The 144,179-nt window shown below is 41.8% G+C and overlaps 1 pseudogene; it reads right to left on the bottom strand.

Annotated features, from left to right (window-relative positions):
* Positions 1 to 55,961: 55,961 nt before the first annotated feature.
* Positions 55,962 to 56,076, bottom strand: LOC145398828 (5S ribosomal RNA; annotated as a pseudogene).
* Positions 56,077 to 144,179: the final 88,103 nt, after the last annotated feature.

Below are 144,179 nucleotides of genomic sequence, written 5' to 3' on the forward strand. Positions count from 1 at the left end.
AAAGGCGACAGTAATGATGGTGTTGATAATGATGATACACATTGGCTAATTATTCGGCTTCTTCACTCTTAATTATTCTCTCAGAGTACTTCCTTCTCCCTTTATTCACCACACACTTCTCAGTTTCATCATGCACAGAAAAATCACATGAACAGGCAATTTGCCACTCTAATGTCAACAGTATTTCCAAACATCTTTTTCTCTATGTATGCAGTCAGGCATCTTTGATCGATCGCTCATACCAGTCTCACAGTATCACGTATACTTGTGTAGTTCTTTGTGCTTAAAATATTATAACAATTAATCCTAATAAACAACCTTCAGTCAATGTCTGTTGTCTCCATCATCCATTCAACTCCAGAACAGTTTATTTTATTATTTTCACAGGGCCTTTGTGCACTCCCTCATTTAAGTCCGCTATCACAAAACCCTGTAACTTTTGGGTGATCATTCCACCTAGTTGATACACAAACCTGTCCTTCTCTTCAACTACAGCAGACCCAGGTTTAGCCGCAGTGATTAGTACCACTTTCACCGAATTAAGATTGAACTTGAGATAATATTCAGTGTGATTATTTTTATGTTTTAGCAGTCTTTCATTACTCATTATTATTCATCATTCTTTAACAAAGCAACTCCTTCATTCCACAAACGCATGCAAGCAACTAACACACTTCACACCCTACCGCTATCTATGATGAAATCATGATAGATGATTGACCAAGCTTTTTTAGTGATCCTATGATTATTACGCAATTATTGAGCGTTTATAGTAATTACTTCCTGACAGCCAGGAAGACTTCCATCCCCGCCAATGAGGAGTCTTCCTGGGGTCGTTTTAAGGAAATCCCCTTGATGTAGACATTAGCCACCAATCCAAGAAACTTTTGTGTGATAGCAAGCTGTTCTTTGTTGCATTTTTGGAGCACCTTGGTACTCAAAACACAGGCTTTCCGTAGCAAGCTGTTCTGAGTGTGTGTAATGCACCATGAACTGATAAGTTGTTGGCATGCACTGCTTTGGTGCTCAATACACATCACACACAGAGAGCCAGCTCTGTTGGCTCAGTTACGAATGGTGGCTAATTGGCCACAGGCTTCCGTCTCTCTGTCTCATGCACGCTTTCAGATGCCGCGACAATTCTACCTCCTAAAGCGTTTTCTCTGTGCGTTTTCTTAGAATTTCGCCCACTGCGTTCGCCACCGATTCTTCATACACTCCATTTCGCTCGCATTTATTCCTGGAACACCTATCTGTTCCATTTACAGTACTTCATACTGGCAATGTCAGACTTCCATCGTTTCACCCTTTAGTCAGTACAAGTAAGTCGTCATAAACTGTAAAAAAAAAAAAGAAAAAAAGAAAAAAAAAAGGCCAAATTAGAATAGGTATGAAGCTCGGAAGTTGGATGTCCTGAGCCGGCGGGAGACCAGTAGATTTACATTGTGGCGGCCATCATTACAGAGAGGAATATCTAGACAGCAGCGCAGCTGTTGGCTGCCACGGTAACGACACGCCTGTTGACGCTGGGCGGGAGACATTTGTTGAAGAAGGGATGACACTTTTTAACCTTAAAAAAAAAATAAATAAAGTGACTAGTGTTGAATGTATTTTTGCATGAGACGTTTTTTGGCGCATCCACAGGCGTGTGCAAAATTTGGTGGAAGACGACTGTGTAGGAGCAGCTGTGGTCTCTCTCTCTCTCTCTCTCTCTCTCTCTCTCTCTCTCTCTCTCTCTCTGTCTTTCTCTCTGTCTGTATGTCTGTCTGTCTGTCTCTCTCTCTCTCTCTCTCTCTCTCTCTCTCTCTCTCTCTCTCTCTCTCTCTCTCTCTCTTTCATGTGCGCATGCTCTCTGATGCCACGTTGCTCTCACCGGAAATGGTCAACCTTGGGGAATCGTTGTCACCACGTAAACATGGACGCACTTGCTCAAGCTATTGCGTCAGAAAAAAATGGAAAACAGAAAGATCTAAAGATACATTTGAAACTTGCCTCAGTGTTTAACCACAAAGTCGGCCTCCTAAAGGCAGTTCTGGCCTTCCCTGCCTCGAGGCCATAAAGGTAGCGGCCTCAAAATGCGCTCGGAGGCCATTGTCACCATGTCTGTTTTCTTCCCCATGCTAATTTACCCCTGTATCCTACTTTTATGCCTCCTGGGGGCTCCGGTACGGCCGGCTGTAAAACTTACACAACATACATAATACAGTGACTGAGAATTTAGGAATGGAGATTTAACAAAATTAATACAACTTGCTTGAAATAGCAGTTTCAGCTAATCTAGCAGGAAAAGCTAAAAATGCCGAAACACTAAGAAAATTCCTGTACAAAGAATGACGGTACAGTTTCATAATCAGTGTGACTTACTCAAAATTTCTGAAGACCAAAGGTGGTTTCTGAAAGACAAAAAAAAAAAAAATAAAAAAAAATAAAATAGGGCACCCAGGTGACAAAATTCCTGTAGTGGAGGGGTTAATATTGGGTTAAAAGGATTACCTGAATGTTGTCGGATCATCATTGATAACGGCGATGAGTGAGTCAGTGCGAGAGACTGTCTTGTGAAGGTGATGAAGGGTGTGGAGGCGGTGGAGAGGGAGGCGAGTGAAGGCAAGCAGCCTCGTTGTCCGAATCATCAGCAGGTGAGTTTTGAAGGAAGACTCGGCAAAATTGGACAGGAAGTCAGGATCGTCACTCACCACCACCACAATCATGCACCAAACCACCTCTCTCAGCTGTAAATAACACCAGTTAAATAAGGAAGTTGTTCAGAGCTTCTCATATCACGTTGTCTTTATTGGTTGTTAATTTAATGTTTTATATCTACCAGGTTTCACACTGTATGTCAGTGAGTTTTCAAGTGTATTTCAAAACTTTAAAATTTTCACTTCGACTTGTTAACCAACTGAACTTGGAAACCATTTTGTTTGAAATGTCTTCATGCCATTTGCAGAACAACTAAGCATTATACAGTCACATTCGGTTAAGCTGACCCAACTACCACTGTTCTACTGTGCCCTTTCTACCAGCACGTCATAGAGGGGTGATATCGGTTTGAAATTTTGGGTTTTAGAAGGAAAGACGGGCTTAAGTTAATGGTGAAAGACGAGGAGGGAGTTAAAAAGTGTTGGCAAAAAGACCTATCAATCTATCTATTTATAGCCAGACTCCTTAATCCGTAAGGGGTGGCCACACACAGATCTCAGGTCCCCCTGTCCCCTTCCATTTTGCTGCCCTCCCTCCAACTTATACCCCCTCTCTCATATACCTCTCTACTCAATCCCTCCATCCCATCCTCGGTCTCCTCCTCCCTCGCTCCCCCACGCCACTTCCATACAGTCTCCTAGTTAGTATCTCACCATCCTTTCCATATGGCCAAGCCACCCTAATATGTTTCTCCTAACGCTTTCCATCACATCCACTTTGACAACAGAACGCCCCTTCACTTTATTTGCCAGTCTGTCTCTCCATGTAACTCTTATTGCTCCTCTCAGATAACTCATTTCCATTGCTCTCACTCTTGACTTGTGTCCTTCTAACAAGGACCCAATCGTTAGAGTGGAGATCACAATATCGTCAAGCAGCGACGTTTTTGTTTCCATGCTCACTTGCTGCTGTCAGGGAATAAGCAACGGTTATTCCCTGCTGTACCATTTCAAGCACTTAATCCTCCAAACTTCCATCCTCACTCATCATACTTCCAAGGTACTTAAATTCACTCACAGTTTCCATTTCCTCAATATCCAGCCATACTGCCTAGGTAAACTCTTTCACCTTTGTCATACAACTTGTGCCTTTCCTTCTGCCTGAAAGTTTGCTCTCATTCACCCTGTCCCAATGAAGAGTGATCATTCCCAGCCCACTTACCATCGCTCAATTGCTTTAACATCCTGTATCTCTAAAGTTTTTTAATCTATTCCTAACACCAAAAAATTAAAGCATTTTTCCTCCCACAACCTTCTTTCTGATCGTCGGTATGGGTTCCGACAGGGACGCACCTCTAACGATCTTATAACCTACCTGTCAGACTCCTAGTCATCTTTCTTTTTGGATTTTGGCAAAAGCTTTGCCATTGCATTTGACATCTCAAAGGCTGTCGATCGAGTCTGGCAGAAATCTTTACTATCCAAACTACCCTCTTACAGTTTCTATCCTTCTATCTACACCTTCATCTTTAACTGCTGTAGATGGCCACTGTTTGTTTCATAGAGCCATCAGTAATGGTGTTCCACAGGGCTCTGTCCTATCACCAACTCTCTTCCACCTATTCATCAGTGACTTTCTAAGCTGTGCATATAACCCTATCCATTCATATGCGGATGACTCCACCCATCACCATTCCATTGACTTCTCTGAGTGCCCACCTCAGCAGTTACTTCAACAAACAAGAGGTGAAACCATGGCACACCTAATGTCTGACTTGGCTTATATCTCTGATTGGGATGAAAATAATTTTGTTCTTTTTAATGCATCAAGAACTCAGTTCTTACACCTTTCAACCCAACAAAATCTTCCGCAGGAGTATCCTCAAATTTTTAACAATATCCACCTCAATCCTGCATCATCTTCAAACCTGCTTCAGGTTTCATTCTCTCGGGATTTATCTTGGAAAGATCATATTACTTCTCTTGTAAAATCTCCTTCCAAGAGATTAGGTGTGCTAGGCCGACTCCGTGTCTTCTTTACTCCTGCACAGTTGTTGACTTTCTACGCAAGTTTTATTCACTCCTGTGCAGAGTACAACTCTAATGTGTGGGAAGGCTCCCCACACATAGCTCTTCTCAACAAGGTGGAGTCAAAGGCTTTTCATCTCATTAACTCTCCTCCTCTTACTGGCTCCTTTCAACCTTTGCCTTTTCGTTGCACTGCTGCATCTTTGTCTCTTTTCTATTGTTACTTCAATGGTCATCGCTCCTCTGAACTTTCTTGTTGCATCACTCCATCATCATGGAGGGCGCGTAGCACCCATCTAGCAGCAAGCACTCATCCATTTTCTATCCAACTCTCTGATGCAAAACCTAACCATTACTCCCAGTCCTTCATGTATGCAACAGGTCAACTCAAGAATTGTCTCCCTCTTTCTGTATTTCCCATTTCTCATCATTCAAATGCAGTGTGTCCAAGCATCTCGATATGAAATGATCTTGGAATTGACTCCCTGTTACCTTGTTTTTGTTTTTGCTTGGAGGGAACAGTCTTGCGGGCTTCTGGCCTTTGGTTCTTTCTTCCTTGCATAAAAAGCTGTGCGTTCAATGACTTCATTTCTTTCGAAGACCACAACTTAACTCTCTCTTACATTCACCTTTAAATTTAGCTTTATATACCCTTTCAAACTCATTCGCCAAGCCTTTCTGTAACGGGGGTGGGGGGTGACGTCTCATTCATGGCCTTCCTTCTCCCTTTCTGTTATTAGGATATATGAATGGTCACCAGCCACTATGGGGTAACAGTGAAATCAACCGTCGGGGTGTTATGCTGGCCTCTTTAGTGGAAGATGAGGCATTGTAAACTCCAATAAAATGACTTATTTCCATAGCTGGACCGAGACTTTTACTGCCATTGATTTGTCCTTGACTGATTGATTGAAAATAATTAAAATATGGCGGCACAACTGCCAGGGTCATGTGCTGCCGGACAACAAAGAAAAAGACACAGCAAAAAAATAAAAGTGCATATTCAAAATAAAGGTAATATCTGTTAGTAGGAATAAAACACTGAAATTATTAAAAGAATAATATATAAAGTATCAGTTACTTATAAAAGTGGAAGGAGGCCCATCTCCTGAAGAAAACTAAAAATATCAGTAAAATCACTAGAGGCTTAACCGAGCATCGAGGACAAACAGAAGGCACCATCTGCCCTCTTATGCCTACGGAGTAATCTCTGAAGCAGGTCCCCCAGACTCAGACACTCGACCAGCAAGTGGCAGACAGTAAGGGGAACGAGGGAGTCATCACAGTACAGTTGAGTCTCACCACTCATGAGGAACCCATGTGTATGCCGAGAGTGCCCAATGCAAAGCCTAGCAAGAGCCACCTCCAATGCCGAGACATGGAGGGAAGAACCCTCTCCGAAAGATTTCTTTTAGTTTATTTTAAGAAACAACATCCCAGTGTCTCTGTCAACATGTACGAACTGCCTACCACAAGTAAGGTGTTACATTGGAAACAGGAAGTGGGTAGTCAGTTGGGGGCTGTTGAGAAGATGCACCTTTAGCTAAAGTATCTGCCCTCTCAATGCCCACCACTCCAACATGTGCGGGAACCCAACAGAAATTCACATGAAGGCCACGACGGCCAAGAAGAAAAACCACTCTAAAATTGATAAAATCAATGGATGGGATGCATTAAGCCCTTAACCGCAGGGAGTCACTTTCGTGACGCTTGGGAGCAATAGACCATACCGTGGGGCGTCACTTTTGTGATTCTGTGTTAATTTGAATTCACCCGGGCTCTCAAGTGGTGGCTTGTATCATCTATCAGTACTGCCAATGTAAAACACTAGTCAGCACTCCTAATCTCAACTGTACTCCCATCCATTGTTGACAATTTAGCCATTTCTCCCAGTTCTTGACTCCCTACCTCCCCTCCATTACCCTCTCCTCTCACCTGCCCGGCTGTGCTGCGCTAAGTAAATCTTCCCCGATTTCATCCATTGAAATAAGCCCTATGCCCTATTCTTATACCAAATAATATATACAAAAAAGAAATAAGGTAAGTGATAGTGCCATACACCTGGAATTGGCTAATTATCACCTGACAACACCTCATGTGCACTCGTTCGCTAATTTTCGCTGTTTATTTCCCCTTGAAATATGCCGTATAATCTATTCTTGTAATAAAAATATATATAAGAAAGGAAGGGAGAAGCCTAAGTGATATTTACATTCACCTGGAACTACTGAATTTATTATGTGTTGTCTAGATTTCCCGCCAATCATTTCATAGAGTATATATTAGCAGCTGTCACCACGCTGACATTGGCAGCATTGCACTCCCCCTAGGCCACCACAGTATTCAGTTTACTGTCGTCTTTCAAGGTGAAACCACATTAGATTCGCGCCTGTCCAGTTCCGCAGCTTTTTAGCCCCATGCAAAAGGCCCTGTGACCTCTACCCCTACTAAAACCTTGTGTGGAAAGGGGTAAATGGCTAAGTGACTGCTGTTGAACGTGAACTGGCTAATTTATCAATGAAAATGATGGAGAGTGACTACGATCTTTCTGGTGACTAAAACAGTGCAAGTGGAAATGTAAAAAATGTGTAAATAATGTGTAAACAGCAAGTGAAAGCAATGAATGTAAATATAAGTGAACAATGGAAAATAGTTTTATAAGTTACTGCAAGTGACAGTGCATAACACAGTGTAAATAAAATAGAAATGTAAATAACATAAATAAAATAGAGAATGTAAACAGAAATGTAAATGAGTAGTATTATAAGAATACGAGTATATATACTAGGAGTAATGAAAGTGAAAGTTTCACTCTAGCATGTATGAATACTATGAGTTATGAAAGTGGAAGTGAAAGTGACAGATTTGCTCTCAACGCTAGTATACAGGACGAGAAAGTGAATACTACCCATTTTACTGAAAGAAAAATTGAATACCTACAGTGACAATAAACTATTACTGAAGGAAACTTATGGATAAAGACTGCAGATATATATAAGAGTTATATAGTAATAGAAATATAAAGTGTGAGTGTTTTTATGAATAATAAATGACAGAACACCAGCAGCGAACGAGCACAAGTGGGAAGGTCATATGCGCTCATAATTTTCATTGCTTTCACAGTGTTTTTTTCTTTGGAGTATGGATTCCAAACTATTTGAAAATCATAGAATAGTGTTTCTAATGATAATATCAGGCTGTGGTAATCATATTACTGGTTGTTGGGAAGTGTAAGGTGGAAACTTCATTACCCAACTTCAGAGGTCTCCACAAGGCTCAAAAAACATCCCAGGAGAAAGCTGAAGGTATGTGCCATATGCATATGTAATTTTAATATTCGAGGACTAATAACTGATTTTTGGCAAATATTTTTAGAAAGTCTATTGGAGCTCGATTAACCCCGCGGGACACGCAAGTTGAGCCAAAACAAGCCCGTGCTTTAGGGGTTAAAAGACTCCAGTGCAGACAAAGCACTATGCAAGTTACTAAAAATCACAAAAACTGATTGGGAGAGAGTAAAAATGATTTTAAGAGCATATAAAATTGGAATCAGTTCTGCTGTATACACTGAAGTAATGCCAGGAAGGCTACCACCCCTTCTAAAGGAAGGGAAGACAACACCAAATCCTACTCCAGTATCGGTCTTGGACCCATCAATATAGACAGGGACAGAACCCTCATGAATGGAGGCATGTTCTAAAAAGAGAGAGAGGGACCCTGAGAGGGAAGCGAGTCCTTGTTTTCAACAACAGCGCTACAAAATGTCACACGAGGGAATAGCCAAAAACCCACCCTTGGGATCCGATGTGGACAAATTGCCAGTCTCGGGACAGAGAGGGCTAACATAACAGACCGGACCCTGTAACCAAATGGTTTTGGGAAATTAGAACGGATGTCATAAACAGAAGTCTGGGAATCCTGGGAGACGATGGCATAAGAAATTGAGTCTGGAATGTGGTGAAGATGATACCAACACATCATTAGCAACTGACGTCACAAATCCAAGGAGAGTACACCAGCATCCACTAACAAATTTGAAATAGGGATGATCTGAATGCCTCGGTTGCCAGACGTACACCAGCATGATGCAAAGAATTTAACAACCGGAGACTGGCATCTGTTGCAGTGGAGTAGACCTCACATCCATATTCAAGTTTAGGAAGAATTAAGAGACCTATGCAAGAGGAGCAGGGTCTGACGGTCAGCACCCAAAGAGGTATAAGCTAAAACCCTCAAAAGACTCAAAGCTTTAAGACAATCCACCTTTACAGAACGAATATGAGGAACCCAGGTTAGTCATCTATCAAACAGAAGACCCAGAAACCGCATCTGTTCCACACAGGATATTCTCCTACCATATAGATACAAGTCCGGGTCTGGGTGAGCCCCTCGAAGATGACAAAAATGCATAGCCACTATTTTTGTTGAAGAAAAATGGAAACCGCGAGATTCTGCCCAGTCAGAAATTCTATTGAGAGCCAACTGCAACTTCTTCTCTATTATATGAGCTGTATCATGTGAGCTTGTGCCCTCTGATATGCCACCAAATTCTGAGGATCCCCATGGTGACAATGAGGTCAAGAGAAGGCGACTCATTTGGCTATTACTGCGGAACTGCACTGTGAGTTCCACCAGGGAACCGGATGTTTAGGAAACTGACCCTTCATTTTTGGAATAGATAATAGGGCTGGTGAGAGCAACACGGTATTGAAATATGACACTGCCTCAGTAAGACTGCCAAACTCGTTGACAGAAAGGGAAATGAAACTTAATTCCCTGAAACGTGGTCAATCTGCCTTATCCAGAAGCAAGAGAGGAAGATGTGGCTGAGGTCCACCTGCATGAGCAGTTAAAAATAACGGAAAATGGTCGCTGCCATACATGTTTGGCAACATTCTCAGTTAAAATCTAAAAGAGCATCAGCTGAACTTAAGGACAAATCAATGGCAGTAAAAGTTCCTGTCTGGCTATGGAAATATGTCATTATATTGGAGTTTAAAATGTCTAACTCCTCATCTTCCACTAAAGAGGCCAGCATAACACCCTGAGGGTTGGCCTCACTGTTTCCTCATAGTGGATGGTGACCATTCATATCTCCCAGTAACAGAAAGAGAGAAGGAAGGCCATGAATAAGGCGTTCCAGATCCGCCCTTTCAACAGTAGCACTGGGAGGTAGATAAAGACTGCAAACTATATAATGCCGACGTAAAAACATTTGGACAGTGACAGCCTGCAGGGAAGTGGAGATGTCCAGATGACTGTACGGAATATCCTGGCGAAGGAAGATAACAGCACCTCCATGATGACTTTGGTCCGGCACAGCATCAGAATAAAAGACGTGGTAGCCAGAAGGACCGGAAGGAACAGCATCACCTACCATGGTCTCCTGGATGCACATGCACAGAAGAGTAAATTGAGAAACAAGATGACATAGTTCCTCATAGTTTGCATGTAAACTCCAACAATTCCACTGGATGATAGAACCCATAATGGAGGAATCATGATTCAGTGCGGGACTGTACACCTGACAAACGAGCGGGGTTTGATTGATGCTTATGAAGGTCCTTTGTAGAAGCCTGCGAAGCACCAGAAACCTGCACACTCTGTCGAACATCTGTGGGCAAACAAGAAGACAAGGAAGTAAGTTTTACAACACTCCTTCTTGGAGTGGGCATACCAGTGTGTTTGTAATATGGTTTGGGGGCTGCCTTTGGAGGTGTAGGATGCCCAGTGCCTCCAGCAGAGGCCCCAGAAATAGAAGTAGAGTCCACAGGACTCGAATCATTTGGGGAGGACATCCTCTGCTTCGGATCTGAAGCACCAACGAACTGTCCAACAACCTCCCCAGGTGGAGACTGGACTGGAGCTGCACCGTCAACTTCAGCTGTCACCTGGCTAGATCCCTCAGCCTGCTGGACAGAGGGAACAGGAGAGGTGTCAACAGAAGGGTCAATAACAGAGACCTTAGGTGGCTGGTCTTCATGATGAGAGGACTCTGATGAAGAATGGTGACATTTGTCAGGTACAGTTGGAGCCTTGGGCTTACTGGCTGAGGCAGGAGAAGGAGCCCGGTCAACGTGGACATCTGCCACAACCACATAAGAGTGCAAGCCGTCATCCACTGAATTGGGGGTGGAAACAGTCGGAGTAGCAGTCGAGCAACCATCATTCTCACAAACAGTACTAACCATGGGGACAGCATTCTGCATATCATGAGTTGAAGGAGTGGGGACTGGAATGGGTCGATGCTCCCGCTGAGATACAGGGTGATGCACTGGCATTTCAGAAAGGATAGAAGCATAAGTAACCCTGGGCTGGAAGATGAATGTCTGGGCTCTGCTTTTTTGTTTCAGGAAATGAAACCCTCTCACGTGTACGAATGGATAAAATCTCCTTTTCAAGGCGGTATCCTGGACGGTGACTAGAAGAGACAGCATGAGGACCTCCACAGTGATAACATTTAAGGGGTTCTGTACAGTCACTGGAGTGGCTTGGTCCACCACAGGAAACACAGACACCAGGAATATCAGCCTGTGCACGGCGACAAGCGTGGCTAACATGGCCATATCCCTGACAGTGGAAACATCTCTTCAGGTTCGGAATATAGGGCTTCACAGGAAGGGAAAGCCAAGCAAGTTTCACAGAAGCAGGCAACGTTAATCTATCCAAGGTCAAGAACAGCGTCAGAGTTAGGGTCAGAACACCATCAATTTTCTTCTGTACCCGGTGAACACTTACTATGCCAGAGGAGTGAAGTTCCTCCAATAATCGGGCCTCTGGGTATAGGAGGAGGTCCCGAGAGTAAATAACCCCATTATTCTGGTTGAAGGTGGCATGGGGTATGCAGGACATACTGTTACCAGACACAGAAGGCAGATTCTGGAGACGGGAGCTTTCTGCTGGGGAGGACACCTCAGTAAGTAGGCTACCATCCCTCAGGGTCGAGATCACCAGTTCACGGCCACAAGCAGAAACAATGGCTTGGTAAAGTTAAATATGTCTATATGCAGCACTGAATCACCAGCAGAGGGTTTCATTACTAGATACTTTGAGAAGGTCTCAGGCACATTATCTTCTGGGCCGAACCCCGGGACCAAACCAACTCGATATGACCTTCTCCCATTCCCAGTTGAACGCTGGGTCAGAGGAGGATAGTCTTTTGGTGGCTGGAAAGGCTCTAGAGTGGCAATGAGAGAGGATGACTCCGAAGAATTGCCAGGGACAGATGAGGTGTCATCAACAGTATTTTTTTTTTTTAATAAATCCATTAATATCCTACAAAAACTTCATTCCCCCACCCCTCCACCCACAATGGAGCTCAACAAGGGGAGGTCTTATGGCAAGGACAATACCACTGGCGACCCCAGAGGTAGCAGGAGAGTATACATGGGTAACCACCAGGGGACCTGGGCAAGGGTGACTCCAGGATGATAGGAGCCACCAGGCCCCCAAGTGCTCACTTGACCCTAGCCAATGCATGACCAGCCAATTGATCTAGTTGGGCCCAACCAGGCCACCTGCCTAGCCAGAATAAGGGACCAAAGAGGTGTATTGCTAGCTGCAGGGCACATCGTGCAGCATCACTCAACCCCCAGCACTCCCTTCTCCCAGCATTACGGGATGCCATGCACTGCAAACACGTGGGGAGGCAACAGTCCTGCCGTGAATGACGAATGGGCCGGGACTAACATCACCAGCAGGCCTCCTCCACCAGTGATGTAGGGGGTGCTTGGTTCAAGAGACCGACAAATGCCGAACCCTACAAAGGTAGGCATGCCTCGATAGTAGGTGGCACTGCCAGCCACGCTTCAAGCTCCGCCATCATGTCAAGGTGACCCCCCCTCAGCGGGGGGATTTGTCCTTATGTTCAGCTGATGCTGTTTTAGATTGTACCTGGGATGTGTTCCAAGATCTATATGACAGCGACAATTTTCCTTCACTCTAAACTGCTAGTGCAGGTGGACCTCAGTCTTGTCTTCCTTGCTAGCTTCTAGATAAGGCTGACTGGCTGCTTTTCAGGGAATTAAGTTCCATTGCTCTTTCTATCAGTGAACTTGGCTGTCTTACTGAGATGGTGTCTTATTTCACTGATGTGTTGCACTTCACAGCTCCGTGTTATATTCTAAGAATGTGGGGTCAATTTCTTAAACGTCCTGTTCCTTGGTGGAACTCGAGTGCAGTTCAGCAGTGAGAGCCAAACGAGTCACTTTCTCTCGACTTTGTCATCACTGTGGGGATCCTCCATACTTGATGGTGTATTGGAGGACACGAACTCATATGAGGTGGGTTTTAAAGGAGGCCAGGTGTTCATCCTGGAAGGGTTATGATTCCTCCATCAATTCGAGGACCTTCCTAACTCAAGTGTGGAACCGTGTAAAGAAAATCAGGAAAATATACTATTCCCTCTCTTCCTGTTTTCTCTGCAGCAGGTGGAACTCTGGCTGTCTTTTTGCTGTTGCAGAGTTGCTTGATGATCATTTTGCAAGTGTGTCACGGAAGGATGCAGATTCGCCTTCGGCTTGTCATTGTTGGCACCAAGGGTCTCGTGGTCTCAGTTTTGCCTCTTCCGGGAGAGAACCTCATAATGTCCCCTTTTCCATTTCTGAACTCCAGCCAGCTCTGTCGTACTGCCATGATTCTTCTTCTGGCTGTGATGATATTCCTTAAGCATTTCTATGTCACATATGATGAGTCCCTTTCGTTTTTGCCATCATTATTTAATGAGATCTGGTTTTCTGATGAGTTTCTGGCTTGTTGGGGCGTTGCAGTAGTTATTTCCATCCCCAAACCAGGTAAGGACCACCTACGTGAGACAAATTATCGACCCATTTCTCAGATTTTTTGTATATATAAAGTTCTGGAAAAGATGGTCAGTGTTAGGCTTGTGTGGTTTTTGGAGAGATGTGACTTCTTATCCCCTGCCCAATATGGTTTTCGAAAAATGCGATCCACCTCTGATGTACCACTGTCCTTGGAATCTTCTGTGAGGCTTTCTCCATTAACTAACACCAGGTCACGGTCTTCTTCGATCTGGAGAAGGCATATGACACTGCCTGGTGTCATGGTATGTTACTTTCTCTTAATAAATTTAGTCTTCGTGGGCGCTTGCCTGTTTTTATTCAGCAGTTTTCATCTCTCTGTTATTTAAGGGTCCGAATGGAGGGAGTGTTTTCTAATGCCCTTGCACTAGAAAATGCAGTATCCATAGGGGAGTATCCTTAGTGTTACTCTCTTTGCTGTGGCCATCAACAGCGTAATGACTGTACTTCCTGATGGTGTATGAGTCTCCATATACTGTATGTCAATGATCTCTCAATTTCCTTCACTGCATCTAGAATGTGTCTGATAGAGAGGAAGTTGCAGTTGTTGCTTAATAGAATTTCTGACTGGGTGGAGTCTCGTGGCTTCCGTTTTTCTTTTACAAAAACAATTACTATGCATTTTTGTCGTCTTCAGGGGGTTCACCCAGACCCTGAGTTGTATCTCTATGATCAGAAAATATCCTGTGTGGAAGAGACGAAGTTTCTGGGTCTTTTTGAGAGATGACTAACCTGAGTTCCTCACATTCGTTCTCTTAAGGCAGCTCTGTCTAAAAAAGTTTTGGCTCATAAGTCTTGGGATGTTGACCATCAAACCCTTCTCCCCTTGTATAGGTCTCATATTCTTTTTTAATTTGAATATGGGTGTGAGGTCTACTCCTCTGCAACAGATACCCATCTCCAGTTGTTAAATTCTGTGCATCATGCTGGTGTACGTCTGGCAACCGGGGCATTCAGGTCATCCCCGATGTCAAGTTTGTTGGTGGATGCTGGTGTACTTCCCTTGGATTTGCGTCTCCAGTCGTTGATGATAAGGTGTTGGTATTGTCTTCACTGCATCCCGGATTTAATATCTTGTGCCAGCGTCATCCAGGATTCTCAGTCTTCTGTTTATGAAACCTGTCCTAGTTTCTTGATGCCCTTTGGTTACAGGGTCCGGTCTGTACGTTAGCCCTCTCTGTCCCAAGACTGGCAGTTTGTCCACATCGGATCCCAAGGGTGGATTTTTAGTAACTCCCTTATGTGACATTTTGTAGGCCCGCTGTTGGTAAAATGGGCGCACTTCCCTCTCAAGTGTCCCTTTCCCTATTTTTAGGACATGCCTCCATTCATGAAGTTTCTGTCCCTGATCTATAATGACGAGTCAAAGACTGATACTGGAGTAGGCTTTGGTGTTGTCTTCCCTTTCTTTAATAGCAGTGGTAGCCTTCCTGGTATTACTTCAGTGTATATGGCGAAATTTCCTTTGATTTTGTATCCACTCAAAATCATTTTTACTCTCCCCCGATCTGTTTTTGTGATTTTCAGTGTTGTGTCAGCACTTGAGTCTTTTAATGCATCCCATCCATTGGTTTTATCAATTTTCGAATGGCCTTCTCTCCTTGGCCATCATGTGGATTCTGTTGGGTTCCCGCACATGTTGGTGTGGTGGGCAATGAGAGGGCAGATACATTAGTTAAAGCTGCGTCTTCTCAACAGCCCCCAACCGACTACCTACTCCCTGCATCTGATGTACCATCGTACTTGCGTTATGCAATCATACGTACCGACAGAGACACTGGGATGGTGTTGCTCATAATAAGCTAAAAGAAATCTTTCAGGGAGTGGTTGTGCAAAGGGTTCTCCCCTCTATGTCTTGGTGATTGGAGGTGGCTCTTGCCAGGCTTCACATTCGGCGCTCTCGGCTTACACATGGGTTCCTGATGGTTGGTGGGACTCAACTGTATTATGATGATTGCTTTGTTCCCCTTACTGTCCATGACTTGTTGGTCGAGTGTCCAGGTCTGGGGGACCTACATCAGAGATTACTCCATAGGCATAAGGGGGCAGATGGTGTCTACTCTCTATCCTCAATGCTTGGTGGAGCCTCCAGCGATTTTACTGATGCTTTTAGTGTTCCTCAGGAGGCGGGCCTTCTTCCACTTTTATAGGTAATTGGTATTTTATAAACTATTCTTTTGTTGTTTTCAGCGTTTTATTTCTACTGACGGGTATTAACTTAGTGTAGTGGTACTCCGTTTTTAGGGTAGCTCTACACTGAGTGGCAAGCCAAATGATTTCCTGTAAACCAGGAAAGCATTCACAACGCTGGTTGGTAACCTTATAACCAACCAACACGTGTTCCCTACATGACAACAGGTGGGTAGGCGGAGGGTTAGTGCCCCTCCCCTGAAAAAAACTAACTATAAATACAAACAAGAAGCCTCAGACCAGGACTGACCAAAAGTTGATGACTAAGGACCGAACAAAGGATATGGTACAGATAGCTACATGGAATGTAAAGCGTGCAAATGATGAGATGAAGGAAAGAGAGATTGTCCAGGTGCTTGGGAGTGCGAAAGTGGATATATGTGGATTAACTGAAACTAAATGAAAAGGTGAGAATGTGAGAGAATGGGAGTACAGATGGGGTATATGCACACGAGTTGGTGAGAATGAGAGGGCAAAAGGAGGAGCGTGTAGTGTTGTGAGTAACAGATGGAAGGAGAATATAAGAGAGTATGGATCAGTTGGCTCATGGATTGTGTGGGTAAGATAAAAGTTGACTACAAATGTGAACAAATGTGTGTGTGCATGCGCCAGCACAAGATCGTGCAAAGAGAGTGAGAGAATACTTTTGGACATATGTGGAAGTGTGCATGGAAAAGTTTGAAAGGAGTGAGAGAGTGTTTTTGATTGGAGATATGAATGGAAAAGTAGGGAATGTGAAGGTGGATGGAGTAGTTGGTGAGTGGGGTGTGCTTGCAGAGATGGATGAGAATGCAGGTGCTTTAGTGGACATTTGTGCCAGGAGGGAGTTGGTGATAGCCAACACCCTCTTGAGGCATAAAATGATCCATAGGTATATGTGGCAGGTGATGAGAAGGGTGGGTGATGAACTGAATGAACGGAAGGCAGTGATTGATTATATGTGTGTGGATGAAAGGATGAGAAGGTGTGTAAAGGATGCAACAGTACATAGAGGTTAGGGAAGTGGACTTTCTGACCGCCACTTGGTGGTGGTCCAAGTGAAATGTAGAAAAAGAAGAAAGCACAGACAGGAGGAAGTAGTTCATACAAGGAGGGTGGAAAGGTTACAAGAGGATGGAAAAAAAGACAGAATATAAGAGGGAAGCAGAGGAGTGATTGGGTAAATATGGATTGTAGCAAATGGGGGATGTGGAATGTGTGTGTAAGATATTCACAGAAGAAATCTGTGCTGCATGTGAGGTGGTGTGTGGGGTGAAGAGAAGACGGAAGGGGGTGCAGCGAACTGCATGGTGGAATGAAGAGGTGAGACAGGCTGTTGCACAAAAGAAGAAAGTATATAGATAGTGGATGAGAAACGGGGGCGTGGAAGAAGTTGAGAGATGGAAGAGAGAATTATAAGCAGAGAGGAAGAGATAGGTGAAAAGATAAGTAAGAGAGAGTATGAGGAGTGTGGATGAGGAATTTGGAAGGAATTTGAGTGTAAAGTGGAGGGAATGTAAGAAAATGTTCTGGAATGAGGTAAAGAGAGGTAGACAGGGCGCCTAAGAAGTTAGTTGGGGAGTGAAAGATAAAAATGGTAAATTACTAGTGGAGAAGGGGAAAAAAGTGAGCAGATGGAGAGAACACATTTAAAGAATTATTGAACATAGAGAATGAAAGTAAAGCGAGTATAAGCGAGTGGCTCGAGAATGGCTGGGAGAAGGGATGTGAGAGGAGAGAAAGAAATCAGTAGGACTGAAGTTGTGGAAGCAATGAAGACAGTTAAAATGAGGAAAGCTCCAGGAATTGATGGAGTGTTTGGTAAAATGATGAATCATGGGGGAGAGATAGTAGTCGAATGGATATGGAAGATGTGAAGATTGGTCTGGGAGGAAGGTAGAGTCCCGGAGGATTGGAAGTTAGGTACAATTATTTCCCTGTACAAAGGAAAAGGGGAAAAAGAAGCGTGTGGTAATCATAGGGGCATTTGTCTTCTTAGTGTAATAGGAAAAGTATATGGCAAGAAACTTATTGACAAAGTTAGGGAAATAACAGAGGAATTAGTTGGAGAAGAACAGGGAGGTTTTAGGAAGGGAAGAGGTTGTATAGATCAGATATTCATTCTTAGATCTTTAGTGAAAAATTTTCTAGAGAAAAGAAAGAAGTTGTATGCAGCCTTCATGGATTTGGAGAAAGCATATGACAGGGTGGATAGACAAGGACTGTGGAAAGTATTAAGAATATATGGAGTAGATCGGAAGTTGTTGAAACTCGTGAAGAGTATGTATGAGGGTGTTAAGGTTGCAGTGCGTGTGGATGGTGACTGAGTGATTTTTTCTATTTCAAGGTTGGATTGAAACGGGGATGTGTCATATCTCCATGGTTGTTCAATCTGCTTATGGATGGGGTTATAAAAGAGATACACGGTAGGGCAGTGGATGTTTGAGAGACCTAATGAGAGAGGGGAGTGTTTGGAAACTTCCTGTACTGTTGTTTGCAGATGATACTGTTTTGTTAAGTGAAGACAAAGGGGAGATGCAAGGCTTGGTGGATGAGTCTGGGAGAGTGTGTAAGAAACGGAATCTAAAGGTGAATTTAGGGAGGAGTAAAGTTATGGTCTTCAAGAGAAGCGAAGTCTGTGAATGTACATTGAAGTTGGATGAGGAGGAAATGGAAAATGTGAGTGCGTTTAAGTACTTGGGTAGTGCGATGAGTAAGGATGGAAGTTTAGAGGGTGAAGTGCTTGAAAGGATACAACAAGGAAGAAAGTTTGCTGGTTCCTTGAAAGCAGTGATAAGAAACAGGGACGTGAGCATGGAAGCGAAAAAGTTACTACATGACAGTATTGTGATACCAGCTCCAGCATGTGGAAGTGAAGCTTTGACCTTGTTGGAGGGAGAGAAATAGAGAATGAGAGCAGTGGAAATGAGTTATTTGAGAGGAGCATGTGGAGTCACATGGAGAGACAGACTGACAACTGAGGTAGTGAAGAAGCGTTGTTGTGGCGATGTGTATGTGATTGGAAGCGTTATGAGAAACACATTGAGGTGGTTTGGCCATGTGGAGAGGATGGAGAGTGAGAGACTGACGAGGAGAGTGTATGTGGGTGAGGTGCAGGGGGGGAGAGAGAGGGGGAGGCCAAAGATGAGATGGGGAGATGGGGTGGAGAGGTATATGAGAGAGGGGTGTGTGAGCTGGAAGCAGGGAAATGGGCGACATGGAGGCGATTTGTTTGTGGCCACCTCTTGAGGGATCATGGAGTCTGGCAATAGACAGACTTTTTTTCCGGTGTCTTTCACATTGTTGTCCAGTGGTATATGACCCTGGCAGTTGCTCCGCCAGATTTTACTTATACTCAGTTAATCAACATTCTAGTTCCCCTTCGTCTTCACTTAATAAGTATCATCTACAAACAATAGAACAGGAAGTTTCCAAACGCTGCTCTCTCTCATTTGGGCTGCTCCAACATCAACTGTACTACATGGTATCTCATTTATAAGTCCATCCATATACAGGTCGGACAACCATGGAGACATGACACATCCCAGTTTCAATCCAACATTCATATAGAAAAATTCACTCAGTTCTCCATCCACATGCACAGCAGCCCTAGCGCCTTCATACATACTCTTCACGTCATTCAGCAGCTTCCTATTTAGTCTATATATTTTTAATATTTTCCACATTAATTGTCTATCCACTCTGTCTTATGCTTTCTTCAAATCTATGAAGGTCGCATATAACATCTTTCCTCTCTCTAGAAACTTTTACAGTAAACACCTTAGGATGAATATCTGATGTATAAATCTTTTTACTCCCTGATGCATTCCCGTTCTTCTCCAACTAAATCTTCAGTTGTTTCAGTAATTCTGTCAGTAAGTATCCTACCATAAACTTTGTGCAATACTCGGATAATAAATTATATTTCCTGCTCCTCGATAGAAAATGTCAATTCAAATCGCTTCTTCATTCTGTGGCGGTAAATCTTCTGTAACTCTGACTGCACGTAATGTGAAGAGTAATGTACAATAACTATTGAATTATTTTCCGTAATGAAATATACCTATCCCATCACATTAACCGGTACCATCCCAGGCATTATTGCAATTTTATACCCACTCAATCCCGGACCAAAACGGGAAAGAATTTAATTGTATAAAACAATCCAAAAGGACATATAAATCAAGGAAAAGCAAGAAAAAGTACTCCTTATAGGAGAAATAAGTGCAGGATGGCCGTCTATCGTGTTTCTAGCCCAGTTTCCCAAGCCGTGAGCTACGTTTTCCCACCCAGCTGGGCGGGATGAGAATGGAGGAATCCCCATTCTCAGTATCCTTCTCCACTGGCTCATATTCCTCCCCAGAAGAGTCGTCCAGGTCTTCCTCTTCTATAGAATCATTATATGAAGGGACAGAGGGTCCATGTGACAGTTTCAACGGCCTCGTCCAGCTCAATGAGGCGGAAAAATGGCGTGACTTCCGCAGCATTCTAATGCTGTGACAGACAGTGGCACACTGATGTTACCCAGCCATGCAGAACCAAACTCAGCGCTATAAGTGCTTCTGCACAATGTTACCAATACATTAAGCTACTCCTTAGCAAAAAATTAGCTAGATTGAAGCAGTTAGAGACGTGCTACAGCACTCGAATTTTCCTGTCGGCATCATCACGTCACTGGGAATACTCGAGACATTTTGTACCGTCGGCACCATGCCGATGGCGGGATTGTGCGGGTTAAACATGATGATAAATTATCCCTTAGTGATGAGGTCTAAAGACTATATGAAGGAAATCATAAGTCATCGTGAAAGAATTTTTATCTTTATTCTTCTGTATTAAGTGGATAAGAATAAGCAATCATGTATATAAACTGATACCCAGGGATTTAAAAATGTGCAAGATATACTGACAGGTAATAGTAAGAGTTTTAAGCTAATGAATACAGGGGATTTTAGGTATCCAGATCTAGAGGTATACGCCAATGGTACTGTACTGTATAGTAATATATCACCCATTGATTAAGTGATTCTGCAACTGTACATTATATGGAGAAAGAGCATTACACAATCCCCTGCCATAAAAAAAATATATATATAAAACCAGTGACCTACTCACAGGTAGCTACTTCTAATTGCAATATATATATATATATATATATATATATATATATATATATATATATATATATATATATATATATATATATATATATATATATATATATATTATATATATATATATATATATATATATATATATATATATATATATATATATATATATATATATATATATATATATATATATATATATATATATATATATATATATATATATATATATATATATATATATATATATACAGGTAGCTACTTCTAATTGCAATATATATATATATATATATATATATATATATATATATATATATATATATAAAATGTATATATTATATAAATAATATATATATATATATATATATATATATATATGAAAGACTGACTAAGAGGGTGTATGTAGGTTAGGTGGAGGGAGGGAGAGGAAGAGGTAGACCGAGGATGAGGTGGAGGGATGGAGTTGAGTGGTTTTTGAGGGTGGGGGGGTGAGTTGGGGGAGGGTAGTCAAATGGTGGGTGACAGAGCGACTTGGAGGCGTTTTGTCTGCGGCCACCCTTTGCGGGATTAGGGCGTCGGGCTATAGATAGATAATATATATATATATATATATATATATATATATATATATATATATTATATAACGTATATATATATATATATATATATTATATATATAATATATATATATATATATATATATATATATATATATATATATATATATATATATATATATATATATATATATATATATATATATATATATATATATATATAAACCTACAAAAAGTCTGTCCCAAAAGAGAAAGAGTGAGGAAAAGAAAGCTAAAAACTGCGATCCGTCTATTTCAGATAGCAAATTACATTATGTTAAGTAATAAAGTAAATATGAAGATTTGCTGCCATTTTAACAACACTATATGTAAGATTATGTGCGTAGATCCGCTTTTACTACAATATCATAGAACCTACCCTCTGAGCTTCACTAACTGTGTGGATAAGATATTTCCGAGTCGTGTTCTCGTCTTGGCCGTGAAACTTCCTCTCAAAAACTGCCAGTCCCCAGGGTGCTCGCAGCTTAGACAGATCCTGTACCAATGGAATAGAATATTAGCTATGTCCTTCTCTTCTGTCTGGCCAGATACTCGGAACGCCTCATCCTGGATACATCCTAGTTGGGATTTTTGCTATACTCTTTTCACTCTAATTTGACCTCGATTTTCGTCCTTTTGGATCTTATTCCATGCAGGTCAGTGGCAGAATAGGCCAATACTAGAGCTCTATATTCTTTCCAAAGCATCTCCTTGTAACTAACATCATATTCGAATGTTAAACTCTTGTTCCAGCTCAGTATTTATGATGAAGAGATGGCAATTTTAAGTTGTTAAAATAAAACTAATAGAGTGACTCTAGAGAAGGGGTGGAGACATTATAGCTAGTCTGGTCTCATACAACGGAACGCTGACACTCTTACAACTCGAATACTTAATGATGTTTGTGTGAAATTCGGTGAGCCTTAGTCATGATGTAGGAACGAGCCTCTTTGATTTTTTAGTCGAAATTGTTCTCCCATTTGACTGCATCTGGCTATCAGTTTAGCTTACTGAGTGTTACATATCTTTGCCAGTATAAATGAAATCAACTGTAACATGTACTGTATAGTGCATTTTCATTCTAACATCTGTTCAACATGTGCTATGCAAGGTGTAAAATGTATCCTCTGTGATATATGTACTTTATATTAAATATATGAAAAAACAAGTCATTGAAATCATTCCACAATTATTTGATCTCTATGACCATTATTTCACCTTTAAAGAAAATTATAAGTGATTAGGAAATACATACATATATATATATATATATATATATATATATATATATATATATATATATATATATATATATATATATATATATCAGCCATTACAAGTCCACTGCTGAACAAAGGCCTCCCCCAACTTTCTCCACGAATTCCTTGACTGAGCCAATCTTTGCCACGTTTTCCCTGCAAATTTCTCTATCTCATCTCTCCTCCTCCTGTCTGACCTTTTTCTGCTACGTCTATAACCTCTTGGTGTCCAGTCAGTCAACCTCTTGCTCCGTCGATTATCCCTTGTTCTTGCTACATGGCATCCCCACCTCCATTTCTGTTTTTTATAACTTCTATAATATATTTGACTTTAGTCTGCTCTCTCACCCAAGTTGATCTTTTTCTGTCTCTTAAAGATATTCCCAACACTGACCTTTCCATTGCTCTCTGAGAACGAATTAATTTATTTTCCATTGATTTTGTCAGTTTCCAGGTCTCACAACCATACGCCGTAGCTGGAATTATACATTCGTTATATACTTTTCGTTTCATACAAACTGGCAAGCTACTTTTCATAATGTCTCTATGTTTACCGAGAGCTTTCCATCCAATTGTAATGCGTCTTTTTATTTCGCTACCATTATCTTTCGTTAATTTTAGTATTTGTCCCAGGTAATTATACTCATCGACTTAAAGAATTTCTCCACTTATTCTTATGACTCTCTTTGGTGTTTGAGGATTAAACATTACTTTAGTTTTACTCAGGTTCATCTTTAGCCCTACTTTGAGACTTTCTCTGTTCAAATCATTTAACATTTCTTGCAATGCCTCTGTTCTTTCTGAGATAAGACAATGTCATCTGCAAATCTTAAATGGTTTAGTTTTTCTCCGTTTATGTTTACTCCTTTGTTTTCCCAGCCTAGCTTTCTGAAAATACTTTCTAGGCATGCTGTAAATAACTTTGGTGAAATTGTATCTCCCTGACGTACGCCCTTCTTAATCTTAATTTTCTCTGAGTCCTTATGTAATTTAACTGTAGCAGTTCCCTCTTTTTATATGTTTTCGAGTAGTTTTACAATGTTCTCATTCGCTCCTTGTTCTCGCAATGAATTTATAATTGCTATGTGCTCCACTGAGTCGAAAGCCTTTTCGTAATCAACAAAACCTAAGCACAGTGGTTTATTATATTCTGTAGTTTTCTCAATTAGCTGATTCATTGTGTGTAGATGATCAGTAGTCGAGTACCCGCTTTGGAATCCTGCCTGTTCACGAGGTTGGTTTTCCTCCAAATTTGTTGCTATTCTGTTTGTAAGGACTTTAGTGAAGAGTTTGTAAATGATTGATAGCAAGCTAATGGGTCGATAGTTACTAAGGTCTTTTGAGTCGCCTTTTTTATAAAGTAGAATAACTATTGCATTACACCATGTTTTGGAAATTTTCTTCTGTTTTATACATTGGGTAAATAAGTGAGCAAGCTTATTCTGTACTTCTGCTCCTGCATCCAACAGTAAATCTGCTACAATTCCATCTTCTCCCGGAGCCTTCCCTCTTTTCATATTTTTAAGACAAATATTTACTTCGTCTGGTGTTATTTCAAGTATGTACACACACACACACACACACACACACACACATATTTATATATATATATATATATATATATATATATATATTTATATATATATATATATATATATATATATATATATTGTTATGGGGGTGTATATTACGGTGCACTTTAACCCTTAATAAGCACCAAAAGGGACAAAATAAAGTATGTAAGAAAACTTCCTTAACTTTACTGTACACTATAACATACACAACCAAAGAAGAAACCAGGGTTCGTTTTACAAAAGGGAGGATTCATATAGGCCTCAGGATACAAATATAAAACAAGTTATTTCTTACCTAACCACAATACACTCAGTGGAGGCTAAGTACTCACGAAGCTCGAGGAAACGTGGAGATTTCGAAGGTTAAATCCAGATATAAATCACACACAAGTGTAAATGGAGGAGTGAACCAAAAATGGGAAATTGTACACAAACAGTGTGCTTTGTAATGAAAGTCACGTATTGAGTAGTGTTGGGAAAAAGTGAAACACAATGTGACAAAAGTGTAACGAGACAGTAAATGTGTACAAAAATGTGTGTACAAAAACTGAGACAAAATGTGTTTCTGTACAAAAAGGGACAAAATTGTGTACAGGAATGTGTGTACAAAATAAGACAAATGTGTACAGGGATGTGTGTACAAAATAAGACAATGTGTCTCTTCACACTTTCCTGGAGCTTATAAAGGAAACTTACTCCGCCTTTCTCAGCTAATTAACCACTAGGCTGTCTTAAAAATAATCTCTAATCATACAGAAACAATAGAGGCACCTGCTACCAATGAGGGACTCACACACTTCACACAGAACCAATTGCGTGCCATCAAGAACGTGACAAAAGCGCCATTTAGGCTTCTAATTGGCAAACACCCCTACTTTGCTCCTCCCACATTATGTCACACCCATAGTTCAAGGACAAGAGGAAATTTGTGCTTAATTTGTGAGAAAACATCTGGTGAGTTATCAGTTGCGAAGGCAAAAATTGACCGCTAAGCAAACACAGCTGGGGACGAGGGTTACCTTTACAGGCAGCAAAACTGATAAGAAAAAAGATTTTACGTTATTAGTGGCTCGCTTCTCTCTCCTTTCATTATCACCTTATCTTCTATTTCACCCATTCGATACTGTAGTAACTACGCCAGTGACAGTGTAGTTGGTATGCATGGTGTGCCTCGAAGAAATGAAAATGGGGAACGAATGATAGCGATGTGTGTTGAGCGAGAGATGGTGATTGGAAATACGCTGTTTGAGAAGAAAGATATTTATAAGTATACATGGGTGAGACAGGAGGGTGGAAGGGTTGTTGATAGAGCTTTGATGGACTATGTAGTTGTGTCTAGGAATGTAATAGGAAGATTGTTGGATGTGAGAGTTCTGAGAGGGGAGGGTGGAGGTATGTCTGACCACTACCTGGTGGAGGGAAAGTTAAGAGTAGGTAAGAGATGGGTGAGAGCTAGGAGGGTTAGGTGTGGCAGGGAGGTTCTGAAAGCGAGTGAGTTGGATAAAAGAGAGAAAAAGATAGAGTATCAGGAGAAATTGAAAGATGAGTGGAACGCACTGAAAGATCAGGAAAATGGCAGTGTGGAGAAGGAATGGCAGTTGTTTAAGAGTGCTGTGGTGGGGCATGCAGAAGAGGTGTGTGGTGTGAGACGTGTGGGTGGTGGTGTAAGAAAAGGAAGTGAATGGTGGTGCGAGGAAGTAAGTATGGCTGTGGCTGAGAAGAGACGTGCATATGAAGTGTGGCTGCAGAGGAAGGATGAGATGTCATATGAAAGGTATAAGGAAAAGAGGAATAGGGCGAGAAGGGCTGTGCGTGATGCTAAAGTGGCAGCAGATGAGAGGTGGGGCAATCGGCTTACAGAGAATTTTCAACAGAATAAGAAAGTGTTTTGGAAGGAGGTGAAAAGGGTGCGAAAGGGAGAGTTTGGGAAGGAAGAACGAGTAAAAGCAGAGGATGGAAGGATGTTAAATGAGATGGATGCAGTAAGGAAAAGATGGGCAGAGTATTTTGAAAGATTGTTAAATGTAGAGGAGGAAAGGGTGGCTGAGATTATGGGAGATAGAAGGGTGCAAGGAATAAATGTGTTGGGAGAGTTGAATGATTCTTTGATCACGAAGGAGGAAGTGGAGAAGGCAGAAAAGGAGATGAAAACAGGGAAAGCTGCAGGTATGGATGGGTGTGCTGTGGAATGCCTGAAAGGTGGTGGAGTGACCATTGTTGACTGGTTAGTAAGATTGTTGAATGAGTGCTTTGTGAAAGGTATGGTGCCAGTTGACTGGGCAAGTGCTTGTGTGGTCGCGTTGTATAAAGGCAGGGGTGATAAGTATGAATGTACTGGCTTTAGGGGTGTAAGTCTGTTGAGTGTTGTAGGTAAGGTTTATGGTAGAGTGTTAATTATGAGAGTTAGAGAGGGTACAGAGGGAGTGATTGGTGAAGAGAAGTGTGGCTTTAGGAGAGGGAGGGGATGCGTTGATCAGGTGTTTGTTGTGAGACAAGTGTGTGAAAAGTATTTAGCGAAAGGCAAAGATGTGTTTTGGGCATTCATGGATTTAGAGAAAGTGTATGATAGAATTGATAGGGAGGCTTTGTGGACTGTTTTAAGATTGTATGGACTTGATGGTAGATTACTAAAAGGGGTGAAAAGTTTTTATGTAAATAGTAGAGCGTGTGTAAGAGTGGGAAATGCTGTGAGTGACTGGTTGCCTGTGAGAGTGGGGTTGCGACAGGGATGTGTGATGTCGCCTTGGTTGTTTAATATTTACATGGATGGTGTTGTAAGGGAGGTGAATGAAAGCATTTTAGCTGGAGGTCTGAGTCTGGTGAATGTTGATGGTGGAGAGTGGAATCTGAAGCAGCTGCTGTTTACAGATGATACTGCACTGGTGACTGATTCAGAGGAGAGATTGAGACAGTTGGTAGAGGAGTTTGGAAGGGTGTGTGAAAGGAGGAAATTAAAAGTAAACGAGAATAAGAGTAAAGTGATGAAGTGTACAAGGTTGGTAGATGGTAGGGGGATGAATATAGCTTTGAATGGCAAGTTGCTTGAGGAGGTAGAGTGTTTTAAATATCTAGGGTCACATGTTGCTGTGGATGGAAGAATAGATGCAGAAGTGAAGTTTAGAATAAATGAAGTAGGAAAGGTGCTGGGAGGAATGAAAAAAGTGTTTAGATGTCGTTTGCTTAGAATGGATGTAAAGAGAAGGTTGTATGAGGGTGTTGTGGTACCGACTGCGTTATATGGGGCTGAAACATGGAATATGGGTGTAGCAGAGAGGAAAAGTTTGAATGTAATGGAGATGAGGTGTCTGAGGAGTATGTGTGGAGTGATGCGTATGGATCGAGTGCGAAATGATGAAGTGCGAAGGAGAACTGGAGTTGTTTGGGAGATGGCTGGTAGAGCTGAGCTGAGGGTGTTGCGATGGTTTGGGCATATGGAGAGAATGGATAATGAGCGATTGGTGAAAAAGATAACTGGATCTGATGTGAGAGGTGTAAGGCTGAGAGGAAGGCCACGAATAGGATGGATGGACAGTGTGAAGAGAGCACTGGATGCGAGAGGGATGTCTGTTGAGCAAGGAAGAGTGGCTGTGCGTGACAGAAATAAATGGAGAGAAATTGTGAATGAATAAGTGATGACGCAGCCCTGAGGGGATATTCTCCCGCATTTGGTCTGATCAGCTAGTCAGGTCAGGTGCGGGTAAGGGGATGGGTCTGTTATGATGTGGCAGAGGTAAACCAGCTCTGCTGTCGGGCCCTGCTGCAGATGTCACTGATTGCATTGCGCAGTTGACCCTTGTGCGGTGTGGTGCGGTGAGGATCTGTCCGTTCGCCCCTTGGGGCTAAGATGCGAATGAATGTGTTTGAATGGATGAGTAAATGGGGAGTGTGTCGTCCTGTCTCGGCTACCTCTCTTTCCTTGGGGGAAGTAGCCTAAGTATATAGATAGATAGATTTAAATATATGTATATAAATATATATATATATATATATATATATATATATATATATATATATATATATATATATATATATATATATATATATATATATATATATATATACATATATATATATATATATATATATATATATATATATATACATACATATATATATATATATATATATATATATATATATATATATATATATATATATATATATATATATATATATATATATATATATATATATATATATATATATATATATATATATATGCAAGAGGATGATCAGGGTATTGAACACCCTGTATCTTATTATAGTAGAAAGTTCACTCCACCTCAAAATATATATATATATATATATATATATATATATATATTGAGGTGGAGTGAACTTCTTACTATAATAAGATACAGGGTGTTCAATACCCTGATCATCCTCTTGCAGCAAAACAGCCCCAGCTCCTGTATCACTTGCATCAACAGACATCTTAAAAGGCTTAGCAAAATTTGAAGTAGCGAGCACTGGCTGACTTAATAGGATAGCTTTAAGTTTGCTGAAAGAGGATTCACAGTTATCGGTCCAGACAAATTTAACTCCCTTTTTCAGTAGGTCTGTAAGTGGTGATACAAGAATAGAAAAGTTAAGAACCAATCTCCTGTAATAACTTACCATTCCCAAAAATCTTTGTAGCTCTTTCCTACTTTTAGGTCTGGGAAGATCACTTATAACCTGAACCTTAGCTCCTGGTGGTGCAACATGTCCATCACCAATTACATACCCAAGGTACTGAACTTTAGCTTGACCAAACTCACACTTTGATAAATTAGCTACAAGATTAGCCTGAACCAAACGCTCAAGAAATTTACTGACATGGCATAGGTGATCTTTCCAGTTGTCACTGAAGATTAATACATCATCAATATAAACAACACACCCTGCCAAACCCTCTGTTACAACATTCATGAGCTTCTGAAATGTGGCTGGTGCATTCTTCATACCATATGGCATTACAGAACATGCAAAAGTCTTTCCTAGTGTTACAAAACATGAGATCTCCCTAGCACGTTCAGTCATAGGTACTTGCCAGTATCCCTTTAACAAATCAAGCTTACTTATGTACCTAGCCTTTCCGATCTTGTCTATGCAATCTTCCACGCGAGGGGGAGGGTAAGTGTCTGTTTTGGTTATCTGATTAACACGTCTGTAGTCGATCCAAAGCCGCTGTGACCCACTGGCTTAGGGACTAGAGTGACGGGAGAATTCCACTACTCTGACAGGGCTCAATCATCTTGTGGTCCAACAGGCAGCCAAGCTCCTTCTCGATGAGAGGAACTTTCACTGGGTTCACGAGGTAAGGAGGCAGTTTAATTGGCTTTGCGTCTCCAACATCGACATCATGCATCAACACAGTGGTTCTTCCTGGAGTGGCACGGAACACTTGCGGGTACTCCTGCAGTAATGCAGAACACTCCTGCCTTTCCTTGGGAGGTAGATGAGAAAGCTTAGTCTGGAGATCATTCATGATATCAGGATTCTTCCCCAAACTATCACTCAGGCTCATACTGCATGGGAGAGCTTCACTTGCAGACTCGGGTGGAACAGCTACAGTGCGGACTGGATTATTTTCGTCCCGCCTGTGATATAACTTTAGCATGTTGATGTGACATAGTTGCTTGTTCTTTCTACGATCTGGTGTGGCGATGACATAGTTGACATCACTGAGTTTCTTCTCCACGAAATAAGGACCACTAAACTTGGCTTGAAGAGGTTGCCAATGAACTGGTAGCAGAATCAAAACCTGATCTCCTGGCTGAAAGTGGCGTAACCTGGACTTCTTATCATACCAAGTCTTCATCTTCTCCTGAGCAGCTCCTAAATTCTCTCTCGCCAGCTGTAAAGCAGTGGACAGCCGTTCTTTGAACTTCATCACATACTCCAGCAGGTTGACGTCATCTTCCTCCGACAGCCAGCATTCCTTGAGTAACTTAAAGGGTCCTCTTACTTCATGGCCAAACAGTAGTTCAAAAGGTGAGAAGCCCAGTGATTCATTTGGAGATTCTCTTGCGGCAAACACAACGAATGGAAGACCTTTATCCCAGTCTTTCTGATGTTCCAAACAGTATTTCTTGAGTGTTTGATGATATCTCTCCAACGCTCCTTGGGTCTGGGGATGGTAAGCTGAAGACGTGATCTGGGTGATGCCCAACTCTTTCAGAGACTGCTTGAAAACGTTTGACATGAAATTACTTCCCCGGTCTGACTGTTCCTCCTTGGGCAGACCAAACTTTGTGAAGAACCCTAGCATTTCCTTAACCACGTTCTTTGCTGAGATATTTCTAAGTGGAATGGCTTCAGGATAACGAGTAGCCATATCAATCAGGGTCAACACATAAGAAAATCCTGAAGAAGTCTTAGGAAGAGGGCCCACAATATCCATCAACACACGGGTGAATGGCGCCTCAAAAGGAGGAATGGGAACTAGAGGTGCAACCTTTTCGGTCTGATTACACTTCCCCACAACTTGACAGGTGTGACAAGACTTACAATACCAGGAAACATCCCTGAAAATACCTGGCCAGTAGAAGTGTTTCAAAATGCGTGCCAGAGTCTTCCTCACTCCAAGGTGTCCTGACAAACTGGAATCATGAGCCACTCTAATGATATCCTGCCTACAAACACGAGGGATGACAACTTGATGTACAACCTCCCATTCACAGTCGGCTGATGCTGTTGGGGGTCTCCACTTCCTCATAAGTACTCCTGACTTTATATAATAACAAGTAGAAGCACCAGCTGACTTTTCCTCACTGCAAGCAGAGCTAGCTAGACCTATCAACTCAGGGTCAGCAAACTGCAACTCAATCAACTCTTGACAAGACAAATTATCAACACTACGGGGTACTGCCTCATCTGGTGAGTGGTCCAAATTAGCAAGAAAAGTGTCAGCTAGGATAACATCATCATCATCATTATCCTCTAAATCACCAGTAACTTTAGACTTAGCCCTAGTGACAGCACATGCAGGGAACACATCAGGGACATCACAATCCTGGGTCGCAGCCACTGGCTCACTAGACAACTGAGGAGCTGGACACACTTGACTTCCACCAATATCATTTCCAAGTAAGAAAGTTACACCTGACATTGGGAGTGTCTCAACCAACCCAACCATAACGGAACCATTAACAAAACCAGACTCTAAATTCACTCTGCACAGAGGGACAGAGAAGTAATTATTCCCTACACCTTGTAAGATTACAGTTTCATCAGAGGAATTAGAGCCTAGAACACTGGTCAGCATAAGGGATTGGCAAGCACCTGTATCACGATATATTTTAACTGATTTCCTGTCATTACTGTCCAGAGGACTGACAAAACCATCAGACAGGAAATTAGCACATGAACTCTTGAGAGTGTCACCCACGTTACTGCTCAAAAGAGGAGCTCCATCATGAGAATTTAAGTTACCCCTCAAAGCAGGTTCAGTTAACTCAGTTAAAGAATTCTGGGAACTCTCAAGGGTGGACACTAGACCAATTGACTGAATATGTAAAGACTCCTTTTTGTTCACATCACACTGTCTCCTGAAACATTTCTCCGTAGTATGACCAAGCTTACTACAATAAGTACATTTACTTTTCTGAAATCTAGAGGTGAAGCTGGTATTTACTTCCTGAGAAACATCATCTTTATTCTCTTTCCTGTTACCTGTACTCTGAGTAGAGGCAACGTACTTACTCTCAGCTTTCCCTTTTTCTCTAGAATATCTCTTGTGAGTGAGAACATATTCATCAGCTAAAACTGCAGCATCAGACAAATTATCTATTCTTTTCTCATCAAGATATAGGCTTACATCTTTACTAATACACCTTTTGAAGCCCTCCAGCAAAATCATCTGCTTAAATTTGTCAAAATCAGAATCCACATTCTTAGAATTTAACCACTGCTCTAACAGATCTTCTTTGATTTTTGCATACTCAACATGGGATTGCTTATCTTGCTTGTAAGTTGTCCTAAATTTTACTCTATAGGCTTCAGGAACAAGCTCATAGGCCTTAAGAATCAAGCTCTTAACTACATCATAATTATCAGATTGATCCTGAGGCAAAGATGCATAAGTTACTTGAGCTTTACCGGTGAGAACAGTTTGAAGGAGTACTGGCCAATACTTTTTGGGCCAATTAAAACCTGTAGCTACCCTCTCAAACAACTGAAAATACTTTGTTAAATCAGATTCATTAAAAGGAGGGACAAGTTTAACATTTTTAGCCACATCAAAATCATCAGAGCTAGATGATCCAGTTCCACCTTGTTTCATGCGATACTCATGGTCTGCCTGAATCCTGGCAAGTTCAACTTGTGCCTGTATCTGTGCCTCCTGAATACGAGCCTGAGACTCCGCCTCCTTAGCCTGAGACTCCACCTCCTTAGCACGTGCTTGAAATTCAGCCTCCTTAACACGAGCCTCCTGCAGGGCTAGCTGTAACTTAGCTAATTCAATCTGCTTTTGCTCATTTGGAGGAGTTACATTAAACAAGCTTTTATTAATCATGCCAACAATTTGATCTTTAGAATGATGAGGGTGAACTGCAATTCCCAATTGTTGAGCAACAAGCTTAAGTTCATTCTTTGTTCTGTTTTCTACATCCAACACTGTTTGCACATTTGACAAAAAATCTTTAGCTTCATCAAGCGTAGTAATAGTAGACATCATGAATAAATCACAGTCACAAAATATCAAGCAATATCCTTATGATAATATCCTGAATATCCTGATATGAGGTCGCCAAATTTATGTTACGGAACAGAGAAAGATAATGTACACTTTAAGTGAGAATACTAATAATCACTACGGTACTGTCCCGTAAAGGTCCAGGTTCAAAATAAAAGAGTTAGGTAAAATTACAAGTTAAAGTTTAATGCTCAAACTAACAACAAAACATTCAGGACTCATAAGGATAATGTAATGGCAAAAAACAGGTTAAATATATGGTTAACTGCAATAGCCTCTATTAACACGAAATTAGCATGAGTAAATTTATCTAAGTCAGCCCTGATAAAATGAAAATATACTGGGTAATGCTCAGTTAATGCAAGATATATTATTACAGATACAAAGTATTATTAATGATGGCTGACAATAAGAACCTTTACATAAATTACAAAAACCTTACTAGGCCTAAGAATTAACTTTACGCTACACAGCACAAGAAAAAATGCAACAACAGTTATACTCAAATTACACACAGCTGCTAGATGGTTGGAGACTTCCTGAGCACTCACAATAATGACAACTGTACAGGGGAGGACAGAGATGTGAGCAAAATGAGGAGTAGATCTAAGTGGTAATAATGCAGAGACTGAGCTCATTATATAGGGGCCAGCAGAGCTTGATACAACTTGTAAGAAGGACGCGCAAATGAAGCCATAGGGGACAAAGAGCTGACAATCCTGCTCTGAACAACAGAAAGGACGACTTACTCTACTATAACGGTAGAAGGGGGGACTGAGGCAGAACACGCTCGTGATCAAACATGCAGCATACTGTGCGTTAAAATTACACAAAGGATGAAATCATAGGCTATGTAACAATATATATATATATATATATATATATATATATATATATATATATATATATATATATATGTATAAATATATATATCTATATATATATATATCTATATATATATATCTATCTATATATCTATATATATATATATTTATATATACATATTTATAAATCTCTCTCTCTCTCTCTCTCTATTTGTAATATATATATATATATATATATATATATATATATATATATACACATATACAGTAATCACTGTAATATTCGGATGCCCAATATCTGAACATCCCCACTACCCGGACATAATCGTCCCGGGATCCAATATTCCCAAAATGATCCGAAACCCCCCCCCCAAAAAAAAAGAATTTTTCCCACTCGTAATTTGAACTTGCCACGCGCGGCGCGGGAGAGCAATGTTGTGGCGCATCATTCCTCTGACGTCCGATAGAGCGCCGCTGCATCCTCCCCACTTTCCCCTTGTCTCTCACCGCGAGTGCACACTAGTCGTTATGGCTGCCCACGTGATCGTTTTGGTGGTGTTGCCTTACCTGCTGCAGGCACTCCTGCTGCTCTCGGGCCTCCTCTTAGTGTGTGTGATGATGGCCCCGCCACCTGAGAAAAGGAAGAGAGTGGTGTTGACTCTGGAGATGAAACGGGAGATATTGGAGAAAGTAGATGCGGGGTGGTCTTCTTCCCGCATTCTCCGCGAGTTTAACCTGGCCCGGTCTACTTCGTTCGATATTAAGAGATCCCGAGACAAACTCAAGCAGTACATGGCTGACTTCTCGTCGAGAAGCAAATGCAACGTGGAGAGGAAGGTTATGTTTACCCCTAAGTTGGGAGAAATCGACCGATCCTCGTTGATTTGGTATCGACAACAACGTGCTGCTGGTGTGAAGGTATGTGGAACGGAGCTGAAGGCTGCTCCTGAGAAGTTCGCCAGGCTTCACGACGCCCTAGACTTCAAGGCATCCGAGGGTTGGCTCTTTGCGTTCAAGTTACGGCATGGCCTTACCAACCGTAAAGCACATGGCAAAGCATTGGACGCTAACAAGGATGGAGTTGATGAGTTTCGGCACAAGGTGAAGGGCTTGATCGACAGGAAGGGCCTCACTCCCGGTCAAGTCTACAACGCAAACGAAACTGGCCTATTCTATCGCTCACTGCCAACGAACACTAGCCGAGAAGACGGAGAAGCGTGTACATGGCCGCAAGCTCTCCGAGGAACAGATATCTGCTTTGTGTTGTGCCAATGCTAACGGCATGCACCGGCTTAAGCCCGTTCTTGTTGGCCGGCAAAGCAGCCTCGGTGCCTTCGTGGGGTGATGGATGTCCTTCCTGTCGTCTGGTACCATTCTTTGAAGGCATGGTTTACAGCTGTGATCTTCAAAGACTGGTTCCACCGCCACTTCGTCAAGGAGGTCATCCATTACCAGACAAAGACACTGGGAATCCCGCGTGACCAGGTAAAGGCCCTCCTTCTCCTCAACAATGCACCTGCCCACCCGTGCGACAAGGACTTGGTTGCTGAAAATGGCCGTATTAGGTGCATGTTTCTGCCACCTAATACGACTGCTCTCATCCAACCAATGGACCAAGGAATGATCGTGGCAACAAAGCACCTATACCGTCGGAAGTTCCTGGACGAGGTGATGGTTGTTCTCGAGGACAAGGACGAGCGCAGGGAGGGACGGGACACACGAGGCAAGCGGACTTTGGAAAACCTTCGCCGCTACAACATCAAGTCTGCGCTGTACAACTGGGCTAGTGCATGGAAGGAAGTCCATGTGAAGACTCTGGAAAATGGTTGGTCTCATCTGCTTCTCGGAACGGATGTGGAGTACGATTTTCTAGGATTTGACGTGGATGACTTCCATGCACGGCTACGTACGCACGGCGACCATGTTGATGTGGACGATGTTCGTGAGTGGTTGGATGATGACGAGGGCGATCCTGGGTATCAGACGTTGTCTGATATCGAGATCGAGTCTTCAGTTGCAGGTGTCAGTACTGAACTTGAAGATTCTGACGAGGAAAGCGACGATGATGCGGACTCCTCTCAGCAGGACACTACTCCAGCCATCCCCAAGCTGAGCGCACTCCGGGAACATCAAGAGTTCATCCTAGACTACCTGAAACACCCGGACTGCGACAGGGAGATGGGGCCCTTGGGACTCGTGAAGGAAGTGCGTGCTTTCAGGCAGCGCATCATCAATCGTCAGAATCGTCGGTCATTGCGTCAATCAACCATTGACAGTTTTTTCAGGCCCGTGACCCCCGCTGTGCCCAGCCCTGGCTCCACTCCGTTGCCTCCCCAAGACAGGCCCTCATGCTCCGAGCCACAGCCCAGCACATCAGCCATGGTGGAGTCACCGCTCAACGTGAGTTTGCGGCTGTCTTCAGGGTCGTCTGCAGTGGGTACGCCATCACCACAACCCAGCGATGCACCCTTAGGTCACCTGCCAGTGATACTTTCGGACTCTGACAGTGAATAAACAGCAAGAACTTCTCCACTAGACCACACGGGAATTTAAAGTGTTGTGCAGTGAAAAAAACAGTGTGTTGTGTTAAGGATTTACAGTTGTAAGAGAAAAGATTCAATTGAAAAAAAAATTAACGTAAATAGACTTGTTTGTTTTGGCTTTGGAAAATTATAAGAATGGGAAAAGTTAAAGTGCAACACTTAGTAAGTTACAATGAAGCATTAGTTAGACAAGAGTGCACACTGTAAAGAGAATGGACTTCTGTGTGCGATTGACTAAGTTCAGTGCAAGACTTCAGGAACAGTGTACTGCAAGTGCTTCAGGAAATCCTTCTCGAATTCTTCCTGCTCCTTCTGGCACCTTGCCAAAAATCTTTCTAACAACTTTACCTCATCATCCTTCCCTCCTCTTTTCTACTCTGATGGTTCTGTAGCTATTTCTTCTACTGATAAAGCAGATCTCTTCGCACAGACTTTCTCCTCCAATTCCACCTTAGACGATTCCGGTGCTGTTCCTCCATCACTTCCCCCCTCTGACTTCCTCATGGCTGACATTAAAATTTCTTCAGTTGATGTATTTTCTGCCATCACTGGCCTCAGTGCTAACAAGGCATATGGGCCTGATGGGGTCCCTCCTGTTGTTCTCAAGAACTGTGCTTCTGTGCTTACACCCTGCCTAGGCAAACTCTTTCGCCTTTCTCTGTCAACTTGTACCTTTCCTTCTTGCTGGAAGTTTGCTCTCATTCAGCCAGTCCCAAAGAAGGGTGACCACTCCCAACCCTCCAACTATCGTCCAATTGCTTTAACGTCCTGTATTTCAAAAGTTTTCGAGTCAATTCTTAATAGAAAAATTTTAAGACATCTTTCCTATCACAACCTTCTTTCCGATCGTCAGTATGGGTTCCGTCAGGGACGCTCCACTGGTGATCTTCTCACCTACCTTTCAGACTCCTGGTCATCCTCCTTTCGGGACTTTGGCGAAAGCTTTGCCATTGCACTTGACATCTCAAAGGCTTTCGATCGAGTCTGGCATAAATCTTTAATTTCCAAACTGCCCTCCTACGGTTTCAATCCTTCTATCTGTACCTTCATCGCTAGCTTCCTTTCTGGTCGTTCTATAGCCGCTGTTGTAGACGGCCATCGTTCTTCTCCTAGATCTATCAACAGTGGTGTTTCTCAGGGCTCTGTGCTATCACCAACTCTCTTCCTTTTATTCATCAATGATCTTCTAAGCTGTACATCTAACCCTATCCACTCATACGCTGATGACTCCACCCTTCACCTTTCCATTCAGATCCCGCAACGCCCATCTCAACAGTTACTCAAGAAACAAGGGATGAGGCTATGGCACACCTAATGTCTGACTTGGCTCATATCTCTGACTGGGGTAAAAATAATATGGTTGTCTTTAATGCATCTAAGACTCAGTTCCTACACCTATCAACCCGAAAAAATCTTCCACAGGTATAACCACTAATGTTTAATAATATTCAGCTTAATCCTGCATCATCCTTGAACATGCTTGGGGTTTCATTTACTTGGGACTTATCTTGGAAAGATCATATTACATCTCTTGTAAAATCTACTTCCAAGAGATTGGGTGTGCTAAGCCGACTCCGCTCTTTCTTTACCCCTGCACAATTGTTCACTCTATACAGGGGTTTTATCAGCCCCTGTGTAGAGTACAACTCTCATGTGTGGGGAGGCTCCCCACATACAGCTCTTCTCAATAGGGTGGAGTCAAAGGCTTTTCGTCTCATTAACTCTCCTCCTCTTACTGACTCCCTTCAACCTCTGTCTATTCGCCGCACTGTTGCATCTTTATCTCTTTTCTATCGCTACTTTAATGGTCACTGCTCCTCTGAACTGTCTGCTTGCATTCCTCCACCTCTACGACGGGCGCGTAGCACCCATCTGGCAGCAAACTCTCATCCCTTTTCTGTCCAGCTCTCTAATGCAAGAGTTAACCGTTACTCACAGTCTTTCATTTATGCAACAGGTCAGCTCTGGAACTGTCTCCCTCTGTCTGTATTTCCTGCTGCCTATGATCTCCAGTCTTTCAAACGTAGTGTGTCCAGGCATCTCAAAATGATCGGATCTTGAATTTGGCTCTCTATTGTATTTTGTTTTTCTCTTGGAGGGAACTGTTACTGCGGGCTCATGGCCTTTGGTTCCTTCTTGCTCGCATTAAAAAAAAAAAAAAAAATACTGTCAGAGTCTGAGAGGAGGCAGTTATTCATCGAGGTGGCCATGGACTTGCTGTAAGTAGGCAGAATGTTTCATACTGTACTTTTGTCCATACTGTACTTACCTCATTTCACTCTTTAAGGTCCTTTATTGGTGTGAATAGGGTGTTAGGAACTATGAATGTGCAGTAGGAAGGTGTTTTTCTGAGTTAGGCTAGGTTAGGGTCCATTAGTACCAGTCCAGGAGCCAGTCACCAGAATGGTTATTATTGTATGGACCTACTTCTAAACCCTCATTTTATGTTTCTTTTGCATTTATTTCAGTTATTTATGTGCCTTATTGGTGTGATTTGGGTCTTAAATAGGTGCTATGCATGTCCAGAGGGAGTTGTATAGGTGTTTCTCTGAGTTAGGGTCCATAAGTACAAGTTCACAAGCTGGGGCCCAATATCTGGACAGAACCAATATCCGGACCTACCTATGGCTCTATTACGTCGGATATTGGAGTGATTACTGTATGTATGTATGTATATATATATATATATATATATATATATATATATATATATATATATATTCATTCATTCATTGCCAGACACCATGTATCCCAAACGGGGTGGCCAAGGGCTTAAAGTTAATTGTTTTACAGGGAGGGGCACTAATCCTCCACCAACCCCACTTGACGTAGGGATGCCAACAGCATCTGGTGTTCCCAGGCGGTCACCCATCCAAGTACTAACCAGACCCAATATATATATATATATATATATATATATATATATATATATATATATATATATATATATACACATATATACTGTATATATATATATATATATATATATATATACACATATATACTGTATATATATACATACATATATATATATATATATATATATATCTATATATCTATCTATATATATATATATATATATATATCTCTCTCTCTCTCTCTCTCTCTCTCTCTCTCTCTCTATATATATATATATATATATATATATATATATATATATATATGTATATATACATATATATATATATCCAACCAGATCATGACCGTTCATCACGTCATTGGTTTAATTCAGATTTCTTTCAATACAAATGGTCTATTTAAAAAACTTAAGCTTTCAGAAACTGAAAGAGAATTTAAAATCATTAATATTATTTACATATAAATTACACTTTATACAATTACACCCATACCCATACAAGATAATAGATTATACTTATCACTGGACAGAGAGTTAGACAAGGCACCACAAACACAAAGCAGGCAGACCCATGATGACAGGCAGGTCAGGTCAAGGCAAAGCTCGGAGGTGAACTGCACTCTAAAGTGTGTAACTTGATGTCATCGCCTTGGTCACTGAACACACCATACAGTGCCAAATTTACAACTACTCATGAATAACAAAAAAATTAACTAAGAAATAATTTTGTGTACAAGATTACCAATTTTTAATGAAGACCAACAAAAAGAAAATAATAAGCCCAATGTAACCATTCCTACGCCTGACAGCAATACTGGATGAACAGAGCACAGGAAGGGGGGGTGGGGAATTATAAACTACTGGTGCCAAGACAGCCGCCTTTTACTGCCTGGAGAAAAGGTGTCTGAAATTCCACACTCCTGGGCAGAAACACTTGTTCATGTAGTAATTAATTTAAGTAAATGTAATACATAACACCTCTCCCATCAAAAGATTTATAAAGAGAAACGTCATCAATCAAGTTACCCTAAATCCTAGATAACATGTCTGCAATTCCACTGTTCTTCCCCTTGATGTGAATAATGTTCAGCTTATATGGTTGCAATGCCAGAGTCCATCTCATGAGACGTTGGTTGGAATTTTTCATTTTATACAACAATTTTAGGGGGTTATGATCAGTGAACACAGCAATAGGAAGACAAGAACCATTTAAATACACATTGAACCTTTCAATACCAAACAACATGGCATAGCATTCTTTTTCTATCGTACTGTAATGCTTTTGGTATGGTTTTAATTTAGTGGATGCATAACCAGGATGTAGCATATTAGCATCACTATACTGTAACAACACTGCCTCTGCTTCCACATCACTAGGATCTATTTGCAAAATGAATGGTTTGTTGAATTGCGGAGATCTCAATATGGGTGTGTTGATAAGAAGAGCGTTGATTTTAACAAGTGTCTTGGCACTCCTGGGTCCACACAAATTTCTTCCTGGGACTGACAAGGTCGGTTAAAGGAGCCAAGAGATATGCAAAATTGTGCACAAACCGCCTATAGTACCCATCCATGCCAAGGAAGCGCATTAATGCCCTTCAGTCATGAGGAACAGGTGGTGATATAATTGCCTCCACTTTTGCGGTTACTAGGTTCACCTCACTTTGCCCAACAATATGACCCAGGAATATCACCTTGGTGTGCCCAAACTCACTCCTGGCTAATTTTATTGTTAGCCGTGCATCAGCCAGGTTGTAGAAAAGGGCATGCAGTTGAAGATGATGATTATCCCAGGATTTGCTGTATATAATCAGATCGTCCTAGCCTGCGCTCCAACCAGTCCCTTGGTCACCCCATGAATCAGCTGTTGGAAGTTCGCTGGGGCATTGACCATACCACACGGCATAATGGTGTATTTGTATAAACCATCAGGGGTGACAAATGCAGAGATTCATTTGGCTCGCTCAGTCAGCCGCACCTGGTAGTATCCAGGCAATAAATCAATCTTTGTGAAGAATCTGGCTTCTCCTAGTTGGTCACTCAGGTCATCTATTCGAGGGAGAGGATAACAGTCCTGACAGGTCAGTTTGTTGACCTGGCAATAGTCAGTACAAATGTGGAATGATCCATCTGGCTTGTCCACTAACAGGCATGGCGAAGCCATCTCACTGTCACTCATCTCCACCAGGCAATGGTCCATCAGGAATTGTATCTCCTTCCCCAGGGCCTCCCGCTTCCATGGACTGGCACGGTAGGGATGCTGCTTAACCCTAGAATACAAACCCCGGGTGAATTCCACCTGACCCACATGATGTCATTGCCGTTGTGTATGGTTCCCATGCTCCCAGGGTTACCAGTCCTCCAGTAGCCTCATTTGGCAGCCAGTTCTGGTAGAGGAAGGATACACCATCACCGTCTGCACGTGCGTCTCTGCTGTAGGCCTCGGTTCGTATATCCAAAGGCTGAAAACCAAAGAGAACATCGAGTTTCTACCACAGCAGCAGGGGCATGGCAACCCCTTCAGTGGTGTCCCAAAGGACCTGGAAGGACGTGGGAGGTTTTCCAAAGGCATATGCTGAATTATTATTATTTTTTTTGAGGGGGGGGATTTTTCGTGAAACAAGCCAAAATTTCCCTACTTTTAGTCACTATTTTTATTACTCAGTTTCCATAACAAAGTGATGTGATTTTCAATCCTTTGTAATGTTAACTTAAAGTACAAAGCCGAAAGTTCCTTCTTGCACATTTATTTTATCAAAGCTCTGTATTTAGTATTTTTTTCTAATTTTCCAATTTCGGGTGAAAAACCCGGGGTTTGTGACAGTGTTACTAGGAAGAAGGGTTTGTGTTCTAGGGTTAATTGGCGTAGTACCCTCGACCAACACTACATCATGCTCAACCAGGGGACACTGCTGAGGAACATCACCAAACTGCTGCGGTAACTCATTTAACAGGCGTTCCAAGTCACCTCTCTGGTCAGACGGCAAATGCTGGAATTTCGGACAAGGGTTAGCCATGAAGTATGAGTTTTGTAATTTAGGGTCCCAAACCGACGAAATATCGTCCTGTTCATCTGCATTTACAGTGTTTGCTACATCCAAGTTCAAGACAGAGGTATCATTGTCAGGACCTCTTATAAAATATGGCTTGATCAGGTTCACATGTTTCAGTCTCTCTACTTTTCTTCTACCAGGAGTTTTAAGGACATAATTGACATCACCGATCTCGTAAGGACTGTGACATTTACTTTGTAAAAGTTTCTTAGGGATTGACAGAAATGCTAACACAAGATCACCTGGCGTAAACTCTCTTACAACAGCATTTTTATCAAAGTTGCCTTTCATTTTTACTTGAGAATCCCTTAAGCTTTTTATGGCATAATCTACAGCAGATTTTAATCGCTGTATAAACTGTTGTATGTAGGTAAGAAGAGGTTTACTGGAGGGTTCATCTAACAAAGATTCCTTCAGGACTTTCAGAGGACCTCTACCTCATGACCATACACTAACTCAAAAGCTGTAAAATCAAGGGAATCTTGTACACTACTCCTTATATCATACAACACAAAATAAATGCTTTCGTTCCAGTCTGCATTAATCTCCTTACAATACTTAGTCAACATTGATTTTAGAGTTTGATGTAGGTGCTCTAATGCACCTTGGGATTCTGGTCTACAGGCTGTGGAATGGTACTGGCGCACTCCCAACTCATCCACAGTTTGTTTGAAGTGCTTAGAAGTGAAGTTACTACTCAAGTCAGATTGGACAACACGAGGAATTCCATACTGAGTGAAGATTTTACCAAGGGCATTTGCTATATTCTGAGAAGTTATTCTACTCAATGGAAAAACTTCTGGATATCTGTTGGTTGAACACATAACTCTTAGCAAGTACTCATTTCCACTGCGTGTTTTAGGCAAAGGACCAACACAGTCAATGATCACTTTACTGAGAGGTTTCTCAGTCAGTGGAACAGGATTCAATGGTGCAGGATTTATTGGCTGATTTGGTTTTCCAGCAATTTGGCACTCATGACATGTCTCATGACATGTCTTACAGTAGTAGGCAACACACTGCCTCATTTTAGGTCAGATGTCTTTGCAGATTTTACTGTAAGTTTTATTCATGCCTAAGTGTCCACCACGGAGGTCATAAGCTACTGAGATGACAAGAAATCTGAATTTTCTAGGTATAACCACCTGATGGCATTTTTGCCAGGTTTCATTAGCTGTTACATAAGGAGGTCTATTTTCTCATTAGGATACCGTTCCTTTTATATAAGCAAATGGAAAAGTTCACTATCTCCGAATCCTCTAGTCTCAGAGTCTTGTACTTGAGCCTCTATAAGAGTGTTTAAATCATTTGGTATATTACTAAGATACTCTGGAGAAGTTAACACCTGAGAAGGGTCATTATCAGGAAACAGGTAGGAGAGATCAACATCCATAGAATCAGTGCTATCTTTACAGTCACTCTGTTGAGCTGCCGTGTTCCTTGTCACTACACAAGAAGGGAATAAGTGAGGATAGTCTTTTTCCAGTTGCTCTGTGTTATTACACAGTGAGGGAGCCTAAGCTACAGTGACGTAACCACTAGCTAACTCAGTATTCATATAAACCCTAGCCAGAGGAACAGCAACCCACCTACTAACTCCCTGAATCAGAACACTCTCGGCCCAAATAACAGTCCCCCAAATCAGGCATCAGACCCTTTAACACTAGGCTATGAGAAGCTCCTGTGTCCCTAACTACTTGAATGGGATATTTAGTGGAAGTGTCAGAAGAAGAAACTGTTCCTGTGGAACGAAAGGGTTGAAACTGATCAACAGAACACCTTGGATGGTCACTACCAGCTAAAACAGTCTTGAGTCTGTTGTTTTTTCTTTCCGACTCTGGGCATAGGCTTCACAGCCTGCAGTCAAGGCCCAGTAGTCCTCCTACATGGCATTCACCTCTTCATGTCACCACCTCGGCGCTAACACCCACCGTCCATATTGAATACATGCTAGGGCTGCCTCATACAGGACTGGTGTAGTGGTGTTAGCAGGGGTGTTTTTACGACATGTCGGCGGGTCCTCTGGTAGATCAGTAAAGTCTGTTTTTAGTGAAATTCAAATCCTTAAACTGTTCCCTGCCCCAGCAGGGATTTGAACTTGGGACTGGTAGAACTGCAGGCTACCTCTCTACCGATTGAGCCACCGCCTCCCCCAATTAGGACAGAGAGTCAGAACAGTCTGTGCAGAAGTTTGCTTAGAAGTATAATTAGATCGTTCACTAGCAGGCAAATTAGAGGGAATGCTAGAGGTAGCCAAAACTTGTTCAGAGCACTTTTCTTTGTCTTTAGGCTTAAGACAGTCCCTAATGTTATGACCGCAGTGTTTACAGGAAGCACAAATCAAAGTGGTTGTGGATGAGTTTGAGATTTTACCTGGTCCAGTCCTACCAGTTACAGTACTCCCAGAAGTTAACCTAGTAGATGGCTGGAAGCCACCAGAACCATTCCCACTAGCTGTTATGCGAGTTCCACCACCGCCTCGGGAACTGCCTGCAAGGTCTGTCCCTTTCTGCTTCTACCTGACATATGAGTCACCATGAGTCAACCTGTAATTTTCAGCTAAGGTGGCTGCCTTGTTTACAATAGTAACCTCTCTCTCTCTTGTAGATATAATTTCAAGGAATGTGGAACTTTGCAGAGAATCTCTTCAGGCAAAATCAGCTGACAAAGTTGTTCAAAAATTGTTACTTTAGTAGCCCTCAACCAAGCATTGAAGAGCCTTTCCTTTTCTTTGAGAAATTCTAAATATGTTTGTTTCTCTCCCTTCTTCAGATTACGGAAACTCTGTCTATGGGTCTCGGGAACCTGATCATATGCTTCGCAGATATTCTTTTTTAGATGATCATAAGTCAAGTCATCAATAGGCAGATTAGAGTAAATCAACTTAGCTTTACCTATAAAAGCTGTTTGAGGAAAGAAACTCCATTTGTCTTTTGGCCATTTAAGTTGGTTTGCCATACGCTCAAAGAGATTGAAGAAATTCTCCACATCAGTCTCATCGAATTGGGGCATACATTTTAAAGTGTTTCTGAGCTCAGAGATAGGTTAATTTGCATTAACTTCTCTGTCATTCATACCTTCTTCATTCTTTAGTTTCAACACTTGAAGTTCATGTATTACGCTCTTGAGCTTTCTTTTCCTTTTCATACTCTCCTCTCTTTAGTGCTGTCTTTCATGCTCTCGTTGTCATTCTCTATCCTCAAGTTCCAACTTTTTAATCATAAGCAATGATGCACTACCTCCATCACTAGAACACGGACAATATGCTTCAAGGGGGTAGCAGCTCATCTTTTACCATTCTATCGATCACACTTTTCTTTCTCTCAGTTTTAGTCACTCTGGATTTATGGGGAACTTCATATTTGGCTGCTAACGCCATCCAATTAGTTTTAACATGAGAAACAGCCAAAGTGCGTAAACAAGGTTTCTCAACATTTTTATGAATGTTAAGCTCCATATTGAATTTTATTCAGGTAGTAGCAAAAGAGGGACGGTTCCAGAGAGCACAAAAAATCAAAGAAATCTCACGCCACGCAAATACCAATGTCCTGGTTTCCCACAATTACGTTCGCACAATTATTGACCACTGACGTTAGTATTTAGCTGCTGTACAAAGGCAATATCCCAGACGGGCCCCCACGTAATGCTACGGACTGGGGTTCAAACCCGTAACATCACAAAATAATGAACAACTCCCATCAAAAGGCAACAAACTAGAATTACTACATTATTATCAAAATGGAAGTTACCACCAAAAACGATATACTGGAGGGTTAATATTATCCTTCAGGGAAACCCTATAACTATACAACAGCCAGCCAGATCATGACCGTTCATCACGTCATTGGTTTAGTTCAATTCTCTTTCTATACCAGTGGTATCAGAAATATTATTTACATATAAATTACACTTTATACATTTACACCCATTCCCATACAAGATAACAGATTATACTTATCACTGGAGAAAGAGTTAGACAAGGCACCACAAATACAATGCAGGCAGACCCATGATGACAGGCAGGTCAGGTCAAGGCAAAGCTCGGAGGTGATTTTTTTTTTTTTATGGTCATCACCCTGAAGGGGCATTAGGCCAGCAAGAATCGATAATCATGAACGCCAAAATAATGATATGAAATATTTGCATCTATTTTATACTAATATTAAGTTATTATTCATGATTGTGAAACACAATAAGTAATAAAGAATACATCAGTATACATGGATAGTACCTGGACAAATACTTCCATCTATACATCACATGTAGACTCATTACTATACTACTACAAAATGATCAATACTTATCAAATATATGTAAAAAATACATAAAAGGAACAATTACAAGTTTACTGGTCCTGAACAAAAGAAAAAAAAAATACACATTTACATAAATATAACCTCCTCCTGCGGTTCACAAATATATAAAAGTGTATTGACGTATATACATATGTACAAAAAACATATCCCTATATACAAAAAAGAAAGTGAAAAAAATAAAAATATATGTATAATAAATAAGGAAACCACAACCAAGTTCATAAAATAAATCACAACTCTCTGAGCAGTCTGGTCTCTTTCAGGAAAGTCCTCAATTTATTAGTCACACCAAAGTCCCCATCACCCAAGACAGATTCAAGTGTGAAAGGGAGTGCATCTGTCCTACAGTAGGTAGCCAGAGAAGTACGTTCCCCAGAATACCTACTGTAGTACAAAAGGATGTGACTAATAGATAACACCGCGTCACAGGTGGTACATCGCGGTGGAAATTGTCTGTTAATATATGGCAACATATGTGTTATTAGGGTGGAATTCATGCGGAGGCGGGCTAAAGCGACCTCCTCCCGCCTGTTTCCTCGGGAGGAACTGGACCAGTCACATATGGTCCTCTTGACTGATGGAATTGCCAGGTCGGTCCACTGACTTTGCTACAGAAAATTAATTGATTTCTTTCCGAAAGAGAGACTAGACTGTATATCACAAGGAACGTCCCAAGTCTCCGAGTTCTACAGCTGATTAAGCTAGTATGTCAGCCTGCTCATTGCCGTAAATACCGCAATAACCAGGCACCCAGATCAGAGAGAAGGATTTAGCACATCTGTGCAGCTTATTGATAATGCGGCCCAGGACCTCATGTGAATCAGTCCTACATGAACGAATTGCCTGAAGGGCGGACTTAAGAGTCCGAAAAAATGACAAAGCTGTCGTGATCTGAACGCAAAGCAAAGTCTATAGCTTGATCTATGGCAAATAATTCGGCAGTGAATACAGACGTATGAGGGGGCAAGTGAAAACGGATGCGGCACTCTGTAGACCACACACTCGCACCCACACAATCATCCAGCTTAGAGCCATCAGTGTACAAGTGGAATGACGCTAGGTGTCTAATGAGGATCATCCGGAACAACTGTCGTACCTCCACCTCCGGCGCCTTGTACTTTGAGACGGGGAGCCAGTCAGTGTTGAATGTAGTGGCAAGTGACTCCCAGGGTGCTATTTTTGATGTTAAAACCTGATCCCCATTAGAAAGGGCGTACCCTGAAGCCTCACAAAGGAAATGAAGCCTCACAGCCACCAGCTTGAGGGCCGCATACAGTAGGTATTCCCACTGTAGGAGGATCCGACAAGTTGGAAGGCCAGGTGAGCATTTACGGTGGGTGGTGATACTGTAAGAAAATAGCAGGTGGTCAAGTCGTAGACGTAGGGGAGGCACATTAGCCTCCACTTCCAACCGCTCCACACGAGTACATCGAAGGGCTCCAAGATATAGGCGCAAGCACATGTTCTGAAGCACATCAAGTCTACAGAGGACAGCATCTTATGCCGAGCCATACACTTGTGAGACATAGTCAAGATTAGAATAGATAAGGGACTTATACACCATCAATAAAGATGTTCTGTCTGCTCCCCACGATTTACCAGAAACTTAAGGACGTTTACTTTTTTACTACAAGAAGCAAGCAAATGATTAATATGTGTTCTTCAACTGAGCCTACTTTCAAAATGTAGACCCAGGAATCTTACTGAATTTTGAAAAGGTATCGGCTGATTATCTAAAGTTAAATACAAAGGAGGTACGTTAAGTTCACGAGTAAAAACAACACTGACACACTTAGGGCCGGAAAATTTAAATCCCCACTCCAGGGCCCAACGCTGAACAGATTCAAGTGCCAGTTGAATCTGCTGTGCTGAGGATTGTGCACTGCGGGAAGAGTGCCACATTGCACAATCATCAGCATAGAGTGAGTATCTAAGCATCCTGGGGATGGAAGCGGACGACAGAATGTCATTAATGGCAACACTGAACAAAGTTGGCCTAAGCACACTTCCTTGTGGTACCCCGTTCTCCTGGACAAATATGTCCGAAGTTATGTTACAGGGTAACCTGACAGAAAACGTTCTGTCAGTAAGGAAGTTCTGAAGGAAAATGGGCAAATTACCTCTTAAACCATAAACGTAGAGTTTACGTAGTATTCCATTTCACCAGGTAAGATCATAAGCCTTATGAATATGCAGAAAAATTCCTATCATGAAATCGTCATTGGTAAAAGCCTCAGCTATGCAATGCTCCAGGTGCATTAAATGATCCAGAGTAGACCTGTATTTACGGAATCCATTCTGTTGATCATTTAACACATCCTTCGACTCTAAAACAAAAAGTAACCTTTTATTAACCATACGTTCAAAGATCTTACATAGACAGTCAGTTAGCGCAATAGGTCAAAACGAACTGGGACTCATAAGGCGACCGTCCCTGCGAGGTATCGATATGACGTGCACGTAATGCCATGAGTTTGGGAACATGTGAGACGCCCAAATCTCATTGTACATTGCTAACAGCTTACTCAGATTGGCCAGAATAAGATGCTGAATAATACCGTACGTAATGGTGGATAGACCGGGACTGGAGCCTTTACAGGATTTAAGGGCAAGGAGAAGTTCATCTAATGTAAATTCGGAGTTGTAGCTGGTATCTCCGTCTTCCGTGGCAAAGTCTAAGTTTTGTAGCTCAGCCGTATGCATATGGTGAAGAAAGCGAGGATCGTTGTTGGCTGAGCTGCTTACCTGGGCAAAATGGTCAGCAATAGTACTGGCAATGTCCACAGGATAGTCAATGACATTCCCGGCCACCTCAAGTGTGGTGATTGGTGACTGGGTGTACTTGTTGTTAAGTACATTTATGGTGGACCAGACCTGACTTAGTGGGGTGGTGCGATTCACCGTGGACACAAAACTACGCCAGTTATTCCGTTTTGCCACTTTAATTGCCCTCCTTGCCTCAGCCTTAGCTGCTTTGTAGGCAATGAAGTTTGTTTCTGTTGGCTGTTTCTCAAAAATCCTGGATCTCCTATTGCGCTTAGTGAGTGCTTGTCAGCAATCTGGTTTCCACCACGAAACTCTATGCTTGTTTGGAATTGTAGATGTCTTGGGTATAGCAGCCTCAGCTGCGTGTACAATGGAAGTCTGTAGGTGTGCAACTTTCTCATCAGTGTTATCTCCCAATATATCAAGATTGGCGACCCGTGAGTAGTACCCCCAATCTGCTTTCTTAAAGTTAAATTTAGGTGGTGGAGGAGGCCGAGAGTTGTCGCGTGTATAGGAAAGACAGATTGGAAAATGATCGTTACCCATCGAGTCATCATATGCGTCCAAAGAGATCTTAGGGTGTATATCGGGAGATGACAAGAACAGATCGATTATCAGTGCGGACATCTACACGAGTTGCTCTACCATTGTTTAGAAGACAGAGGTTTGACTGAAATATGAGGTCGGCTACTTTCTTCCCCCTACCATCACTCCTCAAGCTTCCCCATTGAGAGTGATGGGCATTAAAATCGCCTAAAATTAATTTATGACCCAGAAGTTGATGGGCTAGTAAAGTGAAAGCATCACCATCAATGGGACCACGGGAAGGACAGTAGATAGAGCAAATAGACAGATACTCGTTATTAAATTTTACTCTGCACGCGACAGCTTTCAGAGTAGAATTTAGAATCACTTCCGTTTGTGCGTGTGATTTGTGGGTGATTCCGTGACCATCATATCTTCTATACAGTACAAATGGTAGTGTTTGAACTGTGGAGGATCAGGGTGATCCACCAGGCATGTCTCCTGTAAACAAACAACGTCTGGCCAGTGTATAGATAGCAAAATTGCTATATTGTGGAATTTATTCCCAAGAGTCCTACAGTTTCATTGTAACACAGTAAATGTGGCAGTTTATGAATTACGAATGGGGGCAGTGTGCTTAGCTTTTTTATGCCACCCACTGCCAGGTAAGTGGCTACTGGGGGACCTATCCCGGTGCTTACTAATGGAAACCTCCATACATTGATCATCAATAACTAGGCTCCCAGAGCCCCCTGAGGAAGTACTAAACCTTTTCTCCCTCACTGGACCAGGAGCAGGAAGGACATGAGGACGTGGCTGTTTCGTAACGGTTGTCATATTACTCTTACTAGAGTTGTCGAACTTCTGTAAAGCTTTTACTGGCTGAGAGGCAGCAGCAGCCTGAGAGTAGGAAGTTGCAGTGGGGATGTCAGTTTGAGAGTTGGATTGGACAAGAGGCTGAGATGGAGAGGTAGAGTGAGCGGCAAGAGGAACAGGTTCAGGGGCAGTCTGTGTTTCAACAGAGCACATCACGGGACGGGGCATCACTGCCGAAGCATAGGACTGAGCACCCTTGCAATGAAAGCAATGGATAGTCTCTGATGTGCAGTGTTCAGCATCGTGACCCTGTGTTGCACATTTGCCACACACTGACTGTGAAGCGTGACAAGTCTTATCATTATGTCCATATAACTGACATCACAAACACCGAAGAGGATTAGGGATATAAGGTCTGACGTTGAAAATTTCATATCCAACTTTTACATGGGCTGGGAGATTCACTCTGCCAAATGTCAAGACTATCGCTGCAGTGTTCATCCTTACGCCTTCCTCAAAACAAGTGATAAATCGGGCATCAATCACATCTTGCTAAGGAAGTTCACGTACGATCTCGTCCTCTTCCATGACCATGAGGTCCCTGCATGTGATGACACCCTTGCAGGAATTCATGGCATGTGGGATCTTTGGCTCGACGTAGTAACAGTGAAACTTGCGCAGTTTCATCAAGTCATGAACCTGGGAGGATTTGACAGTTTTAATCAAGACGTCACCACTGGCAAGTTCTTTTACTTCTTCCACTTCCCCGACCTAGTGATCAATCACCCTCTTCATAAGAAAAGGATTGAGACTGCTCAAGGAAGTGGATCCGAGAGAATGTACGGTGACAAATTTGGCATTATTTACAGGGGTGTCCATGGGGGTGCACGTCTGGGACAGTTCAGTCTGGGGATGGTCAGTCCATGTGGCAGTCTGTGGCCCGTCAGGACCACCTCCCCCCCCTGAGAGGGGGGGGGAGGCAGTAGGAGCGTCCTGCATAGTGACCACTTCCCCCTAATGGGGGAAGTGGGAAGGAGGAGGAAAATGAGCAAGGGACAAAACACACCGGGACCAAACACCTAAGGCTGAAATTGCCCTCTCAGATCACTCCAGGGAGGCCCGACCGTGTTAATTCACGCCCCAGAGCGATCAGTGGGGGGGACCCTCCTTGGGCAGCAAGCAAAGGTAGTCTCAGTACACAGGAACAGACACCTACTATTCCTAACTATCAGGGAGGGGAGGAAAGTGAGAAACTAGCTAGCCTAATGCACACCAGAAGGGTGAAAAAAAAAAAAAGCTAAATGCCTGTGAGGCAGCCCTAGGAAGCTAGAGGAGAGCTCAACAGCACACAACCTCACTCTGCACGACCATGCATAAAAGCAGAGGTGAACTGCGCTCTAAAGTGTACAACTTGCCGTCATAGCCTTGGTCATTGAGTATATCATACAGTGACAAATCTACAACTACTCATGAACGACAAATACGTTAACTAAGAAATAATTTTGAGTACTCATTACCATGTTTAAATGAAGACCGACAATAAGAAAATAATAATCCCAATGTAACCATTCCGACGTTTGACAGCACTGCTGGATGAACAGGCAGACGAGAGCACAGGAAGGGGGGGGGGGAGGGGATTTATAAACTACTGGCGACAAGACAGCCGGCTTTTACTGCCTGGAGAAAAGGTATCTGAAATTCCACACTCCTGGGCAGAAACACTTGTTCATCTAGTAGTTAAATAAATGTAATACGTACCAATATATATATATATATATATATATATATATATATATATATATATATATATATATATATATATTTATGTGTAACCCGTACAATCCCGCTGTCGGCATAGTGCCGACAGTACAAAACGTCTCGATTAATCCAAGTGACGTGATGGTGCCGACAGCAAAATTCGAGCACTGTAGCGCGTCTCAAACTGTTTCAATCTAGCTAATTTTTTGCCAAGGAGTAACTTAATGTACTGGTAACACTGTCTCCAAGCAGTTGTTGTACTGAGTTTGGTTCTGCATGGCTGGATAACATCAGTTTGCCACTGTCCGTCATAGTGTCAGAACGTCGCGAAAATCACGCCATTTTCCGCCTCATTGGGCTGGAGAAGGCTGTTGAAATTGTCACATGGACCCTTCTGTCCTTTCATATATATATATATATATATATATATATATATATATATATATATATATATATATATATATATATATATATATATATATATATATATATATATATATATATATATCCCAGTATTACAATTTTCAATTCGCGTACCAGTTATATTTAGTAATAACACTAAATTTTAATAAGTAAAAAAATAACTAAGGACTATAATATATATATATATATATATATATATATATATATATATAATATATATATATATATATATATCTATATATATATTCCTACACATTTCCATCAACTTGTTTATGAAACAAATGGAGGCTAATAAATGTAGAAATTTGTACAAGTAAGTAATTTGTGAAATTGTGTTCGAAAACACCTAAAATGAACACTGTTCCTAAAAGTTTCTGGTTTAACCAGTGGAAAAATTAGTTTACATTATTTTACAAAAAACGAACAAACAAATATTTGAAACATAAATCCTGCTCTCACCCTTACCCAAGTTTAACAGAGAAAATGAAGTTAGGGTACTGGGTGAGAAAGAAAAGCAAAGCGAATGAGGTGGGATTTAGAATATATACAGTATATTTCTCCACAATCCTTACTGTTTTTTAGGATACAAAATCGGGCGCAGAAAGACTGCTATATACACTGGTCTGTGAGACTCCCAGACCCCATTTCCTGTCATGAGATTGCTAAAATTGCCAGGAAAAAATACAATAAAAAAGGAAACTTAGGAAAGTTTTTTTATTTTATAAAAGGAAAAAGCTTGAATAATAAAATTAAACTTATTGTTTTCTGTCTGTAAATAATTTGCGAGACTACTATAGAAATTCTGAGTAGGCTATATTGCTAAACGTTTTCCATTTACCCAAACAAGTATTTTTGACTGTACATAATCAATTTCTTCACTACACAAAATTTGATTAATCAATTCAGAAATCAGATTGATCACTGCACAATTTGTAATCACTGCACACTTAATTTAAACCCTGATGTGATTAGTATGAACGGTGGGTGTTAGCGCCGAAGTGGTGTCTTGTGGAGGTGTATGGTACGTCGGAGGACTGCTGGACCTAAGGGAACGGACTGTTAAGCCTATGCTCAGATTCCAGCATATAAAAAAGAGGGAATAGTAGATAATATAATACTAACCCTGGACACGAGGGAGGTCCAGTACGAGCCATCTGTCACCACAAACACGGAGGAGTGACTGCATGACTGTGTGGCCAACATGGCGTCCAGTGCAGCATGGAGGTCGCCCGCAGATTGGCTCAGGTCTGGAACAAGCGTAATAGTATTACTAGTAGTTGCAGTAGTAGTTTTTGTTGTTGCTGTTGTTGTTGTTGTTGCTGTAGAAGAACTAATGGTAGTAGCAGCAGTACAGTAGTTCCAGCCCCAGATTCATGTGAGACGTGACCCCAGTGGACTGCAGGTTTAAGTTGTCCTCCTCCTGCACTTCGCCTCTTTCTCTCAGGGGATAGTGAGGGATGAGTAACGTTTTTGTGTGATTCGTTTAGCCAGGAAGGTGTTGCCATGAATTTTTGAAGATTAAACTTAAAGATGGATGAACAGACGCTAGTTCATTTCAGTGGAACTCTGATAGTTTCCCAGTGTTTTTATATGTCTGTTAATGTTTTTTATCCTTATAACCTCCTCCATTTTATGGGAAAGTGTATTTTTATGCTTACCAAAACTAACAGCACAAGGAAAGCACTAACTTAACATACATCAGCCTTTAAGAGCAATTATTATGTATTAGAAAATGAGTTCCATTCTACATATTGTTACACACCATAGCCAGAGAGAAATATTTTCCACATCGCTACAGAAAACCTGACATATTAAATTGCTCTTATCATTTGCAATCTTTAACTTACTTATACTTCCGTCATCGAAGGATGGTGAATGTTCTGCATATTTAGGTATTTAAATTCGTTTAAAACTTTGTCTCCTTTTTCCTTTCACGGTATTTTGGTGAGATGTAACAATAATGTCATTTTCTCCTTTATGGTGATCTCGTACAAAGCTTTAAAGGACTGGAAGAATTTTACCTGCGTTTAGATAAAACGGCTATGGCAGGCCATTGACTCCCTCGATATGGGTATTATTATTCCTTTTTAATACTCCAAGGCTCTGTGTCACAATTATTGCATATAAAATTACATCCGATGTGTGTTGGTACTGAGCATAATTAATTACAAGCGAACACCATACCACAGCATCGGGGCAGGCGGGCGTGGACCATGAGGCAGGACACCCACAGGCCAAGCCAAAATCTTCCCAAAGCGGCTGCCATCAACATCATACCACCACCAGTACGGCAAGATTCTGTAGTAAGAAATATTTTTGTTTAAAAATACATGTTCAAAGTAGCATATTTTACAGAAATTCACGTAAGATACATACCAAAACTAATATTTACTTATGCTTCGCTGCCACGAGAATAACTTTTAACTTCATCAGTTCAGTGACGTCATCCATATTTTATTGATGCCACTCCAGTCTATTTAATTGTCTCAGAAAAACTCTTCGAGTTAGAAGGGTTAGATATAACCATCATTAACTTATTCAATTAGAGGCCTTTCTTAAACTGGATTAAATTGTCTAGATGTAGCGAGAATAAGCAATTAAAATTCGTCATTTGTTTCAGTGATGCATCGAGCAGGTTTCATTCCGCACTGTATATTCTGTTTAACCTGTTTTCTCTTATTCTAAACCATCCTTGCCATTCATACATACATACAGTACATACCTCCTTCCATGTTTCCATTCTTTTTGACATGCTGTCCCCTATTCTGAACCATTTATTCCATACTTCCACTCTGTTTAGCCTGCCCTCCCTCATTCTGTACCATAAATTCCTAAGTATTTTCCATTGTTTCTCACATGCTTTATCCACTGTTTTCATCATCGCCCATATCGAATTATCAACAGATCCTCCTCCACTGCGTAAGACCACCCAGTTCATCACTCATCCGATCAACTTATGTTGGTCTAACTCTTTTCCGTGTCAGAATTATGTTCCGGTATCTTTAGATTATTAGACACAAATCTGTATTTAGCTTTATCTTGTTTGACGTCTTTGGAAGGGTCTTTTTTCGGCATAAAAATAACATTCATCATTCATTCATTGCCAGACGCCATGTATCCCAACTGGGGTGGCCAAGGGCTTAGAGCTAATTGTTTTACAGGGAGGGGCACTAATCCTCCACCAACCCCACCTGACACGTAGGGATGCCAACAGCATCTGGTGTTCCCAGGCGGTCACCCATCCAAGTACTAACCAGACCCAACGTTGCTTAACTTCGCTGATTGGGAAGCGATGTACTCAACGTGGTATGGTTACACCAAAAGTTCATTACCACATATCGACACATATAACACTCAGCAATGCACTACACCAAGCCACACTACAGGGCATTATATAACAAAACGCCACAAAAAGTATTTTACACCACGCTATGATTTTTATGTGTGTTTAGTTGTAAAGAATAGCACGCAAGTCATTATAACAATACACACCACACCACACCACACTATGCAACACTATAGCACGCATTACAATACATTTCGAGACAAAAAAACATTGCGTACTGCAGCACACACACACACACACACACACACACACACACACACACACACACACACACACACACACACACACACACACACACACACACACAAGACAACAGTACAACAGTGCAGTTCACTAAAATATTTTATACCACACCACATCAAAACACCATCTCCAAAATCCACACCACACAATACACCAACTTTCATACACACACCATAGTACCACACCACATTAAACCACACTACACTGAGCCACACAGCATCATGCACACCTCATACATCCCTGCATACTATTTACCCCACAACCCGCTCGATTCAGTATTCACATTCCTATCTCATTCCTGTAGCATTATTATTATTATTATTATTATTATTAGTAGTAGTAGTAGTAGTAGTGGTAGTAGTAGTAGTAATAACAGCAGTAGAAATGGTGTAGTTCCAGGAGTAGTAGTTGCTGTTGTTGCAGCCCTAGGTTCAGATGAAACGTGACCCTGCTGGACTTCAGGCTCAAGTTAACCAGTTTCAGCAGTCTACAATCCATATTGCTGGGGACAGGGAGAGAAGCTAAGTGACATTTGTTTGACCGAGCAACACACCCACCTGACTATGTCGGTGCCACAGGATGAAGCGGTCCCTCTCCAACACTTATCTCACCTTTCAGTTACAAAATATCCATATCAAACCAAAAGCACACAAGCAGTCATTTCTATAGTACACAACACAAAACCACATCATTTCGTTTCACATCCCTCAAACTAGCGTTATCGTCTACCTTCACCGGCAGGGTAGGGCTGGTGGAACAGGGTCCTCCAGGTAGCAATCAAGCGACTGTACCGCCATCGGTTGTTGCAAACACTGTTCATGCTCATCAGCGGAGAAGCAGAGATGCGGACTTCTATTTCACTAATATCCGTTGTCTTGGTACCAGTCTGAATTCCATTCTCTTTTTCCTCCAATCAATAACCCCTCTAGCCCTGTTCCTCACAGAACCCCATATCTCTCCCTCTACTGACACATCTTCATTTTGTTTTCCTCGTTACCATCTCCTCACAGACTTCCGTAACAATGGTGACACTTGTAGATATATCAAGTCTATATCTGCAGTTGACACTGTTTTGAATTTCACTTCAGCTAATTTTAATTATTCACTATATATGATCTTGTCTTTCAAACGCAGTGTGTCCAGGCATCTCGAAATAAACAGATCTTGAATCTGGCTCACTTTTTTATTGTTTTTGTTTTTCTCTTGGAAGGAATTGTTTGCGGGCTTCTAGCCTTTGTTCCTTCTTACTCGCATAATCTATCTATCTATTGCCAGATGCCATAATCTTTGTTTCTTGGCTTACAGGAAACCAAGAAACCATTTAAAATGCTGGGTGGTGAACATATATATATATATATATATATATATATATATATATATATATATATATATATATATATATATATATATATATATATATATATATATTATATATATATATATATATATATATATATATATATATATATATATATATATAAATAATAAACTAAATTATTTAAAAATTACCAAATTTATCTGTAGTTTATCACTCCCCCAGTGCTTCTTCAGAACCCAGCGTATTTCACCCCATATCTACATACATGACTAACGTTAAACTCATCCTTACCACTGAAATTACCGTTTCGGGTGATTTTCATGTCCATAATGTAGAATGATTATTGCATTCTGCCAGAACCGACGAGACTGGTCTGGAATGCGAGCTGTCCGCTGAAACATTTAATCTCACACAAATGGTATAACAACCAACCAGAATACCAGTTATTCATGACCGTAATGCCTGTCTCTTGGACATATTCCTGACGAAAAATCCAGATCAATACAGGATAGAAGTACCGTCACAACATGGATGATTTGACCACAATCTCATCAAAGCGTCATTAGTCAGTTCCCCCAAACCATCCCATTCTGGCCCGGTCAGAGCAACCAGATTGCACTTTGATAGGACAGAGTGGGATGGATTTAGAAATTATCTTGATTATATTCAATGGATGAGGAATTTGGAAGGAATTTGAGTGTAAACTGGAGGGACTAAGAAAATGTTCTGGAAAGAGGTGAAGAGAGTAAGACAGGGTGGCAGTGAAGTTAGCAGGGGAGTGAAAGATAAAAATGGTGGATTACTAGTGGAGATGGAAGAAAAAGTGAGCAGATGGAGAGAACACTTTAAGGAATTGCTGAACACAGAGGATGGAAGTAATGCGAGTATAAGTGGCTGGGGAATGGCTGGGAGAAGGAGGGAGGTGAGAAGACAGGAAGAAATCAGTAGGATAGAAGTTGTGGAAGCAATGAAGAAAGTCAAATTGGGGAAATCCCCAGGAATTGATGGAGTGTGTGGTGAAATGCTGAAGCATGAAGGAGAGATAGTAGTAGAATGGATGTGGAAGATGTGCAGATTGGCATGGGAGGAAGGTAGAGTCCCGGAGGATTGGAAGTAAGGTATAATTATTCCCTTGTACAAAGGAAAAGGGGAAAAAGAAGTATGTGGTAATCATAGGGGCATTTGTCTTGATAGTGTAATAGGAAAGGTGTATGGTAGGATACTTATTGATAGAGTTTGGGGAAGAACAGAGGAATTGGTTGGAGAAGAAAGGGGAGGCTTTAGGAAGGGGAGAGGTTGTGTAGATCAGATAATCATTCTTAGATCTTTAGTGGAAAAGTTTCTAGAGAAGGGAAAAAAGTTGTATGTGGCTCTCATGGATTTGGAGAAAGCTTATGACAGGATGGATAGACAAGGATTGTGGAAAGTATTAAGAATATATGGAGTAGATGGGAAGTTGTTGAATGCTGTGAAGAGTATGTATCATGGTGCTAAGGCTGCAGTGCGTGTGGATGGTGAACTGAGTGAATTTTTCTCGTTGAAGGTTGGGTTGAAACAGGGATGTGTCATGTCTCCATGGTTGTTCAATTTGTACATAGATGGGGTAATAAAAGAGGTACAAGGTAGGGTAGTGGATGTTGGATGGCCCTGGAGAGAGAGGGTAGTGTTTGGAAACTCCCTGTACTGTTGTTTGCAGATGATACTGTGTTGTTGAGTGAAGACGTAGGGGAGCTGCAAGGCATGGTGGATGAATTTGGGAGAGTGTGTAAGAAACGGAATCTAAAGGTGAATGCAGAGAAGAGTAAAGTGATGGTCTTTGAGAAAGGTGAAGTCAGTGAATGTACAGTGAGGTTGGATGGTGAGGAAATGGATAATGTACATTTAAGTACTTGGGTAGTGTGATGAGTAAGGATGGAGGTTTGGAGGGTGAAGTGCTTGAAATGGTAGAACAAGGAAGAAAAGTTGCTGGTTCCTTGAAAGCAGTGATAAGAAACAGGGAAGTGAGCATGGAAGTGAAAAAGTTACTACATGACAGTATTGTGATACCAACTCTGACGTATGGAAGTGAAGCTTGGACGTTGTTGGAAGGACACAAGTCAAGAGTGAGAGCAGTGGAAATGAGTTATTTAAGAGGAGCCTGTGGAGTCACATGGAGAGACAGGCTGACAAATGGGGATATAAAGGAGCGTTGTGGTGTGGATGTGGACGTGATAGGAAGCATTAGGAGAAAAACACTGAGGTGGTTTGGCCATGTGGAGAGGATGGAGGGTGAGAGACTGACGAGGAGAGTGTACGTGAGGGAGGTGGAGGGGGGAGAGGGAGGGGGAGGCCGAGGATGAGATGGAGGGATGGAGTGGACAGGTATATTAGAGAGGGGGGTGTGAGTTGGGAGCAGGGCAGTGAAATGGCTGGAGACAGGGAGACGTGGAGGTGATTTGTTTGTGGCCACCCCGTATGGGATTGAGGCGTCTGGCAATAGATAGATAGATAGATATTCCATGGCAGTCAATCTTCTCCAGTGACATCAATTCTACCGTGTCCCACATTAATGCCGTAATACAAGATGGTATGGAATGGTTTATACTCAGTCAACAGTTCACTAAAAGATCAAACTCCCCAAAATGGTTTGACAGCTGTTGTGCCAGAGCAACGACCTTACAGTCCCTGGAAAATAACTCTTACTTAAAATAAAAGTATTTGAATCCTTTATTCAATTTAGAGATGCTGGAAACCGTGCAAAAGCAGTAATAAATCTCGCTAAATCAAACTTTCCTCACAACCAAGCAAAGTAATTATTAAACAATCCGAATGACAAAAGAATATTCTGGTCAACTCTTAATTTTTTAAATCATAACTTTGACATCACCCATTCCCCCACTAAGATCTCCATATGGTAACACTATAAAACTAATGATCCACGTAGTAAACCGAACATCCTTGCCAGTATATTGCCAGAAATTCTACCTCATAGGATGACAGTCAGAACGTCCCTGCACTAGAACTTGACTCTCTCGAAACTGCTTCACCTAAAATACTGACTAGATACGTAAAATCATCCTAGTCAATTTACCAACTAACTGTGTTCCAGGTCCACGTGGAATTCCTCCAGTTGTTTTGAAAAAGTGTTCCCTGCTCCTGTTCTAGCTAAATTATTCAGACTATCCATACGTGTTTCTTCATTCCGTGATTCTTGGAAAAAAGCCAATATCCACCCAGTTCCAAAAAAGGGAATTTCCTCTGACCCCTCTGATTACAGACCAATAGCTACCACATCTTCTCTTGGTAAAGTATTTGAGATTGTAACTGATGACCACATGGTTAAACATCTTGGATCACACAACTTAATTGTTAGTGATAGAAAGTATGGTTTTTGCCTTGACATATCCACTGTTGATATACTCAATCTCGTAACTCATACCATCCCTCCGTCAATTGACCAGTACGGAGAAACTCATAGTGTAGCCCTGGAGATTTCTAAGGCTTTTGATTAAGTGTGGTATAGGCATTAATTCGTCATATGTAATAGTTATAGACATGTAATATTTATAGGCATTAGTATATGTCTCATAGCACAATAGGAACCACTTGCACCACTTGCAATATCTAGTTCTCGGGTGGAAACATACACATCCTCTAGCCGGATTGCAGACAGAATGTATGGCAAACATTTTCCAGACAATAAAGAATTCCATTATGCAGGAAGCACGTGAGGTAACTGGTGAAAGTCGGTTAGCCCATGTGGTGGAAAAGCACTAGACATTACACACTTCCCCACCAAGCAGTATATATTGCTGGAAATCAGGTATAGAAATCAGAGAGCCAGAGAGAATGATAGAAGGCAGAAGGAAGCTAAGGAGATAGAGTTGTGTGGGAGGTTAGCCGTTATGTAGCGTTACTTTGTCCAGCACACCAATGATAACTGTGTCAAAATAAAGCCCTGTAATCCGGAAGTGTCTATCCCTTGCCTACAGTACAAGAGAGACAGAGGTGCAGGAGAGATAGAGAAAATAAGCAAATCCACAAAGAGCTATCCAACGCCTCATGGCTTTATATTGGTAGCATGATTCCCCACATCATTCACATTATCGACACTGATTCTCAACCATCTGCCTAGCTACCTACATACCTCCATACCTTATTGTATTGTTCAGAAGCAGGATTTGCCAGTTAGGTAGTGCTAGAGAATTCCCTATATTTCTCATAATTCCGTACTTCTGTTACGAGTCAGAGTTGCCAGTTAGCCTGCTGTTTGTGATTGTAATAATTTTGTAAGTTGTATATTAATTTCTGTGCTCTTTTTCTCTATAATGTTTTATTTATGTGCTTGTTAAATTATGTAATTGGGTGTGAAAGGAGGTCCGGATGATGATGATGAATGATGATAAATTATGTAATCTTATCTTGGTTTGTATGTTAAAGAATTTAGAGTGCTATGCAGTGTAAGAAAACTCTAGATAATTTGGACATCTCCGAGTTGGCAACTGTTGCTTCTCCTAGAATGTAGATCATTCTAGAACAATGCAAGCTTATATAAGGATGGGGAAGAGACTAGAGCAGTTTCAGTCGGTTCTCAGTTCAACTTGAGTGTAGATCAGTGTCAGTGCAGTTAGAGAAGATTATGTCCTTTACATGTGAAAATAATGAAGCTGTTGGAAAAAAGTGAAGTGTTATTGCAATCTGTATTACTTAACCCGCCCCCTCCCGTCGACGTATGGGTACGTTGCAACGATTTGCATTTGCCAGTCCCGGCGACATACCAGTACGTCGTGCAATTGCAAGGTCCCTAATTTGCACAATTTTCAATTTTCGTGCGTGATTTTTCATATGTATACACGGGACACCTTTCTCTATTCCTCTACAAGATGCCAAGCAGGGACAATGCCTTACACCGCATAACCTCCCCCCTCCCCCCCTCACGCCATTCTCTCGGCAATTCACCTGTTACCAGTGACCTGGCTAGTAAAGATATTCAGGGCCAGAGTGATTACCCAATCGATGACAATGTGGAGGACAATATTTACATAGCATTAGAAGAAGAAACAGCCAGAAATAATGATCAGGTAATGTGGCAAAAAAAGGTCAGGTATGGTGATTAGTTAGTTAGTGAAACAATGCTTATAATGCCTTTATTACTGCTTGAAAACCAATATACTCTCACACTACATATACATTCGTACCAAGTAAATAAATAAATACCGTTCATGAGTGGATAAAATAGTTACCATCCCATAGAACTCGTTTTCTTTGGTGCCAGCATGTTAGAAAACCCAGTCAGGTAAGGAGGACCTCCTACCTGGATTGGGTATTTTAAATCTCAGGTGAGCGATTTCTCTATGAATTTTCGATGTTTCTCACCAAAAGCGAAGGTTTTAGCCAAAAAAAAATTTTTCGAAAATACCTCGGGACTGGGGGATGTCGGAGGCGCGGAAAACCTTGGGACGTGACGGGTTAAACCCTCAGCACCACTCAGCGGTTGCATTTCAACTCTCTTTCGCTCTGTAAATTTCACACTCCCTCCGATTCTTCCCTTCCGACCTTGTCTCTTTCCTCCTTGGCTCCTTCCTTCACCAGCTGTCTGCCCTTCCTTTCTTCCATGTTCCAGATCTCTTCTTCCACCTACCGTCCTCCGTTCGCTATTTCTGAAACGTCTCTCTCAACACTCGTCAGCTATACTTGTGTTCACAGAGGGTTCCAAGTCTCCTAACGGAGTAGGTTTTGGCGTAGTATTCCCAGATGATACCTACAAACGTTCACTTCCTCCTGTAACCTCCTGTAAATGGAGTCCTCACAGCAGAACTATATGCCATCCTCTTTGCCTTAAAATGTCTCTCTAGATACTCATCCTCCTCTTTTGTTATTTTCTCAGATTCCCACAGTTCTCTTGCATCTCTTAGCACCTTAACCACCACCCATCCCCTAGTCACCCAAACATAGGAGTGGCTTTTCCGTTTGTCAGCTAAGAAAAAATCAGTGTGCTTCTGCTGGGTCCCCAGTCATGTCTGTGTTGTCGAAAATGAGCAAGCAGACTCCCTCGCCTGGTCAGCAGAGGTGTCTAAGATCCCCTCTTCTCTACCCATTCCTGTACGGGATACATTTTCGTCTTTCACCTTTTCAAGAACCTTTGGCAAACTTCATGGAATACACAAGTAACAAACAAACTTCACTCCATCAAACCTTTTGTCCACCCTTGGGCTGTCTCTACACATCCAAATCGTCGATGGGAAACCATCATTGCTTGCCTTAGACTGGGTCATACCAAAATCACTCATGGTCACTTAATGACCCAGGATCGCCCAACTCCTTGTTCTCATTGCCACTGTCTTATCACCGTTAAACATTTCTTTGTAGATTGTCCAAATATCACCCATCACCGTCTTGCAGCATTTCCATTCCTTTCCACACTATCACGACCACCCACACTTGCAGACTTCCTTGGTGATACTCATACCTTTTCTGTTACACATATCATTAAGTTTTTATCACTTCTACACATAGTACATCTGCTTTAATCTGCTGTCATCTACTTGAACTTAGTGCCATATAGCCATGTTTGGCTTGGTGCTAGTCTTTTATTATTCCATTCCATTCCATTCCATATTGCAGTCTGTGTATCTTCGAAGCTTGTGAAAATAGTGAAGTGAAATTGGAAAGCATTAAGTGTAATTACTTGGAAAAAAAAGACAATGAACTTAAGAAACAAGAGTTTATTTTCGCCTCAGCTGATCGTCTGTGCTGTACACCGAAAGGCTGACCAGAGGAAGAACAACTCACTGGGCAACGTCCTTCCTATGCTGAACTACTGCTGGTGGAGCCTGTGGCAGTGTGGAACAGGGATGTAACACTGGTGTCAGGAGTGTGGATTTTTAGAAAGTGCTACAGTGAGTTTAATCTTCGATAGGTGCAAGAGGTTATGCAAACAAGATTCAGAGCTGGGCAGGAGGACAAGGTGTAGTTGGCTGCAATCATGAAGCTATTGCAAGCACAAATTGTCCAACTACAAGCACAGAATGAAGGATTACAGGCACGGAATGAAGGACACAAAGAACTCAAAGAACAATTACAAGCACAGAATGAAGGACAGAAAGAACTCAAAGAACAATTGCAAGTGCAGAGTGAACAACTAGAGGCACAATGTAAAGAACAAAAAGAACGATATGAACAACTTCAAGAGGCATTACAGGAGCTACAGAGGGAATTACAACTGAGAACGCAAGGACAGCTAGGTGTGTTCATGGGGGAAATAAAGGAAGAACAGCAACAGCTTTAGGAGGAAGTAGATGCCAAGCTAGAGCAGCAGAAGTATGTGGTAAAAAATAATGTGATGGAGTGCAGACAGTATGTAGATGACCAGTTGAAGCATGTAGATGACCAATTCAAGCATGTAGACGGCCATTTGAAGATAATTTGTGAGAGAATTGAGGGTGTTGAGAAATATTACACTGCTAAGCCTCAGGTTAGCACACAGGGAGCATGTGAAAAAAATAGACACTGTATGGCAGATTTTGATGAATCCCAAGCATCTAAAGGTTGCTTTAAAGGGTTGAATAATCAGAATGCAGAAGTTTTAAGTCCTGGACTTACTGTAATTATGATGCCCCAGTTTTTAGGCCCCAAACCAGTGAAGTGCATGGCTATAATGGGGGTCCATTTAAAAAGAAACCTCAGGAATTTGATGGTAAAGTATCTTGGGAAGCTTACCGAGCACAGTCTGAGTTACTTGCTGACCAGAATGGTTGGGATGATAGGCAGAAGTCAGTGCAGCTTGCTTCTAGCCTTAAGGGTGCTGCATCGGTAATTCTGGGCCATATGTCAGTGATGGAGAGGGACAATTATCAGTCCTTAGTAGAAGTGCTGGAGTGCGGATATGGGACCATTTACCAGACTGAGGTTTACAGAGAACGATTCCGGACCTATGTATGGACCCGAGGCGAATCCTTACAGCAGCTTGCTCATGACCTGGAGAGCAGTGCTGGGCAAGTGCGCAAACACTTGCGCAATTGCGCACTGTTGCGCTCCGGTGAATATCATTTGCGCATTGTGCACCGCATGAGACCATGTGCAATATTGCGCTTGCGCACATGAAAAGGCAGGTGTGCAAGTGCAAATTTAGTTTTTTTTTATGCGAAGAAGAAGGAACCAAAGACCATGAGCCCGCAGTAACAGTTCCCTCCAAGAGAAAAACAAAATACAATAGAGAGCCAAATTCAAGATCCGATCATTTTGAGATGCCTGGACACACTGCGTTTGAAAGACTGGAGATCATAGGCAGCAGGAAATACAGACAGAGGGAGACAGTTCCAGAGTTGACCTGTTGCATAAATGAAAGACTGTGAGTAACGGTTAACTCTTGCATTAGAGAGTTGGACAGAAAAGGGATGACAGTTTGCTGCCAGATGGGTGCTATGCGTCCATCGTAGAGGTGGAGGAATGCAAGCAGACAGTTCAGAGGAGCAGTGACCATTAAAGTAGCGATAGAAAAGAGATAAAGATGCAACAGTGCGGTGAAGAGACAGAGGTTGAAGGGAGTCAGTAAGAGGAGGAGAGTTAATGAGATGAAAAGCCTTTGACTCCACCCTATTGAGAAGAGCTGTATGTGGGGAGCCTCCCCACACATGAGAGTTGTACTCCACACAGGGGCGGATAAAACCCCTGTATAGAGTCAACAATTGTGCAGGGGTAAAGAAAGAGCGGAGTCAGCTTAGCACACCCAATCTCTTGGAAGCAGATTTTACAAGAGATGTAATATGATCTTTCCAAGATAAGTCCCGAGTAAATGAAACCCCAAGCATGTTCAAGGATGATGCAGGATTAAGCTGAATATTATTAAACATTAGTGGGTATACCTGTGAAAGATTTTGTCGGGTTGATAGGTGTAAGAACTGAGTCTTAGATGCATTAAAAACAACCATATTCTTTTTACCCCAGTCAGAGATACGAGCCAAGTCAGACATTAGGTGTGCCATAGCCTCATCCCTTGTTTGTTGAAGTAACTGTTGAGATGGGCGTTGCGGGAACTGAATGGAAAGGTGAAGGGTGGAGTCATCAGCGTATGAGTGGATAGGGTTAGATGTACAGCTTAGATCATTGATGAATAAAAGGAAGAGAGTTGGTGATAGGACAGAGCCCTGAGGAACACCACTGTTGATAGATTTAGGAGAAGAATGATGGCCGTCTACAACAGCGGCTATAGAACGACCAGAAAGGAAGCTAGCGATGAAGGCACAGATAGAAGGATAGAAACCGTAGGAGGGCAGTTTGGAAATTAAAGATTTATGCCAGACTTGATCGAAAGCCTTTGAGATGTCAAGTGCAATGGCAAAGCTTTCGCCAAAGTCATGAAAGGAGGATGACCATGAGTCTGAAAGGAAGGTGAGAAGATCGGCAGTGGAGCGTCCCTGACGGAACCTGTACTGACGATCGGAAAGAAGGTTGTGATAGGAAAGATGCCTTAAAATTTTTTTTATTGAGAATTGACTCGAAAACTTTTGAAATACAGGACGTTAAAGCAATTGGACGATAGTTGGAGGGTTGGGAGTAATCACCCTTCTTTGGGACTGGCTGAATGAGAGCAAACTTCCAGCCAGAAGGAAAGGTACAAGTTGACAGACAAAGGCGAAAGAGTTTGCCTAGGCAGGGTGTAAGCACAGAAGCACAGTTCACAAGAACAACAGGAGGGACCCCATCAGGCCCATATGCCTTGTTAGTACTGAGGCCAGAGATGGCAAAAAATACATCAGCTGGAGAAATTTTCATGTCAGCCATGAGGAAGTCAGAGGGGGGAAGGGATGGAGGAACAGCACCAGAATCGTCTTAGGTGGAATTGGAGGAGAAAGTCTGTGCGAAGAGATCTGCTTTATCAGTAGAAGAAATAGCTACAGAACCATCAGAATAGAAAAGAGGAGGGAAGGATGGTGAGGTAAAGTTGTTAGAAAGGTTTTTGGCAAGGTGCCAGAAGGAGCGGGAAGAATTCGAGTTGGAGAGTTGAGAGCATTTAGTATGGATGAAATTATTTTTAGCAGAGCAAAGAACAGACTTAGCATGATTCCGGGCAGAAACGTAAAGATGATGTGATTCAGGGGTGGGTTGGCTCTGGTACCTTTTGTAGGCCCTCTCCTTGTTGCAGACAGCATTAGAACAAGTATGATTAAACCAAGGCTTTCTTGCTTTAGTCAAAGGATATGAGAAAGGAATGTATGCTTCCATGCCCGAGAGAATAACCTCCGTAATGTGCAAGGCACACTCAGATGGCTCACAGCCATGGAAGCAATAATCATTCCAGGGAAAATCAAAGAAGTACTGCCTGAGGGCCTCCCAATCCGTGGCTCCAAAATTCCACAGACGACATTTCCCTGGAGGGTCCACAGGCCGTACCGGAGTGATAGGACAGGTTAAGGTGATAAGGTTGTGATCGAAGGAGCCTAACGGAGAGAAAAGATTAACAGAGTAAGCAGAAGGATTAGTTGTGAGGAAGAGGTCAAGTATGTTGGAGCTCTCTCCAAGGCGGTCAGGGATACGGGTAGGGTGCTGTACAAGCTGCTCTAGGTCATTAAGGATAGAAAAGATGTAGGCTTGTTCACCAGGTGGATCCGTGAAAGGAGAGGAGAGCCAAAAGTGGTGGTGAACATTGAAATCTCCCAGAATGGAGATTTCAGAGAAAGGAGAAATGGATAGAATGTGTTCCATCGTAGAAGTAAGATAGTCGAAGAATTTTTGATAGTCAGTAAAATTAGGGGATAAGTAAACAGCACAGATATATTTAGTCAAAGAATGACAGGAAAGCCGAAGCCAGAGTGTAGAGAATTCAGAAGAATTGAGTTCAGGAACACGAGAGCAAGATAAGTTGTTGCGTATATATACACAACAGCCACCTTAGGCTTTGAAATGAGTATAGTGAAAGTAGGAGGATACAGAAAAGGGTTTGGTGTCAGTTGCCTCAGACAGCTGAGTCTCAGTTAGAAAAAGAAGGTGAGGTTTAGAGGAGGAGAGGTGGTGCTCAACAGAGCGAAAGTTAGAAGAAAGGCGGCAAATGTTGCAGAAATGAAGAAGAAAAGAGTCAGACAGTGGTTCCAGGCACCTCGAGTCGTCACCGGGAGAGGGGCGGATGGTGAGGGCATTTATGTTCCCCCCCCTTGGGGACTCCGAGGCTTGGTGATGAGATGCCATAATTTTCTGAATTTTGGAAAAGGAAGTGTAGTGTGTACTGTGCATGTAGTTTGGTGTAGATAGTTAGAGAAATTTGTACTGGAGAGCATGCTGGCCTACTCTCTGTGTAACTGAGACACTGAAAAAGTTCAGCAAAGGGGGATGGTCAGGAACTAGTCCTAAGGACTGATGAAACGGGAGCTTCAGCACTCCCTGTCATCAGCTTTCCATCCACTTCGGGAGTACTGCCCTGCTCGACTGGTGCTACAACTAAATTTGCGTTTGTGCACCTGCCTTGCACACCTGTCCTGTGGATTCTGCACTGCACAATCCAAGAGACATGTGGTCTTGGGAGCTTCTCATATGTCCACACAAGGGATGAGGGAGGCTCGGGCTGGTTGTCACGGTTCTGCTCGGGGAAGGCGGCAGGGACAGAGGGTAGTAGCATTTCTTAAAATGCTTCAACAAAAATAATGTATTTTAATATTTTTTAAATTATTATTATTAGTAAATAATGATTTAAAAATATATTATTTATTAAGAGTAGCATATGCAGTTCCTTACAAAAATCACTAAAAGAAATTCAAATCAAGTATCCAGAGTCTAATAATTTATTTGGCTGTGGATATTTGATTTAAATATTATGTTTTAATGATTTTTGTAAGGCCTTGCACATGCTATTGTACATCTATATTGCATTATTAAATGAAACGTCTTGCGAAAATGTAGATAAAAGTAAAACTGGCAACATCACAGCCTTTGTTTCCCTGTCTCTCCACTTCACAGACCGCTCAGTCGCTCACTCTTCTGTTTGAACTTCCACGAGTGAAAAAAGTGCTACATGACAGTATTTTGATACTAACTCTAATGTATGGAAGTGAAACTTTGACCTTGTTGGAGGGACAGAAGTCAGAGTGAGAGCTGTGGAAATAAATGTGTTATTTGAGAGGAGCATGTTGAGCTACATGGAGAGACAGACTGACAAATATGGAAGTGAAGGATCGTTGTGGGAAGCGTTAGGAGAAACACACTGAGGTAGTTTGGTTATATGGAGAGGATGGAGAGTGAGAGACTGACAAGGAGAGTGTATATGAGTGAGGTGGAGGGGGGGAGAGGGACGGTGAGGCCAAGGATGAGATGGAGGGATGGAATGAAATATATAAGAGAGCTGGGTGTGAGCTGGGAGCAGGGCAGTGAAATCGCGGGGGACAAGGTGACATGGCGGTTTGTTGCTTGTTTGTGGCCAATGGCCACCCCTTATGGGATTAAGGCATCTGGCAATAGATAGATAGATAGATTAATAATAGGTGAAAGTATGTGAGTATGCTAATTTATTTAAATACCAATATTTTACAGTAATTCCCACAAATATAAGCAAACAGTTTGCACAAGCGTTTAGCGACATTGCGCAAGCTAAATATTAGATTGCGCACTTGCGCAAAGTACAAATAATAGAAAATAATAATAAATAGAAGAAGTAAGTATGCTATTTTATTTAAATATCTCAATATTTTACAGTAATTCCCACAAATATATGCAAATGATTTGCACTTGCGCTTTGCAACATTGCACAAACTAAATATGTCAGATTGCGCTATTGAGCTTGTGCAAGGTAGTGAACTGCGGATTGCGCATTGCACTTGCGCAAGGCCCTTCTTCATTTGCGCTGCTCACCATTGCTGGAGAGTATGGCATACAAGGCGTACCCTGGAGCAACACCTAACCTGTTGGCTATTCTACTGAGGGACCAGTTCATCGATGCTCTGGTCAATGCAGAGTTGAAGGTGCAAGTGAAGCAGACAAACCCAGAAGCAAGCAAGAAGCACTGGCCAGGACTCTAGAGTTCGAGCCCTATGTCAGGTCCAGTATGTCCACTTTTCAGGCAGGTTGTAGTGCAGGATTCAAGGCAAGAAAGGGGAAGGTACGTGAAGCAGAAAAATTTGAAGGAAGTTGCTGGTACTGTGAAAAGCCAGGACATAGGAAAGAGGACTGCTACAAGTAGAAGAGGGAACAGGAGAAGACCGTAGGAGGTTGCTGGTTCTGCGGGAAGCCAGGACACAAGAAGGATGATTGTTAGAAATGGAAGAGGGAGCAAGAACAGAGCAGTGCAGTGAGATCTACAATTGTAACAAAAGCGTGTTGGATGTGTAGTGAGCTGGGACACTTCAGTTCTGAGTGTCTGAAGAAGAAAAAGGAGGATAAGAAGGTTGCAGAAGACCAGAAAGAAGCAGAAAACTAGTGGAGGCTGGTGTTAAGGGACAACCACCAGCCAGCTTTTCCAAAGTAGCCCCACCACCTAGAAAATGCAAGAGAACTGCAATCCACAGTGTGCAAATAGATGGAAGAATAGATGGAAAGAAGTGTTCCCTGTTGATTGATTCGGCCTCAAAGCAGACTTTGTGAGGCTTGATGTGTTACATCATCGGTGTCTACCTGAGTCTTGAGAACAATTGTGTGGCATAACTGGGCACTGCACACAACTGAGGGGGCCCCTGGATGTCCGGATTGAAGTGGCAGGGCAAAAGGCCATGCTTCCAATTTACGTGGCCGACGTGGAGGATCTTTGCCTTCTTGGTCTGGACTATCTGATCTCCATGGGATGTGAGCTGGACTTCTGCTCCATGAAGCTGAAGGTTCAAGGAAAGTCGGTTCCTGTTGCAGCAGTGAGATGTATCAATTCTGGTGGTGAGGTGAGGGTGCTTTGCACTACAGCTATACCCCAAATATCAGAACTGTTGCTCCAGTGCAAGGTGAGTGGCTCTTTTGACAGCTGTATAGGGTTAGTGGAGCCTGACGTACGGTGCAAGAAGAAGGCCGGAGTGATGGTGGGGAGAACTTTGGTGGAAACAGGTGCAGATGAAGTGCCGGTTGTGGTGGCCAATTTCTCTCATGAGCCACAGAAGATCAGTGAGTGAGAAATTGTGGGACAACGCCAGGTGGTGGACCATGGGTGGCATCAGAGGAAGGCCTGTAAAAGGAGCATAGTCAAGGAGGATGGGTACCTGCCAGACTGCTTACAAGACCTATTTGCAAGGAGTTGTCAATGCCTGGATGACTCACAAGTGCTGACATTGAGGCAACTGCTGACGAAGTTTGCTGATATCTTCTCCACTGCAGACCTAGGCCTGGGGTACACTGATCTGGCTGGGCATAGTATATTCACCAGGGATCACTATCTGATTAAAAGCCAGCACAGTCTTTTCCAAAATCTTGTTGAACAGAATAGAGCCATAATTGATAAAATTTTAAGAGAAGAACAAGCGGGATTTAGAAAGGGCCGAGGTTGTAATGATCAGATTTTTATTGTAAGGCATCTAATGCAACAAGCTAATGAGATGAAAATGCCACTTAGTATGTCTTTTGTGGATTTTGAAAAGGCGTTTGATAGTGTTTCACGTGGAGCTATGTTGAAAATTATGAAATTCTATGGTATACCAGAAAAGTTTGTAAATATTATTAGAAGCCTGCATGAAGGTACTTTTTGTAAGGTAATGGTGGGTGGTTCTTTGAGTGATCCATTTCAAGTTAGGTCAGGAGTGATTCAAGGAGGAGTTCTTTCGCCATTGTTGTTTGTTTTGGTTATGGATTATGTAATGAAAAAGGTTGTAAGGAGAACAGGTGCAGGAATTAACTGGAAAGAAAATAAGAAGCTGATGGATTTGGACTATGCTGATGATATTGTACTGATTTGTGGAAGTATTTATGAGATGCAAAGGGTGCTTGATTGTCTGGTGGAGGAAGGAGAAAAAGTGGGATTGGTAATAAATTGTGGAAAGACTGAAATTATTAATATGAACGTGGAGAACCAAATCAATTGTGTAATTGGGAATAATGTGGTGAAGAACGTAGAAAACTTTAAATATCTGGGAACGATTGTATCATCTAATGGATCATTAAACAATGAATTGAGGATAGGATTAGACAAGGCTTGGCGAGCTGTTGGAATGTTGAAATCTGTTTGGAATAATAATATGCTTTCGGTACATACTAAAGTGAAAATTTACAAGTCCATGGTTAGACCAATTTTAATTTATGGGCATGAGTCATGGTACAGTACAATTGCAACAGATTAGAAAGTATTAGGATTTGAGAATAAAATACTAAGAAGGATTCTTGGGGTAAAGTGGCAAGACAGAGTTACAAATGAAAGAGTAAGGGATATTACGAGAGTGGAACCAGTTAATGAATATATGAGACTGTCTCGTTGGACGTGGCTGGGGCACATATACAGAAAAGAAGGTAGTTTAATACAGGATGTGCCAAAGTGGACTGCTAGAGGAAGAAGAGGTAGAGGTAGGCCGAGGGAAACCTGGTTGAGGACAATGAAAAAGGAAGCAGGAGAGGAGTGTTGGTGGGACCTGAAGGAGATGACAAGAGACAAATATTGGTGGAGAGAGTTCATCAAGGCCCCATGCATCCCGTGGGGTGTCACAGGAAATGATTGATTGAATTGATTGACAGAGGATGGCGTGAGCCCAACGGCAAGAAATGGAGAAGGTGATGGAGAATCTGGAAAGTCAAGGAGTGATAGAAAAGTTCAGCAGTCCTTGGGCATCAGCAGTGTTTCTGGTAAGGCAGAAGGATGGCTCAGTAAGCTGCTATGTTGATTATCGAGCCCTGAATGATGTGACAGTGAAGGATGCATACCCCTCTGAAAGAACTGATGACACTTGGGATGCTCTGCCAGGTGCCAAGTGGTTCTCCACCCTAAGGGAGGATATCGTCAGGGCAAGGTTGCAGGGAAGGACAAGCAGAAAACAGAATTTTCATATGGGAGGGGTTTATGGGAGTTTAAAGTGATGCCATTTGGCCTATGCAATGCCTCAGCTACTTTTGAGTAACTCATGGATTGCGTACTTGAAGATCTGCACTGGCAGACAGCTCTCATCTATCTGGTCGATGTAACTGTGTTTGGACGGACTTTCAACCAGGAATTGGAGAGGTTATCGGAGGTGTTGAACAGGATCCGAGCAGCGCACCTCAAGCTGAACCACAAGAAGTGACACTTGTTTCACAAGGAAGTGAAGTACCTGGGACACATTGTAGGCGAGAGCAATGTCCGTACTGTCCCAAAGAAGGTGGCAGCTGTAGCAAACTGGCCAGTTCCAACTTGCGTGAGTACGGAGTTTCCTGGGCTTGTGTATGTACTACTGGCATTTAGTCAAGGACTTTGCAACAATAGCTGCACCTCTTCACAAGCTGATGGGGAAGAAGCAGAAGTTTCCATGGACAACACTGACTCAGAAAGCATTCAACAAACTGAAGCTTGTGTTGGCCAGTGCTCCAGTATTGCCGTACCCTGATCAGAGTCAGCCATTTATCTTGGACTGTGATGCTAATGACCATGGAATATGTGGAGTCCTGTCACAGAAGAAGGATGACATAGAGTATGTGGTGGCGCACTACACTAAGAAGCTCAGCTTTCCGAAGCAGAACTACTGTGTAACCCATAAGGAGCTCTTGGCACTGATGAAGAGCCTCGATTTCTTCCATTCTTACTTGTATGGGTCCTACTTCATCAGGACAGACCATGTGGCACTGAAGATGCTGAAGACGTTAAAGAATCCAGAAGGACAATGGGCATGCTGGCTCAGGAAGCTGGACCAGCACTATCATGAGGTCCAGCACCGTCCTGGGTGGGTAAAAGGCAATGCTGACACCCTGAGTCATCAGCACTGTGACCCAGAGTGTCGGCAGTTTAGTAAAAAAGACCACCATAGCAAGAAATTCAGCTGTACTGTAATGACAGGGCCAACGTCAGATGCAGAAGACCTAAAGAAGATGCGGATGGAGGATGCAGATTTACAACCAGTGCTAGAGTGGCTGCAGTGAAGTACAGTGCAATCTTGGGAAGAGATTTCTAGAGTCAGCCCTGCGACCAAGAGCTACTGGAGTCAATGGGACCTTCTTCGTTTGAACAATTGACTTCTGGAGCATCAGTTAGAGACACCCGATGGCCTCAGCAAGTACTGGCAACTGATGATTCAGAAGAAGATGAGGTCTGGGATCTTGGAAGAGTCTCACAACCAGATCGCTAGTGGGCACCTGGGAGTGAGGAAAACTCTAAGTCGGCTGTGACAGAGGTTCTACTGGATTGGCATGCAGAAGCATATTGAGGAGTGGTATCAGGCCTGTGATGTGTGTTGTGCCAAGAAGGAACCCAAGAAATGTGGTTGCGCTCCTCTTCAGCTGTACCAAGTGGGTGCACCGATGGAAAGAGTCGCGGTGGACATTGCTGTACCGTTGCTACTCACTGATAGAGGAAACCGGTATATACTGTATGTGTCATCATGGACTACTTCACAAAGTGGCCAGAATCCTATGCTATGCCCGATCAAGAGGCTGCAACTGTTGCTAAGGTGTTGGTTGATCAGCTTTTCTGTCGTTTTGGGATGCCACAAGAGCTACATTCAGAACAGGGCAAAAACGTCGAGTCTGCTGTGTTCTGTGAGTGCTGCAAGTTACTGGGGATCAAGAAGACCGGGACTACCCCGCTAAGGCCACAGTCGGATGGTATGGTGGAGAAATTCAACTGGACCCTGGGACAAGAACTGGCCAAGTACTGCATAGAGGGACAAATGGAATGGGACCAGAAATTACCTGCACTGTTGATGGCATATTGGTCTGCATCCCATGAGTCTACTGGCTACACCCCAGCAAATCTGATGTTGGACCACGAGTTACACTTACCCATTGATTTGTTAATGGGAAGACCACCTGGTAAAGGCCTGCCTACAGACATGTCCAGCTATGCAAAGCATCTTCATGAAAGGCTGGCTGAGGTACATCATCAAATGCAAGGAGCCCTTAAGTTTTTAGAAGAGGTGATGAAGTGTAAGTATGAGGCCAAGGCAAGTCAGGTGAGTTTCAAGGAAAGTGGCCAAGTTTGGTTATACAATCATCCTCAGCAGAAGAAGGGACAGTCACCGAAGCTGCAGAGCCCTTGCCACGGGCCTTACACTGTCTTGGACCACCTATCAGGTGTTACATACCAGATTTGGGGAGGCAGGAAGTCTCGCCCAAAGGTGGTACAAGTGAACCGTCTGTGGCAGTACTATGAGCCAGGATAGTACAGCTGGGACGTCTCTGAGGAATCATGTTCTTCTGCAGCCGAGGAGGTTGTGAAGGACCAAGGAGCTGAAGTACAAGAGAATGGTGACAGTTTCCCAGTGGAAGAAGTGCATCAGGAAGAGGATCAAGACATTCCATGAGGAGTGGACTGTGAGGAGGAGCAGGGACATCGTCGGAAGTGGCATAGGAGATGACCTGATAAGCTGAAGGATAATTTTGTTTATAGTTAGATGATTCATTAGGATTAAGGTTTATGTTTGTATATATGTATAGTTTTGATGGGACAACAAAAGGGCTAGGGAGGGGGTGGTGTTGAGAAGTGGCATTTGCCATTTAGGTAGTACTAGAGAATTCCCGATGTTTCTCGTAATTCCGTACATCCGTTACGAGTCAGAGTTGCCAGTTAGCCTGTTGTTTGTGATCGTAGTTATTTTGTGATTGTAGTTATTTTGTGCTCTTTTTGTGTATAATGATTTATTTTAGTCATTGTTAAATTATGTTATCTTATCTTAGTTTGAATGCTAAACAAATTAGAGTGCTATGCAGTGTAAGAAAACTCTGAACATTTTGAATATCTCCGAGTTGGCAACTGTTGCTTCTCTTAGAATATAGATAATTCTAGAACAATGCTAGCTTATATAAGGATGGGGAAGAGACAAAAGCAGTTTCAGTCGGTATTCAGTTCAGTTTGAGTGTAGATCAGTGTCAGCGCAATTAGTGAAGATTATCTCTGGTACTTGTGAAAATGGTGAAGTGTTGTTGGAAAACAGTGGAGTGTTATTGCAGCTTGTGTATCTTCGGTGCTTATGAAAATGGTGAGGTTGGGAAGGATTAAATGTAATTACTTGGAAAATAATGACAGTGAACTTAAGAAGCCAACGTTTATTTTTGCCTTAGCTGATCTTGTGTGCTGTACACCGAAAAGTTTACCATAGGAAGAACAACTCATTGGGCAACATCCTTCCTATACTGAACTACTGCTGTTGGAGCCCGTTGCAATGTGGGATGGGGACGTAACACTATTGATACTGGTGGCAGTGGTAAACAGCAGCAGTAAAAAAACAGTGGTAAGCACAACAGCAGTAAACAACAGCGGAAAAAGAAAACAGAAGAGAGGTGGTACTGAAGCAGTGAAGAAGAAAGAATAGGCAGCACGAAAAAAGACAATTATTACAAGTTTCTGTGACATAATTGTATGATTTAGAGTACAAACAACTACAGTAGGCAATCAACTATCTACTTAACTAGGATATACAACTATCGACAATGCAGCTCTATGATTCTGCAAGCAGAAACAACATATATCAATGACTTACAACTCTCCACCTCTACAACCACCTCCTGGTGGGCAGCCACCTTTTCGTGATGGGGGGGCTTGCGTGCCCCTGTGATCCCACAAGCTTGCCCATGGATGTAATGACATCTGACAGGGCCTCCCATGTGGGTTGGGCTGTGGGTGAGGGGTCTGACTAAGTGCTGCCTGAAGCGTAGGATACTGGTATGAGTCATAGGTGCCGCCCTCCAGAAGGGTCACCTTGGTGCTGTCCTGAGTTGGTTGGTTGGGTGTCTGGGCTGGGGGGTGTTGAGGAATGAGGTCTTTGCACTGGTGGGAGCGAACTTTTGCACCACAGGGTGTCCTTTTTGGGTCACTCTCTGGGGAAGAGATACCCTGCTCCCATCAGACTGCGCTCGGTCCCCTCACTCCCTGGTAGGCGGTTTTCTTTGGCTCCTGGTGCCATTTTACCTGTCACAAATGTACATATAGATATATTTAAACACTTCATTAACCACTCGTGTGGTCGATGACCAGCTGCACGAGTTGTCATCACCTGGTCATTCTCTGGCTGGTGACCCTTTACCCTCCGGGTCATCTACCAAAACTGCAAATCCAGATGTCCCTTCTATCGAGCTGTTACCTGGTGTTTTTGTGAAACACTGTAAAACATAATACATAGTACTAAAAATGGCCGATGGTACTTCCTTCCAGAACCTCAACTGTTTTCAGATTCACAATGGTTTAGTTATAGTATGTGGATTTACCCCACTCTCCTTGCAGGGCGATGGTTCTCTGTTGCTACAGGCCAGGAAGGACGAGGAGAGTTCACTCATCCAGTCCCTTACTATAGTTGCCAGTTATCCAGTGTCTGCCTCTCATCACTTGGCCTTAAATCAGTCTCATGGGTTTGTGTATTTTCGTGACTTAATCTCTTATTCTGATTCTTCCCTCCTGGAGGGGCTGGCTCCTCAGGGAGTTGTAGCAGTACAAGAATTATGAAGAAATTGATGGTGTTTTAACACAGACACCCATTCTTATCTTGATGTTTCATCACCTTATTTTACCAGAGGTTGTCACTATTGCATGGTGGAAGCTTAAGGTTAAACCTTATGATCCCCGACCTAGAAGGTGCTATTACTGTCAAAGGTTTGGTCATGTTTGCCATTCTTGCCAGCTGGAAGCATCTGGCCTTCCAGAGGTCTGTGGAAATTGTGGTGGTGTTTCCCATGGTATGGTTGGTTGTTCTTACCCTCTAAATGTTTGAACTGTGGAGGAGTGCATGCAGCCTTCTCAAGGGATTGCGATGTGTACAAGTTTGAGTATGAGATTGTTTCTGTCCAAAGGAAGGAGAAAATTTCCTTTTCTGAGGCAAAGGCCAGGGTAAGGGAGAGGTTCATTTCCCCTGGGGTTACCTTTGCTGCTGTCTTGTCTTGCCCTGAAACTACCCAGCAGGTGCCTCTGCCATCACGCAATACTCCATTAAGTTCTTGGGGTTCTACTTCAGGGCCTTCTCAGTCGGAGGGTTCCACTGAGGGGATGCAGCCTGAAAGTGGCTGTGTTTCCTCTAGGAAGGCGCCCCCTGTCTCGGGGTGTCCCCTCTCGAGTGGTGCTTCCTGCATCTGGAAGTGCCTCCCCCATCCCAGATCCTCCTGTGGCAAATGTCCGTGTTGACACTATGTCCTGCCTTGACATATCCAAAACTCCCAATGTCCCTCCTGTGTACGGTAAGTGTCACTGTGTCTCCTCAGAGTCCTCATAGATAGAAGCACTGCTACCAAAGATCTTTGCTGAGGAGTCCACTACTGGGTATGGCAGTTTGTCCACATCGGATCCCAAGGGTGGGTTCTTGGGTACTCCCTTGTGTGACATTTTGTTGGTCCATTGTTAAATAAAAAGGGCTCAATTCCCTCGCAAGTGTCCCTCAGTCTCTTTTTAGAACATGCCCTCACTCATGAGGGTTCTGTCCCTGTCTATAATGACGGGTCTAAGACTAATACCAGAGTAGGATTTGGTATTGTCTTCCCTTCCTTTAGTAAGGGCGGTAGCCTTCCTGACATTACTTCAGTGTATATGGCAGAACTGACTGCAATTTTATATGTTCTCAAAATTATTTTTTACACTCCCCCAATCCGTTTTTTTTTTTTTTAAGTGACTCACATAGTGCTCTGTCTGCACTGGAGTCTTTTAATGCATCCCATCCGTTAGTTTTATCAATTTTAGAGTGGCTTTTTCTTCTTGGCCATCGTGGCTCCATGTGTACTTCTGTTGGGTTCCTGCACATGTTGGTGTGGAGGGCAATGAGGGGTCAAATACATTAATTAAAGCTGCATCTTCTCAAGAACCTCCAATTGACTACCCGCTTCCTGCTTCTGATATAACACCTTACTTGCAGTACGCAATTCATTCGTGTTGGCAGAGACACTGGGATTGTGTTGCTCATAATAAACTAAAAGAAATCTTTCAGAGAGTGGTTGTGTCAAGGGTTCTTCCTTCCATGTCTCGGTGATTGGAGGTGTCTCTTGCTAGGCTATGCACTGGGCACTCTCTGCTTACACGTGGGTTCTTCATAAGTGGTGAGACTCAACCGTACTGTGATGATTGCTTTGTCCTCCTCTCTGTCCATCACTTGCTGGTTGAGTGTCCGAGTTTCGGAGACCTCCGACAAAGATCCCGCCATAGGCATAAGGGAGGAAATGGTGTCTACTGTCTCTCCTCGATGCTTGGTGGAGCCTCTAGCGATTTTACTGTATGTTTTTAGTTTTCTTCATGAGGGGGGCCTTCTTCCAATTTTATAAGTAATTGATATTTTATAAACTATTGTTTTATTATTTTCGGTGTTTTATTCCTACTAACAGATATTAACTTTATTTTGAATATGCACTTTTTATTTCCCGTGTCTTTTACCTTGTTGTTCAGTGGTATGTGACCCTGGCAGTTACGCCACCAGATTTTAATAGCCTATAATCAATCAGTCAGTCAACTACATCTCTACAATTAACTAAAACAATCGGAAAGAAGCGACATAAAAGAAGTGAAGTAAGAGGGAAAGAAGAAACTGTAGCAAGTAATGAGGAAGAGCAAGACAGGAGTAAGGAGTAAAGAGGAAGCGAGAAATTAGGAGTGTTGATGCACATATGGCAGCTTAATTCATCACAACATCGCCAGACCTCTGACCACCACAACTACCAACTATAACCATAACCACAAGCCACAACCAGACAGAGGGAAGGCAGTGTGAGCTGACCTGTGGATGATGTATTAGCTGTCAAGATTCCTGACATACCACCACCACCAAGCAGCACCACCACCACCATCACCACTACTATCACCATCGATTGGAAGCATTCCTACCATAATTGCTATTACTGAGTTAAATATTTATTCTTTCCAGGTTGCATTAATTTATTAGCAATTTAACCCATGGCATCTAGCATAATACTTCCACTGACCCTTCTCCTAGCTGGGCATTTCAGAGAACATTACCTTTTTTTAAACCTTAATATGTCAGCTAATACTTGACCAGAAATAAAAAACTAAGTGTCATAATACTCATCAGTCCTTCGACTTCAAGCTGATGGCCCCAGATCGTCTGTGAAGTGCGTGTAGTCAGTGGGGGGAAATGGGGCTACCTTCGGTGTTTTTTTGCCAGTGTCCATATGCGTGGCTGAGGTGCAGTGGCACAACTATGGCTTATACTCACCCTCCATAATAATAACACTGCCAGAGGACCACAATCAACCACAAACACCATTTCCGAGTAGGTTTTTCAGAAGTGTGGTGTGAGTGTGGTTACTATGGCAACGACCTTGAGGAAGGCTGGCTTAGCTCACTATCAACTCACCACTGCGCCACCTTGCCTCCACCAGCACCACACACACACACACACATACACATACACACACACACACACACACACACACGGAGATGTATATCTGGCTTGCATTGTCGCTCGATTCTAGCACCGCTGTGCCACGAGAAGTATGGGTATTATTACTAATACTACTACTTCTTCTGTTACTACTACTACTGTCTGGATGTTGCTACTCCTCACCCTGCCCTTGGGTGGAAAAGGAGATCCGGATGATAAGGATGATGATTACCTGTGCTACCTCTGCCACTACTACTACTACTACTACTACTGCTACTACTACTACTACTACTACAACTGCTACTACTACCACTACATAATAATAATAATAATAATAATAATAATAATAATAATAACAGTAATACCTAAATAATAATATTGTGAACAAAATATACCCACGTACTATCCATAATCCACTATATTATCGAAATAGCAGATTTTTTTTCCCCTGTGGTTTGTACTTTCTCGTCATACCAAATATGTACACACATGAAAACTTTCAATAAGAAATAAGGTACTGATTTCTTAAACAAACTTTCTGCTTCCATGATTCACATAAATATACACACAGTGCTGGTGCAAGGCTTGCCCTACCATGCTTCCTCCTCCCTCCCTCCTCCACCTATTCCCTTTCTCCAACCCCTACCTCCTCTTCCATCTTCTCATCCGTGACTGTAGCACCAATCGAGCAGGGCAGTACTCCCAAGGTGGATGGAAAGCTGATGACAGGGAGAGCTGGAGCTCCCGTGTCATGAGCCCTCAGGACTAGTTCCTGACCATCCCCCTTTGCTGAACTTTTTCAGTGTCTCAGTAACACAGAGAGTAGGCAAGCATGCTCTCTAATACAAGTTTCTCAAACTATCAACATCAAACTACATGCACAGTACGCACTACAGTTCCTTTTCCAAAATTAAAACAAATTTTGGCATCTCTAAACATAGCCTCGGAGTCCCCAGGGAGGGGACTATAAATTCCCTCACCATCCACCCCTTTCCCGGTGACGACTTGAGCTGCCTCGAACCACTGTCTGACTCACTTCTTCTTCATTTCTGCAACATTCGTGGCCTTTCTTCTAACTTTTGCTCTGTTGAGCACCACCTCTCCTCTTCTAAACCTCACCTTCTTTTCCAAACTGAGACTCAGCTGTCTGAGGCAACTGACAGCAAATCTTTTTCTGTATACTCCTACTTTCTCTATACTCATTTCAAAGCCAAAGGTGGCTGTTGTGTATATATACCCAACAACCTGTATTGCTCTCATGTTCCTGAACATGATTCTTCTGAATTCTCTATACTCTGGTTTTGGCTTTTGTGTTATTCTCTGATTAAATATATCTGCAATGTTTACTTATCCTCTAATTCTACTGACAATAAAAAATTCTTTGACTATCTTACTTCTACGATGGAACACATTCTATCCATTTCTCCCTTCTCTGAAGTCTCCATTTTAGGAGATTTCAATGTTCACTACCGCCTTTGGCTCTCCTCTCCTTTCACTGATCCACCTGGTGAACAAGCCTACATCTTTTCTATCCTTACTGACCTAGAGCAGGTCGTACACCATCCAACCCGTATCCCTGAGTGCCTTGGAGAGAGCTCCAACATGCATGACCTCGTCTTTACAAGTAATCCTTCTGCTTACACTGTTAATCTTTTCTTTCCATTGGGCTCCTCCAATCACAACCTTCTAACTTTAACTTGTCCTATCGCTCCGGAATGGCCTGTGGACCCTCCAAAGAAATGTCGTCTGTTGCATTTTGGAGCTGCGGATTGGGAGGCCCTAAGGCAGTAATTCTTTGATTTTCCCTGAAATGCTTATTCCTTCCATGGCCGGGAGCCATATGAGTGTGCCTTACGCATTACAGAGGTTATTCTCTCGGGCATGGAAGCATACATTCCTTTCTCATATCATCTGACTATTCCAAGAAAGCCTTGGTTTAATCACGCTTGTTCTGATGCTTTCAGCAGCAAGGAGAGGACCTATAAAAGGTACCGGAACCAACCCACCCTTGACCCACATCTTTTCTCTGTTTCTGTCCAGAATCGTGCTCTGGTAAAAATAATTTCATCCATACCAAATGCTCTCAACTCTCCAACTCGAATTCTTCCTACTCCTTCTGACACCTTACCAAAAACCTAACAACTTTACCTCATCATCCTTCCCTCCTCTTTTGTACTCTGATGGTTCTGTAGCTATTTCTTCTACAGATAAAGCAGAGCTGTTTGCTCAGACTTTCTCCTCCAATTCCATCTTAGACGATTCTGGTGCTGTTCCTCTCTCACTTCCCCCATCTGACTTCCTCATGGCTGACATTAAAATTTCTTCAGCTGATGTATTTTCTCCCATCACTGGCCTCAATACTAACAAGGCATATGGGCCTGATGGAGTCCCTCCTGTTGTTCTCAAGAACTGTGCTTTTGTGCTTACACCCTGCCTAGGTAAACTCTTTTGCCTTTGTCTTTCAACTCGTACCTTTCCTTCTTGCTGGAAGTTTGCTCTCGTTCAGCCAGTCCCAAAGAAGGGTGACCATTCCCAACCCTCAAACTATCGTCCAATTGCATTAACATCCTATGTCTCAAAAGTTTTTGAGTCTATTCTTAACAGAAAAATTTTAAAGCATCTTTCCTATTACAACCTTCTTTCTGATCGTCAGTATGGGTTCCATCAGGGATGCTCCACTGGTGATCTTCTCACCTGCCTTTCAGACTCATGGTCATCCTCCTTTCGGGACTTTGGCGAAAGCTTTACCATTGCATTTGACATCTCAAACTCTTTCGATCGAGTCTGGTATAAGTCTTTAATTTCCAAACTACCCTCTTATGGTTTATATCCTTCTATCTGTGCCTTCAGCTATAGCTTCCCTTCTGGTCATTCTATAGCTGCTGTTGTAGACGGCCATCGTTCTTTCCTAGATCTATCAACAGTGGTGTTCCTCAGGGTTCTGTCCTATCACCAACTCTCTTCCTTTAATTCATTAATGATCTTCTAAGATGTACATCTAATCCTATCCACTCGTATGTTGATGACTCCATCCTTCACCTTTCCATTCGGTTCTTGCAACGTCCATCTCAGTAGTTACTTCAACAAACAAAGGATGAGGCTATGGCACACCTAATGTCTGACTTGGCTCATACCTCTGACTGGGGTAAAAATAATATTGTTGTTTTTAATGCATCAATGACACCTATCAACCCACCAAAATCTTCCACAGGAGTACCCACTAATGTTTAATAATATCCAGCTCAATCCTGCATCATCCTTGAACATGCTTGGGGTCTAACTCACACAGGACTTATCTTGGAAAGACCATATTGCATCTCTTGTAAAATCTGCTTCCAAGAGATTGGGTGTGCTAAGCCGACTCCATGCCTTCTTTACCCCTGCACAGTTGTTGACTTTATACGTGGGTTTTATTTGCCCCTGTTTAGAGTACAACTCTCATGTGTGGGGAGGCTCCCCACATACAGCTCTTCTCAATAGGGTGGAGTCAAAGGCTATTCGTCTCATCAGTTCTCTTCCTCTTACTTGCTCCCTTGAACCTTTGTCTCTTTGTCGCACTGTTGCATCTTTATCTCCTTTCTATCGCTAGTTCAATGGTCACTGCTCCTCTGAACTGTCTGCTTGCATCCCTCCATCTCTACAGCTGGCGCATAGCACCCGTCTAGCAACAAACTCTCATCCCTTTGCTGTCCAACTTTCTAATGCAAGAGTTAACCGTTACTCCCAGTCCTTCATTTATGCAACAGGTCAACTCTGGAACTGTCTCCCTCTGTATTTCCTACCTCCTATGATCTCCAGTCTTTCAAACGCAGTGTGTCCAGGCATCTTAAAATGATTGGATCTTGAATTTGACTCTCTTTTGTATTTTTTTTTTCTTGGAATATATATATATATATCTGTCTTTCTCTCTCTCTCTCTCTCTCTCTCTCTCTCTATCTATCTATCTATCTATATATATATATATATATATATATATATATATATATATATATATATATACATACTGTATATATATACAGTATATACCGTACTTCCCGTGTAATAGGACGCCCCTTGACATTGGACGCTCCCCCAGACAGACAAGGCAATGTCCAGAAAAGAAATAGGATGGAAATAATCAAGAAACAACAGCAAAGATGACTCACAAATCCACTACTACGTTTACTACCTTCATACTCTTGCTACTTATTATCTATGAACAAATTATTTAGTCATTCTTCCAAGGTATTAGCTATTGTACACTTTATTACCTGATAATATAACAGCACAGCCACAGCAAACTATAATATAGATATATATAGATTTATATAAAAAGTATGGTTAAACACGCACTAACCATGTCAGCTGACGTTGTGTGGACTGGGGAGATTTCAAATCAACGGAGTTTTCGTCACCCACTGACCACCTAATTATTTCAAGATAATGGTTAGTAAAGCAAATATATTAAATGAAGTAATTTTTTATTCAAATATTAAAACTTAGTGTGTCATATGACTATTCTCGCTTCCCGCTTGACAGTTGTTTGACCGTCTTCTGCTGAGCTGAACCACACATCAACAACGAAACTGAGTTTCACCGACCCAAAAGTAAACAACCGAGTGAGACGACCATACAGAGCTTTTCCGTGGTATTCTGAATATTGTATGGTCTTATATAAATATATATATATATATATATATATATATATATATATATATATATATATATATATATATATATATGGTAAGCTGTACACATGTATTTGAACAAATTTTAAAACAATATCCCCACCTAGAGCTCGAATGTCTTCTCGTGCTGCTGCAGCCCCATGTCTCATGATGCGGGGTGAGTTTTAAGGTATTTGTTGTGGGAAAAAAATGCGTACTGTGACACGAGAAGTACAGTATATATGGTACATATATATATATATATATATATGGAGCCTCTGTGGTACAGTGGTAGAGTGTGCATCTCGCACGTTGGGCTGGCGCCATCCTCCACACTGGCTGTTTAATCAGGCGGTGATCCCAAGTGTCTATACAATGCATCACCAGATCAGTGCATCCCAGGTCTAAGTCTCTGGTGGAAAAGACATCAGTAAACTTCAGCAGCTGCTGCAACTTCAGCACTTATGAGCCATCCAGGCATTGGCAACTCCTTGAAAATATGTCTTGTAAGTGGTCTGGCAGGTTCCCATCTTCTTTGACTACACTTTCTTTACAGGCCTTCCTCTGTTGCCACTCAGGGTCCACCGCCTGGCACAGTCCCACAATTTCTCTGTCATTGATCTTCTGTGGCTCATGGGAGAAATTGGCCACCACAACCTGCACTTCATCTGCACCGGTTTCCACCAAAATTCTCCCAACCATCACTCCGGCCTTTGTCTTGCACTGTACGTCAGGCTCCACCATCCCCTAGACAGCTCTCAAACGAGCTGCTCACCTTACACTGGAGCAACAGTTCTGATCTGCAGAGTGCCCTCACCTCACAACCAGATCTGGTACATTTCACTGCCATTACAGGAACCAACCTTCTTCAAACCTTCAGTGTCATGAAGCAGAAGTCTTCCACACATCCCGTGGACATCAGATAGTCCAGACACAGAAGGCAGGGATCCTCGATGTTGGTCACGTAGACTGGAAGAGTAGCCTCTTGCCCTGCCACTTCAGTCCGGAGATCCAGGGGTCCTCTCAGTTCTGCGCAGTGGCCAGTTATGCCACACAGTTGTTCTGATGACTCAGGCAAATACTGATGATGTAACAATCAGGTCTCACCAAAGTCTGCTCTGAGGCCAATTCAGTCACCAGGGAACACTTCTTTCCATCTATTCTTCCGTCTATTCGCATATTGGTGATTGCTGTTCTCTTGCATTTTCTTGGTGGTGGGGCTGCTTTGGAAAAACCGGCTGGTGGTTTCCGCTTAACACCAACATCCACTGGTTTTCTGCTTCTTTCTGGTCTTCTGCAGCATTCACCTTATCATCCTTTTTCTTCTTTGGACACTCAGAACTGAAGTATCCCACCTCGCTACATGTCCAACAGGCTATTGTTACAATTGAAGATTTCCTTTCATTGCTCTCTTCTTGCTCCTTTTTCCATTTGTGACAATCCTCCTACTTCTGTCCCAGCTTCCCACAGAACCAGCAGCTTCCTCCGGCGTTCTCCTGTTCCCTTTTCCACTTGTAGCAGTCCTCTTTTCTATGCCTGGCTTTTCACAGTACCAGCAACTTCCTACAATTTTTTTTTTTTTTTTTTTGCATCATGTACCTGCCCCTTTCTTTCCTTGAATCTTGCATTACGACTTGTCTAAAAAGTGGATGTACTGGACCTGACATAGGACTCGAATTCTATAGCCCTGGCTAGTGCTTCTTGCATGGTTTTGGTTGTGCCTGCCTACTAAGGACTGATAACTGTTCCTCTTCTCTCCTGACATCTGCCCCAGATTTTCCATTGCAGCACCCTTAAGGCTAGTAGCAAATTTCACAGCCCTCTGCCTATCATTCCAACCATTCTAATCAGCAAGTAACCTAAACTGTGCATGGTTAACTTCCCAAGATACTTTACCATCAAATTCCTGAGGTTTCTTTTTCATTGGACCCCCCAATACAGGGATACACTTCACTGGTTTGGAGCCTAATTACTGTGGCATCATAATTAAGTCCAGGACTTAAAACTTCTGCATTCTGATTATTCAGCCTTGGAAAGCTACCTTTAGATGCTTGGGATTCGTCAAGATCCACCATACACAGCCTCTATTCTGTCACAAAATTTCTTCAGATTGCTGTCCACATGCTTGAACTGGTCATCTACATGCTTCAGCTGGTCATCTACATGCTGTCTGCACTCCATCACATAATTGCTTACCCCATACTTCTGCTGCTCTAGCTTGGCATCTACTTCCTCCTAAAGCTGTTGCTGTTCTTCCTTCACTTCCCCCATGAAATCAAGCTGTCCTTGCATCCTCAGTTGTAGTTCCCTTTGTTTCTCCTGTAATGCCTCTTGAAGTTGTTCATACTGTTCTTTATGTTCTTCACATAGTGCCTATTGTTGTTCACTCTGTGCTTGCAATTGTTCTTTGAGTTCTTTCTGTCCTTCATTCTGTGCTTGTACCTGGACACATTGTGCTTGTAAATGTTCTTTAAGTTCGTTATTTTGTGCCTGTAATTGTCCTCTAATTTCTTACTGGCCTTCATTCTGTGCTTGTAGTACCTTCATGGTTAATGTCAAACATGCCTCTTCTTAGCTTGGCCTCTAGTCTGTACCCGTTCTGCTTCCGTGTCAAAGATTGCAGTACTTAACCCTCCCAGGCATGTTGACGCGAATTGCGTTTTTTGTGGTTTGGTACATAAACACACATTCATGAGAATCGCGTGAAAAAGCAGAAAAAAACGCCGTCAAAAAAAAAAGTTTTTGGCCGATTTGCCTCTTCCAAGGCAACACTTGCCAACACTGTAGAGCCTCTTCGGAGCCTGCTCGTAGCAAGAATCCTCAGTACCTCACAAGGAGTCAGGCTGTAGTGCTGCATCACGTGTGCTGTCCCTTCAAATCCCTCCAATTCTCCCCCTCCCTTCCAAGTCAAAGCCCCATTGGACTGAGTGTGATAATATATTATTTCTGAGCATATTTTGAAGTGAGTTTGCCTATGGAACATAGATATATATCTTGAAAAGAAATGATGCCCGTTATCAGTCGTTAGGGCTAGAGGCAAGATGCGTGTTCACTGTAGCAGGGTTTCGCCACTCCACTTCCCCTGTGCCCTGTGCTGTGAGTACATATACATATATAGTGAAGCCAATGCCTAAACTGTATAGTGTGTGAAAGATATAGTGGCTGGCTTTGTGATATATTGGAACTAGCATGCGTTATGTACGCCATAGCCATAGTGTGGAATGGGGCAGGCGTTACCTGTACACTGTAGTTGAGAAGGGATTATTAGAGGTGATTAGGGATGGAATTTGATAGTGATAATGTATATGTGTATAAATTTATGTGAAATGTAAGGGCAACATGCTACAAGTGTTCATGAAGGTGTGTGATGTGTGCCAATATAGCGGTGCAATGTAAATCTCAAGGCGAAGGTGCTGTGTCACAGACATATTGTACTGTAGTATGGAACATAATAATTGTGGAGGTAGGGGTGGAATCATTGTGGTAGTCATTTTTTTTTTTTTTTTTTTTTGTTATGCAAGAAAGAAGGAACCAAAGGCCAGGGACCCACAAACCGTTCCCCGCAAGAAAAAAGAAAAAAACAATACAAAAGAAAGCCAAATTCAAGATCCATTCATTTCGAGATTCCTGGACACACTGAGAATGAAAGACTGGAGATCATAGGAAGTAGGAGTTGGCCTCTTACATAAATGAAGGACTGGGAGTAACAATTAACTCTTGCATTAGAGAGCTGGACAGAAAAGGGATAAGAGTTTGTGCTAGATGGGTGCTACGTGCCCGTTGTAGAGGTGGAGGGATGCAGACAGAGTAGCAGCAACCACTGAAGTAGCAAAGGAAAAGAGATAAAGATGCAACAGTGCCACGAAGAGACAGTGGTTGAAGGGAGCCAGTAAGAGAAGGAGAGTTGAAACGACAAAAACCCTTTGACTCCACCCTATTGAGAAGAGCTGTATGTGGGGAGCCTCCCCACACGTGAGAGTTGTATCCTACACAGGGATGAATAAAACCCGTGCATAAAGTCAACATCTCTACAGTGGGTAAAGAAGGTACAGAGTCAGCTTAACACACCTAATTCTTAGAAGCAGATTTTACAAGAGATGCAATATGATCTTTCCAAGATTAGTCCCTTGTGAATGAAACCCCAAGCATGTTTAAGGATGATGCAGGATTGAACTGGATATTATTAAACATTAGTGGGTACTCCTGTGGAAGATTGTGTCGGGTTGACAGGTGTAAAAACTGAGTTTTTGATGCATTAAAAACAACAGGATTATTTTTACCCCAGTCAGAGATACGAGACAAGTCAGACATTAGGTTTGCCATAGCCTCATCCCTTGTTTGTTGAAGTAACTGCTGAGATGGACGTTGCGGGAACCGAATGGAAAGGTGAAGGGTGGAGTCATCAGCGTACGAGTGGATAGGGTTAGATGTACAGCTCAGAAGGTCACTGATGAATAAAAGGAAGTAAGTTGGTCATAGGAGAGATCTCTGTGGAACACCACTGTTGATAGATCTAGGAGAAGAATGATGGCCGTCTACAACAGCGGCTATAGAATGACCAGAAAGGAAACTATAGATGAAGGCACAGATAGAGGGATAGAAACCATAAGAGGGCAATTTGGAAATTAAAGATTTATCCCAGACTTGATCGAAAGCCTTTGAGATGTCAAGTGCATTGGCAAAGCTTTTGCCAAAGTCCCCCAAGGAAGATGATCAGGAGTCTGAAAGGTAGGTGAGAAGATCGCCAGTGGAGTGTCCCTGACGGAACTCATACTGACGATCAGAAAGAATGTTGTGATAGGAAAGATGCTTTAGAATTGTTCTGTTAAGAATTGACTTGAAAACTTTTGAGACACAGGATGCTAAAGCAATTGGACGATAGTTAGAGGGTTGGGAATGGTCACTTTTCTTTGGGACTGGCTGAATGAGAGTAAGCTTCCAGCAAGATGGAAAGGTACAATTTGCATATGATTTAGTGTGAAGTGTATGTGAATTGAACCGTGAGTGTTCCTGAAGGGATAATTTAGGGTGCGTAGCATATGTTTGCAATACCTTAGCATAGTGAAGGTGGATGCAATAGTGGATGGAATAGTTGGTGAGTGGGGTGTGCCTGCTGAGATAGATGAGAATGGGAGTGCGTTAGTGGACATTTGTGCTGGGAGGGGGTTGGTGATAGCCAATACCCTCTTCAGGCATAAAATGATCCACAGGTATACATGGCGAGTGATGAGAAGGGTGGGTGGTGAACTGAATGAAAGGAAGGCAATGACTGATTATGTGTGTGTGGATGAAAGGATGCGAAGATGTGTAAAGGATGCAAGAGTGTATAGAGGCTGGGGGAGTGGACTTTCTGACCACTACTTGGTGGTGGCCAGAATTAGAATGCAAGTAAGATGGAGGAATAGAAGAAGGGAAAGACGAGAGGAAGGAGTAGTTGCAAGGAGAGTGGAAAGGTTACAAGAGGATGAGAAAAAGGCAGAGTATAAGAGAGAAGTGGAGGAACGATTGGGCAAATATGAATTGGAGCAGATGGGAGACGTGGAAGGTGTGTGTATGATATTTACAGAAGAAATATGTGCAGCATGTGATGTGGTGTGTGGAAGGAAGAGAAGACGGAGGGGGGCGCAAGGAACAGCGTGGTGGACTGAAGAGGTGGAACAGGCTGTGGCACAAAAGAAGAAAGCATACAATGAATGGATGAGAAATAGGGGCGTGGAAGAAGTTGAGAGGCGGAAGAGAGAGTTATATGTGGAAAGAAAGAGAGAGGTGAAAAGATTAGTAAGAGAGAGTAAGAAGAGAGTGGATGAGGAATTTGGAAGGAATTTGAGTGTAAAGTGGAGGGACTGTAAGAAAATGTTCTGGAGAGAAGTGAAAAGAGTAAGACAGGGTGGAAGTGAAGTTAGTAGGGGAGTGAAAGATAAAAATGGTAGATTACTAGTGGAGAAGGGAGAAAAAGTGAGCAGATGGAGAGAACACTTTAAGGAATTGTTGAACGTAGAGGATGGAAGTAGTGCGAGTATAAGTGGCTGGGGAATGGCTGGGAGAAGGAGGGAGGTGAGAAGACAGGAAGAAATCAGTAGGACAGAAGTTGTGGAAGCAATGAAGAAAGTTAAATAGAGGAAAGCCCCGGGAATTGATGGAGTGTGTGGTGAAATGCTGAAGCATGGGGGAGAGATAGTAGTAGAATGGATGTGGAAGATGTGCAGATTGGCCTGGGAGGAAGGTAGAGTCCCGGAGGATTGGAAGTCAGGTATAATTATTCCCTTGTACAAAGGAAAAGGGGAAAAAGAAGTGTGTGGTAATCATAGGGGCATTTGTCTTCTTAGTATAATAGGAAAAGTGTATGGTAGGATACTTATAGACAGAGTTAGAGAAAGAACAGAGAAATTAGTTTGAGAGGAACAGGGAGGCTTTAGGAAGGGAAGAGGTTGTGTAGATCAGATATTCATTCTTAGATCTTTAGTGGAAAAGTTTCTAGAGAAGGGAAAGAAGTTGTATGCGGCTTTCATGGATTTGGAGAAAGCATATGACAGGGTGGATAGACAAGGATTGTGGAAAGTGTTAAGAATATATGGAGTAGATGGGAAGTTGTTGAATGCTGTGAAGAGTATGTACGATGGTGCGAAGGCTGCAGTGCGTGTGGATGGTGAACTAAGTGAATTTTTCTCTTTGAAACAGGGATGTGTCATGTCTCCATGGTTGTTCAATCTGTACATGGATGGGGTAATAAAAGAGGTACAAGGTAGGGTAGTGGATGTTGGAGTGGCCCTGGTGAGAGAGGATAGAGTCTGGAAACTCCCTGTACTGTTGTTTGCAGATGATACTGTGTTGTTGAGTGAAGACGAAGGGGAGCTGCAAGGCTTGGTGGATGAGTTTGAGAGAGTGTGTAAGAAACGGAATCTAAAGGTGAATGTAGGGAAGAGTAAAGTGATGGTCTTTGAGAGAGGTGAAGTTAGTGAAGGTACAGTGAGGTTGGATGGTGAGGAATTGGAAAATGTGAGTACGTTTAAGTACTTGGGTAGTGTGATGAGTAAGGATGGAGGTTTGGAGGGTGAAGTGCTTGAAAGGGTACAGCAGGGAAGAAAGGTTGCTGGTTCTTTGATAGCAGTGATAAGAAACAGGGAAGTGAGCATGGAAGTGAAAAAGTTACTACATGACAGTATTGTGATACCAACTCTAACGTATGGAAGTGAAGCTTGGACATTGTTGGAAGGACACAAGTCAAGAGTGAGAGCAGTGGAAATGAGTTATTTAAGAGGAGCCTGTGGAGTACGTGGAAAGACAGGCTGACGAATGAGGATATAAAGGAGCGTTGTGGTGTGGATGTGGATGTGATAGGAAGCGTTATGAGGAACACACTGAGGTGGTTTGGCCATGTGGAGAGGATGGAGGGTGAAAGACTGACGAAGAGAGTGTATGTGAGTGAGGTGGAGGGGGGAAGAGGGAGGGGGAGGCCGAGGATGAGATGGAGGGATGAGGTGGTCAGATATATGAGAGAGGAGGGTGTGAGTTGGGAGCAGGGCAGTGAAATGGCGTGGGACAGGGCGACTTGGAGGCGATTTGTTTGTGGCCACCCCAAACGGGATTGAGGCGTCTGGCAATAGATAGATAGATAGACCTTAGCGGCAAGTGTGCAGGGGATGTAAGGACGTCTAGCAACCACGGACATCACTGAACAGGTACTGAAACTTGCTGAGACATTTAGTGAGAACTATCCTTCCTGTACAATGTACGTGAAATGTGCCACGACTGTTTGTGAAGGAATTCTGTGGGTGTGTAGCATAGGTTAGCGATACCTTAGCTGCAGGTCTGTGGGGATGTAAGGACGCCTGGCAACCACGTGCGTCATTGAACAAGTACTGTAACTTGCTCAGACATTTAGTGAGAACTTGTACTTTATGTACAATGTACGTGAAATGTGCCACGAGTGTTCGTGAAGGAATTCGGTGGGTGCGTAGCATAGGTTAGCAATATCTTGGTGGCAGGTGTGTGGGAACGTAAGGACGCCTAGCAACCACGTGCATCATTGAACAGGTACTGTAACTTGCTAAGACATTTTATTATTTATGATTTATATAAAATGTTTGTGGTATGTGTCACGAGTGTTCGTTGTGGGATATTGTGGGTGTGTAGTGTAGGTTAGCAATACCCTAGCAGCAGGTGTGCGGGGACGTAAGGATGCTTAGCAACCACGGGCGTCATTGAACAGGAACTGTAACTTGCTTAGACATTTAGTGAGAACTTATACTTTATGTACAATGAACGTAAATGTGCAGCGAGTGATCGTGAAGGAATTTTGTGGGTGTGTAGCATAGGTGAGCGATACCTTAGTGGCAGGTGTGCGGGGACATAAGGATGCCTAGCAACCACTGACATTATTGAACAGGTACTGTAACTTGCTCAGACATTTAGTGAGAACTTACACATGGTGTACAATGTACTTGGAATGTGCAGCGAGTGTTTGTGAAGGAATTTTGTGGGTGCGTAGTGTAGGTTAGCTATACCTTAGCAGCAGGTGTGCAGGGACGTAATGATGCCTGGCAACCACAAGCGTCATTGAACAGGTACTGTAACTTGCTAAGATATTTGTTGATTATTTATGATTTATATAAAATCTTTGTGATATGTGTCACGAGTGTTCCTACTGGGATATTGTGGGTGCGTAGTGTATGTCAGCGATACCTGAGCGACAGGTGTGTAGGTGACGTAAGGATGCTGGGCAACAATGGGCATCAGTGGACAGGTACTGCACCTTGCTAAGACAATTGTTGATTATTTATGATTTATATAAACTGTTAGTGATATGTGTCACGAGTGCTCGTCGAGATATAGTATCATGTGTTTGGGGAACCATGGGAGAAGAAGGAATATATATATATATATATATATATATATATATATATATATATATATATATATATACTGTATACAGTAAGCTCGCCCCGAACACGTTCTTGTTGAATGTGCTCGCAATTATACGTGGTAAGTGCTAGGATATGTATAAGACAACGTAAGAGTAAACAACCATTATGAAAACTATAAATTTACTCAAGAGAGGCCTTTGAAAGGCCAAAGCCTCGAAAATCAGTGCAGCATGCACGGTTTGTTTTGATCACATTATCATGTGATTCGCTGTACTGCTTTCCCACAGTACTGTGTTTGTAAGTTAAATATTTGCATTACAGTTCTGGTAAGTCTATGTGCAAGTTAAAGTACTATTAAATAATGTTAGAGCAAGAAATAGTCTTATAACCAGTTTACCTGATAGGCATCGGAATAGGTTCCGAGACAAATCACCTTCAAGTCAATTTGCCATCAGACAATTCCCCGTCAAAACATGGACGATTCCCTATCAGGACAATTTGCACCCTGGACGATTCCCCGTCATTCTATGAATATACTTATTATTAATTAATCAATACTTATTATTATTTGAGTTATATTCTAGCGTCACTCACAGCTGTCTTCATTAATGACGGCGAACTGTCTTGTTATTGTTGTGATGGCGAATTGACTTGATGGCGAATTGCCCCGAAACCGATTGGCGTCGGAATGTTGCCTTGTGTTTACGTATTTGTATGTTGAAGTTTTGCTATGCAGTACTGTATTTGTAAGTTATATCATTAAATAAACCATCTAACCACTTAAAGTGCTTCATATTGATTACCAATGGCAGATAACAGGAACACAAAACATTTAGGGGGTCAAGGGAGCTAAATAAGGAGTAATTAAAACTTACGCGGTTTTGCACTGAAAGCGCCACGGTTGGAACGAAACCCACGCATTAGGGGTGAGCTAGCTGTATATATATATATATATATATATATATATATATATATATATATATATATATATATATATATATATATGGCACACACCCACGGATGACAGTGGACAAGTACGACACCATGCAAAGACACTGAAAAGTTATAGTTTATGTGAACTGTTTGTAAATGGTGCGGCAATTGGTCGTACGGAAAGATATAACATCACTTGTGTAGTGCTACTTTAAATGGAAAGTGTTGCATAACAGTTATTAATATCTCTTGTTTTTCAGCTGAGAACCAACAGCTCATACTGGACTTTCTGTGTGTCAGTACTTGTCACAATGGAGAAGAAGGGTTTGTCTTCTGAGCAGTGGCAGAAGGTTCTCTTTGAGGAGACCGAGAGCGAGGAGGAGGAGCAGCTGAATAATGATTCAAGTGGGGAGGACAGGGATGATGTCCAACGCCCTTCCCGTTTGAAGGCTTTGCCCCGACCCCTACCACCACGGGAGCAGACATCACCACCAGTGTCGGAACCATCAGCCCACCCATTGTCTTCACTTGGACGACAGGCATCGCCTCTGCTCGGACCTCTCGCTCTAGCTGCCATCTCGGTCTTTCCACCTCTAGCCTCCAGTTCCCTCTTGGCCGAGCCCATGTCACCGGTAGCAGGGCCTAGTTATGTGACACTGGCACGCGCATGCGGCGTAGTGTCTGTGGTGCAACCGGTGCAGGATGCGACTGTGTCATCGTCCCCTGCCGGGTCTACAAGGGAGCTTTCTCCGACAGCATTCATCCCCCCCCCCCCCACGTTTTGCAGCAGCAGGAGACAGCCTCATCATCCTCATCATCGGAGCCATCACCACCCTGATGAGGCCAGCATGGTCCACGGCCTGGCTACGGTAGGCAGCCAAGGGGTGGCCAAGGAGGCAGAAGGGTGTCAGTAGGCTGACCCACTGCCACCACTGTGGGAGGTGTTGCTGCAGAGGATCCAGGGTGGAGCAGTGGCCCATTCACATCACATAATGGGCCCTTTACAGGATCCCCAGGAATGAGGGTGGATCTGCCAACAATGCCTCTCCGGTTCTTTCAGCTGTTTTTCACCAGGGAGTTGTTGACGTAATTCACCCACGAGACCAACAGCTATGCATCATTCCTGGGGACTGTGTTGGATGCATGGTTCATCTGTATTGAAGAGGAGATGGCCAAGTTCCTGGGGATCTACTTCTTCCTGGGGGTGGTCAATAAGCTGACCATCAGGCATTACTGGAGGAGATCCCGTCTCCACAACTATCCCCTTTTCCAGCGAGTGATGAGTGGGAGGCGTTTCAGGGCCATCCTATAACATTTCCACGCCTTCAACTCACTCGTAGTACCCCAGGACACATGCGATCAGCTCATCAGGGTTCGCACAGTGATGGAGTACCTCCTTCAACGGTTCCAGGGCACCTACCTACCTGAGGAGCACCTCAGCCTAGACGAGGGCTCACTGGCATGGAAGGGGCACCTCAGCTTCCGCGTCTACAATCCCATAGAGCCCACAAAATACTCCGTCAAGTTCTACATCCTGGCTGAGGTTTCCTTAGGGTACATGTGGAAGTTTGAGGTGTATACGGGGCAGAGGAAGGTGCTGGAGACCACCGTTTGGAGCCTTGTAGAACGGCTGAAGGACCAGAGATACAAAGTTTACATGGACAACTATTATAACTCTGTATCCCTGTGCGAACACCTCTTCAGTGCAGGAACCTATGTGTTTGGGACCCTACGCCTGGCAAGAGGAGCACCAAAGCAGCTACAGGACATCGCCAGAGCCAAGAGTCTGTCAGAGGGGGTTATGGCAGCAAGGCACAAGGACAATGTGATGGTGTTGCTGTGGAAGGACAAGTGCATCATCAATATGGTCTCCACCTTCCACAGCACAAGCGCCATCTAAAAACAGGTTCGAGAGAAGACCGGGAGTTCTGACGGGAGGACAACCTATGTCCAAAAGACCATGGACAAGCCCATCATGGTGGAGGTCTACAATTGACACATGGATGGGGTGGGCCACTTTGACCAGATGGTCCAGTATTACCCCATCCAGTGGTGGACCATGAAATGGACCAAGAATATCACGTTTAACTTAATCCAGATGGCCATTTTGAACGTGTTTGCCCTGTATAAGCAGTGCTCGTGTGAGTCAGTCAGTCTGCTGGAATTTGTGGAGGAGATAGTGGACAAGCTCCTCCACTTTGATGAAGCAGAGTGGCCTGCATCACGGCACGTCATCCACCATGCTCCTGACCTTCCAACCCGATGGCCACCAGGACCTCTGGCACTTGTGGCACCTGCAGCAACACCAGCACAGGTGCCAGCACCACTGTCTCCTGGCTAGCACTGTCTCCTGGACCAGTACCAGAACAGATGCCAACACCACCATCTCCAGGAGCAGGACCAGTACAGGAGCCAACGCCACCATCCCCTGCAGGACCAGCATGGGTGCTGAGATGACCATCTCCAGCAGTTCCTGGTCTATCAGGAGAACCTGCTGGTGCTGCCATGCCCAGCCCTGCAGCTGCACCTCCAGGACAACAGTACTGGGGAAGACCAGGAGGACATCCAACCAAGTGTCGGAGAGTCATCAGTGACAGAGTGCAGTTGGATCAAACACTGTGCCATCGACGGGTGAGGATCCCGAACCGGAGGAGGCTCCTTTGCACCCTGTGTGCCCTGGCGAAGATGAAGAGAGACACATGTCACATGTGTCCTGTTTGTGATGTGCCGCCTTGCGTGGGTAATTGCTTCGAACAGTACCATACCAACCGACATATTCCCTAGTGAAGCACACACACACACACACACACACACACACACACACACACACACATACACACACACTCATCCACACACAGACACACAGAAACACACACACACACACACACACACTAACACACACTCATCCACACACACACACACACACACACACACACACACACACACACATATTAACACACACACACACACACACACACACACACACATATTAACACACATACACACACACACACACACACACACACACACACACACGTGAGAGATAGCAGACGTGCGACATCGGCCTCCGTACCGAGCCAGCACGGCCAGTGGCATTACCTAAATTAGTATCTTTATATGAGTCAAGCTCTGTACCAGGTTAGACTAAATGATTTTTCATTGTTAAAAGAAAAAAAAAAATAAGTTTAAACAAGACTTGTTCAAACAGAAAAGAGAACCGAGAGGCGAAAGAATGCGCTCAGTCAGCTGAGGTTTGTTTAGACTACAGCTGCATGGGGAATGTAAGTACATGTACTCTGTGCTTTTAGTATTGCAAAATGGACACATACTTTAGTAAAGCAAATTTGGAAAAGAAAAGGGATAAAGGTAGAAAGCAAGATGATGATTTCTACCAAGAACTGGTTGAAGTGGAGACTCATCATAGACTGGTTGAACGTGTACACAAACTAGAAATGGCTTTCAAAAATGAAATTGATGAAATAAAGAAGCAGATGCACTTGCAAAAGGAAGAAATAGAAAAACTAGGAAGGGAGGCCAACAAGAAAGACACAACCATCAGTGAACTAGCAGTGGAATTGAGTACACTTAGGAAGAAAATGAGTGAAATGGCAAGTATAGTAGTCAATCACGAGAGTGTCATGGAAGAGTTCAAAAATGATACAGAGACAATTAGGCAAGTAAGCAGTCTGATAGACCAGAGCAGTGATATTGAGGAGAAGATAACACAGGTGAATGAAGCTGTGCAAAGCTACAAAAATGATGTGGAAACCACGTATGCTGGATTGGTGAAAGTAAAGAAAGACTTAGAAACAAGGGTGGAGGAAAAAAGCATTAAACAGGAAGTGAAAAGAATAATCCAAAATAATCCAAAGTTAGTCAGAGATTCAGTGGATATAAACAAATCTATAGTAATCACTGGTATAGAAGAGGAAGAAGTAAAAAACAAGATCACAAGAGACAAAAAGGAGATGGCAAATGTAATGAGCTTACTGAAAGAAGCATCAGGGGAAATCTGTAGTAAAGACATGGAGGAACACAAAAGGTTAGGGAAATACGAGAAAAGCAAGACAAGACCTCTAAAGGTGACTTTCCAGAGTGTAAACACTGTGGAGGAGATACTAAAAAATGCAAAGAATCTTATGGAAAAAGAGGAGTTCAAAAATGTATGGATAAAGAGATGCCTAACACAAGAGGAACTGGAATTACTGAAAGAGAAGAGGGAGGAAGCAAAAAAAAAAAAAAAAAAAAAATGAGGGAAGATCAGAAGAGAACACATTTTTTTTCAAAGTAATAGGATTGCAGGTACGAAAGTGGTACACAAACAGGAGAGAATACAAAGGAGGAAGGTAGTAGAACCATGTCATGACAAGTATATAAACAAGATGATAAAGTTGATGTACTCAAATGTGGATGGAATGTTATCTAAATTACTAGTGATGAATGATTATATCAGAGAAAATAAACCACAAATAATATGCCTAACTGAAACAAAATTAACACCAAGGATATCCAATGACATACTAAACTTAGAGGAATACAATATATGGAGAAGAGACAGAAATTTAAAAAAAAAAGAGGAGGAATTATAATATTAACTAAGAAAAATCTAAAAGTCAATGAAATAAAACTAGATATATCATCACAAGTAGAACTGATTGCAGTACTGTAGAGATCAACACATCTGAAGGGAAAGTATTTGTAGCCAATTTGTACATGCCACCCAGATCAAACACATGGGAAAGAGACGAATATGAGGACCTGGCAGAGAGTACAATTCAGAGTTTAAGATTATTACTACATAAAATGGAAGAGAAATCGGAAAGAATTATACTAACTGGAGATTTTAATACAAATATAAATTGGAATACTCTAGATATAATTAGCCAAGAAAGCTGTTGGGACCAAAAGCTCCTGGATCTCGTGCAAGAGTTTTTCCTAACGCAACATGTGAGGGAAACCACCAGAAAAAGAGGCCTCGAAGTACCTTCAGTGCTAGATCTAATATTTACTAGGCAAGAAAATGATATTGACAGATTAATATATCACCCTCCACTCGGCAAAAGCGATCATGCAGTACTAAATTACAACTTCAGGATAGCATATGACATAGTTAACAGCAATGAAAGTTACAAAAAGAGCCTAAACTATAAAAAGAGAAATTATCAAGACCTAAAGAAGTATTTCTTAGAAGTTGATTGGGAAAATGAGCTTAGAGGACAAGATTTAAATGCTGTATATAAAAAATTCTGTGAATTTTATGAAATAGGAGTCCAGAAGTACATCTCACAGCACAAAGAAGCAGATAAGAAAAAACAGAAATGGTTCAATACAGAATGTAAAAATTCAAAAGAAAGAAGAGATTTGTTGTGGAACAGATACAGAAGACACAATAGTGAAAGGGCGTATAATAATTACAAACAGGCAAGAAACGATTATACAAGAATAAGGAGGGAAGCCCAAAAACAGTTTGAGGAGGATATAATAAATAAAAGCAGTGATCAACCAAAGCTGTTTTATAGCTACATCAGAAGCAAAACGAAAGTAAAAGATATAATACAATCCATTACAGAGGAGGGAATCACTTATACACAAGAGAAAGATATTTGTGAAGCACTAAATAAGAATGTCCAATTAATTTTTACAGAAGAAAAAAATTTTGAGAGGGACTATGTGGAATATGCATGTCCACACATACTACCAGATATACAAATAGCAGAAAAAGTAATACACGAGGAGTTAAGTAAATTAGACAGAGGAAAAGTAAGTGGTCCTGATGAAATTTCATGTTGGGTACTACGAGAATTTTGCAAAGGAGTTAAGTAAACCATTATTTTTTATTTTCAAGAAATCTTTGAGTCAAGGTAAACTACCTGATATTTAGAAGAAAGCAAATATTGTCCCCTTATTCAAGAAAGGAAATAAACAAAATCCACTCAACTACCGACCAGTATCACTGACCAGTGTTGTAAGCAAGGTATTAGAAAAGCTTGTAAGAAAAGCTTGGGTAAATCATCTAGAAGAACACAGTATGATAACAGAAAGACAGTTTGGTCTCAGAAAAGGAAAATTATGTGTTACTAATCTATTGAGCTACTATGACAGAGTAACAAACACAATACAGGAAAGAGAAGGATGGGTGGACAGTATCTATTTAGATTTCAAGAAAGCTTTTGGCACAGTACCACACCAAAGACTTTTATGGAAACTGTACCATCAACGAGGAATTCGAGGCAAACTGTTTTGTTGGATGCAAGATTTTCTCATAAAAAGAGAAATGAGAACAGTACTAAGAGGAAACTACTCATCATGGCAAGAAGTGACTAGTGGAGTACCACAGGGTTCAGTGCTGGCACGAATCATGTTTTTAGTGTATATAAATGATATAAACAGTAACACTGGAAATGAGAGCTATCTGAATATGTTTGCAGATGATGCAAAAATACAAAGGAGAATTACTAACACACACTCTTGTAAAGAGCTACAAGAAAAATTAAATAAACTTCATGAATGGAGTAATACATGGTAAATGGAATTCAATGTGGACAAGTGTCATGTAATCAAGTTTGGCAAAAGTGGAAAAAAATCTGATTGGGATTATAAGTTAGCAAATAAAACCCTATACACATCAGAAAGAGAGAAGGACCTAGGTGTGATTTTTTTTTTTTTTTTTTTTTTTTTTAAATAACAGAACGGAGGAAGGAAAAACAAATGGAGAAAAAAAAATAATCCATACACCAGATTACTGGTGTCCTCTGTTCATAAAATATCTGTAAGAATTAGACTTGAACAGTTGTAGGTTGAAATTTGGAGGAAAACAACTCTGGGGAAGCGAGTTCCAGAGAGATGCAGTTCGGGGAATGAAAGAATTCTGATAGGCAGAAGTTCTGCAATGTGGTTGAGTGACATTCCAGTCATGAGCGTTATCAATAACAGACTATCTCCGGCTGACCACATCAGTGAGAAGGTACGGAACATGTATACACTGCTTGCAAATATGAGAATAGCATTCACATACTTAAATGAAGACATGCTAAGAAGGATAATAACATCATTCATTAGACCAACCCTGGAATATGCATCAGTAGTCTGGAGTCCTCATCTCAAAAAACACATAGACAAGATTGAAAAAGTTCAAAGGGCTGCTACAAGATGGATACCAAGCTTAAGGGACCTAAGCTACGAAGAAAGACTAAATAAACTGAATCTACCAACACTACAGGAGAGAAGGAAAAGAGGTGACATGATAATGCTATATAAGTTCATATCAGGGAAGGAGAAAATAGACATAAATGATTACTTAACATATGGAGAAGCATCAGCAAGAGGACACTGCAAAAAACTGCATAAGAAGAGAGGTGATAAAGACGTAAGGAAATTCAGTTTCCCAAACAGAGCAATTGATCAATGGAATGCACTACCGAATGAAATAGTGTGTGCCAAAACAATTCACAAATTTAAGGATATGTACGATAAATATGGTTTAAGACACGGGAAAGTACGAGCTTGACTCATTCCTCTAAAGATATAATTAGGTAAGAACAATTAGGTAAGAACACACACACACACACACACACACACACACACACACACACTACATAGTTCCTCATCTTCAGATCCCACAAGCTCCTGGAAGCAGCTTAGCACTCCTGGAGGAAGTGAGTTTTCCAAATTTTGTTGATTTGTATATTGACCTATATCAATACCCCTATATTTTCCCAAAAATAACTATTTTCTTTTACATATTACACATATGACAGAAAGTACAGCTCCATTAGTAGTAACTAGGAAAAAGGGTAGAGGTCATGTCTAGTAAGTTATAGCACTATAAAAACAACCCTTTGAGGTTTTACAGTCTGTACTTGGAAAAAAAAAAAAAAAAAAAAAAAAGGCAAGGGGAAGAAAAGTGTCAGTCAAAGGGAAAGTGAGGAGGCAAGCTCTATTTCTCAGCCTCCTCCCTAACCTACTGCTGAATTTCTTCCCCATCATGATGACGGCAACCAAGGTGGCCCCAGTGGTGATGAGAGCGAAACCAAAGGAGGGGATGAAGTCACGTGGGAATGGGAAGATGGGAGCAATTTTGTTTCCATCATTAATCCCTACACAGGCGGTGATATGGCAGGCTGTACTGTGGCGGAACTGACTCCCACCTCAAGGAGAATCTTTTTTTTTTTTTTAGATTTTTTAAACAAGGGAGCTAATACTGAGAATCATTCTCCTTTCTAACACCTATGCCACCTTCTGCCATGGCACAACCCCACAGCTGACTTTTTGATGCAGACATAACGAGTGGCAAAATGTACCTCTTCCTGGCGCTGGTTTTCCTGATGGGACTAATCAAGAAGAATCAGTTGCCGTTGTCCTAGGCTGTAGACCCCATAATGTTGATGCCCTTCCTTGGAAGAGTTATGGGGTGGAACAGGTTTCAGTATATATTAAGCCACCTTCATTTTTTTGACACTGAGGACCCCAACAACATTGGCAACACTAACAGGATGAGGAGGATTAGGCCTGTGTTTGATCATCTGAGGGCACTGTTTTCCGCCTCTGTCCCTACAGAGACCTGGTCATAGACGAGAGTCTCGTGTGCTGGAGGGGAAACTTCACCTTCAGGCAGAATATCCCAAGCAAGAGATGCCAGTTCGGGTTCAAAATTATTATCATGCGTGACTGCAAGACCAGGTATGTGCAGGACATTGTCCTGTACACAGGTGCACAGATGGAAATTATGAGACATAGAACAGTCAGACCGTCAGGGGCTGTGGTGAAGACAATGATCGAGAAATACCTTCATCGTGGGCACATCCTGTACCTAGACAACTGTTACACTAGCCCGATTCTCGCTCAACACTTGCACACGGTGGAGACAGGTATCTGCAGAACAGTAAAGAAAACCCGATGGCACATGATACAGGTACGTGGGCTGCAAGGGAGGAGGTGTTTTACCAGGCAAACAATATCCTCGCCACTAGCTGGCACGACAACCGAGAAGTGTACTTGTTACTGACGGTTCACCACCCCCTGATGCATCTAACCAAGACCATGGACTACTGTAACGAGAAACGGGTTTCACATCCGTAAGCCGGAGGCGTAATTCATTATACATTAATATCAACTGTGGTATGTGTGAAAAAAAGATGCCTATGAGAGATACTGTAATGTATATATAAATTAGTGTAAGAGATTTCATAATAATAAGTTCAGTGCAAGTACTTCGTATATAACTTGTTTAATGTGTCTTGTGTGTTCAGCAAAAGACACATATGGTGACTACAATGTAGAAGAATAATTGTTTGTGGGAAAAAAAGATGCAAATGTAAAATATATATATGTGTGGGCAAACACTTGTTTACATGTGAAAACTAGAGAGAAAAAAAATGAACATTATCTGAAAAATGCCACTTTCTAACTTGAATGTTGCAATGCGCCCCCGTGTGTAATTATTCTTGGAGTCAGTTCCCACATCATCTATATATCTTCCGAGAGAGTCCCTGGGTCATTTGAGATAGTTACACATGGAGAAAGCGAAGATCTCTTACCTCAACTCGCTGGATGTCGGTGGCAGCTGATGAAGTCTACGGGCATTACTCCCAGCATTTAAGCCGCCTGCCAAGAGAAAATCGACCTCAAAATCGACCTTTTAGGCCTCTGTGAGTACTTTTATGGTTGTTTTCCATGTTCTCTCATGATTCCTAACCTGTCTAGCAAAAAAAAAAAAAAGTCCAAAATTGGCTGGCGCTACGGCTCCATGAAGGTCCCAGTCGGCCGACATGCGGTGGGTTGATAAATGGAAGTGGAGGAGAATTAACTCTGAAGTTTTACAAGGAATATATAAAAAATACTGTATAAAAAAGGTTAATGTCTAATCCTACCATCCAGCTTCCAATGGACTGGTGGAAAGGCAGAATAAAAATGTGTTAGATGTACAGTCATCAGCAGAAATTCGCTGCAAACCTGCTCGTGTGATGTAGTCGTTTTGTCTGGCGACAGTGTATGGGAACTAGTTGCCACACAGGCTTTTTACACCTTAAAGACGTGTTTGTAAGAATTAATATTATAAATCGCCGAGAATGTAATATTCTTTACATATGAATACCATAAAAATGTGCAAAGGACGACAAATGAACATTATGGAATGATGAAACTCCCGCTCTCTCCCCAGTAACTCGCCCGATGACCCTCCACAGCCTACCTCTCACTTCAAATCCCGCTTCCCCCTGCTCTCCTCATCTCCACTCCCCACTCTCCCTGTCCTGTCTACTTTGTACTATCCACGACACTAATCTACGTAATGAATCGCACTCTTCTCTCTTTCTTGTCTATTCCTGTAACCTTTTTGATCAGCATTCAAGAGTTTCTTGCCATGCAAGTCTTTTTCTCTCACTCTCTACTCCAAACATGATGCAGCAATTCGAAACATTATGGTTCTGATACTGCTTCATGAATCAGTGAACAGTGGAGAATGGGAACATTATCCCTGGAAAGAGAGAGAAACAGGTAGGAGGAATGGGAAAAAAAGTTGGTTAAATTCCGCCCTCTGAAATAATATCCACCGAACTCCAGGCTTACTCAAACAAACAACAGTAAGGAATACATCACAAGAGCGAGACTTCAAGGTTCCTATATGTCCCGGCTGTTGGTAGTGGCAAAAGGTGGAGAAAAGAAAGACAACTGAAATAAAATAATTGGTAAGGAGATGGGGAGGGAGAGAATGGGACTCGAACAGGGAGGAATAATGATAATAAACCTTGAATATACTTGGTAGTACTGCAAGCAACTACGAATAGGGCAGGCTGGGTTTAGTAAACAGTCAAGAGATGCGCCAGTCTAATTGGTGCCATGGATAAATGAATGAAGGTAGAGAGGGTGGGGAGAGGAGAAAGTGGAGAGGCATGAACGTGGGTGGGAGGTAAGAAGGAAAGGGAGGGATGAGGGGGGGATATCAGAAGGAATATGGGGGAGAGAGGGGAAGGGAGTTTAGACAAGGTTATACTGTAATAAGGAGTACCAGGGTACTACTCTCATACGTCGTTGCGTACCATTCTGTCAACTCTTGCACTTTTTATAGGCTACTAATCAATTACGGTACGGTATACAGAATATTGTACTTTAGGCAGCCACTAATACCACTACTTAAAAACATGCCTTTAAAGTGCACAAAAGTCTATGTGGCAACTAGTCCTCTCACAATGTTGCCAGACAAGAGGACTCATATCACACGAGTAGACTTGCACCGAATTTAAGCTGACGACTGTACAGTACTATGTCATATTCTCAATGAGAATTAGGAGGACTTGGATGATTGCATCCCCACAGTTGAAGCATCAGTTAACTGTAGCACCAATCGAGCAGTGCAGTACTCCCGAGGTGGATGGAAAGCTGATGACAGGGAGTGCTGGAGCTCCCGTTTCATCAGCCCTCAGGACTAGTTCCTGACCATCCCCCTTTGCTGAAATTTTTCAGTGTCTCAGTTACACAGAGAGTAGGCCAGCATGCTCTCCAATACAAATTTCTCTAACTATCTACACCAAACTACATGCACAGTACACACTACACTTCCTTTTCCAATATTCAAAAAAAATCATGGCATCTAAACACTCAGCCTCGGAGTTCCCGGGGGGGGGGGGACCATAAATGCCCCCACCTTTCTCCCCTCTCTCTTTGACGACTTGAGCTGCCTGGAATCACTGTCTGACTCACTTCTTAATTTCTGCAACTTTCGTGGCCTTTCCTCGAACTTTCGGTCTGTTGAGCACCACCTCTCCTCCTCTAAACCCCACCTTCTCTTTCTAACTGAGACTCAGCTGTCTGAGGCAACTGACACCAAACCCTTTTCTGTATACTTATACTTTCTCTATACTCATTTCAAAGCCAAAGGTGGCTGTTGTGTATATATACGCAACGATTTATCTTGCTCTCGTGTTCCTGAACTCGATTCTTCTGAAGTCTCTACACTCTGGCTTCGGCTTTCCTGTCATTCTCTGACTAAATATATCTGTGCTGTTTACTTATCCCCTAACTCTACTGACTATCAAAAATACTTCAACTATCTTACTTCTACGATGGAACACATTCTATCCACTTCTCCTTTCTCTGAAATCTCCATTTTAGGAGATTTCAATGTTCACCACCACCTTTGGCTCTCCTCTCCTTTCACTGATCCACCTGGTGAACAAGCCTACATCTTTTCTATCCTTAATGACCCAGAGCAGCTTGTACAGCACCCTACCCGTATCCCAGACCGCCCTGGAGAGAGCTCCAACATACTTGACATCTTCCTTACAACTAATCCTTCTGCTTACACTGTTAATCTTTTCTCTCCATTGTGCTCCTCCGATCACAACCTTATCACCTTAACCTGTCCTATCACTCCGGTATGGCCTGTGGACCCTCCAGGGAAACGTCGTCTGTGGCATTTTGGTGCTGCAGATTGGGAGGCCCTCAGGCAGCACTTCTTTGATTTTCCCTAGAATGATTATTGCTTCCATGGCCGTGAGCCATCTGAGTGTGCCTTGCGCATTACGAAGGTTATTCTCTCAGGCATGGAAGCATACATTCCTTTCTCGTATCCTTTGTCTAACGCAAGAAAGCCTTGGTTTAATCACGCTTGTTCTAATGCTGTCCGCAACAAGGAGAGGGCCTACAAAAGGTACCGGAGCCAACCCACCCCTTAATCACTTCATCTTTACGTTTCTGCCCGGAATCGTGCTAAGTCTGTTCTTCGCTGTCCTAAAAATAATTTCATCCTTACTAAATGCTCTTAACTCTCCAACTCAAATTCTTACCGATCCTTCTGGCACCTTGCCATAAACCTTTCTAACAACATTACCTCATTATCCTTCCCTCCTCTTTTCTACTCTGATGGTTCTGTAGCTATTACTTCTACTGAAAAAACAGATCTCTTTGCACAGACTTTCTCCTCCAATTCCACCTTAGACGATTCCGGTGCTGTTCCGCCATCACTTCCCCCATCTGACTTCCTCATGGCTGACATTAAAATTCTTCACCTGATGTATTTTCTGGAATCACTGGCCTCAATACTATCAAGGCATATGGGCCTGATGGAGTCCCTCCTGTTGTTCTCGTGAACTGTGCTTCTGTGCTTACACCCTGCCCAGGGAAACTCTTTCGCCTTTGTCTGTCAACTTGTACCATTCTTTCTTACTGGAAGTTTGCTCTCATTCAGCCAGTCCCAAAGAAGGGTGACCATTCTCAACCCTCTAACTCTCGTCCAATTGCTTTAACGTCCTGTATTTCAAAAGTTTTCGAGTCAATTCTCAATAGAAAAATTTTAAGGCATCTTCCCTATCACAACCTTCTTTCTGATCATCAGTATGAGTTCCGTCAAGGACGCTCCACTGGCGATCTTCTCACCTACTTTTCAGACTCCTGGTCATCCTCCTTTCGGACCTTTGGCGAAAGCTTTGCCATTGCACTTGACATCTCAAAGGCTTTCGATCGAGTCTGGCATAAATCTTTAATTTCCAAATTGCCCTCTTACGGTTTCTATCCTTCTATCTGTGCCTTCATCTCTGGCTTCCTTTCTGGTCGTTCTATAGTCGCTGTTGTAGACGGCCATCGTTCTTCTCCTAGAACTATCAACAGTGGTGTTCCTTAGGGCTCTGTCCTATCACCAACTCTCTTCTTTTTATTCATCAATGACCTTCTAAGCTGTACATCTAACCCTATACACTCATACACTGATGACTCCATCCTTCACCTTTCCATTCGGTTCCTGCAACGCCCATCTCAGCAGTTACTTCAGCAAACAAGGGATGAGGCTATGGTACACCTAATGTCTGACTTGACTCGTGTCTCTGACTGGGGTAAAAATAATATGGTTGTTTTTAATGCATCTAAGACTCAGTTCTTACACCTATCAACCCGACAAAATCTTCCACAGTATACCCATTAATGTTTAACAATATTCAGCTTAATCCTGCATCATTCTTGAACATGCTTGGGGTTTCATTTACTCGGGACTTATCTTGGAAAGATCATATTACATCTCTTGTAAAATCTGCTTCCAAGAGATTGGGTGCGCTAAGCCGACTCCGTTCTTTCTTTACCCCTGCACAATTGTTGACTCTATACAGGGGTTTTTATTTGCTCCTGTGTGGAGTACAACTCTCATGCGTGGGGAGGCTCCCCACATACAGCTCTTCTCAATAGGGTGGAGTCAAAGACTTTTTGTCTCATTAACTCTCCTCCTTTTACTGACTCCGTTCAACCTTTGTCTCTTTGCCGCACTGTTTCAACTTTATCTCTTTTCTATCGCTACTTTAATGGTCATTGTGCTTCTGAACTGTCTGCATGCATTTCTCCACCTCTACGACGGGCACATAGCACCTGTTTAGCATCAAACTGTCATCCCTTTTCTGTCCAACTCTCTAATGCAAGAGTTAACCGTTACTCCCAGTCCTTCATTTATGCAACAGGTCAACTCTGGAACTGTCTCCCTCTGTCTGTATTTCCTGCTGCCTATGATCTCCAGTCTTTCAAACGTAGTGTGTCCAGGCATCTCGAAATGATCGGATCTTGAATTTGGCTCTCTATTGTATTTTTTTTTTTTCTCTTGGAGGGAACTGTTATTGCGGGCTCATGGCCTTTGGTTCCTTCTTCCTCGCATTAAAAAAAGCAAATTAATAAGTCTAGAGGGGACACACCTTATTTTATTATTTACGGTACAAACATCTCCTAAAGGAGATACCGGAAGGAGAGCAAATTCCTATCTACAATTGTGATGATTATTCTAAACTTCATTTAGGTAAATTACAATAAATACACACAAAGTTAAAGACACAATTAACGAGGTCAAGGAAAAAAATTACGGAATCATTTAACCCCTGAAGATCACATTTTTCTAAAGCTATGCACTCAACCTGCAGTTCAAGGTCAATTTTTCACCTTCTACCAAGATAAATTTTATTCTTACATATTTGAAGAGCTTTAATTTACACACCTGAAAATGTCAGTCTCAGTCCCCTAGGCCTAATGGTTAGCACAAAACCGCCTGTCAGAGATTAAAAGTCCCCCACACAATAAGACAGAAAACAAGAAAACATCGGCTGGGCCTAGTTTTTGCTAAAGAACCTTACCAAAATCAACAAATTCAATGTAATATATGATTCTATTGATGAAACTTGGTGTAAGAGCCAGCATAAGAAAAAAAAATCCCAACGAAAAAATCAGCTAAAAAATAATTTTTGCGAAAGGACCTTATCAAAACCAATCCATCCATCCATCCATCATCCAGTCCTACATTGCCCCATGAGCAATGAAATAATTGTAAATTGGTGAAACTTGATGCAGAAGTCAGCATTTTAGTAAAAGAAAAAATGGTGAGAGTAAACAGACAGGCCGATCATGGCAAGGAAATTATTGGGTCATATTTGGGACAAAAGACTGGGAGGGAGGAAGGTGTAGGTGTGGTGGGGGATCTCCTGTGGGGGTGAGGGGTGTTGAGATACACCCCCAATGTAGGGAAGGTGGGGTGGGGAGTCTCTGGTGGGGGTGAGGGGTGATGAGACACACCCATATTCTGGAGGAGGTGGTGTGGAGGGTATTATGGTGGGAGGAAACACACACAAAATGATCATAGTAGGGAAATCGCCAAGGAGTAGACTGTAGTCCCAGTCGAATAGGGCAGTATTCCTGAGGTGGATGGCAAGCTGGTGATAGGGAGAGCTGGAGCTCCCGTTTCACCAGTCCTAAGGACTTGATCTTGACCATCTCCCTTTGCTTAACATTTTCAGTGCTTTCATTTATACAGAGAGTAGGCCAGCATACTCTCTCAATACCTCTACCTCCAACTGTCTGCACCACACTACATGCACATAAGATATCACACCTATTCCCACGCCCTTTAGCAATGGCCACTGCATTATTACAAGCAAACGAGATGGTATCTCGGATTGCCACCACTGGCAGGGTAGGGCTGGCGGCACAGGGTCCTTCCGGTCGTCATCAAGCGACTGTTGGCAGTGACTGTTGCAATTTCCAATCATGCTTATCAGTGGGGAAGTGCAGGTGCGGCCTTATTCTTTACCAATATCTGTGGTCTCAGCTCCAATCTAAATTCAGTTCATTTTTTCATACAGCCCATATCCCCTCCAGCCCTATTCCTCACAGAACCACAAATCTCTCCCTCTACCGAAATATCCCAATTGTATTTTCCTGGTTACCATCTCCTCACAACCTTCCGTAACAAGGGCGGCACCTGTTGTTATATCAAATCTCAATATACAGTTGACACTGTTTTAAACTTCAACTAATTTTGATTACTCACTTTATAAACCAAATTATCTAAATGTTACCAGATACATCTGTGTAGTCTATTGCTCCCTAATGCTTCTTTAGAACCCAGTGTATTTGACCCCATATCCACATAGTCGAATAACTTTGACCTTGCCCTTAGTGCCGAAATTACCATTTTTGGTTATTTTAATGTACATAATGTTGAATGGTTATTGCATTCTGTCAGGACTGACGATGCTGGTCTAGAGTGCAAGCTGTTTTGCAGAATCATTTAAGCTCACTCAGTTGGTAAAACCAGTATACCAGATAATCCTGACCATAATGCCCATCTCTTGGATCAATTCCTGGCAAATAATCCAGATCAATACAGGATAGAAGTTCTGCCACCACTTGGATCCTCTGACCACAATCTCATCAAAGCCTCATTAGTTAGCCCTGCAAAACCTCCCCATTCTGAACCTGTTAGGGTGACCCGATGGCACTTCAATAGGGCAAACTGATTAGATTTAGAAATTATCTTGCTGACATTCCATGGTAGTCTTTCTTCTCTAGTGATGTCAGTTCCACTCAGTCTCTCACCACGAACGCATGGAGCCCAATTAAATGGGCGGAAATTTTACTTTTTAGAAACACTAATTTTATCTAAGTTTACCAGAGAATTTACGTTCTTCTTGTTGCAGGATGTAAAGAAAATGTAACATTTCTCAACTGATGATTCATATTCTAACTCACTTTGTAAACAACAGGTAAATGAAGGGAGGAAGGAGAGCTACTTCATTGCATCTACCAAAATGTCTGGACATGGGTACGTTATTGTCTGTACATTGCTGCATATGGAACTTCTTATAGTGAGTGATGGTAAAAATGACACATAAAGACTTGTTTTAATGGGTGAAATTATTGATTTGAGGGAAAACCACATTCTGTCACTTTTATTATCAGTGAAAATATGATGCCAATTTAAATGGGCTCTATGGAGCTCAGTCAGGGCACTGCTGCCTAAGGAGAATACTTGAATCAAAGTACTTGTTCACTTTTAATGCTTGTGTTACTTTATTTTGATTATATCTGATATATTCTTATCCCCGAGGGTCAATATGTGTATGAATAAATATATAGGATCCTAAAAAATTGTTTGTTGTGTAATATATTTTTACTTTTACTAATGTATATAATAACTGGGTCTTTTCTCAATATTGCAATGTATTCTCGGGTAACACACCTGATCCTTTTTCTTGCTTACCTTCTAATGGACATGTGTTTTCTCTTTCAGACATCTGAGAGATGTTGAAGAGGCAGTCAACTACCTGTTTTCATTACCTGATGAAGAAAATGCCACAGACAACAAAAGTGATTTGGAGCCTCCAGAAGATGGGGAAGCATCTGATGTAGACGACCCTAGTGAGAGCAAGAAAATGTCCGATTGCTGGGAGCAAGACTTCTGGCACAACCCCCCCATATAAATCTGACAAACCGTAACAGTCGCACTGAGCCTTCTTCTGCATGGGGTGCATCAATTTTTGAAGAGCAGGAAGAGTTTGGGTGTGATGAGGATGTAGCAGGCGTTGGCCCACCGAGGAGAAAGAAGCAAAAACGCTCAAAGCCTGTTTATGAGTGGAAGAAATGAGAATTTCAGATTTGTGATGAAGGTGATGCCCTAAGCTTACATGAAGTACATAAACCATCTATTGTAGAAAAATGGGCAGATGAAGGATTTACAACTGTGGACATATTCAGATACTTTTGGGACAAAGAACTGATTGAGGTGATCAAGACATAGACAAACCGTTATCATCAAGTTAAATTTGGGAAAGATTTATGTGTTACCGAAGAAGAACTGCATCAGGTACTTGGCATCTTTCTTCTCTCAGGTTATAACCCAGTTCCAAACCGACGGCTGTATTGGACGAAGCAGGCGGACACCCCAAATCTGGCTGTAACTCAGTGTGGAATGACAATAAACCGATTTGAGGAGATCCTGCGAAGCCTGCACTTTGTGGACAACTCAAAGAAGCCTTCGGATGATAAGATCTTTAAGATTCGCCCTCTTTTTGAACATTTCAACAAGCTCTTCATGGATGTCGCTCAACCACTTCCTATGATATGGGCTATTGATGAAGCCATGGAACCATATTATGGGTGACATGGATTCAAACAATTCATTAGAGGAAAGCCCGTGAGATTTGGCTACAAGTTTTGGTGTCTATGCTCCCATGAAGGACTGTAAATGAATTTCCGCTTGTATGAAGGAAAAGACTCTGGGTTTGAGGAAGGAATGCCTGTGGGTGAATCTGTAGTCCATGCATTGGCCAAAGGAACAATACCTAAGGGTAGCAGTGGATATGTTGACAACTTTTTTACAACACTGCCTCTTCTCCAGTCTTTCCAGGAAGCTAATATTAGTCTGACAGGTACAATTCGTAAGGACAGAGTCAAGGATGTCCCAGTGTCAGACATCAAGAAAAAAGAGAGAGGGGAGGCAGAGTTTTTTCAGGAAAAAAAAAAAAAGAAGCTTGCTATTTGTGCATGGAATGACAACAGCGATGTTAGGGTGGCAACAAACAGAAGTGACAGTGCATCTCTCTCAATGGGCAAATGCAAACGGTGGTCAAAAAAGAAGAAAGAAGTGGTAGTAATTCCTCAGCCAAGCATTGTGAAGCTTTATAACAAAGGAATGGGAGGAGTAGATCTGTTTGATCAATTTAGGGGAAAGTATAGAGTGTGATTTAGGAAGTGAGTGTGGTACTATCCTCTTTTCCGCTTTCTCCTGAATGGCTCAGTTGTAAATGGGTGGATTCTCTACAGAAAGATTCACAAGGTGTCACAGTTAGAGTTTCTGAGGGAAATTGTCAATGTTCTGCTAAAACCATCAGAGAAACCTCGTAGACTTGTGCCCCTAACTTCACCCGAGCATGTACGCTACGACAGAACAGATCATTATGTTGTGGTGGGAGATACTCAACGGCGGTGTGGTGTGTGTTAGAAGAATGTGAAGCCTAAGTGCTCCAAATGTGATGTGGCACTGCACATCCAATGCTTTGTGGAGTATCACACAAAGAAATAGGAATGTGTATTTTTCAGTCAACTGATGTAAAGGCCTATGTCAAAGCTCTTAGTATTGCCTGCAAATAATATACAGTCATAATTTTTCAGTTTCATGAATTTATGCTTCAAAATATATAGGAGTAAGCTTTCCTGGAATTGTTTTTTAACTGCTATGAATCTTATTATAGACTGCTACTTTATATTTATGCGGCAGATTCTTGTAATAATTTCATTAGTTATACATTTTTTTTTTTTTTGTTAAAATTACTCTTTACAACAAATATTTATTAAATGAGATGGTTCAACACATAATTCTTTCATTTAATCCAGATCCATCAATAAATTTTATCATATCAATGCACAGTGATGAAAATTGAGAGTCACACCAAGGGGGACTGCTCCATAGAGCCCATTTAAATGGGCGTGCCATATTTCCTTATTGGAGGAGCAAAATTGAAAAAAACGTGCATAATTCTCAGTTTTAGATCAAAATTAAGTTCTATAAGAACAAACCAATTTGGATGATAAAGAAGAGTACTCCGTGCTAAAGGGTTAATGACTTAATACCAGCTGGTATGGATTTATTCATACCAAGTCAACAGTTCACCAGAAGATCGAACTCTCTAAAATGGTTTGATAGCAACTGTGCCAAAGCAACAGCCCAAAAGTCATTAGCATATAGCCTAACTCATACTTAAAATAACAAACATCTGAATCACTCTCAATTTAAGACCACTAGAAACTATGCAAAAGCTGTAATAAATCTCGCTAAATCAAACTTTCTTGAAAATCAAGCAACAAACAACTTAACAACCCTAATGACAATAGAATATTCTGGTCAACACTAGGTTCTTTCAATAACAGCTTTAACAAGTCATCATCCATTCCTCCACTAAAATTTTCAGATGGGAACATTACAAATGACCCGTGTAAGAAAGCAAATATCTTTGACAGTACATTTGCCAGAAATTCTACCATAGAAGAAATCAGCCAGAACGTCCCAGTAATAGAACTTGACTCTTCCGAAATCGCTCACTTAAAATCCAGACAAGAGACGTAAAATCCATCCTAGACAATTTACCAACCAACAAAGCTCCAGGCCCAGATGGAATGCCTCCAATTGTTTTGAAAAAGGGTTCCCCAGAACTTCCCTCTGCTCTAGCTAAATTATTCAGACTATGCATACGTACTTTATAATTCCCTAATTCATGGAAAGAAGCCAATATCCACCCATTTCCAAAGAAAGGAAGTTCTTCTGACCTCTCTGATTACAGACCAATAGCTGTCACATCTTCTCTTGGAAAGGTATTTGCAGTATTAATTAATAACCACATAATTAAACATCTTGAATCCAACAGCTTAATTAGTGATAGACAATATGGTTTTTGCCATGAAAGATCAACCATTGACATACTCAATCTCCTGACTCATACCATCTATCAGTCAAGCGAATACATGGAGAAACTCATATTTCTAAAGCTTTCGACAGAGTATGGCACTGCTCGCTGCTGTCTAAACTCCCTTCCTATGGACTAACGTCTTTTGTTCCTCTGCTTTCCTCACATCTCAGCAACAAAAAAATAAGAGTAAAGTAGATGATGCATATTCCAATTTCCACTCAGTTAACGCCAGCATGCCACAGGGATCAGTTCTGGCCCCAACCCTGTTCCTGGTTTATATTATTGATCTCTTATCTATCACCTACAATCCCATCCATTCATATTCAGATGACTCGACACATTACAGTTCATTCACACTCAAACACACATTTACAAAGTCCAATATCTCTAACTCTCAACTCAATACAGCCATCTCCATAAATCAAGACTTATCTACAGTACGATCAATGAATGGGGACAAAACAACCTTGTCTCATTTAATGCTAGTAAAACCAAATATATACAATTTACTAATAGACAGATAGTGCCAGATTGGTATATTACTTTTAATGCTACTAATATTCCCATCTCCAAAAGTATTGAAATTCTCGGTGTCTCACTTAACAATGCCCTCAGCTGGACCTCTCATGTCGATCACTTGCTAAAACTGCCTCAGAGAAACTTGAATTATTGTACAGAGTCCGTAACTTCTTCACTAACGAGCAGTTAGCTGTAATTTATAAGAGTCATGTGCACTCTCAGCTTGAATACTGCTCACCATTGTGGACTGGATGTGGAGAGGTTGCATTAAAACAACTAGACAAAATTCAGAACAAAGCTATTGGAATTATTAATAACCGTGCTATTATAAATAAACTACCTCCTCTACAAGTGAGAAGGAATGTTGCCTCCCTTGTGTTGCTTTATAGATATTTTAATGGCAAATGCTCAGACGAAGTTGCGTCCACTGTGCCACCTCTCCATGCCTTCCCTTGTGCTCCATGGGCATCTGGTACCGTTCATGATTGGAATGTCATTCAGCCATATTGCAGAAATTCTGTGCATCAGAATTCTTTTACTCCCCGATATGTATCTCTCTGGAACCTGCTTCCCCAGAGTTGTTTCCCCCCAAACTTCAACCTACAGCTGTTCAAGTTCAACTGTTACAGATATTTTATGAATGGAGGATGCCAGTAATCTGGTGTATGGATTATTTTTTATTCATTTGGTTTTCCTTCCTCTGTTCTGTTATTAACCTGCTGCATCCTTTTGACGTACATATGCGGCCAAACGTTTTGTCACTGTGAGTCCCGTTGACGTTTATAAATGTGTTGACGTTTATAAATGTGTGATGGAGGGGGGGCTCAGGGGGGGAGATGAATGGGCATGAGACAATCCCCCCATATGATGTAGATGTGGTATTAGTGGGTAGTTTGAGTGGGAGGGGACAGAGCTGGCTGTATCCAATCAGGCACAGGGAGGTGGAGAAGTTGCTGGGGGGCATCCCCCCACAGACCTGGTGAGGGGGTGGGATCTTCCTTCCCACCACGTCATCCCTTAGTTCTGGTTGGGTAGGAACCATTTACGTCATAAAAGAGGCTGGCTTAGTGTTCAACAGTTTTTGACAGACCTATGAGCATCAGTGGCAAACTTGCAAACTGATGATCGTCGTAGTACTTTATGGATTAAAAGGAAAGAAAAAAGAATCAAATATCATGATAGGTGATATTGTCTATGGCATCATTCACACTAGAGACAATAAAGTGTCACCAAAATTTGAAGGTTCATATAGAGCAAAGAAAGAGAACAGCCAATAAAGTATTGATTAACGTAAGTCCGTATTGAGTGACGAAGAGAAACAAATTCATATTGATCACTAAGAAACGGTCTCAAGAAATTTAGCTAGCAATGATAAAACATTGGATATGACCGAAAAGCCTAGTACATACGATGAAAATAAACTAGAAGAAATTAACACATCGGAATATACTATGAATACATATCAAACAGACAGACATAGGTGAATCTAATACAGCATTTACCAGAAGGTATTTCCAAGACCTAGGAAAAGATTTAGACTCCTTTTTTCGGGCAATACGTAGAACAGGTCGAGATAACTGAAATGTCCATTATCATTATCATCACCCTTAGCATGGCTTGCTAACATTAGTGGATTAGCTGTCTAATGAAGTTATTCTATCGGTAGGTAAAGATGAGGGGAGTTATTCCATGGATTTTGATGTATCTGATGATATCAAGAGGATCTCCTCATTTACACCCTCAGCAAGTAGTAAGACAAGGTTGTCTTATTGCACTGACAGCCTCCACAGCTATTGTACAAGGTGTAGTGAGTAATGATATTGGTTTGGACATTCTGTTCAACCTACCAGTCATGTTGGAGAACATAGCTAGGCCACTTAGGACTTTAGAAGCAGTTATTAGAGGATGTTCCTCAGATACTCACCAAACAAATGTCTGAAATGATCAAGTTAGCAGTGTGGAAGCTACAACAGGCTAAGTACATTATTCTCAGCATGATCCAGGACATCCCATCATGTGAGAGTGGCACAGTTAGGGAAACAAACAGCATCACAAATACACGTAATAAACGTGGTTTGTTCGATCTAGGTGGAGCGATTCTAGGTAATATTGTTGGACTGGCTACAGAAAATGATCTTGAAGAAAAAATAACAAATATAACAAGATTGCACAAATGATCTAACATCAAAGTAAGCTAGCTGATACCCAGAACGGTGTAGTGATGGCGATTGTAAAGAACCGACGAAAGACAGAGAAATCAACTCAAGAAAATGTGGAGAAAGTTGGAAATCATACACTTTTCCCACATCTTTCAGTGATAATGGAACATATTGACATAATACTTCAGCTAGACAGTACGAGAGCTCATTATTAACCTTTAATGATTGGATTGCTAATGCTGGTAACAAAAGGATCACCATTAATTTACTTACAATTTTCAGTCTACGTCAAATAATCAGTCAGGGCGTAATTAAGCATAGTTTTGAAGCCATTGTTTGAGGAAAGGAATCTGATGATATATTATCTATACTTAGAAACAACATTCACACCAACATCAATAGCAGTTCATGTACCATTCATAACGTATGATTTTTTCACGGTGTATCAAATATACCCTTTTCTTTCTAAAAAAGATGACTCATTAGTCACCAGCAACACCAAAACAAAAGTCATCATGGTGTCCAATAAACAACGGCCACCTTCGCTAATGAAACAACAATTGAACATAAATGTCGCACATCATTGCATGCATTTCACCTTTGTCCTGCGTACTTCTTCACGTTTCAGCAAACTGAGACAGTCCCTTGTGAAATGGCTATCATAAAGACTCACAACATACATCATCACTGCAACTTCACATTTGCTCCAGATAAAGTCATCCATCATTAATGCTTTGGATATTCACAGCTTTTCTGTTTCACTCAAAATACCTGTACATCAGTTTTTGTGACTTGCCCAGACACACCTCCAGCCCGTGGATCAGCATCGGGTTTACACATATCACCGGAATACAGTGCAGTACTAAAACCTTCACTGTCCAACTTACCTGCTAAAAACCACTATGCTATTCTCAACCATACACATAAGTACTTCAACCATTACCTAAGATGAATTTAAATAAGTACACACATTATGTTGACTTCACCCAGGTTTGAAACCATGCAACTGATAGATCAAACAATGCAACTTGGGAGGAATACAGTAGGATTATATTCAATCCATATTATAATCACAGCTCAGCTCCAGTCAGCTTTGTAATTTTCTCCATCACATTTGCTAATTGCTATTGGCTATGCACAGAATCTTTTCAAAGGCTGTACTTTACAAGTGAAACCATCTGAGTAAATATCATATATATATATATATATATATATATATATATATATATATATATTGTTTGCTGTGAGACAAGTGCGTGAAAAGTATTTAGCGAAAGGCAAGGATGTGTTTTGGGCATTCATGGATTTAGAGAAAGCGTATGATAGAATTGATCGGGAGGCTTTGTGGACTGTTTTAAGATTGTATGGACTTGATGGTAGGTTACTAAAAGGGGTGAATAGTTTTTATGTAAATAGTAGAGCGTGTGTGAGAGTGGGTAATACTGTGAGTGATTGGTTTCCCTTGAGAGTGGGGCTGCGGTAGGGATGTGTGATGTCGCCTTGATTGTTTAATATATATATGGATGGTGTTGTAAGGGAGGTGAATACAAGACTGTTAAGTGGAGGTCTGAGTGTGGTGAATGTTGATGGTAGAGAGTGGAATCTGAAGCAGCTGCTGTTTGCAGATGATACTGCACTGGTGCCTGATTCAGAGGAGAGATTGAGACAGTTGGTAGAGGAGTTTGGAAGGGTGTGTCAAAGGAGGAAATTGAAAGTAAATGAGAATAAGAGTAAAGTGATGAAGTGTACGAGGTTGGTAGATGGTAGGAGGATGATTATAGTTTTGAATGGCGAGTTGCTTGAGGAGGTAGAGTGTTTTAAGTATTTAGGGTCGCACGTTGCTGTGGATGGAAGAATAGATGCAGAAGTGAAGTTTTGAATGAATGAAGTAGGAAAGGTGCTGGTAGGAATGAAAAAAGTGTTTAGATGTCGTTTGCTTAGAATGGATGTAAAGAGAAGGCTGTATGATTTTGTTGTGGTACCGACTGCGTAATATGGGGCTGAAACATGGAATATGGGTGTAGCAGAGAGGAAAAATTTGAATGTAATGGAGATGAGGTGTCTGAGGAGTATGTGTGGAGTGACGCGTATGGATCGAGTGAGAAATTATGAAGTGCGAAGGAGAACTGGAGTTGTTCGGGAGATGGCTGATCGAGTTGAGCAGAGGGTGTTGCGATGGTTTGGGCATATGGAGAGAATGGATAATGAGCGATTGGTGAAAATGATGACTAGATCTGATGTGAGAGGTGTAAGGCTGAGAGTAAGACCACGAATAGGGTGGATGGACAGTGTGAAGAGAGCGTTGGATGCAAGAGGGATGTCTGTTTAGCAAGGAAGAGTGGCTGTGCGTGACAGAAATAAATGGAGAGAAATTGTAAATGAATAAATGATGACGCAGCCCTGAGGGGATATTCTCCCGCATTTGATCTGATCAGCTGATCAGGTCAGGTGCGGGTAAGGGGATGGGTCAATTATGATGTGGCAGGGGTAAACCAGCTCTGGTGTCGGGCCCTGCTCCGGATGTCGCTGATTGCACTGCGCAGTTGACCCTCGTGCGGTGTGGTGCAGTGAGGATCTGTTCCTTCTCTTTGGGGCTAAGATGCGAATGAATGTATTTGAGAGTGTATCGTCCTTTCTCGGCTAACTCCCTTTCCTTGGGGGAAGCAGCCTAGGTATATAGATCGATAGATATATAATAAAATTTAGGGTAACATATAGTATATGTCTTACATTCATTATACATGTATTCATTTTCTGTTATGTAGCTATGGCTCTTCTGTGTAGATAGCAGGTCCAGCACATATACAGTTGACTACTGTAAATTTACCATTGTATTACTATTATATTGCTATTGTATGTATATTTACATATATAACATATACATGTAGTATAGTCTTACTTTCATTATATGTGTATTCATTTTCTGTTCTTTAGCTATCTGTCTTCTATGTAGATAGCAAATTCATCACATATACAATTGACTATTTTAATGCTATTGTATATTTACACACACACACACACACACACACACACACACACACACATATATATATATATATATATATATATATATATATATATATATATATATATGTGTGTGTGTGTGTGTGTGTGTGTGTGTGTATCTATCTATCTATCTATTGCCACAAGCCTTAATCCCTTAAGGGGTGCCCGCAAACAAATCGCCTCCATGTCGCCCTGACCCCCGCCATTTCACTGCCCTGCTCCCACCTTACATCCCTCTCTCACATATACCTCTCCATCCCTCCATCTCCTCCTTGGCCTCCCCCTCCCTGTCCTTCCCTCAACCTCACTAACACAGTCTCCTCGTCAGTCTCTCACTCTCCATCCTCTCGACATGGCCAAACCGCCTCAGTGTGTTTCTCCTAATGCTTCCTATCACATCCACATTCACACCACAACGCTCCTTCACTTGCTCATTTGTCAGTATGTCTCTCCATGTGTCTCCACATGCTTCTCTTAAATAACTCATTTCCACTGCTCCCACTCTTGACTTCTGTCCCTCCAACAAGGTCCAAGCTTCCCCTCCATACGTTAGAGTTGGTATCACAATACTACCATGTAGTAACCTTTTCACTTCCATGCTCAGTTCCTTATTTGTTATCACTGTTTTCAAGGAACCAGCAACCTTTATTCCTTGTTGTACCCTTTCAAGCACTTCACCCTCTAAACTTTCATCCCTACTCATCACACTACCCAAGTACTTAAATGCACTCACATTTTCCAGTTTCTCCTCATCCAGCCTCACTGTACATTCACTGACTTCACTGCCCTCGATGACCATAACTTTACTCCTCCCTACTTTTACCTTTAGATTCCGTTTCTTACACACCCTCCCTAACCCATCCACCAAGCCTTGCAGCCCCCCTTCGTCTTCACTTAACAACACAGTATCATCTGCAAACAACAGTACAGTTGGTTTCCAAATACTGCCCTCTCTCACTAGGGCCGCGCCAACATCCACCACCCTACCTTGTATCTCTTTCATAATCCCATCCATATAGAGATTGAACAGCCTTGGAGACATGACACATCCCTGTTTCAGTCTAACCTTCAAACAGAAAAATTAACTCAGTTCACTATCCAAACGCACTGCAGCCTTGTTTCCATCATAAATACTCTTCACGGCATTCAACAACTACCCATCTATTCCATGTATTCTCAGTACTTTCCACAATCCTTGTCTATTCACCCTGTCATATGCTTTCTCCAAATCCATGAAGGCTGCATACAATTTCGTTCCCTTCTCTATAAACTTTTCCACTGAAGATCTTAGAGTGAATATCTGATCTACTCAACCTCTTCCCTTCCTAAAACCTCTCTGTTCTTCTCCAACTAATTCCTCTGTTATCTCCATAACTCTGGCTGTAAGTATCCTACATATACTTTTCCTATTACACTAAAAAGACAAATGCCCCTTTAACTGCCACATACTTCTTCCACTTTTCCTTTGTACAGGGGAATACTTATAAATAACTTCCAATCTTCTAGGACTCTACCTTCCTCCCAGGCCAATCTGCACATCTTCCACATCCATTCGACTACTATCTCTCCCCTCCCCATGCTTCAGCATGTCACCACACACTCCATCAATTCCTAGGGCTTTCCCCATTTTTACTTTCTTCATTGCTTCCACAGCTTCCATCCTACTGATTTCTGCCTCTCATCGCACATCTCTCCGCCTCCCAGCCATTCCCCAGCCACTTACACTTGCACTACTTTCATTCTCTATGTTCAAAAATTCCTTAAGTGTTCTCTCCATCTACACGCTTTTTCTCCCTTCTCCACTAGTAATCTACCATTTTTATATTTCACTCCCCAGCTAACTTCTTTGGCACCCTGTCTAACTCACTTTACCTCTTTCCAGAACATTTTCTTACATTCTCTCCATTTTACACTCATATTCCTTCCAAATTCCTCATCCTCTCTCTTCTTACTCTTACTAATCTTTTCACCTCTCTCTTCCTCTCAACACATAACTCTCTCTTCCATCTCTCAACTTCTTCCACGCCTTTGTTTCTCATCCACTCACTATATGCTTTCTTCTTTCGTGCCACAGCCTCTCTCACCTCTTCATTCTACCATGCTGTTTTTTCCATCCTCTTCTAACCTTTCCACCCTCCTTGTATGAACTACTTCCTTCTGTCCTTCCCTTCTATTTCTCGATTTCATTTGGAACTTGATTGTGACCACCATTAAGTGGTGGTCAGAAATTCCACTCCCTCAACGTCTATATACTCTTGCATCCATTACACACCTTCTCATCCTGTCATCCACACATACACAAAATTAATCATTGCCTTCCGTTCATTCAGTTCACCACCCACCCTTCTCATCACTCAACACGTATACCTATGGTCATTTGTGCCTGAGGAGGGTATTGGCTATCACCAACCCCCTCCCGGCTCAATTGTCCACTAAAGCACTGCCATTCTCATCCATCTCTGCAGGCACACCCCACTCACCACCTACTCCAATCACCTTCACATTCCCTACTTTTCCATTCGGGTGTCCAATCAAAAACACTCTCTCATTCCTTTAAAACTTTTCTATGCACGCTTCCACATTTGTCCAGAACTCTTCTCTCACTCTGCTTGCACGGTCTTGCATTGGCACATACACGTACACAATCAATCACATTTGTAGTCACACATTCAGTCTAACCCACACAATGCTTGAGCCAACTGATCCATACTCTCTTATATTCTTCTTCCTTCTGCTACTGACAACAATACACACTCCTTCTTTTGCCCTCTCTTTCTCACCTATTACCGCGCATATACCGCACCCATATATCTATCTATCTATCCATCTATCTATATATATCTATATATATATATATATATATCTATATATATATATATATATATATATATATATATATATATATATATATACTATATATACTCTGATATTCTTCTTCCTTCACTCACTCCTTCTTTTGCCCTCACATTCTCTCCTACTCCCGCACATACCCCCCCCCATATATATATATATATATATATATATATATATATATATATATATATATATATATATATATATATATATCATGTGTGTGTGTGTGTGTGTGTGTGTGTGTGTGTGTGTGTGTGTGTGTCGCCATCATTGCTTACTAACTTTCGAGGTATCAGTGTTGTAAATAGTTTGGCGAAACTGTATGATATGGTGCTGTGTAACAGACGTAATTTGTGGTTTAAACCATTTAGGGAGCAGGCAGGTAGCCTGGAGAGAAGAAGGTGTATTGAGCATATAGTAACGCTGCGTTTGTTTATCCAGATGGCAATGAAGAAGAAATTTAAGTTGTTTATTACATTTGTCGACTTTTCTAAAGCTTACGATAAGGTTAAGAGAAATGTGTTTTTTTCTGTTTTGAAGAGAGTGGGTTGTGGTATGACGATGCTTTTTGCTATTACTGCCATGTACAGGGTGACAAACAGTATTATTGGTGGGGCACTAATCACGGCGTCAAAAGGACCCAACGTCATTCCTAATATTTGTCCTTTATGTTGATGACATGATAAGGTTAATAAAACAGAGCTGCGGCGTGAATGAGTTTCTGCAGTGGCTTCATGTGCTGGTCCTGATGGATGACAACATCCTTCTGTCTACGTCAAGGTTGGGTATGATAGAAAAAATTTGTTTACTTAATGAATTTTGTGTTTCACATGGGATGGACTCTAGCGTAAGAAAAACTAAGTTTATGGTACTGAACAGTGAGGACGTGGATAGGGAGCCTATGTTAGTGGATGGTGTGACGGTGGAGCACTGCAGCCAGAATACATACCGAGGCAACCTGTTCAAGTCTGATGGTTCTACATCCACGGCAATAAGAGCCCATGCCCAAAGAGTAACATGCCATGCATTGAAATATATAGAGTTTGTAAATAGAAATAATGATCTTCCATTTTATGTGAAAAAGGTTTTAACTGTGCATTAATGACATCGATTATGTATGGCTCAGAGTCCTCGATGAATGGAGATGTTAAACCCGTAAAGAAGCTGTCTATGTGGTGTATTAAGATTTATTGAGTGTTAGGAAAACCACTACCAATGATCTGTGTTTGTTGGAGTCAGATTTACCCCCGTTTTATGCGCTGGTTAGGATGTGACAACGAAAATTCTTTGTAAAAATGTGGAGAAAAAGAAGAAACATTGATGGTGATCCATTATCTCATGCCATTCAAGTGACACTTGACTGTAACTGCAACACGTCACGTTATGTTAGAAACCTTATTGAGAATTATGTGGATGATATACGAATTGCCCATGACCAGCTGAAACAGAAAGTTAGAGTGTCTACATTTTCCAGATACAAGTTATATCACTCACTAAATCTCAGTCTTTCTGCCCACAAAATATATGAGTTGAAAAGAGGAATTACAGAACTGGAATGCATAACTTGATCACAGTTACAGTACGATTAAGTGCACATTTCCTTGCAATAGAAAAAGGGCGATGGAACAGGCGCGGAAGAGGTCGGTTGCCGATAGAGGAATGCATGTATAATTGTGCAGATAAATAGACAGAAAAGCATGTATTTCAGCAGTGTTCCATGTCACAGAATCAACGTAGGCATTTTCTTATTACAACTTTGGATTAACTTATGGAAAGAACTGATTATGTTGTTGTGTGTGCTTCTGTACATTCTGTCTTGAGGCTGTATTCATAACTGCATTTTTGTCAATGTGTTATGATCTTTCTTTTTCATTTTATTATTAATCTTTTTGTGCACTTCTCAGGGTATAAGTTGTTATTGCATTGTGTCTGTTTGTGATCTTTTCTGTGCACACCGATTGCCATTTTTGTTTTACTGTGTGTGGTTTGTATTAGTGTTGCTTTCTTGTTTTAATGTCTGTATCTGCATTTGGACCTTCTTTTTGTTTTACTATGCATGGTGATATTCTGTGGATGTATGTTTGTGGTCAATAAATATCTATCTATCTATCTATCTATCTATCTGTGTATGTGCGAGTGTGTTTATATATATATATATATATATATATATATATATATATATATATATATATATATATATATATATATATATATATATATACAGTACATACAATGGAGAGAGAGAGAGAGAGAGAGAGAGAGAGAGAGAGAGATACAATTATCTTTTATGTTACAAGTATTTACTACAATATGTTGCTATGTTCCAACAATTATTTTACTATGATTTTACAGTACTATAACAAATACGATGTTTTTATATTGATTGTTTGAGAGGTAGACAAATATCAGTGCAAGTTATTCCTCTATACTGAGTACATTGTAATATGAAGGTAGGTTGTAGGTACGACAGTTTGGCATGACCGAGCAATATATAGACATTAAAATGTCATATGTACAAGTTATAGACATATAATAACTAGTATATATCTCATAGCACAATAGGTACCACTTGCAATATCTAGTTCTTAAGCGGAGACGTACATATCCTCTAGCCAGAATGCAAGCAGAATGTATGGCAAACATTTTCCAGATGATAAAGAATCTCATAATGTAGCAAACAAGTGGCGCAACTGGTAGAAGCCGGTTAGCCCATGTGGTGGAAATGTACTAGACATTACACACATCCCCATCAAGCAGCATATATTTCCTGGAAGTCAGGTACAGCAGTCAGAGAGCCAGAGAGAACGACAGAAGGCATAAGGAAGCTTAGAAGATTGGGTAGTGTAGGAGATTAGCTGTCACGTTACCTAACACTGTTCAGCACACCAACAATAACTGCGTCACAATAATGCTCTGCAATCCAAGAGTGTCTGTCTCTCACCAACGATACAATAAAGATGTAGGGGCAGCAGTGACAGAGAAAACACGTAAACCCACAATTACGCTATCCAACGCCTCTCGACTTTATGTTGGTATCACGATTCCACGATTCCCCACATCATCCACATTATCGAGACTGGTTCTCACCTGTCTAACTGGCTACCTGCATACCCACCTACCTTATCCTATTAGGGTGTGCCAATTTTGAAAAAAGTTGTAAATTTTAAATGGAATGTCATGTTTTTATGCATTTCCTTCTGAAATTCACAAAAATAGCTTATTTTTCGATTTTGAATTACCTTTAGCAACATCTATTTGACACTGAAATATTGGTAAATCCATTTTCAGGCAAGTGGCATGAAATCTATCCACGTTCTTCTTGTTGAAACATGTTGAGGTGTAGCTTTTAGTCCCACAAGACAGAGCTTCCACTACCTGTCAGTGCTTGTCATTTTAGCATCGTGAAAAGGTATGTATAGCAGCACTCTGTGCCAAAAATTATTTTTTTTTTTGGCCCACTAGGGGGTTAAGGTATAGAGTAGTAAATTACCCTTCCATATTTTAGTTTACAGTGGTTTGGAGATAAAGTGTTTTAAGGTCATAGTTCGTTATAAAGGTTTCAGTTATCCAATAATTACTTTATAATTTTCATAAAGGTTGTTTTTCAAAACCGAGGGCAGTAGAGTACCTTAATGATTATATATATTCATAAATAAAATATATTATTAGTCTACCATATCCTGCCTTTTGTTTCCTTTCTGGGATAGTTATCAGTGCAGCTTACTAGATTGGCAATTGTTGTATAATCTTACATATCCTTTGATACATTTGTTTTATTATAGGTTGAAATATGTTTGCAAGTTTTTTTTTTTCTTAAGATATTATTCTTTCTTTCAGATACGAGTATGTCTGTTCATACAAGGGGTTACTTCAGCTGCCATCTTAGCAATCTGGTGGGCTCAGGCAAGCAACTGATAGTATCTGAACTGCCGACAAACAGGGATATACTGAGACTGGGTTTGCTGAAAAGGGAAGATTGTGATGCAGACAGAAGGAACTACAAAGTTAAAGACATAGTGAATGACATTTTTCCAGAAGATCTATCACAGTGGTAGAAAGCTAATGCACATTTCACCCCATCTGTAATTGTCCGCGAAAGGAGTATAAAGAGAAGGTTGGAAAATTTGTGGAAAAGAGCTGTGGAGGTGTCTTTGGGGAAGGGAAAACTGGAGGCAAAGAAGAATTTTTTTTTATTAATAATGAATGGAGGAAGGAAAAACAAAGGAAAACAAAAAAAGTCAATGTGCCTAAAGGCATCCTCCATTCATATAATATTTATAACAACTGGATTTGAACTGAAGTGGATTAAATGTTTGTGGGAAACAACTCCCAGGAAGTGAATTCCAGAGAGTAGTAGTTCTGGGGATAAATGAATTTTGATAAGCAGAGGTTCTGCATTGCGGGGGAGAGAGTGTGAGTTCATGGGCTCTCCCAGCTGCCCGAGTATTTTGGGAGAAAATGTGAAGGGAAGGCACAATTGAAGCCAGTTCATCATAGCACTTACGGTAAAAATATCAATAAAATAATGCTAAATAAGCAACATCTATACTTACTGATAATGGAGGAAGGTCCTGCGTAATGGCAGGATTACTGATTAATCAAATGGCTTTATTTTGAATTTTGTCCAACTGCCTCAATGCAACCGCTCCACGTCCACTCCACAGTGGTGAACAGTATTCGATCTGAGAACGCACATGACTTTTGTTTATTGTGGCCATCTGCTCATCAGTGAAGAACTCACAAACTCTGTACATAAGACCCAATTTTTTGGAAGCATTTTTAGCAAGGGATTTAACATAAGCCGTCCAGCTTATATCAAACTGTGTAAAGGAGGTACTAAATGTGAAAGAACTATGAAGGGTCGAGTCATCAGCATAAGGGTGTACTTGGCTGTGTGTGACAGATAGGTCATTGATATGAATGAGAAAGAGTGTTGGCATCAAAACTGATCCCTGAGGTACGCCAGGATTTATGGAATGAAACTAAGAATAAATTCCATCTACCATGACCCGTATTTTTCTATTATGAAGGTAAGAAGAAATTAGAGGAACCAGTGATGCAAGGCCATAGTGTGACATCTTAGACAATAAGGCCTGGTGCCATACTCTGTCAAATGCTTATGTAATATCAAGTGCTGCTGTGTGTGTTTCACCATGTTGGTCTATTGTTTTGTTAATCTGATGGGTAAGAAGGCAAAGAATATCTACCGTTGAACGTTCTTGTCTAAATCCATACTGCCGATCATTGATTATTTTTTTGATTTCTAAGTGCTTGACTATGTGTTTGTTAATAAGTGTCCCAAAAACTTTACCGAGAATGGAAGTTATTGCAATTGGTCTATAGTTTGATGGATCAAAAGTTGCCTCCTTTTTAGGAACAGGATGGATATTTGCTTCTTTCCAAGAGGCTTGAAAAACTTGAGGTACAGATGCATAAGCAGAAAAATTTTGCTAATACGGAAGCCAACACTGAGGAGCAATTTTTAAGTACTATTGAAGGAATTTCATCTGGACCAGTAGCTTTGTCTGCTGAGAGATTCTGTAATACAGCTTGGACGTATCTGGTGTGAATCATGATAGGAGGTATTTGAGGGGAATCAAAATCAAGTACAGGAATATTGTGCTTTTCTGTATTTAGGGTTGAGTTTGTTGAAAAAATTTCAACAAGAAGGTTGGCTTTTCCACGTGGGTCACTTACTACATTTCCATTGGGAGACTGTAATGGTGGAATGGAAGAGGTAGTAGTGAAGTTAGTTTTGAATGAATTAAGGGTTGACCAGAATATTTTGTTATCATTTGGATTGTTTAGTAGTTTGTTAGGTTGTCTATGTAGAAAGTTTGATTTAGAAAGATTGATAATAGTTTTGGCTTGGTTTCTGATATTTCTATAATAGTAAAAGGCTTCTGTGGTTTTGGTCCTTGTATAAGTGTTATAGGCTATTGTTTTATGTTCTGTTACACTAGCACATATGTGGTCAAACCATTATGCAGAATTACATCTTTTTCTGTATGATGGGGAATGAATGTTTCCATGCCGACTTTAATGAAATCCTGTATGTGGCCCAATGTGGAATTTGCATCTTGGGAGAAAAAGGAGGTCCAAGGAACATCCATTAAAAAATTTTTAAGTCCCTCCCAGTCTGCCCTTTCGTAGTGCCATTTAGTCATCACGACAGATTCAGAGCCTGAGGGTGTGGTAGGTGTTAAACTGGTGGCTTGAATCAGACAATGATCCGAGGATCCGAGGGGGGTCTTCACTTCGACATTATAATTATCTTAATTGGTTGTTAGAAACAAGTCCAATAGATGAGGATTTTGATCGGGGTTGTCTGGTACATGGGTGGGTTGACTGATTAACTGGGTGAGATTAAATGAGTCTGCAAATAGCTCACATTCAAGACCAGAGTCATCAGTTCTAGCTGAATAATTGAGCCATTCAACATTATGGACATTAAAATCACCCAGAATTGTAATTTCTGTTGAGGACACTTAGTTGTGAAGGCAGAGAGTCAAGTAAACTCGGCTTTGGAGGGGCATTAGGGGAACGATAAACACAACAAAAATACTTAATTTTACCAAAAGAATTTAACTTGTATATGGAATAGTCAAAATAAGGACAATTAAATTTAGTAATCTCCTCCAGGTCAATTTCTGATTTAGCAAGGCAACATATGCCTCCTTTGGGTCTGAAATTTTGTATCAAGATATAACCAGGAAAATTAAATCTAGCTAAATCATAGGTGAAGCTTACTTGTGTCTCTGTCAGAAATAGCAGATCAGGGGATTCAAACTGGAGGAAATTTTGAACAGAGTTGATGGAGTGAAGTCCCCTAATATTGCAAAAGAAAATTTTACTGCACTGACGAGCAGATTTAGGGCACCACAACACTGGAGGTGGCACAGTTGCTTGATGACGACCGGGAGGGCCCTGTGCAGACTACCCAGCCCTGCCGGTGGTGGTCACCCAAGAAACCACTGCGCTAATTCCCAGTATAGCAGCAGCCATGGTTCTTTTTATGGGGGGGAGAGCAGGGATGTGTTGTGGAATGTGTATTATATGTAATGACAAGATCGGTGTTTTTTGGAGAGAGGATAGCTGGTTTAAGGTAATGTGATATAATGTGGATGTGTGTGTTGTGTAAAGAGGGCAGCCTGATGCCCTCCGATGTTTGAGGCACAAAGATGTGTAACCAGCTACCAAGGCCTAGAAGAGAAACTGGAATCCAGGCTATTCCTTGAGTCTCCCATTACCTTGGCGGTAGTACTTCCCTGTGAAGAGATTGGCTTGGTATGCACACTCTGAGACATTATTGCAGGCCATGCTGTGCAGTGAGATGGATGAGGATAGAAAGGAGGCAGTAGACAGGATACTGAAGATCAGAGGAAAGGGAAAGGATAAGACTCAGATAGGCAACAATTTTCCCAGACCTAGGAGAGTACCGGACATTAACCCAGATGCCACAAGGCTTTCAGAAATGATAGATTGGACTACTGGAGTCACTGAGCCTCCTCTAACTTGTTGCCTCACTAGAGTAGAAGTTAAAGAGCTTGTACTTAAGCCTATGGAGGTACCAGATTGGCCTTCACACACCCAGAGTGTGAAGAGGTGCGTCAAGCTGGCGACAGAGCCATCTGTTCATGTCTTCAGTCACGAGAGAAGAGAATTGGCAATCAGGTCCCAAGTAGTTAGTAAAAGGCTAATGCCCAGGAATAGAAGTAAACAGAACCTAGTCTCTCTAAGTTTAAAGGTTCTGAAATTTAATGGGATTACTTAGTATATGAAAGAAGTTGTCTGCTCTCTGTTCGCTTCTATAATTGTACATGCGAAATTAAATACATGCCATTGTAATGTAATATTCCAATTAATACTGTCACTATAAGAAATTTCATATATTGAAATAAACTTAGTATCTATTATGCTGCGTTTTATCATACATTATTGAAACAGTAAGAAAGGAGGGAAAAAGCTCTAAACAAATAAAAAATCAGTAATTTAACAATGTAATATCCAAATTAATACTGTCACTATAAGAAATTTCACTTATTGAAATAAATTTAATATCTATTATGCTGTGTTTTATCATATATTATTGAAATAGTAAGAAAGGAGACAAAAAGCTCTAAACAAATAAACAAACAGTCATTTAACACATGAAAGGGTACATGATAAAATCAGTAAAATAATAAAAGTGAAATTGTTGTAGCTAGGAACTCTCAGATTTAAAAATAAATGACGTTATTGAAGTCTATACACAAAAACGCATACTTTTATATGCTGCCATCGGTGAAATTCTCAAATTTGTATTTTGACCCCCAAATTTGACACACCTTATAATCCTATTGACGGTGGTACCATTCCCTGCTATCCAAACTCCCTTGTTATGGCCTATCAACTTTTGTTCATCTAATATCCCCAGATCTCAGGAACAGAAAGATAGGAGTAATAATATTGTAGATGATGTATATTTCAATTTCCACTTGATTAATGCCTGCATGCCACGAGGATCAGTTTTGGCTCTAACCCTATTCCTATTTATATTAATGATCCCTTATCTGTCACCGACAATCCCATCCATTCATATGCAGTTGACTCAACACTTCACACTTTACTCACACTTAAACACTTATTCACAAAATTTAATACCTCTAACTCATAACTCAGTGCAGCAATCTCCATTAATCAAGACTTATCTAAGACCACTGAATGGAAACAAAATAACATTGTCTCATGTAATGCTAGGAAATTCATATACATATAGTTTACTAATAGACAGGTATTGCCTGATTCCTATATTATCTTCAGTGCTACAAATAATCCAACCTCCAAAATTATTAAAATTCTCGGTGTTTCACTTAACAGCGCCCTGAGCTGCATCTCTCACGTTAGATCACTTATTTAATTAGCCTAAAAACACTTGGCTTATTTTACAGAGCTCGTAACTTCTTCACTGACGAGCAGTTAGCTATAATTCATAAGTCAAGTGCGCTCTCAGGTGGATTATTACTCACCCTTGTGGAGTGGATGTGCAGAGGTCGCAGTAAAACGACTAGACAAAATTCAAACCAAAGTTGTTAGAATTATTAATAACCCTACTATACCTCCCCTACACATAAGAAGGAATGTTGCCTCCCTTACATTATTTTACAGATACTTTTATGGCAAATACTTAAACGAAGCTGCATCCATTGTGCCATTTTTCCATGCAGTTCCCCACGCTACACGGGAATCTGATAGCTCTCATGACTGTACTGTCACAGTGCCATATTGCGGAGCTTCTGTCTATCAGACTTCTTTAATTCCCTGAGCCACATCTCTTTAGAACTTGCATCCCCAGAGGGATTTTCCCCTACACGCCAATCTACAGTTGTGCAAGTCCAACTGTTACAGATTTTTTATGAATGGAGGACTCCTATAATCTGGTGTATGGATAATTTTTTATAATCATTTGTTTTTCCTTCCTCTGTTCTTTTATTTATGAGAATCACATTCATGTTATTCACATTCCACATTACAATCAATTACACACTCCTCGGTGCTGGAGAGGGTCACCATCACGTTATGGCACTGATATAACCAGGTCGCTCACCTGCCTGGTTATGCAGACCTCCTTTGGGCACTTCACTGTGTCCCGAAAGGAAAATGTACACTGCAGAAAGGCTACAGTCCACAGGGTTCATGTTTCAGGTGAATCTGGAGGTGCTGCTACTATTAGCACACACTTTTCACTGACATTTCATATATAATCCACTAAATATTCATTACAACACTAACATCCATTTTCACTTCATTCAGATATTAACATTAACATTCCTAGTGACATCCTTACTGACATCTACCACTAAAGATCTTCTTGAACACACTGACACACTAACAATTGCATACTAGAGGGACATTAACAGCTACATAACACCACAGCTCCAAATAATGATGGCTATGATTCAGTAATGTTCCGTGGTAGTGTACGAGTTTGAACTTTGTGTGTGTGTGTGTGTGTGTGTGTGTGTGTGTGTGTATGTGTGTGTGTGTGTGTGTGTGTGTCATTTTGTTACAGCATTTTGTTCTTCTGTTACCATGTTATCAATTATTTCTTTAATCTGAAACATGGTTCCAAGAATCATTTGCTCGTATCAGAAAACAGTACATCCGTTACATAGTCTTTATTTTTGTCATATCCAGTTGTGTAATACTGTCTATCCCTCTTGCTTTTTAATATTTATAGTGTACAGGCGACATTCAAAGATATTTATCTAAATTATGCAGAAATTTTCTTCCAGACTTTCTACGATCCAAATTTGTCATTTTCCTTTCTTCATATTTTGTGGCTTGTTTTTTTTTTTTTTTTTTTCTCTCTACAGTAAATTCCACGTGCCTTTTTTTGACTGTTCAGTTGTCTTTGTAACTTAAACTTGAAGTTCCTTGAATGAAACATAACATTTTTAAAGTCTGAGATTCTTTTCATCACCTTCAGTTATATTCAGATAGGCGCCAATTTTGACGTTTGTCAAAATTATATTACTCTTAACTGTGAAACCCCACCTGTTACCTTTCCATTTTATATAATTTCCTTTTAGTACTGTCCAGGGACATATATTCCAGATGTGCCAGGTGTGCTATCCATACCCTTAGGGGACGGAAAAAACATTACAAATATTATGTTCACTCACTTGTACAAAGGATCACAGTACGAAGCTACTTTTCCCACCTCGTGAAGCAAATAGGTAGTTCTTAGTACTACATACCTACAACAAGCTCAGTCTAAACGTGACTCTACAGACAGCGTAGATAAGAGCAAACAGTGGAAAGAGCAAATGTGAGCGTTTGTGCACAAACACGTGGCCAGTGTTTGTGTTCATGGCTGAAGAATTCACTCAAGAAAGATCATTGCCTGAGCTTTATATAGATAAAATATATGGGGTATCTTCATATCATGGTAATATATGTATGCAGATTAACCACAGGAGAAATGAGAACAGAGACAGTAATTATTTACGTGTATTTCACATTCAGAAAGAGTGACACAGAAACATGAGAGTGGAGGTCTTTTATACACACCTGCAGCAGGAAGGGACACAGAACAAAAGGGAACCTGACACGACGTGACCCCACCTCATCTTACCAAGCCTATACAAGCAGTTTGTGGTTTTAATCACATTAGTTTCCCATTACCTCTTCGTGGAAAATGTATCATATTTACTTAGTACTGTTTTTATTTATTTATTTATTTTTTTTCATTTTGGTCAACTTTAGCTATTTTATATATGTTCTTGATTATTCCTAATGCAAGTTATGTATTACATTTTTTGTTACTCTTTTATGCATACTAGATAAAAATAATAGTTGTTTCTGTACCAAGGTCTGATAATACATGGTGGGATCGAAACATCTCACTGATAAAGAAAATGACATTTGTGCTGGCTTTGTTATTATCACCAGCCTCGCTCCACCAAATGACAATTATTTGCTTTCAGTATTTATTTTTGTATTTCCACAGCTTTTCAGTACTGAGAGTTAAAATTTATATTACACCAAAAAACATTCACGTGCACTAGATACAAGCACACTGCTAATGTTGACCCTCTATAAAGTGTCCTAAACACAAAGGTCCGTATTCTCGTCGGTTAAGGAGGCTACCTATTACCTCTTCCTTAGCTATATGTTTTCAGATATGGCTGGCTAATATCCTTTGGTACAGTATGTATGTAACGTGAAGCGAGGCATGAAGCATTTACATAATACAGAAGAGGACAGTAAGGTGTAATAAGCAAAATAATTTTTTTAGGAAGAGCTAGTAGGGGGCGTCCTTAACCGACAAGAGTAAGGGCCAAAGAATACACCTTTGAATAATAATCTGTAGCTAACGAATCACATTTTCACTTATCTGCACGTATTTTACATTACAACTGCTAATGTTGTGGTTAGCCTATGAAGAATTACGGCAGGGCTATTCAACTACTCTAGAAGTTGGGGCAAATTATGAATCTCAGCTTAACAAAAGGGCCATACATTATTATATTTGTATTTTTTTCCCCTCTATTTCAACAGATATACATAGAAAAAAAAGAGAAATTCTTATATTATTTGCGTCTACATTTTCCGCTAGATACACGAATAAAAAGAAAAATGCAAAACTTTCTTATTTATTTGTTTATTTTCGTTCTTCCGAGTTGGTCAATGGCAAAACAAAAACAAAACAAGAACCGAATTTGGCTCGCGACCCGCCAGTTGAGTAGCCCTATGGTATGATTTTCATCACCATCATCCACCTTTGAAATAGGGGTGCTTGGTTCCTACCTCAAAGTATGACTACTTCTGTCCACATTAACCCCTTCACTGGTCCTACAGAGGGACGCCTTCAGGTGATGGCATGCTAGAAACCAGGTCGCTCAACTGCTTTGTTGTACAGAATTCCCTCAGCTACTTCCCCGTTCACAGAAAGAAGGGGAGGTAAACTGCATATGAGCTTAAGTCTGCAGCCCACCGGGATCAGGTTTCAGATGAACTTAGGGCTACAAATATTACTACTGCTACAGACTCCTACACTATGGTAATGCATGTATTCTATTCTTGCTGCCTCCAGATGACTGTATTGAAAATGAAGAAGATCTTTGGTAATGAAGGGATTAATGACAGTGACATCTCATACAACCATTCTGAATAGTCTCCTTAAAGCTTAATAAAATCGTCTGTAGGTAGCAAGTATAAAGAGAATGAGGCATCGCATTGAAGGTATGAGCAGATGGCTGTCCTTTGCCCCTGATGGCACTGCATAATTAAAAATCCTTCATTATTCTCCTTGGCCCGTTTTCTTATAGGGTTAGGAGGTTCCCTGACATCTCTTCCATAGCAATTTGCTTTTGGATATGACTGAGTAATATTCCTTTGTAGGTTATTTATGCAGATTATGGCGACATCAGAAGCATTTATATAACACATGCGAGGTCGGTAAGGTGTAAGGGAACTAAATAAATCACATAGGAAAACGTGTTAGGGAGTTTCATTAACCGCCAAGAATACTGGCCTTCAGAATATATCATAATGACATTGACCACATCCATAAATTATTACAGAATACAGTATACAAGTTTCAGGTGGGCAGTAGCCTACAGTATATGCAACAGTATTGAAGTATTTACTTCCCTAACATTCATTCATTCATTCATCATCCAATCCTACGTTGCCCCATGAGGAGCGTAGGAGCCCGGGGCTAGGCAGTTGGTCCTGACATTTAAGATGAGAGTGACCAACCTCACTCATCCCTGAGTGGCATTACGTGAGCAACAAACCCCAACCACCCCTTGGATATAAACCTTCACTGGCTCAATCCTATTGGAGCACAACAATTACCCACTAAACCATCAGGCGCCAAAATTTGGTTATATGGTTACCACCCAGCGTAGTAAATAGTTTCCTGGTGTACAGGAAACCATTTGGCTTGTCACTCAGTGTAGAGTACTTCCCTAACACCTTTCTTAAACGATTTGTTTTGCTTATTGCACCTTACCATGCCATTGCTATATAAATCTTTCTAGTTTCACGATACACTGACTAAATAATGTACAAAGGATATTAGCAAGCCATATCCAAAACTAAACCGCAAAGGAAGAGGTGCTTGGAAGCCTCCTTTCTCGACGAAAATACGTGCCAAAGACACGTGTATCTTCCCAAAGTTTACATAGCGAAAAAATCGAACCATCTGAAATACGCACGAGTAGACATAGGGTTGTTCATTGTTTTTTGTCAGATGTAAATGTTCTTCAGACGAAAAACGGAAGATAGTTGTTTCTTTGATTTAAAAATATATATATCGCTGCACACTTGGTATGAAACTGACACCACGAACGATGGCTACTGGAAACTGCCCAATAATTTTTTTCCCACGATTGTTAGTCCCCTCTTCCCCCACCCCCCCTCTTTTTTTTTGGATGCTACAAATTTCATGCTTTTAACATCTCCCAATCGATATTGTTGCTGTATCAACAATTAGATGATGACTAATAATCATTCTTGGGAATGCACTTATTACATCGATCATTTCGGATATCATCGTACCGCTCCTCAGCGATGCAGTTTTGCTCGACTGGTCTTACCCATGTTTACTTCATTTTTAGTCACTACACATATTCGGATTTGAATACTACTGGTCTTGAAGTGTATTCATGGGGGAATTGTGTTGTTTTATTAATAGTTCTAAGTGAGTAATTTAGCATCCAAATTGCGTGATGTATCATACAAGGTGTCACTGACACATACACAGGAATACCTTCTGTTTGTGCCACATGCTTCCCTGCCTCTTTTGACGTGGCAACATTACAGTCTGAGGGGATGAAATCTTTACATCCATTGCCTTTTTTAACGTTATGTTTCCCTCTGCATAGTTTTCCTCCGCGTGGTCTGTTCTGGATGTGACCCTCCTGCCTCCAGCGCCTGATCCACCTGCAGACAGTGGCAGCGCTGGTGCCTGTCTCCCGGGCTATGGCGCGAGCTGACATGCCGCCCGCCCACAGCCACACGAAATTCATGCGCTCACTGAAGTTGGTGGACTGAGGGAACTGCATTCTGGTTCTGTGGATTATTCTGCGGTCAGTAAAGCACTCACATATCTCGACCTCGACAAACGTCCATTATAAAACATAGGCAACACTTTGCTGTTGCAATCTTCCACTGGCCAAGCACATAACCTCCCTGCACACCTAACCAAGCACATAATGGCCCTTACCCTGTATAACACAGCCCTGCTGCGGGGGGTCACCTTGACGTGGTGGCGGGGCTTGAGGTGTGGTTGATGGTGCCACCTACTTTGGATGCCTGCCTACCTTTGTAGAGTTCGGCATTTGTCGGCCTCGTGGACCAAGCACCCCCTACATCACTGGTGGAGGAGGGCTGCTGGTGATGTTAGTCCCTGCTCATTTGCCAGCTAGTATGTGACTGTTGCCTCCCCACATGTTTGCCGTGAGTAGTGTCCCGTAATGCTGGGAGACGGGAGTCCTGGGGGTTAAGTAATGCTGCACAATGTGCCCTGCAGCTAACAATACACCTCTTTGGTTCCTTCTTCTGGCTAGACAGGCAGCCTGCTTGGGCCCGACCAGGTCAAACGGCTAGTCATGCATTGGCTAGGGTCAGGTGGGCACTGGGGGACCTTGTGGCTCCTATCGTCCTGGAGTCACCCTTGTCTGGGACCCCCAGTGGTTACCTGCATATACTCTCCTGCTACATCTGGGGTCGCCAGTGTTTCTGGTATATGACCTCCCCTGGTATATTACGACCTCCATGGTGGGTGGAGGGGTGGGGGAATGAGGATTATTTGTTGTTATATGGAGGGGAATATTATTAACCCATGTCTCATGAGCCACAGCTCAGGTTGGGTAGTGTCACACTGTGAGCCACAGCTCAGGCTGTGCTGGCCGTGCGTCACATTAACAACTCGACCCCTATGCAAACTTACGCATGGTGCTACGCAAAGATGGAGAGAGAGAGATTTTTTCTTTTCACCAGATGATGCACTGGATGTTTATTTTCAAGTTTATAATAAGCAAAAACAAAAAACAATTCGATTTTTTTTTTCATTTTCTCACTACTCTCATATATAAACTTACGCATGGCCCTATGGAAAGACGGAGAGAGATTTTTTTTTTTTTCACCAGATGGTGCCCTGAATGCTTATCTTCAAGTTTATAATAAACAAAAACTAAAAAAAAAATTCCATATTTTTTGTGCACCATGGGGTGGGATAATCTATCTATATACCTAGGCTGCTTCCCCCAAGGAAAGGGAGGTAGCCGAGACAGGACAACACACTCCTAATTTACTCATCCACTCAAACACATTCATTCACATCTTAGCCCCAAAGGGGAGAAGGGACAGATCCTCACCACACCACACTGCACAAGGGTCAACTGTGCAATGCAATCAGTGACATCTGCAGCAGGGCCCAACAACAGAGCTGGTTTACCCCTGCCACATCATAATGGACCCATCCCCTTACCCGCACCTGACTTGATCAGCTGATCAGAGAATGTGGGAGAATATCCCCACAGGGCTGCATCATCATTTATTCATTCACAATTTCTCTCCATTCATATCTATCACGCACAGCCACTCTTCCTTCCTCAATAGACATCCCTCTCGCATCCAACGCTCTCTTCACACTGTCCATCCATCCTATTCGTGGTCTTCCTCTCAACCTTACACTTCTCAAATCAGATCTAGTTATCTTTTTCACCAATCGCTCATTATCCATTCTCTCTATGTGCCCGAACCATCGTAACACCATCTGCTCAACTTGATCAACCATCTCACAAACAACTCCAGTTCTCCTTCTCACTGCATCATTTCTCACTCAGTCCATATGCGTCACTCCACACATACTCCTCAGACACCTCATCTCCATTACATTCAAACTTTTCCTCTCTGCTATACCCATATTCCCTGTTTTAGCACCATATAATGTAGTCGGTACCACAACACCCTCATGCAGTATTTTCTTTACGTACATTCTAAGCGAACAACATCTAAACATTTTTTTCATTCCTCCCAGCACCTTTCCTACTTCATTCATTCTAAACATCACTTCTGCATCTATTCTTCCATCCACATCAACATGTGACCCTAAATACTTAAAACACTCTACCTCCTCAAGCAACTCACCATTCAAAACCATATTCATCTTCCTACCATTTACCAACCTCGTACACTCCATCACTTCACTCATATTCTCATTTACTTCCTATTTCCTCCTTTCACATACCCATCCAAACTCCTTTACCAACTGTCTCAATCTCTCCTATGAATCAGCCACCAGTGCAGTAACATCTGCAAACAGCAGCTGCTTCAGATTCCACTCTCGACCATCAACATTCATCTGACTCAGACCTCCACCTAACACTCTTGCATTCACCTCCCTTACAACACCATCCATATAAATATTAAACAACCAAGGCAGCATCACACATCCCTGCCGCAGCCCCACTCTCACGGGAAACCAATCACTCACAGTATTTCCCACTCTTACACACGCTCTACTATGTATATAAAAACTTTTCACTCCTTTTAGTAACCTACCATCAAGTCCATACAATCTTAAAACAGTCCACAAAGCCTCCCTATCAATTCTATCATATGCTTTCTCTAAATCCATGAATGCCCAAAACAGATCCTTACCTTTTGCTAAATATTTTTCACATACCTGTCTCACAGCAAACACCTGATCTACGCATCCCCTCTCTCTCCTAAAGCCACACTGCTCATCATCAATCACTCCCTCTGTACCCTCTCTAACTCTCGTAATTAACACTCTGCCATACACCTTACTTACAACACTCAACAGACTTATACCCCTAAAGCTAGTACATTCATACTTATCACCCTTACCTTTATACAATTGGACCACACAAGCACTTGCCCAGTCAACTGCCACCATACCTTTCACAAGGCACACATTCAACAGTCTTACTAACCAGTCGACAATAGTCGCTCCACCACCTTGTAGGCATTCCACAGCACACCCATCCATACCTGCAGCTTTCTCTATTCTCATCTCCTTTACTGCCTCCTGCACTTCCTCCTTCGTGATCAAAGAATCATACAACTCTCCCAACACATTTATTCCTTACACCCTTCCATCCGCCACAATCTCAGCCTCCCTTTCCTCCTCTACATTTAACAATCCTTCAAAATACTCCGCCCATCTTCCTTACTGCATCCATCCCAAGTAACATCCTTCCATCCTCTGCTTTTACTCGCTCTTCCTTCCCAGACTCTCCCTTTAGCACTCTTTTCACCTCCTTCCAAACATTTTCTTATCCTGTTGAAAATTCTCAGTGAACCGCCTACCGCACCTCTCATCTGCTGCCACTTTAGCACCACGCACAGCCCTTCTTTCCCTATTCCTCTTTTCCTTATACCTCTCATATGACACATCATCCTTCTTCTGCAGCCACACTTCATATGCACGTTTCTTCTCAGCCACAGCCATACTTACATCCTCGCACCAACACTCACTTCCTTTTCTTACTCCACTACCCACCTGTTTCACACCACACACCTCTTCCGCATGCCCCACCACAGCACTCTTAAACAACTGCCATTCTTCCTCCACACTCCCATTTTCCTGATCTTTCACTGCATTCCACTCATCTTTCAATTTCTCCTGATACTCTATCATTTTCTCTCTTTTATCCAACTCACTCACTTTCAAAACCTCCCTGCCACACCTAATTCTCCTAGCTCTCACCCATCTCTTACCTATTGTTAACTTTCCCTCCACCAGGCAGTGGTCAGACATACCTCTAGCCTCGCCTCTCAAATCTCTCACATCCAACAATCTTCCTATTACATTCCTCGACACAACAACATAGTCCATCAATGCTCTATCAACAACCCTTCCACCCTCCTGTCTCACCCATGTATACTTATAAATTTCTTTCTTTTGAAACAAGGTATTTCCAGTCACCATCTCTCGCTCAACGCACATCCCTATCATTCGTTCCCCATTTTCATTTCTTCCAGGCACACCATGCATACCAACTACACCTTCAACTGTTACATTTCCCACTCTAGCATTTAGATCTCCCATCACTACCACATTCACATTTGCTCCAAAAATCTGCAGACACTCATCAACATCATTCCAGAAAGACTCCCTCTCTTCTTCATCCCTTTCACTACCAGGCCCATATGCACTCACGTTCAAATTTCGCTTTCACCCACATCAGTCTCGATGACACCTCCTTCCATTCAATCACACACTGCTGTACTTCCGAACTCACTAACAAGGCCACACCTTCTCTTGCCCTTTCTTTATCAACACCTGACAATCTTCCATTCACACTTCCAAACATAAAAAATGTAATTGTGCAATCCAAGGGTTAAATCTGTTGATGACGCTGCATGTGACCCTGACCATTCTTCGGACTCTTCTTCAATGTTTGTCACTCTGGAGCCTTTGCAGGCCCCTGGGGAGTATCCTCCTCTGCCTTAGCATTTTGCTGCATCTGGGAGGCATTCCCATCAGCTTGGTGTGGCTGTGGGGTTGGCCCCAGATGAAACGGTGCCGGCATCATATGTCTCTATGGGTGGGTCAGTGCTAGATATTGACATTGTTCATTTACACCGTGCCATTGTTTCAGTCTGTGGTCGGGAACCTAAAATCTGTTCCCAGGGGGATGGAAGCCTCCTTGTTGAGGTGTCGTCCCTAGAAGAGAGCTTACTGAATATGACCTCTGTCTCTGGTGCAGCTGTTACCTGTGTTCCTCACAATACATTTAATGAATGTAAGGATGTCATCTTTTCCCATGACCTCCTTCGATACTCAGAGACATGGTTGTTGGAGGAACTGCAGTCTTCTGGTGTGGTAACTATTAAGCACCTGCACAAGAAAATAGAGGGTATCTTGATCCCGACACCTATCTTGTTCCAGACATTTGAGAGGCTAGCTTGGTTCTTACTTCCTCTTAAGCCATACATGCTGACCCAAAAGCAACGT

This window comes from Coenobita brevimanus, chromosome 46, assembly GCF_032717465.1.
Source record: "Coenobita brevimanus isolate Jiangsu-jjx chromosome 46, ASM3271746v2, whole genome shotgun sequence".
NCBI classification, from domain to species: Eukaryota; Metazoa; Arthropoda; class Malacostraca; order Decapoda; family Coenobitidae; genus Coenobita; species Coenobita brevimanus.